Source organism: Pelodiscus sinensis, chromosome 6 (genome assembly GCF_052426305.1).
Source record: "Pelodiscus sinensis isolate ZL-2025 chromosome 6, ASM5242630v1, whole genome shotgun sequence".
NCBI classification, from domain to species: Eukaryota; Metazoa; Chordata; order Testudines; family Trionychidae; genus Pelodiscus; species Pelodiscus sinensis.
Window position 1 is genome coordinate 35,208,789 of NC_143057.1, and position 126,393 is coordinate 35,335,181.

Sequence of the window (126,393 nt, forward strand, 5' to 3'; positions counted from 1 at the left end):
CAGTAATTTGATGAAAGCAATTGCTGGCTCTGCCTTGCAGGGGAAGAAAGAGGCTCTGCCTGCTGCCATTCCCCTCTCTCCTCTCTTGGTTGGGAGCATGGCAGCATAAGTAAGTGTTTTGTCTGCAGGCTTCCCCCCCCCCCACACACACTCCCGTTGACTGGGTTTGTGGTGCCCCTTAAAACCTGGCACCCTAGGTGACTGCCTCGTTCACCTGTAGGGTTGTGCTACAATTGAGAGACTTCTTGCCTTTATTATGCTGGTGTAGAACCCTGCAATTCTCCCCTTCTCAGACCACATCTCTGGGCTATAGCATCATGTCCTATGCATCTCAGAACAGTGATAGAAAGTCATGGATTAATATCTGCTTTAAGTGTGGCACACACAAATGTCCCATATGAGAGATTTTTCTTTGCCCTGGGCATTAGGTTTTTAATGTATTCTTCATTGGGAGCAGCTAAGTCAGTTAATTTCACAGGCATCTGTGATTTAAGAAGTTCTGTTATTTTAATATTTCAGTAGTGCAATGAAGATGAATTTTCAAAAGTGATCAGTATTAGCCTAAATGCTCCTACAGAATTCAGTGGTTGATTTTTAGCCTAAAAAATCCATTTGTATGTCCCATGGGGTGATATTTTAATATGTTACAGAGGTTTGTGATAAATTACATTTATTATGCAGTTTTGAGTGCCTCATCTATACTCTGTCCATTAATCCATTTCTGCTTGGATTACTTATACTATTTTAAAAGTCCAAGCAGCTTCAAACAAGCTCTTAAAAAGCCAGAGAACTGTTTCTTTCCTTCTCCAAAGTATGAAATTTCTTCTCACAATTGTACTGGAGAGAGATGCAGGAAAGACAATATTCAATGATGGTTTAAAATGGAAATATCTCAAATCCCAGCAGATCTCAAACCAGAATATTCTATAGTTGATACAATCTTAGAAAAATTATTTTCAAATATTTTCCAAATAAAAATAAGAAATTCATGGAGACATATTGCCCATGAATCTGATAATGATGTCATGATTATATAATGATAAAGTGTATTTGTCCAAAAAAGCATAACAAAAGTGTCCATTGTTTCTCTCTTCAGAAAGGTTCCATCATCTTATCAGAAAGCAAAAACATTTCCATGTGACTTACATGACCATTCACACACTGCAAATACTGGAACCTAGTATAGAAAGTAAAAAATTTTCACACACCTCATAGACTGAAAGTTATTCACCACCGCTATTCTGTTAATCTGTATGGATTATCTAACTGCCTAGGAGGTACATCTGTGGCACTCATCCCTTACAGAAACCAGAATCAGTTTCTCACCAATTCTTTAACTACAAAAGGGGGCAAGGCTAGTAACAAATGCTCAAACAGCATTATTTTACACCACTGAAATAGGAAAGTATCAGAGGAGTAGCCGTGTTAGTCTGAATCTGCAAAAGCGACGAGGAGTCCTGTGGCACCTTATAGACTAACTGAAGTGTAGGAGCATAAGCTTTCGTGGGCAAAGACCCACTTCTTTGCCCACGAAAGCTTATGCTCCTACACTTCAGTTAGTCTATAAGGTGCCACAGGACTCCTCGTCGCTGAAATAGGAAAGAGTCTCAACACGATAAGTTAAATAATTCTTCTAGCCCAGGATGATCCTGGAATAATAAAACTTTATATTGCAACGTTATATTGCTCTTTCTCTCCTGCTATTGTTTGTTAGATTTGTTGATTGCATCTTGTCTTAAATTAGATTGTAAACTTTGAAGCACGGTGTGATGTTTTTAGAATCTGTATGATTAATGATTTCTTTGTAAGATTGTGAATTCCTTTTGTATCTTTACTAGGCTGAAAACTCCTTTTCGAATGTATGGGTAGTTACCTTCTCCATGGTTTCTTTGCTTCCACATTGGACTGAAATTCCAAGGTGTACTGATGGAGAGCTGACAACAGCCTATTATTAAGTACTATCAGCCCACCAGAACAGGTCTTACATCAGGACAGTGAAAAAGAGTACCTGCATCCTAGGAGAAATTAGCTGTCTCCATTTTCCCTCACCAGGGTGCTGGGGGCTTGGAGAGTGTAAATTCCTCATGCAGGACAAAGAGACTATGTCTATACAGCGGTGTTATTTTGGAAAAACATCAGTTATTCTGAAATAATGTAGTGCATGTCTACACAGCAAGACTGTTATTTCAAAACAAATTTGAGATAATGGGCTTCTTACTCCTGTTACCCTTAGTGTATGAAGAGTAAGGGAAGTACTCTAATTGGAGGAAGAGTGCTCTATTTCAAAATAACTGCTGTGTAGACTGCACCAAAAGTTGAAATAAGCTATTTTGACTTAATCTACGCTATTAGCGTAGCTCAAGTTGCATAGCTTATTTCGAATAGCGCTGCTGTATAGATATGCCCAGAGACATGGAACAAAGTAAGAGGCTGTACAAGGACACTTGGGGAAGACTTAGAGATCTACATAGGAAGTTTGGACAGGTGAACTAGAGGGATGAACGCTCCATGTTTCAAAACCAGAGCCATGAACTGTAAACAGAAAGAGCCTGCATGGCCTCAGACAACCCTGAGTCCAATCCAAAAAATTGTCTAGAAAGTTGAGGGGTTATTATTTTTGTATAGCTCTGCATATTTTTCTTGTTATTTAATAAAGAGTAATAGCGGTTTAGAATCTTTTGCAAAGTCTGTCAGTGTTAACTGCTACTTCTTTTCACATCCACATTGAACTATATTCCAGAAGGCTTCCATCTTCTGTAGGATTCTGGGAGTACATCTACACAGTGGTGTTACTTGGGGATAATGTCCATTATCCCGAAATAGTGTTGTGGCTGTCTTAACAGCATACCTGTTATTTCGAAATAGGCATCTTATTCTGGCTTCCTGTAAACCTTGTTGCACAATGAATAAAGAAAATGCCAGAATAGCCTATTTTGAAATTTGTCACTGTCTTCACCAAATTTTGAAATAAGCTACACAATTTGAGAGAGCCTATTTTGAGCTATGTGTGACTGCGTAGACGTACTCTGTGAGATACATACCTATGGGGTCAGCATTCGTTCTAGGGTGCTGTGGACTACATGGTCTGTGTTCTCAGAAAGGGGTACTAGACACACCAAGGCTATGTCTACATTGCAGAGTTTTTGTACAAAAACTTGTGGAGCGTCCATACCACAAGTGTGTTCTTGCACAAGAAAAAGTACAGTAAATCGTAAGAACACAGGGCTTTTGTGCAAGAGTTATTCCTCTTTATATGAGGAATAAGCCTTTTTGCACAAGAGCTCTTGCACAAAAAGGCATGGATGGATAGGTAACGGTGGTTTCTTGTGCAAGAAACCCCTATGGCTAAAATGGCCATCAGAGCTTTCTTGCACAAGAAAGTGTCCACATTGCCATGGACGCTCTTACACAAAAGCACATCTCTTGCACAAAAGCACATGGCAGTGTGGACGCGCTCTTGAGCAAGACCTTTTGCGCAAGAACTCTTGTGCAAAAAGTTCTTGTGCAAGAAGCCTGAAGCATAGACGTAGCCTAAAAATGTGTCTAGTTTCCCCAAAACAGAGACAATTCAGACTCTGGAGGCTTAAAACACATGTATCCAGAAAATGGATTCCCTCACCACCGTCTGGTGAGTAGCCAATTGATGGTACTCAATTGGGCCTATAACATAGGGACTTTGTCTTCTATGTGTTTATAGAACTCCAGGAATGGAATTCCAATTCTGGTTGGGGGCCTTACAGTGGTACTGTAATAATAAATAAATAAATAAAAACGAATACTAACGCTAATACTAATTAATAAAAAACAAACAACACATTTTGAAATTAATACTAGTGCCCAAATACTAAGCTGTCACTTATATTCTAATATTATGTCATCAAGTGTGGGTAAAATACATCATTGTGATAACTAAATCCACAAGATAAAACACTCAAGAGAAATGTATGTTGTGTAAAAGTTTAGCAGAAATCCTTATATTTTTTCCTTTTATATTTGCTGTTTAAAATCCACTCTGGCTCAGCGTGAAAATACATGTGCATTGATGTTTTTGCCAGCAGAGGTCACAGCATCCCAATACATTACAAAAATCACAACATAGAAGCTATAATTTTAAAAGGTAAAACTAGTGTTATTTATTTGAAACCTGATTATTTAGAAATAAATTTTTGTTCAAGACATTGTATTTTTACAAGATTTTTTGTTTTTAGTGGTATTATAAATGAGAACAAATAGTTAATTTAACAGAAATAACGGGTTTGTTGATAGTGGTCAATGTAATACCAACAACATCACTAATACTGTTGTTTTGTGGAACCAAGGAGGTCATGTGACAAAACTAATCACTAGAACTGGGAAATTCTACAGAAATTTCCCTCTAACATTTGTTTGAATTTTCAATGGAATAATCTCAAATGTGTTCCATCAGGGAATAAGTTTACTGGCCTCAGTGTTTCATAAATTCATAGAAATCAGACAGGACCATTAGATCATCTAATCTGGACTGTGTAACACCAGACATAGACTTTTATCTATATTGATCCCAATAATGTGTAATGTTATAGAAATAGCAAACCTGAAGCAAATATTGTCAAATATTTACAGAAAGCAAACTTTCAAACTCATAAATATGAATCTTTGCACTGAAAACTTGATTCTAAGAGTTACAGTCATGCAGTCAGGAAAGAGGAATAATAGGCCACTTCACCAATGTCCAAACTAACCCATCAGTTCAGCCTGAATTTTATTTTTTGCCTGATCAGTACTCATCTCCAACAAGCTACAGACATTCCCAGAAACTATTCAGAAATAGCTTATGTAACACATAGAATCATAGAATCATAGAATCATAGAATAATAGGACTGGAAGGGACCTCGAGAGGTCATCGAGTCCAGCCCCCCGCCCTCAAGGCAGGATCAAGCTCCGTCTACACCATCCCTTGCAGATGTCTATCTAACCTGTTCTTAAATATCTCCAGAGAGGGAGATTCCACCACCTCCCTTGGCAATTTATTCCAATATTTGACCACCCTGACAGTTAGGAATTTTTTCCTAATGTCCAATCTAAACCTCCCCTGCTGCACTTTAAGCCCATTACTCCTTGTCCTGTCCTCAGAAACCAAGAGGAACAAATTTTCTCCTTCCTCCTTGTGACACCCTTTTAGATATTTGAAAACCGCTATCATGTCCCCCCTTTAAATAAACTAAGCTGCTCTCAGAAAATTCATAACCTAGAAAAAGATTAAATTTATGTCATAGGCTTGTCTTTATGACTTATGCACCAAATTCTACAAAGAACACAGTAGTGTTCTAGTTCCAGTTAACTGGAACTAGATAAGAACACCAATCATAGAGACTGATTAAAGTAAAGGCTGAAACATCTATTAGGTATGACGTAACAAAGCTAGGTGAAGAATAGTCAGGTGGTTCCTCCCCAAACAAACTACCCAGCAAGACAAGTCCAGTCTAGTTTCCAAACAAACCACCACCAAGGCAGAGAAATCCTATAGAGGAGATAGCTACTAGCCCCGTCCTATAAAATCTATCCAGGAATCAGAACTCCTTCTGTATGTAACACTGTGTGCCATGAACATTGTGCCTCTTGCAACCTGACACCAGAAGAAGGGCATGGGCAAAATGTAAATATGGCTTTAAAAGTCTGTTTAATCTTTGGCACCAAACACTCCATCCTCATAATTGTACATGACACCACTTCTAAACAGGTAAGAGAGTTCAGATGCTTTCTCTGGGTGCATTTCCATAGTTTAATATGTCTGGATTTCTTTTAAATTTAACCTTCATTTTTAATTTCCCAAGTTTATAATACTTGTTTAGGGATTATTACAACATCTCTGTAATTCCCCCCTCCTGTTTACAGAGATGTATGTCAACTTTAACTTCTATTTCATGTAGGTTTTCTCTGGGGCTAGAGAAAGAGAAACTCTTATAAATCTTAAGGTTTTGAACTTTTGGATGAAGGTGGTTGATAAATGTGAAGAATTATTATAGGTTGGGAGAGGTGAACCTCGTGGTTTAGTGACACATCTGCATGATCGACGAGGAGTCCTGTGGCACCTTATAGACTAACTGAAGTGTAGGAGCATAAGCTTTCGTGGGCAAAGACCCACTTCGTCAGATGCATGTAGTGGAAATTTCCAGAGGCAGGAATAAATATGCAGGCCAGGATCAGGCTGGAGATGACCAGGTGGATCCAATCAAGGAGGATGAGGCCCACTTCTAGCAGCTGATCTGGAGGTGTGAATTCCAAGAGAGCAGGAGCTGCTTTTGTAGTTAGCAAGCCATTCACAGTCTTTGTTTAATCCAGAGTTGATTGTGTCAAACTTAAAGATGAACTGTAGCTCAGCAGTTTCTCTTTGAAGTCTGGTCCTGAAGTTTTTTTGCTGCAGGATGGCTACTTTTAGATCTGCAATTGTGTGTCCAGGAAAATTGAAGTGTTCCCCTACAGGTTTTTGTATGTTGCCATTCCTAATATCAGATTTGTGTCCATTGATTCTACAAAACTGGATAGATCAGTAGTGAGTGTGCCAATACCAGAGATGATGGGACGTCCAGGGTGTCCAGGTTTGTGGATCTTGGGAAGCAGATAGAACAATCCTGGTCGGGGGTCAGAAGGTGTTTCTGTGTGGACTTGTTCCCGAATAGCTGTGGGGAGGCTTTTAAGGAGACAGTGTAGTTTCTTTTGGTATTCCGAGGTGGGATCAGAGGAGAGAAGTTTGTAAAATGTGGTGTTCGAGAGTTGTCTGGTTGCCTCCTGGTTATAGTCGGCCTTATTCATAATGAGTATGTGTGCATGTGTAAAAAGATCAGCATTGGCCTTCTTTTGTGCCCTTTTACACAATCTATTAATGTAGAATTCTTTTCTACTGCACCTTCTACCTTTTGGAACAGCCTTTGTGTACCTTTCTGCCTTATCAATTCCCCCATTGAATTTGAAATCTTATCTGAAAACAAATCTTCTTTTCCAGTAGGGAGTGTTGATTTCTTTCAACCACTCCTGTTTATTATTTTTTTTACTAGAATTGGCCCTGTGTCTCTTACCCATGTGACCATTCCATTGACTTCAGCCAGTTACTTGTGTGCATAAGGTGAGCAGGATTTGGCTCCAGCTCAGTGTGTTTCATTCTGAAAAGGTGCATGTGTGCACTCTCTCTGTCTCTCTTTTTCATGGGGTGATGGCCTTTTTGCATTGGTATTTCAGAGCAGCAAGAGATTTCACAACTGCTGCAGTGAGTAAAATTTAAACAGCTATTTTCTGTTTAATCATGTAATGGATTATTTATACAATGAAAATTTTATTTTTAAATATTTAACTTGTTTCTGGATTCTCTCAACTCTTGTGTTCTTTGTTCTTTGTATGCATTGCCCTGGTTGGATGCCATTATTAAAAGCCTCACCCTCAAAATATTTTATTCTACACATCAGTCAAAAAGAAAAGCTTGTTTTAAAGACAAAGTTGCTTTGTTTAAAAAAAAAAAAAAGAAAAGAAATAATCCGAATTGTGTTGGTTCAATTTCAACATATTCCAAAGCCTTCCTTATGAAATATGCTTCTTAAAATGGAAAACAGAAACATTCCAAAGTCAATGAAATAACAGAACTTTTCTGTTTCTTTAAAGGGAAATTATGTCTTACTAATCTATTAGGGTATGTCTACACTACCCTCCTAGTTCGAACTAGGAGGGTAATGTAGGCATACCGCACTTGCAAATGAAGCCCGGGATTTGAATTTCCCAGGCTTCATTTGCATAAGCGGGGAGCCGCCATTTTTAAATCCCCGCTGCTTTCGAACCCCATGTAGCGCGGCTACACGGGGCTCGAACTAGGTAGTTCGGACTAGGTTCCTATTCCGAACTACCGGTACACCTCGTGGAGTACTACCGGTACACCTGGGAGTACTCTTGCAAACCCCAGTTTGAGAAATGCTGATCAGTGATTACCTGTCATGGAAGACATAAGAAATTCAAGAAGACTGGAAAAGGGCAAAACCAGTTCCAGTCTATAAAAAGGGAAATAAGAAAAACACACGGACTTACAAACAAGTCAGCTTACCGTCTGTACACAGAACGATAATGGAATAAATAATTAAGTAACTATTTACAAACATCAAGAACAGGGGTGGCCAACCCATTTCAGGCAAACAGCCAAGATATCAGTGGATCCAGTGTGAAGAGCCGGGGCAAAAAAAAGGACGGCCCTTTTAAGAAAATGCATTTGGAGGCTTTTTGGCCACATCAGGCTCCTGTGGCTGACACCATCTTTAATACTCCATCTTTAATGGCCGCACCAGACGGCTCCCCTGCTCCGGAAAGCACAGGGAGCCAGGAGGAGAGGGCCATTTTCAGGGGGCACGGGGACAACTTTATGAGCCTTGGGGCATGGGGAGGGGGGCTTCACAAGCCGCACCCCAGGGTTGGGGTAAGAGCCGCATGCAGCTCGCAAGCCGCGGGTTGGCCACGGCTGATCTAGAAGATAATAAGGTGATTAGCAACAACATGGATTTCTCAAGAACAAATCATGTCAAACCAACCTAATAGCTTGTTGCCCTGTCAAAGAAAGTTATGTAGATGGGGGGGAAAGTAGTAGATGTAGCAAATCTTGACTTTAGTAAGGTTTTTGATACTGTGTCATAAACAAACTAGGGAAATACAACCTAAATGGAACTATTATCAAGTGGGTGCATAACAGGTTGGAAAACCATTCTGAGAGAGTAGTTATCAATAGTTCACAGTTATGCCGGAAGGGCATAATGAGAGGGGTCCCATAGGGATCAGTTCTGGGTCTGGTTGTGTTTGAGATCTTCATGAATGATTTAAGTAATGGCATAAAGAGTACATTTATAAAGTTTGTGAATGATGCCAATCTGAGAGGAGTTGCAAGTACTTTGGAGGATAGGATTATCATTCAAAATGACCTGGACAAACTGGAGAAATGGTCTTCAGTGAATCAGATGCAGTTCAATAAGGACAAATGCAAATACTCTACATAGGAAGGAACAGTCATTTGCATGCATACAAAATGTGAAATGATTATCTAGGAAGGAGTACTATGGAAACGGATCTTGGGAGTCATAGTGGACCACAAACTAAACTTGCAAAAAAAAAAAGCATACATAATTCTGGGAAGTATTAGCAGGCATATTAAAAGTAAGACACGAGAAACATTTCTTCTGCTTTACTCCATGCTGATTGGGCCTCAACTGGAGTATTGTGCCCACTTCTTGGTATTATATCTTTCAGGGAAAATATGGATGAATTGGAAAAAGTCCAAAGAAGAACAAAAATGATTAAAGGTTTAGAAAATATGACCTTTGAGGGAAGATTGAAAATAACTGGGTTTGGTTAGTCTGGAAGGGAGTGTCTAGACTACAGGGTTTTGTCGACAAAAGTGGACTTTTGTCGACATAACTATACCTGCGTCCACACTACCGCTGAGTTCTGTCGACATAACGTCGACAGAACTCAGCAGTTTTGTCGACGCTGGTAAACCTTATTTTACGAGGCATAATGCCTTCTGTCGACAGAGTTTCTGTCGACAGAAGGTGTTATTGCATGTAAACTGTCCTTTGCGTACACACTACCATGTCGACAAAGCAGCTTCCTTTGTCAACAGAACTGAATGTAGTCTAGACGCTCTTTGTCGACAGAAGTTTTGTCGACAGTATCTGTCGACAAAACTTCTGTCGACAGAAGCCTGTAGTCTAGACGTACCCGAAAATAGAAGACCTAGAAGAGACATGATTACAGTTTTTAAGTACATAAAAGGTTGTACAAGGAGAGGGAAAAATTCTTCTTTTTAACCTCTGAGGATAAGACAAGAAGCAATAGGTTTAAAGTGCAGCAACGGAAGTTTAGGCTGGACATTAGGAACAACTCCTTAACTGTAATGGTGGTTAACCACTGGAATAAATTGTTTTGGGAGATTATAGAATCTTCCTCATTGGAGATTTTTAAGAATAGTCACAGAGAAATAGCTGTGTTACTAAGAATAGGTTAGAAAACGCCTGTCAGGAGTGGTTCAAATAATACTTAGTCTCGCTATGAGTATAGTAGACTGGATTATATGACCTCTCAAGGTCCCTTCCAGTCCTATGATTCCAAACACCTCCTTTCCCCTCCCCCCCCCAAAAAAATGATCAGGATAAATTACATAACTGTGTCCATAACATACCATATTAGACAGGAAATTGGAGTATTTATATATAAATCCTGATGAGTACATGTGTAACAGGGGCTAGCAAAGCCCCCTTGATCTTGCCTTTGCTTCAAAAATCACTCTGAGACTGGCTTAGCAGTCACCAGGGGAGTTTATTTACATAGTGCAAATCCACCACCTCTCACCTGATATCACTAGGGATTTTCGACCTTAGGGGCTTCTCTTTCTTGCCAGAGGGAAGAGCTACCTCTCTCCTTCCACTCTATGGCTTCTTCCCCCTTTGCTTCCTTCCTCTGAGCCTGTACATTAACCCCAAACTAATCAGACTGACAGCCATTCTACCTCTGTCACTCGGGTTCCTCTAGTCAGCTTTAATTCAGCGTCCTTAATTGGAGCTGGAGTGACAGAACACTGGCTCAGCAGTTCCTGGTGAGCACTCTGTCACAACATGCGTCACTGCTGATCCGTATTTATTCTACATTTCAGGTATATGCCCCCTTCCCCTTTACAAGACGGTACAACAAATGCAACAACAGAAAAGAAACAACTAAAGAAGGGAATATCTTTTAAAAAAATGTCTCGACCCATTTCTAGAGCTCCAGGTACTGACAGAACTATCTCTAGCAACGAAGGAGCCACCTGGAGCCACAAAAGAGGCCTGAGTGGCCCATGATTCCAGACTTGATATTTAACAAGGCACGGGGAAGCGACAGATACAAACATTGCATAAAAAAGGGTTCTGCTTGTTCAGTGCAGGTGAATGCATCATCCACACAAAAGACAGCAACATCTTGCATGTATTGAGACAAGAGCATATGATCAGACATGATCTGTCTTAGATCAATGCATAGACTTTTTTGTTGATGCTGGTAACTAAGACACGTCTGAAGTGGATCAGAGCGATTCAGCACAAGATGAGAGCACCCACTGCTGGTGAAGCACACCCCTTAAGAGATACTTATTGATTATAGAGCTTAGATCCATTAATCTCCGCTTAATGATAATATTGCTTAACAATAATGGTTCCACATAATCTCAGTTGATTGTTTGCATTGTTGATAGTATCTGTTAAGGTGTAAATAGAGAACTAATGAAGATCATTCTTTTTGTAAACAAATCCTGACATGATCGGATAGTCACTTGGATACATTGTGTTTTCTAGCTCTTTTGCAGTTTCTGTAATCAAAAGCAGCCATGGTGTCACCCAACCATAATTAGTCAGATGATTCCAAGTCATTTTTGTGCAATCACAGTTAATGTTTTGAACATCTCTTGGTTGCTCCTTTGAATAATACCTATAATGTATTTTCCACAACCACATTACAATGGAATATTACAGCATATACACTACTTGGGACAGCCCCTGGGCCATGGGAATCAAGCTGATCAGAGAGGAGGGCTGAGGCGGCAGAAAGTGACTTCCATTTCCTCTATACAATGGGGACCATAAGGCAGGATAGCACAATTTAAAAAATAGGCCGTGTTGGCTGAGAAGAGTGTTTGTTCTATGTGGCCGGGGAGTGTTCTTATGCAGCATCTCCCCCCATCAAGGTCCTTTGGAGTGCTGACAAGTTTAAGCAGTGCTCCCCTTGCCAATAAGAGTCCTGAGGGCAGCTGGTTGCACTTACCCTCATTCCTGGTACATCTGTCTCAGGGCACATGGGACCTTGCAGATGCAGGGAGACATAGCTTGCTCTTATCTGCACCAATGTTACCGAATCTGTTGCTCAGACTTTCCTATTCTTTACGGTGTACACGAGATCAGAAAAACATGAACATACGTATGATTAGGGTGGCCTTAGCAAGACCCATTGGGTGGTCAGTAATTTTAAATATTAAATCTTTTATTTAAGTGTCAGAATATAGATTTAAGATGTTAACTTTAAGCATCTCCTTTTTTTAAAATCATGAGTACTGTGTTAATTTGTAGTTCACAGACAAAATCACTCATCTGTTTCTCACTAAAACACCTGCCAAAAGAGAAATGATAGAGTAAGGAGAATATATAGCAATTAGCCTATTAGAACTGAACAAGTAATTTGCTCTTTGAATTTAAAACCTCTTTTTTCATGAGGCCTGTCTGCAAACAAATCATGATTTCTTTTAATTTATTCATCATTCAGATTTATTCATTAAAAGATTTTTGTTCTGTGGATTAACTAGGCAGTCCATGTTTAGTACCTAATACTATAAAGTTGGGCTCTATTGGTTAGTAATCATTGGTTGCATAAGAAAATTAGCATTATTTCTGTTCCCTGATTTGATGACCAGGAGGGCTCAAGGGAAGGCAAAAATTCGGGGAAAGGTAGCATATAAATAGGATTAAGAATTTCTTTCTGTGCCATTCAGGCCTTCCCTGAGACATCGTTCTTAGAAAAATTAGACTAGCATAAGGAATTGGCCAGCACTCTAGTACACACCCTTTCAGAAATGTGAAGCCAAAATTGTACTGTTTTGTGCTGCATGGAGAACTGCACAGCAGCAGCTCATGACATTTGCCCCCTCTCTCAGTGTGGAGAAATATATGCATAGCTCTTTGCTCCCACTATGAATTCCATGAACTAGTTTTAGAGAAAACAAAAATAAATGTATTAATTATAATTAATAATTACCAAATAATTACCAAATTACCAATAATTACCAAAGACAATTTTAAGTGATTATAAAGGTTAACAAACAGATCCAAGCAGATTACCCAGCAAATAAAACCAACATTCAATATCAATTTAGATACAAAAGGAACTGGTTAAAAGCAGTTATTTCTCACCCTAAACTTTGTTTTAAGCAGATCGTTTTCAAGAAACTCAGCAAACCGCTTGCTTGCAGCTTAAACTCCAGGTATTCCTTTCACAGTCAGACATCTTTTCCAGCATGGGCCCAGTCTTCCCCCTCCCCCAGGCTTTATCTTTGTTTCCTGGATGTTCTCAGCAGGCATCCTGGGTGGGGATTCAGTGAAGAATGACCCTTGAGTATCTCACTTCTCTACCTTAAACACAGCAGGAACTCTTGTTGCCCATTGTGGTTGCCCCCACTACCTGACCCGCCATCAGTGGAAAAGTACCGGTGTTCCATCAGGGAGTCTAGTACCAGGTGACTTAGTCACATGTTCCTGCAGTGTCAAAGCAGCAACAAAGTCAGAGGTGGTTTGCAGAATCCCAGGAAACCTTGTGAGGAAAGTGGGAGATTAGCATCTTCAAAGACCTGTTGTTCCTCCTAATGGTCCACTGACTTGTCCCCAGTTAGCTAATCAAACTGATTGCATTTCTTTTCGATGAGCATTCCCTAGGTGCAAACGCTTTTGTATTGACTATGTAGTCAATATTTGTAACTTTAGATAAAAGAGATACATGCATAGAAATAGGATAATTATATTCAGTAAATCATAATCTCTCCAATGCTATCTTACATACCTTATCTTGCACAAAATTTATCATAATTACACTATAAACATATTAACAGTATTTCTATGAAGAATCATAGAATTATGGAACTGAAAGGGATCACCAGAGGTCATCTAGTCCTGCCCCTTACACTCATGGCAGGACTAAGTATTATCTAGAGCAGTGGTGGGCAGCCTGCGGCCTCAGGGCTGCGTGCCGCCTATTGGGTTTCTACATGTGGCCCATGAGACATTTTGTTTATTGCCCACGTACAGAGGTGCTGATTTTTGTCCACTTAGGTTTTTTTTCTTACCAGTATTACAAAAGTGACACATGAAGTAAAATGCATTGACTGTCTGAGCTGTGCACTCTGCTTCCAATCAATCAGCACACCCTGCAAATTCTAGGTACTCGGCCATAGTTAGCAAAACTACCTTGTCCTTGGAGACTGTCTTGGTTATGACAATCTTGCATCCCACTGAGATGAAGGGCCAATCTTACAGCACACTCATGTGGTCCACTCACTAACCTAGGTTTCCTTTCACCAATCTAGACCATTTCTGACAAATGTTTTTCTAATCTGCTCTTAAAAATCTCCAGGGAGGTGTAGTGTCACCTATACAGTGGCACAAATTCTGGTATTAATGTGGAGTAATTCCATTGATTTCAATGAGATAATACCCCTCATGCTTAAGGGTTTAAGGTAGTCTCTTACTATTCATCATATTTTGCATGGCAGGTTATCCCACATCTGCCTTCTGTGGAGTTCTTAAATCTTCCTCTGAAGCATCTGTATTGGCTACTCTGAGACAGGATACTTAATTACGGGGCCCATCATTCTGTTTCAGTCTGGTACTTCACGATAGTCCCTTTGTATTCATGATTGTCCCTTTGGACAATCTAGTGTAGTCTGACCTCCTGCACATTGCAGATCACAGAACCTCCCCTAGCCTCTGAGTGAATTATTGAAGTCCTAAGATTATGATTTAAAGACTTCAAATTACAGAGAATCTACCATTTGTACTAGTATAAACCAGAAAGTGAACCATGCCTCAGGCTCCAGTAAAAAATCTTCCAGATCACTGCCAATCTGACCAGTGGAAAAATTCCTTCCTGAACCTATGTATGGCAATTAGTAGACCTTGAGTATGTGAGCAAGAACCACCGGCCAGACACCTGGGAAAGAATTCTCTGTAGTAACTCAGCCCTCTCTATCGAATGCTCCATCATCCACCATTGAAGATGGTCACAGATCAGCTCCATGCCATTGTAGGCAGTTTCATCATACCATCCACCCTATAAAGTCTTGAACCTAGTCGGTTGTTTTTTCCCTACTGCTCCTCTTAGAAGGCTGTTCCTGGCCTTCATTTTTCTGATAGTTGAAAACCTCTGTCTAATTTCAGCCTGTATTTGGAGATGGACAGTTTATATTCTTTTTTTTATCTCCTAAACGTAATGGAGACACTCTATTTTATGCTGGTGCAAATTAGAAGAATTTGGCTCAAAGCTTTGTTTATTCACTCCCATCCATCAATGTCCCATCTATCTATGCAATTTGTCCTTTGGACTGGCTCATATGTCTGATTTCCACCAGTGTCGATTCAAAGTATTTGTTGATTTTGTTTCCCTTCATGTCTGATGTGAACAACGCTGAAGATGAAAATTTTAGCTTAAAGTCTCTGTTCTCTATATGAAACTGTTGAATCTCTTTGTGAGATTTTGCATACCTTGAAAGTACCCGTCTAGAAAAAGTGATGTATTTTCTGTCCATTCCAACTCTGAGGTCACATGAGAACTCTGGAGTAGTGTCAGGAATGCCAAAAATCATGACTATTTTGGATAATGGATAGTTATTAATAATTTTACCTCTTGATGTTAAATGACTGTGGTATTATTAACTCAGATATTAAATTGCGCATTTATCTTTGCAAAAAGAAAAAAAAAATCAATGCATGGACTTAAACCATAAGTACAAGTGAGGGAAGGTCATGAGCTCAATTAATTTTCATGCCCATTCATCTAAACTAGAAATCCAATCAAGCAGGTATTTAAGCTATGTTGTCTAGTGCAACTTAGAGTTCAGAGAAGGAAGCTCCCAAACCCATTTTGTGTCAGAAGTAGTCTTTGTTTAATCCTCATTTCCCTCACTTGCCCCGTAGGAATCGGGGGTGGAGGGGTGGGGTGGTGGTGGTGGTGTTTATTACTTGATAAGATTTCTTTATGAATCAATAGAGGCAAATTATGAAAAACAAATAAAATCCTTATCAAATGAGTTGTTTTCACTACTCCACTTTTCCTGACTGAAAATAAAGGAAAAACAATCCAATTATTTCTCCTATTCAACTGTTTCTAAAAGCTTTCAGTGAGAGCTGATTTGGATATTTTCAATGGAAATGAAGTTTATGCAAAGTCAAAATTTTCTTCAGGAAAATTTCATAATTCAGTTAAATATTAATCTGTGTCTGTTTGACAGGATGCAATGCCTCATGGGAATTGCAGTTTGAGGGACTCATTTCCCCATTCTCTTCTGTAAGCAGTAACCCTAGGCAGACTACATCTTCCATGATTCCCTCCAGTCACTTCAGAAATTCCATGGTGCTTCATTGAAGTCACAGGGCCAATGTGTATTGTAGGAGATGCAATCCTAGTCATCGAGCCCTCAAATTAGAACCAAGCCAGAACAAAATGTTTTAATCTAGAAATGCCTACATTTTGATTGAAAATGATAAAATGAAAAATGAAAAAAAATCTTAATCCAGAACTTTCTGTTCAATGAAAATTTTCAGGACTGTATTTCAAGGTGAATCTCACTTTGAGATTACAATACATTTCAGAATATCAACATTTTCTTCAGGATAGAAATTCTGATTTTTGAGCAGCTCTACTACAGGTTTTGAGCAGCTCTATTATTTACTTTTACACATTTTACAGGGGCCTGAGTGCAGGATGATCTCCAGATAATGAGGGATATCCTAGCACATGAACAGAACTCAGGGTTATTTTTGAACAAATCTTTGATCTTGATATTTTTCTATTTTGGACTGGAATATTTCATAACTTTCAACTGAACTGAATTTTTATATTAGAGTCAAAATTTTTGGAATGGACCTAAAGCAATTATATTTGCATTGTTTTTACAGCTGTGTTGATCCAAGGATATAAGAGCGACAAGATGGGTGAGTCCTTCATGTCTTCTATTGGACCATATTCTGTTGGTGAAAGAGACAAGCTATCAAGCTAATCAGACTTCTTCTTCAGGTGTCCTTGGTCAAGTCATTTAATCTCTATGTGGTCGTGCTATTTCCCCACAACCTCATTTTTGCCTCTCTCATCCATTTTTACACTCTAAACTCTTCAGGTCACAGAAAGTCTCTTACTACTTCTTTGGAAAGTCCTTGGTTGAAGCCTCGGGTTCTAAAAATAAATGAGAGACAGATATTGGTTTCTCCAGTAGATCTTAATCTTGCAATGACCTGTGAAGATAGGTTCCCCTCTCCCATACTGAACCTCATTTATTTCACTGGATCTCTGGACAAGTTCAGGCTAAACCTGCCTGGATCTCACACAACAGGACTGCAACATAACAGGTCTTAATACAAATTTAGATTTCCAGCATTAATGACTAATAATGATTTATTATTAATTGTATAGCTTCTCAGAGCATTGCACAGCTTTATGGACACATACAACACCAGTTAGGTCCTTGCCCCAGAGAACTTTCAAGCTGTTAGTTTGATTTTGCAAAGAGACCTACATGTATAGACCCCCATTCCACACAGGGGCTTGCTGAAGCCAATAGGACTGTGAATGGGAGCTGGGTGTGAATGTGCAGATCTTTTTGCATGACCGAGCAAACATGGAGAAAAGGAAAGAAGAAGAAATGGGAAGGGATTCAGCATTAGCTCCCATTCCCCCACCTTCTCTGGGAATTTTATTTTGACTTGTTTGGTCTTTTGTTGTATTTTCTGTAACCTTTTATGGCCACCGCAAGGAATAATTGGAGCAAGGGACTTTGAAAGAGAGCTGCATATTAACAAATTCAATGGCCTGATCCCCAGCCTGCTAGGTCCATATGCCTTGCTAGACTGTAGGTTTTAGCCAATACCCTGCAGCCTTTACTTAGGGCCATCTGAGGGGCAGCTAATGAGTCACTTTAGCAGTAGGCCCCTCTCCCTCTTAAATGGGGCAGTCACTCTGTGACAAGCTGGAAGAGACAGATGCAGCAAACAGTGGCCAGTTTACACATCTGTGTTAGAGCTGCAGTTGTATCTCTCTCTGCCAGTTCTAACACAAGCACTGCAGGGGGAATTTACACATCACCTTGCATGTTCTTTTGGTTAATGCATGAGCATGCTTCAGTCTTTGAAAAGAAATGCTGTAATGTTGGATTTTTTTCAGGGGAGTTGTGTCAGGCAGCAAGATAATTTCTTTTTGGCCTTTACCTCGCTAAGCCAATTGTGGGGACTGAGTTACTTTCCTGGAAATGGAAATCTCTGAAAGAGAGGACAACTTGCATGCTGGTTGTGACACCTTTGCTCCAAAAATACAAGCTGAATGAGAACATACTCAAACTCCACAGCATGAATATACTTTGGGAGAAGCCATCTTGCAAGGCCCTGACATCTGATATCATTTGGTAGGGACCAACCACAAATCATATCAAGGCAATGCTGCACTGAAATAAGTTCTTATAAGTTAGGCAGTTATCAAGGAAGATCCTGTTATTGTGTGGTGTATAGTAACTCCCTTCACTTTTCCATGCTCCTGCTGAATGTTTTTTTCTGCATCTAGGATAAGGGGATGGTGGTGCCCAGTTTCAATTATTTGTTCTAAAAATAGACAATGCTTATTTAAAAAATCACTAGATCATTCTGCATGGCTGGATCTCTTTGTTAATCAGGGTGCACCAAGCATTCAGTCATAACTGTCAAGTAGTGTGCTATAATAATAGTCTATATTGAGCAAAGGCTGGTGCAGTGTGAGGAACATAAATTCTAATATTTACTCTTCTAGAGTAATATCACAATGAAGACTGTTTGCCTGATCTGTCTGCAAGTAATGTCTGTTTCTGATGAAACATGAAAGAGAGCCCTCAGCATATTCAAGCACATTTCTGATAGTCTCACCTAAGTCGTCTTCACACTAACAATCCAAAGGGTTTGTCCCCCCTAGCTTGCTTGTTTCCAAAGCCTTGTATTTGGAAATTTTTGCTACTTTATCTGTGTGTTTCCTCAGAACTCCTGTTGTATTTTAGCTAACATATCCCATAAATCTCCCTGTTTGCTGATGTCTGGTAGTAAAGTGCCAAAGCAGCTACATGGTATCTTTAGTTTTCTAGGACTGTTTCATTAGCTGTAATATCAACATTCAACCCATCTTATTCCCAGATCTGTTTATTGGACCTGTATGCCTGTTCAGTATTTCATATACCAAGTGATGTCTTTCCTACAAGACTATGTAACACTTTGACTGAATCAGTTTATGTTGAGTTTCTAGCTCTTTCATTTTTTGTTTCCAGAGCAATTTATTCATCAAGGCAATGTTTCTTTCTCTGCCTGCCAAAGGGTATAACTTAGCCTCTGAGAACTTTCTTTAGAGCCTCCCACAAAGCTCCCAAGAAACTATCATTCCCAATTTTCAGAGGGCCTGCTTTCACTCCAACAGTAATTTCAAAGTGAGCTTTTCCTTAAAAGGAATTATTTAAATGTCATATTTTAGTAAAAGGGTATTAGGCTGCCTTCAAGCCAAGACTGGAGCATGCCTTGAATGAAAAGGGAGGTGAGGGGGGACACTGCAACAGTCATGCAGATGTTAAATAGATGAAATTTTCAGGAGGAACCTTTCCCAGAATGGCCACTGGCTTCTGCTGTGAAGCATATTTAGTGGCTTCATCTTTTCTAGCATTAAATTTAAGCTCCTCATCCTTCCCTGGAAAGCCCTCTATAATCTCACCCTGATCCTTAGCTCTATTCTCATTTCCTGATCTTGCTTCTTACATTCCTGCAATATCTCTCACCCTCTTTTTCTTCCACATGGCTTTTGTGTAACTCTACACACCTGGATCAGTGTTCTCTTCCCCCACCTCCTTTCTGACTGCCATGTTCTTCTGCTTTAAAGCTCTCCATAAGCCCTGCTTCTTCAGGGAATTATTATTATTATTTAGCCACACCAGTAACCTCTGAAGCTTCACTGTCTTGAGATTTTTTTTTAATATATCTATCTTGACTTATCTCTTAGGATCTGAACCATCTTAGGAGCTAGATAATCAGGGAACACTAAGAGCTACATTTATTTGGTCCTAATTGGCCTGCCTCTCTTGCCATGCCATCCCACCACAGCTGCCGAGCTAGATCCATCTCATTATAAAAAAGAGGGGGCAAGGTGCCTTGTGGGAAGGCTACAGTGACTCTGAAATTTGTTTGTCTCTTAAGTCTGAAATTGTTTAACTTAAGGATGCCCCAGGCATGCTTCAAAAGACAACTGAGGGAATGCTTCTTATACTGAAAGAGGGGCTGAAAAGGTAGTTGGCTAGGTTCCTGTTTGTGTGATTACTTGAGTGTTTCTACAGTTGTGTTGTATTATTGTTGGTGTGACATGGCACTGCCATGCTCAGTCTCCTTTAGCAGTGTTTCTTGTCTAAACATTAGCAAATAAAAATATTCCTTTAAAATATCCTTTGTCTGAAGGCTTCACATCCACCCCACCCTGGATCTCTGGTGATTCTATTGTGAGTCTTACAGCTTCCCAGTGGCAGGTAGCTGTGCTACCTCCCTTAGCTACAGGGAATTGCTACAGGTGTTGACTCCACTTCTGTGGTTTCTCCTCTCCAAACACAGCCTGTTCCACTTACCCCTCCCTTTTCTGTCCTCCGAGAGAGGTCTTTATTGCCTTCCAGGTAGCCCTTCCTCTTTTAATTAGCTCAGCTAGGCAGCCATTTCTGCCACAAAGGGGTATGCCTGGTCTACTGTCAGGGACTAGCTGTTGTGAAATAGTTGAATGAGTGCCTTTTTATTATTTAAAACTAACATATAAAATAATTTGTCAGGCAGCCCAGGGACAAACAATTTTCAGCCTTGAAATCAGGCAGTGAGATCACCTCTTGTGAACCTTACTCTAAAATGGTGGACACAATTTCACAAACATGCTAATTAACAGTTGCCAGTGAAAGGGCCTGATCAGCTATTGCCTTTCTCTTGTTGTCTTCAGAGGAGTTGCACTGGTGAAAGAAACCCAGGACTAACACAGTAGTGAGTGAGGTGCAGAAAGAAAGGTCTCTGATTGCTCCTGCAATACTTGTAAGTATAGCCCTTCATTTATGCATGCAAAAGCAAAGTAAGAACAAGTCACTAAACCCACTGAAGGTGCCAAAGGTTGTACTTTTGGATGGCTGGAGTTTATAACATCAAGGCATATTTACGGAGACCCTTTGAAAATGTCATTGAAAATATATGTAACCCCCAAAAGCCCCCAGTCCACATCTTCCAAGGTCCCAAGGACAGCCTTAGACCTGTTGTAACCACTGAAGTTCTGCTGCATGGTGGCAAGGGACAGGATACCAGGAGTCAACTCAGGGGATGTGTCCCCTATGTACTTATGAAGTGAATCCTCAATCAGGATTTCTAGGGTGACTATAGTTAGGAGCTCTTTAGAGGCAGGGTGGGCTGTGGTTACAGGATCTATTGCTCTGCACATCCTTCAGTTTAAACCTCTCTTCCTGCAGTGTGGGTACAAGGGCTATGAAAGTTGTAATGATGCTCATAAAATGGTTCCGCTTCTGCTCTGTACTCTGGAGAGAACCCCTTCAATACTTACCTGAGTTATTCAAGCTGCATGTTGGGGCCAGACATGGTCCTTTCTGACTAAGACCCTCCAGATATTATGAAACTCTCCTGAGTTGAGTGTTTTTGTCAGACAATGAGATCTGATTAACCTGCTTATGTTACCTGGGTTACAGTACCTTGGTTTGCCTCATTCAGACTTATCTCAAATACTTTGGACAAATACAAATATGTTTAGTCTTTTAGCCTTATTTAATTGCTAAAAGGTGTATCGCTTTACATTGTCAGTCCTTGAGAACAACTTCAGCATGGCATCAGATTAACCCAATGTTAGACATGGCATTGCTGGAAAATATTGTACGTTCCTTCCTGGCTGAATGGCACAGTTTGCCTTTACAAACACACACATACTCACCTGACCCAAGCTGTTTGTAAAGAAAGGAGCTGGAATCCAGTGTAAGATACAAGGTAGCTGTGTGTCAAATTTTCAAATGAGTTAGTCATTGAAAGAGGGAAAGTGACATCACTCTCCATCTACAAAATTGGAACATGTTTAGGTTTCTTTTGTGCTAGAAACTGCTAAACTACAGTTAAACCAGAGTCAAAGTACTGCATAGAACTACAACATTTTAACAATCTGAAGGCCAGGAGAAATTCATGCATGAATCCGTAGGCAGAATTCAGTCCCCGTCCCCTGCTCCAACTCCTGATGGTTCCCTCTTTTTATGCCTACTTTTCTTTTCTTCTTCTTAATGTGAAATTTCCGAAAGGTGGTCACTGATGGTTTACTTCCACGCCAATGAAACTTCTCCCACTGACTTTAGCAGGATCTAGTCATGGACTGTGGATCTGACTTATTCTTCTACTTCTAGACTACACTTTGCCTTTTGAATCTTGCCGAGTCTTGAATTTTTTTTAGTATCCATGGTTCCATTAAGGCTATTTTTCTACATTTTTCATCTTTAAATGCTTTACTACATTTCTTTCTTTCTTTCTTTCTTTCTTTCTTTCTTTCTTTCTTTCTTTCTTTCTTTCTTTCTTTCTTTCTTTCTTTCTTTCTTTCTTTCTTTCTTTCTTTCTTTCATCCATCCATCCATCCATCCATCCATCCATCCACAGTTGTCGCCTTGCATTTCTGCCACTTCTTTGTTCCCCTTCTTTACTTTTTCTCTCTGCTCAATTTCTCCTGCTACCTCTGTCTTCTGGTGATGGGAGTTAGACTATGGATCTTACTTATTCTCTAAATGTGGGTGATTGTTCCAGAGTGTGAGTGAGTTGATTTGGGGGTATCACCTTTCAAAAAAGGATAATATAGAATCCTGTGTAGAGATGGGTCTGGATACCAAGACTGGATCCTGATCTTACTGCCTCCCAAATCCAGGGGAGTTTATTTGTATCTGAAGAGGGGGCCAAATATAAAGCTCTGATCTGGGTTTTGGTTCGGGCCTATTAATAGCTAACACATTTATCACAGGATAGTGTCTTATGGTACACTGAAATGTAAGTTAATAGAAGTCAAGTTAGGAGACTCTGGAGTCTATAATCTAAGGTTTGAATGCCTATACTCATTAGTAAATCCAGGATAGGAATTGGTGATACTTGGTCCCAACCTAGTGCTCCAAAATTTACACTGTATTATGCAGTCCCATCCAACCACCCATATGTCAGATGTCCTAGTGCCCTCGCACATTATGGCTTCTCTAACCCTGTATTTGAGGTGCAGTATGGGAAAACTTGACAGTTCCCCAAACTTCAGAGCTGAGGGACAAAGAAAGTTGGCTTTGGGGAACTTTTGGTGGACTCCCAGAACAAGAGTCCATTGGAGCTGAGTTTACACTGCAAAGGAATAGAGCTTGAACCCTGGGTCTAGGCTTGACTCAAGCTTGTACCATTCACCTCAGTGGATTCCCAGTGCCCTAAGCCCTATCTTAGCCCTGATCTACACTAAGGAGTTATTTCGAAATAACTTCCCTTATTTTGAAATAACAAGTGGAACATCCACACTACCAAGCCTGTTATTTCAAAATAAGGGGCTGGTTATTTCAGAATTGCCCCTGCTTTCCACAAGGAATAATGCTTATTTTGAAACAGTTATTTCAAAATAGCGGTAGTGTGGATGCTCCACGGCTACTATTTTGAAATAACTACTCCGCAGAGTCATTTAAAGTAATTACTCCCCAGTGCTTCCTGAGTCTCCAAGTCGAGGTAGCACATCCATATTAACAGAGCCTGCCTTGGACTAATTTCAAGGCTTCCTTGTAGAGTGGATGTGCTATTCCAAAATAGTCATTTTGGGAGTTATTATTTTGAAATAATTTCCTAGTGTAGACATGCCCTTAATGTACTTCGTATGTAGACAGAAGAGGAGTTACACCTGAGTCTGAGTTCAGACCCTGGCACTACAGTGTAGATATACCCATAATAAGCAAAACCCTCTGCCATTTTGTACTGTGCAACAGCTCTGTATTGTTCATATTTTCTGTTGACTAATTACTAATGTACCATCTCCTGGCTATTGGGCAGAGTGTATTTGTATGGCTGTTAAGGGAAAGGGAGATCCGGTACAACTGTCCTGGGTCTTGATTTCTGCAGGGTCTAAGCACCTCAGTGCTGTTGCAACATTCTCTATGACTCACAGTGAAACCCCAGAAGTAGATAGTGACTGCTGGTGTTGTTGTAGGCAGCCTGCAATGGGAAGGTGAGGGCAGAGGTTCTGTATGAAAATATCAAGAGACTGTGCCTCCACAAGAGAGTACAAGGAGTCCTACTGGGGTAGGTAAAAATAGGGAAGCGAGAGGCTGAGAGAAGGAAATGAAGATGGTTCGAGGGAAGAGGTAGGGGAAAATAATGGAGAGATGAGGTTAAAGATAACAGTTGAAGAAAAACATTGAGGTGTGTGTGTGTGTGTGTGTGTGTGTGTGTACACAAAGTGGAAAGGAGAAAGAGGACTGAGAGAGAGATTGCAGGTGTACAATCCTACTTCTACATCTTGTCTGTCTTAGGATTTACACCATATTCATCCAGGCAGTCCTTAGTTGGGGCAGTTAGCCCCTCTCACGCTTCCAACACTCTATCTTTAACATGGCATGTCAATTAGACCTAGTGTGAATGTCATCTCAAGTTGCAATTTTCACCTCTAGCTCTAAGTACAGACATAATCTGAGTGCTACATTTGGGTCATCCTGGTCTCTGCATCCCTACGTATTTGTTACAGTTATCATAGAATCATAGAATACTAGAACAGGAAGGACCTTGAGAGGTCATCAAGTTCAGTCCCCTGCCTTCCTGGCAGGACCAAGTGCCATTTAGATCATCCCTGATAGATGTCTATCTAACCTGCTCTTAAATATCTCCAGTGATGGAGATTCCACAACCTCTCTTGGCAATTAATTCCAGTGTTTTACCACCATGACAGTTAGGAAGTTTTTCCTAATGTCCAATCAAAACCTCCCTTGCTACAGTTTAAGCCCATTGTGTCTAGTCCTATCATCCAGAGGTCAAGGAGGATCATTTTTCTCCCCCCTCCTTGTAAGTTTTAGGTTTTCTTCCATAAATAACATTATCAAAGAATTAGGCAGTCTAGCTTTCCTAGAACCAGCTTAGTATATTTTAATGAGTTAAGCATATTTAATTGAGAGTTTATTCTGCAGTACACAAAGTGTATTATACAGTGTCCAGTGAAAATGAATGTCATTTAAAATGTCAGGAAAAGAAACAATATTAGATTTGAAGGTAGATTTTTAATAAGGTTTCCATCCAGATTTATGTGTGTGGCACACAACATGACGACAAATTCAACTCTTTAAGAAATGTACCCAGAACAAATCCATGATTTTTCCAAAGAGACAGAGAAGAAAATCTATTGGATAGTAGTAATTCTGTAAGTGCTGTTGCAAAGGTCATGATGGAAAATGTAAAGCCAGCTTGCCATCTAACACTTAGAATAGTACAATAAATCAAACTGCATAAGCCATAGTATTGGAAAAAGAGTACATTTTGATAGCACTACAGATATCTCCCATTGGCAAAAATAGTACTTTTTCAATAAAAAATGCAAAATTTGTTAGCTATGTTCCAGGCATTAAAATTTTCCTTTCTGAGTTAATTACATTTAAAGTTTCTACATTATTCTCAATTAATGTAAGCAAGTTCCTTGTTTACAAGTTGATGAATAATTTGGGATGGAAAATTTTTCACAACACAATTAACCTTTGCAGATTTGAAGAAGCTCAGTTTGAAGAAGCAACACTATGAGTTCTTCTGTGGAATTTTGATTGTGACAGTCTTAACTTCTGTATATTCATGAATCCCATATTCTCCCCTAGACAAATGAGAAACAAAAATAGCACTCACTGCAATGCTGATCATATTAGTGATGTCGCAGAATGGATTTGCTATACTACCATGCAATTGGCCATGTTTTCTTGGCCTCTTTGGAAGTTTACAGTATAAATAGGGTGCTGCTGGATGCTATTTTGAAGACAAAAGCAATTGCTTCCCAGAAAATATGTCTCAAACAACTTCCATTTTGGTATGGAAAAATATTACTGAAGTGATTTAGCACATCTTTAAATTAGGAGCTTGCAGAGTTCCCTTTCAGGGCTTTCCTGAATTTCTTTAAGATTCTTATTTTTGAGTGAATGAAATAGCTAGCTAACCCATTATGGGAACTTTTAGTTAGTGAAGAAATTGTATACAACATTGTGTTTAAATATTGTTCACAGTGGCAGATGTAGGGCAGGGCAAGCGGGGGGGCTGCCCCGGGCCCTGCGCTACAATAGGCTCTGCACTGAGCCCAAACGGCCGCTTGAGCTGCTTGCTCCCGCGCAGTGGCCCAGCTGAGCGACGCAGAACTCAGCCGAGTGCCACGGTGGGAGGCAAAGGGGGACGGGGCGGTGCTGTACACAGCCAGGGGGTGGGAGGTGAAGGGCGTGACAGAGGCTCCAGGTCCCACCCCCTGGCTGTGCACATCACCGCTCTGCCCCCTTTCGCCTCCCACTGTGGCACTCGGTTAAGTTCTGTGCTGCTTAGCCGGGATGCCGTGTGGGGCCCAAACGGCTGTTTGGGCTCCGTGAGTGAGAGGCAGGAGGGGGAGGATTAAGGAGAAGAGAAAGAGAGAGTGAGGCAGGAAGGGGAGGAAACTTAAATACAAATGAACATTTTTAATGATTAATTCAGAATTTTGTTTAATAATGACTTACAATAGAATTAAAATAAAAATTATCCAACTAAATTAAGTTTTTATCAAATTTACCCAATTCACATTTAATATGAAAATAGCCTTCAATTTGCGCATTTGACGCCTTTTTTCTATTTTTTCTCCAAAGGGGGGCCCCGTGAAATTGTGCTGCTCCGGGCCCCGCAAAACTCTCATCCACCCCTGTAGTTCAGGCTTTAACATAAAGCAGAAGTCAGGAAACAAAGTTAAATTGGACTGACTCTTAACCTATCATTTTGGTCTGTGTGCCTTAACTTCAAGTTTCCTAGATGTTTTGCATTTGATGCTAATTATTTTCATAGCATATTAATCTAGTCCTTGCTACAATGCGCGCTCTCTCTCTCTCTCTTTCTCATCCTAAAGACAGGGAAAATACTTAGGCTGTGTCTACATTGGCACCCTTTTCCATAAAAGGGATGCTAATGAGACACTTCGGAATTGCAAATGCCGCAGGGGATTTAAATATCCCCCGCGGCATTTGCATGAACATGGCTGCCACTTTTTTCCAGATCGGGGTTTTGCCGGAGAAAAGTGCCAGTCTAGACGGGATCTTGCGGAAAATAAACCCTTTTCCGCAAGATCCCTTATTCCTACTTGAAAGTCTAAAAGGGCTTATTTTCCGCAAGATCCTGTCTAGACTGGCGCTTTTCTCCGGCAAAGCCCTGAACCGGAAAAAAGCGGCAGCCATGTTCATGCAAATGCCGCGGGGGATATTTAAATCCCCCGCGGCATTTGCAATTTCAAAGTGCCAATGTAGATACAGCCTTATTGTTTTGATTTTCCCTTCAGTTAACATATTAATGCAGATGGAACATTGTTGCTGTGATATATTGGCATTTTTTAGAAACTTGCAAATGCCTGTTCTCAATATATGTTCCAAAAATCCAAAGGCACAATGTTATTTAGTGCAATAGGCTCACATGATGTCAGATGTTTCATTGTATTATTCATTATGCAACTCATTACATTTGCTAATATTACAAGCAGGGATGAGCAAAGTGCTCAGAAAAAAAACAAGAGATCAAAATGGAATATGAACCAAAGCTTAGAGATTAAAAAGAGTTGGGTTCTCTTTTCATTTGGGTATACTTCTGCTCATTGTGGTCTGCGTCAAAAGGAGAGGCAGAATGATTGAAGGACTGTGAAGGGCTATTTCTATGGCTACTTTTGAGTAAACTGGAAGTGGGAAAGCGACGAGGAGTCCTGTGGCACCTTATAGACTAACTGAAGTGTAGGAGCATAAGCTTTCGTGGGCAAAGACCCACTTCGTCAGATGCATGGAAGTGGGAAGTGATTTAAATATGTTGCTGTCACAAGCCTGTCAACCTGGAAATGTTCATGTGTTCTAAGCGAAACTGAACTTCCAAAACTTTTAAAATTTATGTCTCCCTTGTTACAATATTCAGGATGGGTTGAATTTTCAAAAACTAAGTACCTAAAATAAAGGTCATAAATTTTATATGCACATATGAGTAATTGCATGAAAACATTCACGTGTGCATGCAAAATGGAAAACTACTTCCACAAATACCAATTTTGCATGGACACATGAGCCCTCATACCTCACCACAAGTGCCCATTCTTTGAAATACTGTAAGTGTAAATGAAAAACTGTAAGTGTAAATAATTGAATTACTGTACTAGCATTTGTGAAATGATTTGCCTGATGCTGTATGTCAGTGTTTCCCAATTTTATTTGGCTGAGGAACCCTTTTCAGCTTTTCAAAATTTCAAGGAATCCCTAGGTTTGTCAAGCAAAAAAAAATAAAAAAGAAAGAGGGGGTGAGGGTGGGGCGGGGGAGGAGAGAGGGACCCACCAATTCATGAAATTCACATTCCTTCCCCAAGACCCCCCCCCCTCCTTTCTGTGAGGCCTCATCCGCTCTGTTCCCCTCCTCTCCATCACTTGCTATACCCAGCCCTTATACCTGTCTCAACCTAGTGAGAGTGAGGTATGGGGTGGGAATGAGGGATTTGGGTGTGGGAAGGGATGAGAAGTACAAGCTCTGGGAGGGAATTTGGATGCAGGAGAAGGGGCTGTTGACTCAGGAAGGGGGCTCTAGGCTGGGGAATGTTGGGTTCAGGTGGAAGGTTTGGGGTGCTGAGCAAGCCAGGGCTTGTGGATGTGAGGGTGCAGGAGTTTGGGCTGGATATGTGAGGGACGCAGGGCAAGAAGGTTGTGAGTATGATGGGCTCAGGACACAGATTTGTGATGTGTGGGTGGCGGAAGAATGTTGTGGCAGAAGACTGAGGATGTGGGGATGCAGGAGTGTGGGGATGTAAGAGGCTCAGGACGGGGGTTCCAGTGTATGATAGGCTCAGATTTGGGGTCAGGTGGTGCAGGAGTGTTATGATGTTGCAGTGAAATGGGGGTTTGGTCCCAATGGGGTTTGTTGGCCTGGCTTAATTTTTAAATAAAATATTATGTCAAACTCAAAAAGTTTTAGCATTGTCTTTATATATGAGAGGGGTGAGGAACCTGTTTTGAGTCAAAGGTCACTGACCCACAGAAAAGTCAGTTGGGGCCACACAAGTGAGATGCAAAAAAACAAAAAAAAGCTCCTCCAAAAACCCCCAAGCCTCACTAATGTGGTCCCAAATATGCTGGTGGAGGTAGGGGACAGAGTGCTAGTGGGTGCTGGGGCTGGGGAGAAGGTGCTGCTGGGTGGAAGGATGCTGGCTCAGGTGGCAGGGTGCTGGGGCAAGGTGCTGGGACAGGCAGGTGGCAGGGTGCTGGGGTCAGGGACATGGTCCTGCTGGGCACTAGGGTGACTGGCAGGGTGCTGGGATAAGGAACAGGGTGCTGCTGGGTGCTAGCGTAGATGGCAGAGTGCTGGGGCCGGGGCCAGGGCCAGGGCCAGGGCCAGGGTGTGCTGAGTCCTGGGGTGTGAGGCAAGGTGCTGGGGACGGGGCGGTGCTAGGGTGGATGGCAGGGCTGCCAAGGAGCAGGATAGGGATGGGGTGCAGGATCTGGGAGGGACCTGGGGGGCGGAAGGGGACAAGGTCTGGGTAGGGTGCAGACCAGATAGGTAGGGTGCAGAAGCAGGCTGGATGTAGGCTGTCTGGCTATGAGGGAGGGTGCGAGGAGGGGACTTGGGTAGGAGTTGGACCTCCCTGATCTGGCACCCTCTAGACCTGACTGGTCCCAGATGAGGAATTTTTGGACCAGGGGAGGTCATTTCAGGGCTCCTGGTCCCCTCCCTTCCCCACTAGGCTTCTTTGCACCTCTATCCCCTGCAACCGAACTAAGCTGTCCACCCCTGCTGGTTCCCTGCACTTCCCCCAAAACCATCCCTCACAATCCAAGGGTGTGCAGCACCAGTTCCCTGCAGCCCCTCACAGCCCAGCTGAGCTGCCCGTCTGTTCTGTATGCCCTCCCCCATCCACCTCAGCCCAGCTGAGCCCTGCACTGGTTCCCTGCATGACTCCCCCACAGCACAGCTGATCCCTGTTTCCCTGCACCTCTTCCAAGCCCCACAAAACTGCTGAGCCAAGAGCCGATTCCCTGTCCCTTCCTCCCCTTGAGTCTAGCCCCGGTTCCCGGCACCTCCCACCTCCTGCAGTCAAACTGAGCTCTGAGCTCCACACACACATACCCTACCCCACCCCACAGCCCAGCCCAGCTCCCCAGACCTCCCCACTCTGCAACCCAGCTGAGCTCAATTTCCCTGCACCTTCCCCCAAACCATGTAGACATGCTGAGCCAGTGCTGATTCCCTGCCCCTGCCTTCCTCCCTCCCCTTGGCTGTGTCTACACTGGCACGATCTTGCGCCAAAGCGGCGCTCTTGTGCAAAAATTTGCTGCCTGTCTACATTGGCCGTGTGTTCTTGCGCAAGTACACTAACGTTCTCATGTATAAAATCAGGGCTTCTTCCACAAGAACTACGCTGCTCCTACTCAGGAATAAGCCCCTTTGAGCAACTATTCTTGCCAAGAGGCCAGTGTAGATAGGCAACATGAATTTCTTGAGCAAGAAAGCCCTATGGCTAAAATGGCCATTGGCACTTTCTTGGGCAAGAGAGTGTCCACACTGCCATAGATGCTCTTGTGCAAAAGCACAGCTCGCACATGGAAGAGTGGATGTGTTCTTGCACAAGAAACAACCAGTGTAGACATAGCCTAAGAGTTTCCTCGCATGAGCAAAATGAATTTTGTGTTGTGCACCAGTATTGAGTTCATGTGGATTGTTTGGATGTGCCACCCAAGTTATTAATAAATATTTTTAAACTTCTACCTTTTCCCTCTGCTGCCATGTCACTTCCCCTGGTGCCTGCTGCCCCCTGACTCCTCACCCTCCTCTGCTGTCCTGACTCCTGCTCTTCTCCTCACCCTCCTGCTGTCCTCAGCCCTCCTGCAACCTGCCCCCCTCCACCAGCCCTTCTCTCCTCCCTGTTCCCACTTCTCCAGTAGCTCCACTCTGATCATGTGAGCTACCCCTCCTCATCCCCTCTTCTAACACCTCCCTCTACAAACCTGCCTGCCTCTCTCCTCTGATGGTGGTCCCTCCACTGGGCAGGTTCCCCTCCTCTGCCCCAGCTCCCCTCATGCCCCTGTGCCCTCTCACATGACTTGCTACATCCCTGCCTTCCTCATGCCCACCCCTTCTTTCAAGCTTTCTCCCAGCACCACCCCTCTAGCCCCCAATGCCCTTACCCTCTCCCCTCCTAGCATTACCCTGTGCCCCCTCCCACTGACACCTCTCCCCTCCTGCCCTTTTCCTCATTGTCTGCGCTTGGCCCCCTGCCATTTGTCTCTCCTCCACCTCTGTCTGTTTGGTGCCTTCCCCTTCCCCTCCGCCTCCGCACAAGCACCTTCCTCTCCCAGCCCTTCCCCTTTCCCTCTGCACAAGCCTCTTCCCTTCCCTTCTCTTCTCTTCCCTTCCCTTCCCTCCCCCACCCTTTCCCTCTCCCTCTTCTGTACCTTCTGCCTTCCACTTTGTGGGGCTGGAGTCTGTGCTCTGTCCCCGGACTCCGAAGCCGCAACTCAGCCATGCGGCGCATCACAGCACCCAGCAAGTTTAAAATCCCGGGCCGTGATGTTATGTCACGTCCGGGCATCTCTCCACCCGCTGGTTTGAGCGTGCTGCGCAGGGCAGCAGCAGCCAGCCAGGGGGAGCTCAGGGAAGGTCGCGCACGGCAGGGACGGGTCCGGGTCTGGATCCGGGGACGGGGGAGAGACGCTCTGGGGCCGGGCTGGGAGGATGCGCGCGTGCGCGCGCGGGGTCAGGACCAGCTCCAGCTCCAGTTCCAGATATTGCGGGAGCATGGGCACCACAAGCCCACTCAACTCGCCGCCCATGCCTCTGCTGGCTAGCCGGCTCTCTCTCTCTCTTTTTCAGAGGGGGCGGGGGAGCGTTGGCTCCTCGTGGAACCCCTTGTTTTGCTCCGCAGAACCCCAGGGTTCCACGGAGCACCAATTGGGAAACACCGCTGTATGTAATAACAGGAAAGCTCTGAACTTTAGCTGAAACACACTATGAGTGTGTCTAAACTACATGCCTCCGTCGACGGAGGCATGTAGATTAGACAGATCGGCAGAGGGAAATGAAGCCGCGATTAAAATAATCGCGGCTTCATTTAAATTTAAATGGCTGCCCCGCTCTGCCGATCAGCTGTTTGTCGGCAGATCGGGGCAGTCTGGATGCGCCACGTCGACAAAGAAGCCTTTCTTGATCGGCACAGGTATGCCTTGTGAAACCATGTCGACGGAGGCATGTAGTTTAGACGTACCCTATGTAAAGAGATCTTGTGAGAAATGGTAAAAGTGGTCCCCAGAAGCTGAATTTTGGAATTCCTGTGAATTTTATGTAGCTAAAATCCAGTGTACAGATCTGAGCTTTTACTTACAGTTCTCGTCCATTTCCTGACATTTTAAATCCTCCAAAAGGACACTGAGCAGACACTGCACTGTAGCAGTTAACCCTGAAAAAGAAAGATGATTTTATACATCATGCACAAGATTCTCAGCTGGTGAATATCAATATAGTCCTTTTGATTTCAATTGAGCTATGGTGATGATTTCCACCATATGGAGATTTCTTTTTAACTATATTTACTTCATACATAGTTCATAGTGCAATAAAACAAAAATAGTCGCATTTATATTAGTAGATACTGGATCTGCACTACAATGGATTTATAATACAATTTAGGGTCTTCAAGATATGTTGATAATATTATGTTTATAATTGACAACTATTCACATCTCTCTGTTGCTGAAAATCTCTGAAGTTATGGCACCATTTTTCAGAGCCCAAGAAACACTCAGTCTCCATCTCTTTCAGGTTTGTACCCAGAAACAAAATCTAGAGTAATTTTACTATTTACTCAAGACATTCTGTTGGATTCTGTGTGACAGTTCCCCTGCTCTATAATATTTGCTGTTGAGAGCAAGAAACTTCAATGGAAGTGTAATTATCTATGACAAAAATTAATAGGACTGTAAAATAGCAGAATTCATAGTGTGGGCATTGAGATTTTCTATTGGTTCAGTCATTCAGAAGAGAGATTCTTCATGCCCACATCTTCCAATTCTCTTCTCTCTCATTGCCAAGGGCCACTGACTTCAATACCGGCGAGTGAGTATTAGGAGGTAAACAGAGCTTTCCACAGAGAACAGAATTTCTGGAGAGAAGATTTTTTTTTTTAAATATTCTCTTTACATGTTTGTGGTTATTGACTACTGGGATCTTCACACTGGTTATCTCTACAAACAATTTAAAGAAATACCTACTTTTGAATCAAAATCCTAAAATTACTTTTGTAGGGAGGTACATTTGTTTGAATTACTGGTAACCATATTTTCTTTTGTGAATAATACAGCATCTAATTGGACACAGACTGGTGCTAATAATGTGTTGTTTAAAATCTAACACAAAATGAGGCCAAGTTTGAAAAATCTATAAACACCTTTCACTTCCACATGCCACTTTACTGGTGCTCCAGGGCCACTCTCCATCTGGAGAATTCCATTAATCATTTGTGTGTGTCCCCCTCTCCATTCAGTTCATCCTCAGAGTGCCACTCTGCCATAGTTGAAGTCTGAAGAATTTTCAGAGAATGGGGTTTTTTGAGGTCATGTAGGAAACTGAGTTTTATCAACTGAGCTCATATTCAGCTATCACAGTATTGTGTATGGAGGGACAGCCATTTTTCTTTAGTGTCCGTTAAGTCACCTATGCTTTCCAATTGGCATATTCATGAGAAATACTGCATAGTAGCAAATGAGTTGTTAGGATCAAGGGGAAGGAATCTGCCTCCCTGAAGATCAAAAAGGCTTAGAAGAACCACAAAAACACACCCGCCCACCCACAAAGAGCTACTATTTGAAATGGTATCCTATTTCAGCTTATGCTACTTATAAATATTATCAATGAGGGACAATGAAATCACAGTTACATACCAGACAGTTCCAGCCTGAAGAGCAGTCGCAAATGTCAGTGCCTTATCAAGGTCTTTGGTAAAAACTGCTGCAGCTAACCCATAGTGCGTATTGTTTGCTCTCTCAATAACTTCATCTACAGTTTTAAACTTCATGATTTGCTGCACTGGCCCAAAAATCTATGTCAGACAAAAACAAAAAAGTGGCTAAAAACTGTGGAAACTTCAGCATGGATGGTTAATTGAAATAATTTATTTCTAAAGTATTCATTTGTCAGATGAGTTGTCTTCCTATGTTATTTGTCAAATCAAGAACATAGATTTTAGAGCATGATAATAAAATGTTCAGTACTAGCTTAAGTGCAAGTGAGTTTCAAATAATATGGAGTCAACAATTAATCAAAATAAGTTGAATTTAAACATGAAAATAACGAAAGAGAAACAGAAGATTATTTAATACCTAGCACAGAGATACAGTACGTGACCAGATCTGCACAGTGTTCTAGTGACCTCAGATTATTTATTTTTGGTAAACTCCATTTTATCCATTTTTTCTCTCATAAACCTTTTACTAGAGTTTTATCTCTACTAGTGCCTGCACAACTAAACAAGGAAACTGCATAAAATAATTAATTCTACTCTTCTTCTGGTTGTTAGCTATTATATAGGAAACTATTTTATTTTCTTCAGATGAAGTAGGTTGTGCCCATGAAGCTCATGATATCATCTACATGTTTTGTTAGTCTTTAAGGTGCAACTAGACAATTTGTTGTTTTTTACGTTTTTCCTGTTACAGATTAACTTGGCTACCCCTCTGAAGTATTTTATTAGATTCAGTTCTTCTTCTGTTAGTGGGCAATTAACTTAGTTCTGCATTCTCAGCCAGAAATTGCAATGCTCCACTATTCAGTACTTGTGTTATTATAGGGAAATATTGCCACATAAACTCAGTCTTGCTCCTGCTGAAGTAAATGGAAGCTTGGGCCTGACTTTAATATAAGCATCATCTAGTCCTAATTTTGCAGCTAGGGCTATCTGAACTGGTTTCAATAAAAGAAGGAGCTATGTGGACATTCTCCTCAAATTCAAACTGAAAGTCAGCCTCTGCGATTCAAAATTGTAAATGAAACTTGAACATTTTTAAATTGTCTGCTCATCCTGGTTTCATCTACATCAGTGCGGATAACAAGAGAGGCTATTCTTGTGCGATGGATGTCCTAATGGAAACCAGGCGAGGAAATATATTTGTGAAATTTTTCCACCAGACTTCCAGATGCAAACAAACAAACTCTTTCCACGATGGCTTTCGGATCTATTTGACCTGAGAGGGTATTTTTAATCTGTGCTCCTGTTGTCCCTTGCTTCTCAGGATTCATTCTAGAGGCACCAGGGCTTTTTTATTTTAAGTTAACCTATTGACAGCTCTCTATTGCACACGGTAATTCTGGCTGCCGAGTATACCAGAAACAGCTTAACTTTCCAGACATTTCTAAAGAACATCAATAGAGTACAACGTGTACCAATACAGCGGATGTGGGTAACGAAGTGCAATATAAACATAACAAGAAAAATGGGGACGAGTCACAGAGGCCAAATTGTGAATCCTTTCCTCCTATTGGGGAACAGCTATTCAACAGAGCAGTTCCACTGAAGTCAATGGGAACGCTTTAGTAAAAAAACTACTCATCCAGGGAACAAGGGTCCCATCAGCAGTCTCTGAAAGATTTGTTTTCTTTGTTGTGTTACCTTAACTCTGACAGTACAGTCGGATGTAACTAGCAGCTCCAACCACTGCACCTGATGTCTCATAAACTCTGTAACTGATACTTTTTTTTTAGCCTGGCAAATTATTCTCCCTTTCCAGCACATTTAATTGAGTTGATGAAGTAGCTAAGAAAGGGATTCTCAACTGATCCAACTTAGAGTGAAAGATTTATTGCAAACATTTTTATCTACCCAATTGACCTTTGAAATGGATATTTTGTACAGACATTTAAGCAGAGAACTGCCTGTGAAAGTACAGACTGTCATGAATTTATTTACCTCTTCTTTGGCGATGCGCATACCATCTGTAACATTAGAGAAAACTGTGGGCTGGATGAAGTAACCTTTGTCTCCCCATGGACCTCCTCCACATTCCAGCTTGGCTCCTTCTTTTTTCCCACTCTCAATTAGGTCAAGTATTTTGTGAAATTGCGCCTTGTTAATCTAAATGAAAAATATTGCAAGAAGGATAAAAATCAGCATGTCCTGATACAATCCTTTTGCAACCAATTAACCGTGCCTTAACAATATAGTTGTTTCATTAAATCTTACATGTTGAAATGAAACAGCTAGCAATCCCCACAAACTTTCTTGTCTTTAACATCTCCAAACTTTACAGGCTTTCCCTACATAGATCAATAATTAGAGAAATAAGCATAGTACAAAGGGTTAAATGTTCCAAAGGAGTTCTGGTTGCATGAGGGACAAAAAATGATTCTCCCCTATAAAATACATTAATTTCAGACTTCTCTAAATACTCTGAAATCTGTGGGATTACAATTGGCCTTCGAAGGTCAGCATCACTGACCCTACATCTAGATTGCAGGATTCTTGTTCAAAAGCTTTTATCGGAAGAGATCTTCTGCAAAAGCTTCTTGAACAAGAGAGCGTCCACACTGCAAAAGCGCATCGAAAAAGAGATGCACTTTTGTGAAAGAGAGCATCTAGACTGCATAGACGCTCTCTTGAAAGTAAGCTCTGATTGCTATGCACAGAATGTCCATCAGGGCACTTGTGCTTTTTCCTCTTTCCCCTTTTTGCGCAAAACCTCCCTTTTCCCTGTCCACGCATGACTTTTTGCAAAAGAGCTCTTTCATGAAAAGGCTTTTTCCTCGTAGAATGAGGAATACCTACACTGGAAAACTCCCTCTGTTCTTTCAATTTTTGGTTGCAAAAACAGGCTTGAGGTGTGGACGTTCTGCGAGTTTTTTTTTTTTAAAACAGCTGTTTTTCTGAAAAAAATCTGTAGCATAGACATAGCATGAGATTGATCCTGACGTGTTAATATAAGGGCTGATCCAGCACGCACTCATGTCAGTGGGATTGTTTGGGATCAAATACATGGGCAGGCTTCCCCAAGAACTGCTGGGTTGGTCACACTCTTTTTAGTACCACTTGGGAGTAAAACACAGCAGAATTTAAAATTAGTGCTCTTTTGTTTTGTTCTTTCACTAGAAGTTGCTGGAATACAGAATATCTGTTGGAACTGAGCTTGAATAGCAGGTTGTTTATTGGCTTACACCAAAATCAGAAAACAAATACAAGCAACACTGAGCATATGGTACCTTGGCAGGCCTATCAGAATAAGATGTGGGAGTTGTGCAAGAAGCAGACCTTTACAATGGGAATGCAACTGAGACAAGCCATTCCCCCCCAAAAATGGTACTGCTGATAACAGAAAATAGTATTGTACCATGTCAGTAAGATATCACTCTGGCAGCAAAATAAACATGCTACTCTCCATTCCTTGCTGTAGGGAAATTTTGTACAAGCTACTCTTTATATGTTTCAAAATGTAAAACCAACAACACAACTTGTTACTTATATTCTATAGTTTAAGGACTTTCCTATCTTTTCTATTTCTTCATTGATGTTTTTCTGCCTGTTTTTGGGATTCAGCACTCCAAGCACAGTCACCAAGGCTGTGTCCAGACTCAGGGTTTTTTTCGAAAAAAGTAGCCTTTTTTCGAAAAAACTTCACCTGCGTCTAGACTGCAGCCGCGTTCTTTCAAAATTAAATCGAAAGAACGCGGCTTTTCTTTCGACAGCGGTAAACCTCATTGCACGAGGAAGAACGCCTTCTTTCGAAAGTTCCTCTTTCAAAAGAAGGATTTCTTGAATGTAAATAGGGCTTCTTCGAAAGAGAGCATCCAGACTCACTGGGTGCTTTCTTTCGAAAAAGCAAGCCGCTTTTTCGAAAGTTCCGCGTGCAGTCTAGACGCTCTCTTTCGAAAGAGGCTCTTTCGAAAGTATCTTTCGAAAGAGGCTTGCAGTCTAGACATAGCCCAAGACAACGAGTAAAGTAATTCTTACATATAAGTTACTCCTATCTGCCAGTGTGGATGGGACTCTTGTTGTGGACAACACAACACTATTTGGAATCCTGGTTCCCGTGAAGCCAGTGGCAAAACGATCATTGATTGACTTCAGTTGGGCACTCTATGTATACTTTTTCCCAGCACTTAATAGAGTGCTTATTGATCAGTGTTGCCCATTATTATATGTTTTGTTGGGGGGGAGTGGGGGAAAGGCTGAAGACAACAGTTACATTACTTTAGAGGATGAAGCGGCAACTAAACTCTTCCTACAGAACTTACAGCCAAATTTCACTGTAATACTTACAAGGTTTGTCCAATTGTTTCAACTGTCAATGATTAAAACCGTTGTTTACAGTTAACAGGGTTATATTTTAAACCCTTATTGTTAGAGTTTCTAGGTAAGGGTTAGATAATAGAATTATATAGAAGGCTGTAGTTGGGAAGCTGTTTTTTTCTTTTTCATTCTTGTGGTACGATATTGTAATTTGTGACAGATGTTTTGCTCCACATACCTTTTCCACACAGTAGGGAAGGGGGCATGGGAGTTGACTAAGTAAACAGACAAACAAAGCAGGAGGCCATATATTTCAGATTTACTAGCTCTAGTATTATCACACTCATTCTCATAAAATAGTATTTTTAAAAGGCTTTGGAGGACCCTGGGTCATTTCAGTCTATTTTGTAAGATTCCAATTATCCAGTGGTTCAACAAAAGCTATGATAAAATAGCTTGAAAATATTTAAGAACATTGAAGGGTAACTGTTCCCCTGCCCCTTGGCCACCCTCTATACTTTTTAGCAACTGTCTTATTGTACACAATAAATATAGAATATTACAACACATAGAAGGGACCTCGAGAGGTCATCAAGTTCATTCCTCTGCACTCATGGCGGCACCAAGCACCATTTAGACCATTCCTGGCAGGTGTTGACTAGCCTGCTCTGAAAAAAATTTCCAATGATGGAGATTCCACAACCTCCCTAAGCAATTTACTCCAGTGTTTAACCACCCAGACAGTTAGGAAGTGTTTCTTAATGTCTAGTCTAAACTTCCCTTGCTGCAATTTAAGCCCATTGCTTCTTGTCCTATCCTCAGAGGTTAAGAAGAATATTTTTTCTCCTTTCTCCTTATAACAACCTTTTTGGTACTTGAAAGCTGTTATACCCCCTTTCTCTTTTCCAGACTAAACAAACCAAATCCTTTTCAATCTTCTCTCCTAGGTCATGTTTTCTAGACCTTTAATTATTTTTGTTGATTAAGATATTGGTATCTCTGTGGGCAAAATATCCTTGATCAGTGCAACCTCATGAAGAATGGAATATCTTGAACTGAAACAGCTGGATGTTGCTGTCAGTTGTGCCCACCTTCCAAATTAACTCTTTGGGGATTTCAGTTCTAGTGTAGATTAGTTTGCAAGTATATTAGATTCAGTTCTAGTGTAGATTAGATTGCAAGCTGTTCAGGAAAGACTCTGTTTCATGCTCTGTGTTTGGACAACAGCCAGCACAATGGTGCTCTAATCTGATAGAGGCCTCTGGGCCCGATTGTAATAATAACTGCTCATTCTGTGCAAGTCAGTGTGCATGTACATGTGATTGAATATCTGATTGATGTCATGTGCCCCATGAGTACCTCTGTGAAGGACTCTGAGGGAGATACAAATCAGAGTGCATGTAATTCACTTCCAAAAATAACATCAAGTGTCATAAAACTGATGATAATAATAAAATGGTCAGGCCTTTGGAGGATAAGAGAGAGGTTTCTCTGGGAAGCTCTTTTTCCCCATAGGATGAAGATGTCATTGTTAGCCTTATGTGGCTGTTTGATAACACTCTTGGAAATAATGAGACTTTTGCATATAGAATCTCAAATAGCAATCTTGCTAATCCTGAGTGCTGGATTTAAGAGGAAACATTTCTCTCATAGGTAACTTTAATCATATAAAATAAAATGAACCTATTTGCTAGAGTTTGGCTGGAGATGCTGATTGTCTAAATTCTGTTAGAGTGCTTTTGATGAAGTCACACCCACACACAAATCTCCAATGGTGCCCAGTGGGGTTACGATTCTCCAAACTGAGGGGTGGGAGGTTCTCATGCACCAAAATATGTGGCCTATATGGGAGCTCTTAGTGCTTTTCAAACTTAGGCCACTATTAGGCATCCAGTTTGCAAAAGTTTTGTCCTGTTACCTCAATAATATAAAGAACAAAACAACTCCCTTCATCACTCATTATAATGTAAAGAACAAAACAACTCCCTTCACCACTGGTCTAATGGAGATGAGGGAGAGGGGGAACAACGAAAATAAATGCAGCCTGAGAGGGTGAAGAGAGACAGCTGGAATAGGAAGGGAAAAGGCAGAACTAAAAATGAGAGTTTTAAGCTACCCCCTTCTTCAAAGTGCACAGCTGCTCTGCTCTTTTGACTCCAGTTTCTGTCTCTCCAGTCATTTTTAACTCACTCTCCAGCACAAAGAATGCCAACATTTCCATTTGAGCCTGTGGAGAGTTGAAAGAAGCTGCTGCATCACAAACTGCTGCTGCCTTTTGGAATGTGAAGTGGGCCAAACTACTTCAAGGAACTTACAAAAAAGAGGAAATGGGTTTGACATTTAGTAATTAGGTCACATTTTAGGATGGTTACTGCTGTTTACCATGTTCAGCTGAATCCCAGCACATCCCTTTTTCAATTCAATTTTGAAAAGCAGTTGTAACCAAAGAACTGCTGGCCTAGGAAGAAGATAAGATAAGTAAGAAGATAGGATAAAAAGCTGGCTAGACTGTTGGGTGCAATGGGTAGTTATCAACAGCTCGATATCAGGTTGGTGGTCGGTTTCTAGTGGAGTGCTCCAAGGATCGGTTATAGGACCGGTTTTGTTCAACATCTTTATTAATGATCTGGATGAGGGGATGGATTGCACCCTCAGCAAGTTTGCAGATGTCACTAAGTTGGGGGGCAGGGAGATACGCTGAAGGGCAGGGATAGGGTCCAGAGTGACCTAGACAGATTAGAAGATTGGGCCAAAAGAAATCTGATGAGGTTCAACAAGGACAAGTGTAGAATCCCAAGCATCGTTGCAGGCTGGGGACCGTATGGCTAAGTAGCAGTTCTGCAGAAAAGGACCTGGGGATTGCATTGGATGAGAAGCTGGATATGAGTCAACAATGTGCCCTTGTAGCCAAGAAGGCGAATGGAATAAGAGGTTGCATTAGGAGGAGCATTGCCACCAGATCCAAAGTGATTATTTCCCTTTATTCGGCTCTAGTGAGGCCACATCTGGAGTATTACATCCAGTTCTGGGCCCCCCACTATAGAAAGGATGTGGACATATTGGAGAGGGTCCAGCAGAGGGCAACCAAAATGATTAGGGGGCTGGAGCACGTGACCTATGAGGAGAGGCTGAGGGATTTGGGTTTGTTTAGTCTGCAGAAGAGAAGAGTGATGTTGGATTTGATAGCTTTCAACTTCCTGAAGGGAGGTTACAAAGAGGATGGAGAAAGGCTGTTCACAGTAGTGGCGGATGGCAGAACAAGGAGCAATGGGCTCAAGTTACAGTGGGGGAGGTCTAGGTTGGATATTCAGAAAAACTATTTCATTAGGAGGGTAGTGAAGTACTGAAATGAGTTACCCAGGGAGGTGGTGGAATCTCCATCCCTAGAGGTTTTTAAGTCTCGGCTTGACAAAGCCCTGGCTGGGTTGATTTTGTTGGGATTGGTCCTGCCTTGGGCAGGGGGCTAGACTTGATGACCTCCTGAGGTCTCTTCCAGCTCTATGATTCTATGATTCTAAGATAACGGGTGCTGGAGAGCTAACAATGAGAATGAGGGCAAAAAAGAAAGATGGTGGGAGTGGGGGGAAAAAAGCTTTTTTTTTCCTTTTACCCCTCTTCAGAAATGTACCTTTCAGCAGTTTGACCCATCCTTTTGATTGTTGTAGGTTTGTTTTTCTTTTTCATATCAATCATGAGTACTTAATTTTAAACTTGGCTCACAGGAACAACAACATAAGGGTGGCTTCCTGTTAGCACACACTAGACTAATACATGCACACACATGCCTTAATTCTCTGAAGGTCATTGTTATGAACATTGCATTCTTTGGCCTTTGTGTTTATTCAGCCCAGGATTTGGATGCTGTTTCACTAATAGGACTCACCTTTCAGAGTTTCCTGCTTGGGTAGCTTTGATTGCATTTTGCCATTTTTGCAATGTCTTTGATTATTGCAAGTGTGTGAAGTTGTCAGAAAGAGGAAATTTAATTTAATGTTGGAGAATTTCCTTTACTCAGGAGCTAGCTTTATCATCTGTAAGATGATATTTTTATTCTATAATGCTCAGGTAAACAGTGACTAAAAAAGATATATTTACAGTACATACCCTAGCGTGCCTGCTCCCTTTTTAGTCAGACTTTGGACAAGGAACAATTTAACAGCTCTGTAAATTAACCCGAAAAAATCCTTATCCATTGCATAAAGTTCCATTTTAAAAATAAACTTAATTGGATATTTATTTAGCAGACTAAGATTCTGCAGTGCAAAATCCCTCACCACCAAATTGTGATACACTGTGTTTAAAATTTGCACTATTTTGGGGAGCAGACCTGGTGCAGCACCTGAGTGTTGGAGGAGTAGGAACAATGTCAGTAACTGACTTCTGCACAGCTGTTCACTTATAATGCAGTGGCAGTACTGGAATATACTCTCGTTAGAGGTCTCATTAGTATAAATGGGTAATAATAATTTGTACTTTTCAATGGCCTTTATCTGAGATTTCTCAGGTACTTCACTATTATTCCTATTCTATAGAGGGAGCTGAAGTAAGCTGTCCAAGAAATTTTAGTTAAAGATAACAGGCATAAAAGCAGGTCTCTTGGTATGCAATCTTCTACAGGACTTGAATTAAAAATAAGGTATATTTTCTAGTGTGGTGCCTGTCAGAGAGACCCACTCCCTGCAGGAACCACAGCCTCCTCTGTTTGACTCCATCCTCTGGCCAAGTCACTGGGGGTATGTCTACACTACCCCGCTAGTTCGAACTAGCGGGGTAATGTAGGCATACCGCAATTGCAAATGAAGCCCGGGATTTGAATTTCCCGGGCTTCATTTGCATAAGCCGGGCGCCGCCATTTTTAAATCCCAGCTGGTTCGAACCCCGTGCCGCGCGGCTACATGCGGCACGAACTAGGTAGTTCGAACTAGGCTTCCTAGTTCGAACTACCGTTACTCCTCATTCCACAAGGACAGTTTCCAAGGCAGCCCACTGTACTCTACATGGTCTGTGCCATTTCCCCAGAAGTGGGCAGAGGAAAATGGGCCCATCTTCTGTTTCAGGTTGCTGTGCGGGGGCCCTCTAATTAGCAGCCAAGGTCTCCACTTTTCCTTTGAGCTTTCTCCTACCTATCTGGCTTCCTTTCTCTTTGGGTTTGCCTGCCTCTCAACTCTCTACCCAGGGAATAACTGTGGACTATCCACTCTAGTTCTAACACACCTCCCTTCCCTCAGGCAGTGACTACCAGCCTATTTCCCTGCAGCCCCCTTCTATTGCCAGCTACTTGGCTCTATACAAGCCCCTCCTGTTCCTGTCTAGTTGAACTGCATATTTGGTTAATCACTCCCTGCTCTCTGGAGGCTCCTCCAGGTGTCTCCTATAGACATTTGGGCCTAATTTATCCTCTCAGGGCTAGTGTAGGGAGTACCCCCAATCAAAGTGCCTCTTTGCCGTAGCATTACAGGATCATAAAAAAGTTAGGTAACTATAACTGACCTGGGGACCTTGGTTTACACAAGAAGACAGAGGATCACCAAGAACAATTTTCTTAGCTTGTTCAACGCTCCTGCGGACAAACTCTTCATAAATAGGCTCTTCCACAAAAATCCTAGAGCTTGCTATGCAGCATTGACCCTGATGGTAGAACAGACCATTGTGTGCAAATGCCACCGCGCTGTCCACTGCAATGAAATGAATAATTAATCAAGCCTCCTTTCTTTACAGTCTTTACATAACCTAGTTTTGAATGCTCAACATGAACTTGTGGAAAATCTGCCTCACCTTCCTTTGTCATGCTACCTCATTTATAAAACTTGCCATTCTGGGATCTTTTAAGGTACTTGCTTACAGGTATCCAATACTACTATTCAAAAGGCATCTAAAGACAATATACTTAGACAAGTGCACGTATGACCACATGAGAGAGAATTTTAATCCCACATATTTCATGATGTTGGTCAACAGTGCCAAAAGGAACATTCAGTTGTGGAATGCTGAAAATTACCTTTCAGGTATTCATATTCCAGAGTGGCAACACTTTTGCCATTGGTCCAGAATCTCATGGACTCATGTCCCACAATAGATGTTAGTTTTCTACCCCAAACTGCTACTACCATACAATCCTAGGAAGTCCCGTCCTTACATGAATGGCAGAGCAAGGTCTCTTCTTCCAATTTTTAAGTGAAAATTAAGTTAAATGCTCTGAGGCATGACTAGAAAAGGATCCCACACAGGCACTGGACAAATGTAAAATGTTGTACACATAGAAAAGAAATAAAACAAAAGTGATTTGGCTACATGGTTTAAGACCAAGAAGCAAAAGAGAAAGGTTGCTTATAACAGAATAAAAGATAAATAGAACTACTAACAATCTGCATCTGCAAATATGATATTAGGACTTTTCCCTCCAAGTTCCAATGTAACCCTCTTCAGATTACTCTTTCCAGCAGCTTCTTTGATCAGTTTGCCAACCTAAAGCACAAAAGAGAATTTCATCTAAAAGTTTTTATCTAAGTGTTTCCGTTAAATGTGTTCTTCCATCCCCAGCTCTCACTTTCTCAAAACAGTAAAGGCTAAGTTAGTAACTGTGAAATATTGGAATCATTAAAAAAGATTTTTGGGGGGATCAGGTGGTGGGATAGCATATCATGTTCCCCAGGAGTCCCTCTATCCTTAGAGATAATGCCCCCAGCTCCTGCTAGTGCATCTGTGAAGGGTTAATCTGGGGCTCTCTCACATGGGCACAGCACCTCTCATTTATCATGTGCCTGTCTTGGAGCAGCATTGAGCACTAAAGGCCCCCCTTCCCCCCCGCAAACAAGGGCACTCTGAGGTAGAGGGCAGGAATGAACTGCAGCCAAAGTGGGCATCAGGGCTCTGATCTCCCACTTTCTCCCTTCCAAGCAGTCTTCCCCTGTGCTCTGCAGTCGGAAAGACTGTTGAAGCACCATATGTGTGAGAAGAGCTGTGGAAACTAAGCCTCTGTCTACAGATCACACCCTTCCCTGGCCCAAACTCTCCTTCTTCCACAGGATCAGATAAGGAGACCCGGAGGGACCTAGAGAATATGGGCAAGCAGACTCACTCCATAGCACCATTCTGTTTGCCCTCTATTGCTAACATTATTAAGGGGTCTTCCTTGTGGTCTGGACTGGAGGTGGTAGGGTGGCAATGCCTTGCTGGCTTTCCTTGTGACTGGATAATTTGGGAGTTGCTAGGGCCTAGCTTCTACTTGTCTTCCTGCTTCCAAGGGCACCTGCTCTCACCTTCTTGCTACTAAGTTACTTTGTGGGTAGTGGGTTGTCACTGCTTCCTCTCATGACTACAGGGTTTGAACATTCCCTCCCATCTCCTGCAGCTGCCAGCTGTAAGAAGCTGCACACCAGCAGCTACTAGAAAGAACTATGTTCCCAACCCCTTACTGATCTTCATTAGCAAGCTCTGTGTGGGCTTGATGAAGACAGTGGCAGTAGCCCTCACATCATGACCCACTCCCTGGAAAGAGCACTGGGCAGGTGGAGTGAGGCACCCTCCTTGCCCTGACTCCATTTCCTTGGCAGGAGAACCGGGGTGTAGCTTTGGGAGGGGACTGTAGGTGGAAAGGTTGGAGAGCCGTCCCTACTTGTTCTGGCCTAGGTCTCCAGGCCCTTAGCCCACCTCTGTATAGAGGAGGAGGAGGGTTATTTCTACTTTAGCTTAAAAGCTCCTGGAAGGAAAGCAGCTGTGTCAGAAAGAGGATATGGACTCTTGTCATGTGGCAGGTGTGTTAACCGTTGGATGCTACATTTATGATAGATAAATATATTTTGTCTTTTATCCACACTCCTGTGTGGCAGTGGTTTATAACAATAGTGCTCTTGAATCTCCTGTGAAAAATCCATAGAGTATAATTAAATAATGTCCTTATTGGGCAAGTATTAGCTCAGACCTATGCTTTTTACTAAGTGAGAATTGGAAAACCAATTTGCAATCAATCCCTCTCTAAATGATTGAGTGGAAACATTATCAAATACACTTTTCTTCTCAAAGAAAATGTACTTTGATATATGCGTTAACAACATCATCATTCATTTGCTTCATAGTAAAGGTGTGTGGCATTAGTGATTCTCGAAACAGAGGCCCAATCCTCTAACGCAGTTTCCCAAATAGTGCTCCTTGAAGTGAAAGTAAGGGTTCCATGAGAACCCAATTACTCCTCAGCCTGTCTTGACAGTTTTTCCACTTTTTTTTTTTTTTTGGTCAACCAGTTTCCCCCGACGTTTTTTTTTAAAGAGTTCCATGGCCAAATAAAATTGGAAAAAACTGCTCTAAAGACTTAGATATAATCTTTCCACATGTGAAGAGTTCAATTTACTGCAAAAGGATCACTTGCATACATATGCTTAAATCTTTGCAGGGTTTGAGCCTAGACTTCAGGTGGTTTTCCCTACCAAAATGTCGTCGTTGTAATTAAATTGCACAAAATTCCATCTATTGCATTTTCAAATTTATAAGACAACCTCACTTCTTTTTAAAAAAAGAAGCCTGAAAATAGTACTGCTAAGTTAGAACCAATTGTATCTCATTGGATTCCTTTGTTTGAAGAGGCCTTCCTACAATACCAACATTGTTTAGATATGTTTGAAGTTTTCAATAACTAACAAATCATTAAACAGACTTTGTTTAACAAACTAGCAGCCAAAAGAGAAAAAATAATTACATAATGCTAGCTAGATACTAAATCATTGCTGAGAACCAGAGGAGCAGAGTGTTCTAGTTCATAGTTACTTGCATTCAGAATAATACCTGTGTAGAGCCTGTGAAAGACACTTTATCTATGTCCATGTGGTGAGAAATTGCTGCTCCAGCAGTGGATCCAAAGCCTGGCACAATATTCACTACTCCAGGTGGAAATCCTGCCTAAATTGTAAAAAAACCCACCAGAATTAGAAGTAAATGATGAACAGGCGAGTACTTCTGTTACTCTCATTAAATTGTTTCTGTTCTACATCTCCCCAATAATTTTACCCCAACATAGATAAAGTCATCCCCAACCCCATTGAAATATTTTTCAAATGACAGTTTTTGTCTTGTTTTTCTTGCAGACTAGGTATCTTGCTCCAATCTCTTGCAGATATCCTTTTGGAAATGCAGACTGTAATTTTCTGTACTATTTCCAGTGTTTTTGCTAAAAGGTAAAACAACATTAATTCAATATACCCCTGTCTAAATCAGAAAATGTTTAATGATATGAAAACTGGTTAATATATTTTTCAGATTCATTAGGGTGATTCCATTCTTTTGACTGATGGTTTAAAGTGATATTCTACTTTTTAAAGTGAAAATGGCACATGGAATGGCTGGCGTCTTTCCTTTGGCACAACCTGAGCTTCAGGATTTTGTTGGTGAAAGGAGTTCCTGAAGGGAGTACTAGCAAGGAACTTTTCAGCATGAAGTGGGTGGATCTGGCTAGTGAGAAGTCATGTCCTATGTACCTAGGAAATGTGCCATTCAGTCTCCTTTCAAAAGCTTCTGTTTATCTGTCCTCCTCCCTGGTACACAAATCTTAGCATGAATCAAACCCGTTATCGCATTCTAATACAAATTTGCTCCGTGTACAAATAGAATATGTTATTCCCCCAACTGTCACCCCAGCAGACTCCCCCACTGTGGTGGGAGAGTCAAACTGTGTACCCTTCCCACTCATGAATCATTACCACCAACCTAGTCCCAACTGTGGTGCAAAGTAGGTGAGTGAAGATGGACCATAGATTGCAGGGCTGGCAGAAGATTGTTTTATTTTACATGTTTTATTTTACTGAGGCCAATAAACACACATCTCCCACATTGTGACAGACTCCCTTTTTAGAATAGAACAGTGACTTTGAAATAAGAAGTTCAATTTTCCTTTTGAGGCACATAATAGTAATATATAACTTCCCAGAGAAGCATGTTGCATCAAGAATACCAGATAGCTGAGACACATACACATATTGTGTACATTTCTTAAAGTTATTTCATATTCCCCGTGGGTACATCTACACTTACCCCCTACTTCGAAGTAGGGAAGCAAACAAAGGTGACCGATGTTGCAAATCAAGCACAATACTCCTCCAGTTAATTCGAGTAAAGGGGTTTTTCTTGGAGTACCGCATCTATACGTGGCACGTTAAATTGGGCTAGTCAATTTCCAAAATGGTGACTGACCACGACTATGTCAGTTAATTCGAGTTAAGGGTATTTTCTCGGAGTACCGTGTCTATACATGGCAAGTTAATTCGGGCTAGTCTATTTCCAAAATGGCGACCGGCCATGACTCTGCTAATCAAGCACAGGATATTTAAATCCCATGCTTGATTTGCAACTTTGGTCGCCTTCATTTGCCTCCCTACTTCGAAGTAGAGGACAAGTGTAGATGTACCTTAACATAATGTCACTCTGACACTAGTTAGCTTCTAGGCCTTACTACAATATATAAGTTAAATTAGGATACGAACTATAATATAATAAGACATAATATAACATAAACAGCTTTTTACATTTTTTTTAAATGCTGTCTTTTAAGTACTCATCAAAGGTGCCAGATTGATACCCTTGGCTACTGAAAATCTCTGTTTTCAGTATGGGGACCAGCAGGGGTCTGCAATAATGACATGCTCCATGCTGCCTTAGCTATATGTTTCATTCCTAACTTAAAAGAACCACTGTTGCGTGGGTGCGGAGAGGGGAATGACAGTGCAGAGTCTATACATTTATTTTGTGACTGGGCTCCAGAGTGACACTGGAAAGGAAGGTATCAATTAATGCCAACTGTGACTACATTGTATTCCAAGGTGAACACTTGTCCCCGAAGGCATGAATTTGGATCACCAATTGGTTTCACATAGAACAGTAATAAGATTATGAATACAGTTAACTCCTTATTGCAGGAATGTTATTCTTATATTTAGAGAGATATGATACATCATCAGGGTCAGGGCAGAACTAAGGGAGGCTAATGAGGGTGACTGAAATTGCAAATGAAGTACGGGATTTAAATATCCCACGCTTCATTAGCATGTTCCCGGCCGGTTGCCATTTTAGAAAGTGACTAGCCCGTAGTAACTGCCCATGTCTACACGTGGCAGTGAAACAGGATTCTGAATTAAAGCCCTAAGTCGAATTAGATGGTAAACCACATTGCAGGAGGAATACCAGCTAATTCGATTTAGGGCTTTAATTAGGAATCCCGTTTCACTGCCGCATGTAGTCGCAGGCAGTTACTTCGGGCTAGTCAATTTCTAAAATGGTGACCGGCTGGGAACATGCTAATGAACGGTGGGATATTTAAATCCCGAGCTTCATTTACAATTTCGGTCACCATCATTAGCCTCCCTAGAACCAACTAGGGGGCTAGTGTAGACATACACTAACTTCGTTTTTCTTTAATACTGCTATTCAATGCAGCCATCATATTTATTTTTGCTGTTAAATGAACAGGTGAGATACTTGGAGCAGCAAAAGCAATTCCCGCAAATTGCATTTTCTAATAAATATTTACTGTGTAACTCACTAACAAGCACCCTTGGCCCTTTTGTGTCTTTTGTTCACTTAATCATCTTCTTACATTTGACCTAAATGTTCTGGGCTGTATTTGTGATGAATCATTGTTACTAGGCAGAACACTAAAATGTGCTGAGTCAGTACTGTTAGCACTTGGGAAAGTTACTGACCTGGTGATTATTGACATTGGCGACAGTAATTACATCTAGGTGAAGATTTTAGATTATTCTATTTACCCTAAAGAGGCAATTTAACCATTTCTCCACTCTTCTCCGGTATCCCTTCTAACATGCAGGAAGCAATTGAATGTTACTTGGAAAACAATGGAATGTTGACTACTCTATTTGAGATATTCAGAAGCAGAGGAAGTGTATGATATTTGGATGTACTGTGCAGGAAGTTTGGCAGCAGTGAAGTTGTTTAATTTTACCTTCATTAATCATAAACCCAGGTGAACAAAATATGTGTTCAGTAAAATCACCCGCATCAACAGATCTGTTACTCAGATAGCAACGATGGTTAACTAATCACCACTCATCTTCAAAAGCTACTTGTTTGCTTTGAACATTATAACACTCAGTCATTTTTCCAAGAAATTTAGTTTTCTAGGTTGCTAAAGGGGTGTTCCCCCCCCCCCCAGTAAGCTAGATTGAAAAATGTCCAAGCTTTTTACCCTTCGTTTGCTTCAGTTGTTTGCAGTAAATTCCATAGTACATGGCTAGACATGCTATTTGCTATTTTAGCATAGTGCAAACTACAGTAGTTTTTATATCTATACTGGCCTCTTAGAAAAGTGTAGCAGCCTGCTATGGCAAACTTACCTCTTTAATTAAAGATCCCATGTAAATAGCAGTCAGTGGAGTTTCTTCTGCTGGTTTGATGACTACTGTGTTTCCACAACAAAGGGCAGGAGCGATCTTCCAGACAAACATAACCAAAGGGAAGTTCCACTAAAAGACAGATGAGAAGGTGTATCCTATTTCTAATACATCATTGTATTGCATCTGTGTTCACAGTAGCATGAATTGTCTCATGGGCTGTGTAAAACCCTTTGTTTTGGGTTTATGTAATTTCAGCACACTCAGACTGGCAGTTAGAGTTCAAATAGGCTGCAAACACCTAATGCAGCCCAAGAAACGCATGATAAAAGTTGCCAGGTTAGAGATGAAACCGATGAGTCTTGCCATCGCCTTTTCTCTTTAAGGCCATTCCTCACCCGAATTGGCCTCCTGACTGGGATGGGGTTGTAAATTGCAACCTCTCACCTCTGGATGACTTTAGGGGTGGTAAATTGATTCTCTCACTCTCAGTGCTTTTCAAGGAGTGGCTGGTTGGCTTGCTCCCCTTGCTGTGCATCTCTGGAGAGTCAACTGGTAGGTTTGTTGCTTCACAATGACCAGGAAATATGTTTAGGATCACTAACAGCCTGACCTTCCACCCAACACCCTGCGGTAGCAGGACTGTGAAATGTTCATTCTTTCCTCCTGCTGATGGTGTTTGAAAAGGTTTACCTTCTAGGGCTGGTATGTACCACTACCATAGATAATGAATATCATGGGACACATAAAGTGTCTTTAAATCATCCACACAGTTCTGGAGAAACGTCTCCTGGTTAGGCTGCTGCAGCCTACATAGCTTGAGCAAGTGGGCCAGATGTCTGCTCCTATGGTAATACTTCCTGCAGGCAGAAGACATTGGATTTGGTTTGCTCTGAAAATCTATGAGGGGTAAAGGTACTTGGAGATGTACAATTTATTATAAGCGATAATTAAAATTGTCTTGTTTACTCCTTACCTGCCTGTATCCATCTGTTATTTTTGGCACCTTTGTCATGGTCATGAGGGATGGCCAGCATCCTGGGGACTATGGGGTTAACTGTACCTAAGCCAGGTAGTAGTCAGCCAATAGAAATGCAGATAGGGATTTCAAACTGGGACAAAGGAACTTTTGGTTTTTCCCTCCTTTGTCCCTAGACAGTTTCTCTCCAGATACTGAGAAAAGACTCTTCACTATCCGTAAGTAGAGTAAAGTTTAGATAAATCCGTTTATTGTTTTATGGTTTGGAAATGGGAATCTGATGTCTGTATATTTAAAAATGGGTTTTTCTCTCCTTTGTAAGTAAGCTTTTGGCTTATGGGGGTCTGCCCATAAGTGTATTAATTGGTGACTTTTCCATCTAGTCATTATGCTTGTAACAGGAGTATTGTGGTGATAATAAAAATTCTTTCTTTTTTTTATTAACCTGGTATTGGTTAATTTTTTGTGTCCTGGTTTTACTTTAGGGCTGAGATTTTGCAAGTGATCTCTTCCCTAGTTTTCTTACCATTACTTGGGTGGTGTCAGTGGACTTTTACTTCCAAAATCTAGGTTTTTAAGATTTTGGGGGTAAGTTTTATACCAAAGCCTGGAAAGATAAGGTTTTAGGGTACTTTTGTGGGGCCCCACTTCTGCATTCATCATGCCAGAGTGGGGAAAAAGCCTTGACAGTCATACTTAAGATTGTAAATTTTTTGAGGGCAGGGACTATCTTTTTGTTCTGTGTTTGCATAGCACTGAGCATTTTGGGTCCTCATCCATGACTAAATCTCCTAAGCACTATAGTGAGGAAATAATTTGCTTTACATTCTTAAACTGTACATATTTTGTGAGAGGTTGACCCTTCAATGTGCCAAACAGCTTCTGATTTTAGCATAGCTCTGCATGGGATCAGGTCCAGAAATGGTCTGGCCTGAGAAGGAAGGTTCTGATGGTTAAAGATCCATACTTTCATTCACAAAGAGAGAATTTTGAAAGCAAGTCCTTTTAAAATACAAACATTTGGCGCTTTTTTTAATGGAAAGGCCTCAACTTACAGGAATGATTTGGCCGCACACACCAATGGGCTCCAGTCTTGTAAATGTGAAAAAGTTTCCATCTAAATAAGAGGAAAAAATAGCACACTCAGACAAAAGCTTTTGTGAGAAATGGCTAGAGCATAAAGAAGACAAAAATTAGTTACCAAAGGTAGCTACACAACTTTTGTACTTATGCTTTTTTCAGAATCTTAAGTATGCAACCAAAATGTACATCTGGATTCTATCTGGATCTTCCCTACATGTCTCAGTGTTTGATGCTGCCCAGTCTTGCTGATTTTTTCCCAGCTTTGCTTCTGTCTTTATGGTGGGAAGACTTCTAGATGGGGTATGGAAAGCACACTTATGGAACATTTTTAATTCCTTCTTTTCCTCTCTCCTGCTTTTTTTGGAAGTTCTTTTTTAAAAGCTACTCACAGTCCTAGGTACACATCTGACATTTTTTTAAACATTTTTAGCTGACATGAAATCCATTTAGTATAAAATCCTCTAGGTTTCAAATAAATATGTGCTCCGATAAACCTAACTTAGAGATCTGTGTGTTGCAAAAATCTCTGAATTTATTATAATAGTTTCCCCTAATTCCTCCTTCATTAAAAATCTATCTTTTTTGTAGAGAAGATAGGGTAGTCAGATTCCTTAGAGCTGATCAATGGAAAAGGCAGCAGAATGGGCTTTGAGCTAAATCAGGTGAATTTCTTCCCTTCACTTCTTCTAGTCAGACTTTTCCTCTTCCAATGAATTCAAAGAATAGTAAGGCACTTCACTTTCTTCTGGTCTTGGACTTAGCCTTTCTTGAGCCGTAGTCCTTTCTTAAGATCTGGTTTCCAATGCTACTACACAGTTATGAGTAACCTCATATATTAATATGGCCCCTTTAAAAAACTCTTCATATTTACTTTGAAATGTAGAAACTTATGTATCTATAGTAATTAATTAATATTGTTTAGTTGAATAAATAACACAAAAGTAAATAAGTTATGTTAACTGTGCCATATGTGTAAAAGGAGGCATGTGATATACCTTAATCAACCCATATTAATGTTTATCTGAAATATTTGCTAAGGCAAGATATTTCTCCGTGTTATAGATGCTAGTGGAGGAAATCATTCAAAGCCACATCATTTTCCTATCAGTTCTACCTAGAAAATATTTTCTCAGAACTACTCACCCATTGGAATGGTACGACCTTGAACTTTATCTGCCCAGCCTGCACAATAGCGTAAAGTTCTAAGGCAGCCTCCTAAATCCATGTTGTAGGCAGTGGAAAAAAGTTTTCCACCATCAATGGATTCCATTGTCTAGAAGAAAATATGATTCATGCATTAATAATGACAATTACTTTTTATATCTATCATTTGTAATATTGCTATTGGCTGCCCAAATTGTAGATTTGCAGCTCTGGTGTAGTCACTTTCTAGGAGGCAAATCAATTTCTGAACAAACTGGATATCTGCAAATAAGACTATTTTCATAAAGCTTTACTTTCAGTGATTTATGCAGATAATTAGATAATGGTACATTTAAATGGTTGTGGGGGAAAACAGAATTCTGTTAGCTGAGTGAAGCTGCTCTAGTTTAGCATTCTATTGCTATGTATAAAAAGAGCTACATCCAGAAGCTTCTGGCTCAATTTATATAAATAGATTCATAAATTCCAACCAGTAGCCTTTCTCAATCTGCACTAGCTTATTCATAGCTGATGAACCCTCCTCAAAGATCATCCAGGAATGCAGGAGGTCCTAGTACTGGCAGTGCTGCTCAAATGCCATTGCACTGGGATATTGTGGGTCTTAAGTATTATGGGAGACCTTCTATGGTCCTTCAATGAAAGAGTGAATAATCTGCATATAACGTCAGCAGGGTTCCATTGTGGAGGGCTCCCATGGTAGAATGGTAGCCAAACCAAGCCAAAGTCTCCCATTTATGAGAGACCTGCACACATCTGAAGCCTTTGATGGAGGGCATTTCAGTAAATAAAAATAAATACCTCCTAAACAATCCTGCAAACCCTGCTACTTCCTGGCCACAGGAGGCAGAACTCTCCGTTGTGCCACCTGCCCCTCTGCATTCCCCTGCCTCCACAAATGGGGCTCCCAGCTGAGTTGCGTGCTCCTTCTCCATGGCCTGACCTCCATATACCTGGGCTCTGTGGTGCAGGAATATCCCTGGTCCTACCAGACCAGGGAGTCCCAGTTAAGGGAGATACAACCCTGTGCCATGGAACATACTGATTAAAAACTATACTGTAAAATTAAGAAGGCACATATTAAAGGGATTAAATGTTGGATAACTGATAGGTCTCAGTATATAATCGTGTACAAGGAATGTAGGCCATACCTACAGAATGGGAGACTCTATCTGGGGAATCAGTGACTCTAAAAAAAATTGAAGGTCATGGTGCATAATTAACTGGACAATTCAATCTTGTGGCCAAAGGGCATATTTGATCCAGGGATGCATAAAGAGGAGACTCTGTAGGAGAAGTGTGGTAATTTTGCTTCTCTATTTGGTACTGGTGCAACTGCTACTGGAATATTATGTCCAGCTCTTGTCCACTATTCAAGAAGCATGTTGGAAAACTGGAGAAAATTCAAAGAAGAAATGATTAGGAATTATGCCTTACAGATAGACTCAGGGAGCTCAATTTATTATGCTTAACAAAGAAAAGGGATGATAAAGGGTGAATAAATCACTGTTTATAAGTACCTGTATGGAAAACAAGTATTTGGAAATGGGCTCCTCAGTCTAACACAATCCAATAGCTGGAACTAAGGCAAGACAAATTCAAACAGGAAATGACATGTACATTTTTAACAGTGTGGGTAATTAGCCATTAGAACTATTTACAGTATTAAGGATATGGTAACTTCTCCATCATTGATAATTTTTAAATCAAGTTAAGATTTTTTTAAGATAGTCTCTAGGAATTATTTAGGGGGAAGTTCTGTGTCTTCTATTATACAGGGGTTCCTTCTGGCCCAGGACTCTATGAATTTATGAACATTTCCTATCTAAAAGGAAAAAGGGATCCAGTATCATGTTGAAAGTGTAGGAAAGAAAAACTAAGAAAAACAGAGATGTAAAAGAGAGTTTGGTAGGGCAGGAAAGGAGTAATTAGATATTATCAGACTGGCAAGTAAAAGCAATACTCACTAGAACAAAACAACTTCAGCTGTCTTGCGGAAGTAGCTTATTTTCCTTTTCTTTTACACCTTTATAGGCAGTACTGGATGGCAAAGATACAAATAGCAGTACAGTAAAACTCCAATTGTCCAGCATCCAGTAGTCTGGCATTCCTGATAGTCCAGCACCAACTGGAACCCGTAAGTGCTCCAGCCAGCCGGACAATTGGAGCTGCTCCGCGCCGCTTCCCCAAGTCCGCCGCTGCTGAAACTGACCAGCGGTGGACTTGGGGAAGTGGTGGAGCAGAGCAGCTGGGGTGCTGCCGGGCGCCGAGCAGGGGGTGAGGGGCAGCACTGCAGGACCAACTGGGCAGCACCCCAGCTGCTCTGCTCCGTCGCTTTCCCACGTCCACTGCTTGTCAGTTTCAGCTGCGGCAGCGGGGGACATGAGGAAGTGGTGCGGAGCAGAGCAGCTGGGGTGCTGCTGGGTTGGTTCCACAGCTCTGCTCCTCACCCCCCTGCTCAGCGCCCAGCAGCACCCCAGAGTGGCATGGAGCAGAGCAGCTGGGGTGCTGCTGGGCGCCGAGCAGGGGGCTGAGGGGCAGTGCTGCGGGACCAACCAGGCAGCACCCCAGCTGCTCTGCTCCGCGCCGCTTCCCCAAGTACGCCGCTGCCACTGCCTAGGTCCCAAAGGTGCCAGATTATCGGAAGTGTAATGTATATGTCATTCACTAGTGAAAAATTGGTTTGTAAAGTCCATATAAAAATATGACTCTTTTAAAATGTGGTAACCTGCTTGTTTAAACAGTGGAAGGCTCAAATAGCAGCTTCCCCAGTATTTTTCAAATAGTGTGACAGCTAGTTCTTCTGTTCAGTCTGACAGGACTTGTTTAGAATAGGTATTTTGTTAAAGAAGAGTATATGTTCACGTCTGATTTAAAAAAAAAATAAACTACCCAAAACATTAGCAGTTGTCAACTCTCAAGTATGAGCAAATGACAACAGCCCCAATACATCTTCATTTTTGGTTTTAAAAAGCTTTCTGAATGCAGGCAAGTATCAACTAAGGGCAAAAGGATATTTCTTTGTAGATATTTATATATTTTTGCATGCTAAGTATGCTGGTTCCATTACATTAAATTGTTGGCACTGTCCACAGCTTCTGGCAATCTAGTTTGAGTGCTGTGATTGAAATACTCTGGGTGATGTGATTAAATAATTATTGTCTTGGATGTTAGCTACATTGGATGCTATGGTTAAATATCTGGCATCTTTGGCAGTAAAACATGGTCCCAGCTCAGGATTATGTGAGTAATTACAATACATGGTGGTTATTGATTATGTGGCTGACCCTATCACTAACACTACTTGCAATAGTAAAGTGAACATCTTAATGACAAAAACACATGTGGGCTATAAAGAAAACTATAGGTAAATATTTTGGACTGTGTGCGCAGATATTTGCAGCACTGATTTAAAGTTTCAAATGCATTTTGTGCAAGTTGTCAGTCATCTGGTTATTTAAAACATTCCATTAAGTAGCACTTTACTAAATATTCAGGTAGGTTGTCTTCTGTTTGCTTACCTTCTCATTGGCAACAGTAAATATGTTGCTGCCTTTGGTCTTTGATTACAATATCCAACGTTTTTCAGATATAAGGGAATGAGGTGGAGGCAGGGGCAGATGAAAATTCTATGTTAATGAAATCCAAAATTCCTTCCATCTTTAAGTTGTGCCCATCGTAGTTCTTGAAGAGGGAGCTTTGCCTTTTGGCCTTGATTTAGCAATTTTCAGCACTTACTTAAATAACATTGAAGTTACATGGATGATGATGTGATCTAAGTATGACTTTAAGCTGAGCAAGTTGCTTATGTGCTTGGCTGAATGAGGGTACAAATGTACTGGGCATTTGAACCTGACAATTAGCAATACAAAATGATCAAGTCATAGAAATGGATAAAAACAAACACTGACATGGCCTGATTTTTGAGAAGGCCTGAGCACCAACTTCTCCATCAATGCTGAGTCATTTGAAAATCAGGCCATAAATATAAGACCACTATTTCCCTTCTTTCTGTAAACATGTTATACTTACAGCTAAGAGTAGACGATCTCTTTCAATTAAGTCAGCTAGTTTATATAAGAGCCTTCCTCGTTCTGAAGCATCCATAGTACGCCATGGTGATCCAAGCTGAAAAGCTTTCCTTGCTGCTTTAACAGCTTTGTCTACATCCTCCTATGTGTGAACGTGGAGAGTTAATTGATTGATATTTGATTCTGTCATCTAATCCTGTTTATTTTTCATTTGTAAGCATACTATATTTTGCGGAAAATATACAACATGTCAACCATCTTGCAAACAGTTTACAGTCTAATTAGAAGAGAACAAACATTTTATGTTTGCAAAAGTTCTCCCATTATATAAAGTGATATAAGAAATACATGAAGTCTTAAAGGCCCATAAATAAAAGTATATTAAGGAACTCCACTTTTAAGTCTAAGTTTTCAAAAACTTAGGCCCCATGGTTATTTACTGGGGTAACTCAATCTATTCCAGGGTGCGTCTAGACTACATGGCTTTGTCGTTGGAGCCATGTAAAGTAGTTTACTCGACATAGTCAATGAAGCGGGGATTTAAATAATGGCCTCTGTCGACCACGCTGCGTCTAGATTGCTGTGCTGTGCCGGATCAGCTGATTGTCGGCACAGTGTGGCGGCCATTTTTATTTTAATGAAGCGGGGATTATTTAAATCCCCACTTCATTGACTATGTCGAGTAAACTACTTTACATGGCTCCGTCGATGGAGCCATGTAGTCTAGACACACCCTCAGTGTCCAGGTAACTACCTGTACTCACACAATGAGGCACCTAAATGTCTAATGTAGCCAAACTTCTGGACATAAAACCCTCCAAGGCTTGGTTAAGGCCAGGTTCAAAATATGTCTTTTAAAATATTTGATCTAATGAACACAGATGTATTCTTTGGAAAACAAATAATAGTTTTGTAATAGTAAGTGCAGGACCTAAGCACCCTAACTCATGGAAGTATCTGAATAATTAACCAGGTTTTAATTAGAAACCCTAAACACTTTACAATCTTGGTACAGTGTCTATATTAAACATGTTAACTTGTCAGCCTATAGCCATTTTTATAGTTCTGTTTATTATTAATCTTTTGGCTTTCATAACAATAGAGCAAAGTATATTTCATTTCATGAAATTATAACTACATGGCAGGTGTTCTAGGATACAAAACAAGCAATTAAACACTCAGATAGACATGATTTTCAGTATCCGGGAATCTGTTGTATTTTGTACATCCTGCTGCTCCTTTTCCACGTAAAATACAAATGAAGGTTCAGTTCAGCCCTTTGGGCTTTTTTAAGGTATATTTCTAGAAAAAGTAGGAATCTGTTTGTAGCAAATTTTTGCATGAATAATTTTAGCAGCCCCTTCTGTAAATTTGTCCTACGCTGTAATTTGCTTAATTCTCCTCTCACAATGGTATAAATCAAGAGTATCTCTACTGAAGTCAACACGAGGATAAAATTGTTGTAAAAGAAGAGCCAGGCCAAAAAAAAAAAAAAAAGTAATCTTTATTGATTGCTGATATTGAATTGTTCTTGAATAACTTAGTGAAGGACAAAATCAAGCCATGGAAAGTCCAGAAAGCAAGAGAACTACTACAGACCTTCTATGCAGGCAAGATCTTCATGTAGTGGGTACTTACCATCACAGCACAGACAGCTCCCTAGGGGCTCTCTGGGCCCAAGTCAGAATGAGGTTTGGGGGCAGAATATAGGAAAGGAGTGTGTGGAGCTTGTGGATTAATGACCATGTAGCTCTTTTGATCAATCCCACCTACATGGGACAGGCACAATAGCTGTGGGGAATACTGAAGCTACAATAATGCTCAGAGGTAGTTCTGTTAGCCTGATGGAGATGATTCCTTCCCCAAGAAACCAGTGGAACCACCACATGCATAGCCCATGTATGTGGACATTGTGCAGGGAAAAGGATTTAATCTACTGTCATTTTATACTTTACTCATCACAGATTAAAAAAACTATATACACTGTATGATGGAGTATATTCCACTACTGATCTAGACCTAACATTCTCCTGCAAGTGTGTAAAAGACAACCGTACACAGTATCTCTACAGTATTATGCCCCACTACTTCACTCAACATGAACACTAGAGGAGATGCCCAGCAGAATGAGAGAATATCCATCCTACAATCCTATGGAGCTTAACATACCCTTAATGTGGTCCTGCTTTGAGAATGCAAATATGTTCATGCCATTCTTCCATGTGCTCGATCAGATATTAGTGCCTCAGAAAACTTGTATAAAATAATAACACAGTTTAATTGTATGGTGCCTATCAGCCTAAGGATAATAGATGCTTATAATCTATATATGATAAAATGCTTATTTTTTCAGGGATCTTTTCTATTACCTATTCCAAAATAGCTAATAAGAATTCATGAAACCAGAAAGCTAAAGTAAAATTCAACTAATTAAGTCTTTTGAGCAAAAAAATATAAACGCGTGCTCTGTTGCTTGTATGACACTAAATGTAATATGGAAATCTTTACCAAGAGACAGTGTACAGGGCCAGACTTACTAGGTTTTTTTTTATACACTTGTTATAAATGTGCATTTACTTTACATTTCACTGACCATTTGTTAAATAAATGTAGTCATGCTTTATTATTACTAGGGGCCTTCTGGATTAGTAAGCGTAGCCTGAAAGAGCCATCTAACTGAAAGGAAAACAGTTCCCACCCACATATGTATCTGTGCTTTGTAATCTTCATTAAAAAAAAAAACACCACTGAAAGGCAATGTACAGCTCTTTGTTAGCTACATTGTACACACAAATTAAATTCCTAAAATCTCTTGGCTCGTTATCTAAAGTCTAGGCTCTAGAATATTGCATTTACAATGACTATGTAATTTACTAGATTTGTACATTTCACTGGACAATTTAGTTAATAGCCGTTGTCATTACACATTAGTTTACAAAGTTACTGGACATGAAGCAAACCTGTGTGCTGCACAGCATTATCTCTTTATTTAATGAGTTGTTAGATGGCGTGTAAAGAATGAAAGCTACAAGAGTTTCTTATGTTAAGTGAACAGTTGCAGGTCATGAGTAATTTAATTTGAAGATGATCAAATATCAGGCCAACCTGATCTGCGATGTAAGTTGATATTTAAAGATTAAACAGAGAAGAGGTAAAAGGGTGGCACTTTACATCAGAAGTATCTACAATGCCAGTGAGATACAACTGGACAAACAAGAGTGGTTATGCCATTCTTTGGGTAAGGACATAGGAATAAGAAAGGAAGCTGCAGACCATCTGGACTGGAGAAGAACAAGAATGAAAAATTCCAAGACCAGATTTCATAGGGCCAGATTTACTACAACTTGGACCTCCATGGTTCTGACACTCTTGGGACCTGACCGATCCCAAATGAGGGGATCTGCTGGACCAGGAGAGGCCCTCCTGTCATGGATCATGTTGCTCTACTGCCCCCTGACTAGGGGTCCAGCCTGGTCCCACTGCTGCCCCAGTCTGGGGCTGCCTAGCTGCCTCCGGCTCCACTGCTGCTGGGGCCAGAGCACCATGGCCAGAGGTCTGCAGTCTCCTGGCTCCATGTCTGGGGCTGGGGCTCTGGAGCAGGGCCTAGGGCTGGAGGGCTGGGGTTGGACCTCTCCATCGCCACTCCTGGGCTAGAGCTCCCTGCCATGCTGCCCATCCCCCTCCAGGGGGCTCCTGGCTGAGTCCCTGCTACTGCGCTCCAGCCCTGCTGCCAGACATCCCTGTTCTTGGGTCCTGTTGTCCAGGAACACCCACAGATGTTCCCAGACCAGAAACTCCCAGTTTAAGGAGGTGCAACCTAAAAAGTATTTTTAGGTGTTTAAAAAAACACTTGTTATAGATATGCATTTGCTTTATATTACACTAGAAGATTTACCTGGCATTGCTCAGGTCCTTAACTCAATTCATTTTTTTTTTTTTGAAAATAAAATGAAAATGTGCATGCTTCATTTACATCATTGCCTTGGGATAGGGCAGGGGATGAGGGGTTCAGTATGCAGGATGCCACAGGGAGAGAGGATTCCCCCACCCCTCTCTCACCACAGCAGCTTGGGGCCATGTGAGAAGTGCCTCTCCAGTGGACACATCAAATACAGCTGCAGTGGACACATCACGGGGAGAGGTGCATGTCCCCCTGGGTAGGGCAGGTCCAGGTTCATCTGCTCCCTGTGCTCCCCAGCTAGAAGTGAGGAATGAAGCAAACTGTGCACTTTCCCCTCACTCCTTGATGAAGAAGAATAGCTAGCAATATCCCCGTATGTACCATGGGGCAGAGGGGGGAGGAAGGGGGAGGAGAGGAGGGCTTAACCCCCTTGCCCTTCCTAAAGGCAACTGGAGGGTGGGAGGCTTAGGGTTGGGGCAGTACTGAATAGGAAGGGAGGGAGCACTCCCAGCTAGCCAGTTTCACTTGCCTGGTGATTCTGTTTCCTTTCTGATGGTATTATGAGATACCCCATTCTAGGCATATCCCATTTTCCTGGCACAATCAACTCTTACCTACATAAGAACATAAGAACGGCCATACTGGGTCAGATCAAAGGTCCATCTAGCCCAGTAGCCTGTCTGCCGACAGTGGCCAGCACCAGGTGCCCCAGGGAGGGTGGACTGAATACAATGATCAAGCGATTTGTCTCCTGCCATCTCTCTCCAGCCTCTGACAAACAGATCCCAGGGACACCATTTCTATCCCCTGGCTAATAGCCTTTTATGGACCTAACCTCCATGAAATTATCTAACTTATCTTTAAACTCTGTTATAGTCCTAGCCTTCACAGTCTCCTGTGGCAAGGAGTTCCACAGGTTGACTACACGCTGTGTGAAGAAGAACTTTCTTTTATTAGTTTTAAACCTGCTACCCATTAACTTCATTTGGTGTCCTCAAGTTCTTCTATTTTGGGAACTAATAAATAACTTTTCTTTATTCACCCTATTCACACCACTCATGATTTTATATACTTCTATCATATCCCCCCTTAGTCTCCTCTTTTCTAAACTGAAAAGTCCCAGTCGCTTTAGCCTATCTTCATATGGGACCCATTCCAAACCCCTAATCATTTTAGTTGCCCTTTTCTGAACCCTTTCCAAGGCCAAAATATCTTTTTTGAGGTGAGGCGACCACATCTGTACACAGTATTCAAGATGTGGGCTTATCATAGTTTTATACAGGGGCAGTAAAATATTCTGTATCTTATTTTCTATCCCTTTCTTAATAATTCCTAGCATCCTATTTGCCTTTTTGACCGCTGCTGAACACTGTGTGGAAGTTTTCAGGGAACTATCCACGATAACTCCAAGATCTCTTTCCTGATTTGTCATAGCCAAACCTATGACAAATCTAGCTTTCAGTTATCATAACCTAGCTTTCAGTTATGATAAGACAAATTTGTATACCAAATGAGGTGTTCCTATTTCTTACCATTTAGGAGTTTTTGAACAGACAGATAGACCGACAGACAAACTAAAATATACAGTAGATTGAACATTTGTTCAATAAATGCTTCCTATGTCACATGTCCTGCTGAGGTACTTGAAACTATAGGAAACCCATTCCCATGAAGGACTTTATTTAGCCGCCTGTGAGAAAGAGATCCAAGTCTGCACAGCAAACCGGTTCATTGCTGGGTATCTTACAATCAGCTCTTGTGCTTCAACACCTGTCAGACAATCTCACTTGGATCTGAATCCTAGCATCATATTCATGGGCTCGGTATCTGGTAAAGTGCTGAAACCTGTAACTTAAAATCCACAGAATTCTACTGCCAATAGAATACTTAAGCTGGATCTCTACCGTATTAGGACAAAATGGTCACCAAAAGAGGATGGGAAGATGAACAACAAGGGCACTGAACTATGCTATGCATTCAAAGGCTGAAGACATCATAAACACATTATTTGGTCCAATAAAAAATGATAAAACTTGGAGAAATTGGAGACAATTAAGAAAAGGGACATGTAGGTTGAATACGAAGGAGTTTTTGCAACAGTGAAACTATGAGTATGTCTACTCTGCAATGTAAGCCTGGCCTCAGAGTCAGGCTTGAGATCAAACCCTCTTGCCTATACAGGCAGTCCCCGGGTTACGTACTAGGGACTGTAGGTTTGTTCTTAAGGTGAATTTGTATGTAAGTCGGAACTGGTACATATTGTAGGGGAAACTCTAGCCAAACATTTCTCCAGAGCTCAGTTTTATTCTCCCACACCTCATTTCCCTCAGTCCTTTATTTTCAAGCTGAGGTGTCTGCTGAGAAAAGCCACTCCGCGTCTCCCTGGTCTGTTGGGGGGAGGGAGGGGGATGCTAGCTTCACGTCTCCCTGGTCTGCTGGGGGGAAGCAGCTAGTGTGGGGTTGCCTCACCCCGTTTGTAAGTAGGGATCCGATGTAAGTCAGATCCATGTAACCCGGGGACTGCCTGTATATAAATCTCTCAAGCTCAGACCCACACTGCATGAATAGAGGGCTTGAGCCCCAGTGAAACCACACCTTTGAAGATTCAGCTCAATAAGCATTACTATATTGCTGTTGACTTAGAGGGAGTTACAGTGAAATACAGTGAAAGCAGGACTGAGTACTTAGTATTAAAACAGGTGCAAAATATTTTAATTAAATGCAAAATCCCTGAAAAAGTGTTTTGTGCATTTTCTTATTAATTTCACCACAGACCAATTTATATTCACAGAAATCATTATTTGCACACAAACTTCTCTAAGTAAAAATGGGAACATTTTGAGGCAAAAATGATGCCACAAATGAGAAAAATATATAGAAACAGAAAAAAATGTGTGCACTGATGTATATATACATGCTCAGGAATGAACATACACACAGGCAAACAAGAGCAAATATTTGCATGAATGAAAACATTAACAGATAAAATCAGAAATTTTTCCATGGGTCTAGTTAAAAGTTTTTCTATAGTTGTCAGCTAGAAATATAACACTTGCATCTCAGGGTTCCTTTTAGAGAGTTCATCCAAAAAAAGTCTCTGGTCATCAGTTCTAAAACTATGTAAACAAAAGAGCCTACTATATTTAAACATATAACCCTGTACTTGATAATATGCACTGAAACTTGCTAGTGTTACTAAGTAAAGTCTTTACAAATAGAAAATCATACAAAATTATGAAAATATAGGAGTTCTTGGAGTTCTGTTCCATATTTTTGAAATTACTGTACATATGTGCATTTTTTTAATACCTGGAAAATATGCACATTTGTCTACTGGCTTTGCAGTCTTCCCATCAAATCTTAACAGGTAAACAATTTATGAACCAGCTTAATTTTGCAGAAATTAGTGCTGGTGATTCAGTAGGTAGCATTCATCATTGTGCATCTGCATTAAATGACCCACTGTGTTGTAAAGAAGCACCATCGTACTGGAATCAGTCACAAAAGACATATGTACAGAGTTGTGACCACTTATTAACCAAGATTCCATGACATTTTATGTAAGAGTTGTATGCCTAGCAGGCTAGTGTGGCTGCCTAATGTAACTGTAATTACATAGCCCATAGGCTTACTGTGAATAGAACTGTTAAGAAAGGCTTTCAAATTAGGCACCACTTTGAAATAAATCAGACAGTGATGAATTGGTGGTATCCCAATTTTTTTGTATTGTATCAGGTGTATCTTGAGCACAGTTTTGTATCTTCACTGAAGGAACAATGAGAACAAGGAGCTGGGCATTATGGGAGGAAAGAATTCAGAAATAAATAGCAGGAATAATGGCAAGGTGACTAGATTGTATACAAAGAAAGCAAATTCATGGCAAAGCTGTAAAAACATACCTTGTCCCCTTCTTCTACCTCACAAATTTTATCTCCAGTTGCAGGATTATAGACGGTGAATTTTTTGCCACTAGTTGAATCATGCCATTCATTGTTTATAAATATCTGCAAGGAAATAAGGAAACAAAAATTGAACATCATCAGAAACACATTGTCCAAGTTTAGTACCTGTTGCAATGAAAAATTGACATGATATCACATTATAGCTAAGAGTTATCCAATATCAATATCAATATCAATATCAATATATCAATATATATATATGTTTTAAGTCCTTATGTCTCATTTGGAAATAAGCCCCTTGGATTTTTGCAGAATAAATAAGGATAAATAAATGTAGAATTTTAAAGAGTTTGGAAATTTCAGTAAAATCCATCTATCTGCTTTGAGTAACCATAGACTTTAAAAATGCAGCCTTTCTTTCAGGGCTTTCATCTCACATAGTAAAATAATTGCTTCTTCAAGATCATTGACACTCAGAGAACTTGCACAGGTGGCTCGAAGGCAGTAAATGGCCTATAGAGTCTTATATGTACTTTCACTATGCACTGCAGCTGCTCTAGCATTAACACACCCTTCAGCAGGGATATGGATGACAGGTGGAACTGTGTAACCGTACGTTCCCTCGTCCTGCTCTGCTAGTTTACGGGGGTCTCCCTGGGAACTGAGCTCTGTGCTGCATAGGCAATGTAAACATGCCGTATGGCCCTCTTGAAATCCTGTCTCCCACTTAACCAGCAGAATCACACAGGCTGTTGTACCGTAGAGGCAGATTTGTCACCTAACACAGAGGTTCTCAAACTCTTTTTTCCCCTGAGGCCCTCTTCCCCCCTCCACGTGCTATAAAGACTACACCTGTGCCTCATTAACTGGTATTCTGCTTATAAAAAGCCAAGGCCAACAATAGGGGGATAGCAAGCAGGGCAATTGGACCCGGAGTTACATCAGGCCCCACAAAGTTAAGTTGTTCAGGTTTCCATTTCAACCCTGGGAAGCAGGGCTTAGGGCTTCACCCCTGCTCAGGGGGGCTTTGGCTTTCTGCCCTGGCCCTGCCGAGTATAATACTGACCCTGCTTGGTGGACCTCCTGAAACATGCTCACAGCCCCCTAGGAGGCCCAGACCCCTGATTGAGAACTGCTGACCTAACGGAAGATGACCAACGGGTCCCAGTACAAGGGATGTTTGGGAGAGATCCGTTTTATTTATCTCACTTTTCTTTCGTTTCCTTTCAAACAACATGTGTCTCTGAAATGAAAGACAACACTAAAGAACTGTGTCCAGTTTAATGAAATCTACAACAAAAGAAGGAATCATTGAGGCATACTGCAAGAGCCAGAAAATGTGGTTTGTACACTCCTCTGCTTCCATATCACAGGAGAAAAATAAAAAGGAACACTAGTCTTTGTGATTTTATTCCAAATCCCTCTGGCGTGCAGATTGTTGCTTCATTAAATATGATCCTAATAAAAGCTTATTTAAAAGTAGAAATGTAATACTATTAATCTTGTACAGGAACTTGGAGATATATTTCATTTCAGGGAGGAGTATCTGTAGATCAAGAGGCATTTACATCCGTGATTACTAAAATGACACTACCTACTTGGCAAAATCATGGATTGTCTTTGTAATTATTAGATAGATTTTAAAAACACATTGCACATAAATGTCAAAATGCATACAGCAATGTAGGAAGCTTATTTAAACTGTTATAGAACTATAATTTGTTTTTATTTGTTAAATAAAAATATTTTGCAACGTGATATATTTTAAATATACTGGGTCAAATTCCATTCTCAGCTATGTGGGAGCAGCCTCTCTGACTTCAGTGGGTTATACCATTGTTTACTGAGAGCAGAACATGGTGCACAGTGACTTGTATACATGTTAATTCTAGAGTATTACATATGTGTAGTACAACAAGGTCTACAATTAAGACTGACTGACTGTTTTTGTCCCAAAGGAGTCCCACATCTTTTCAGTCAGTATTTGAACGTATGTAGGGAAATGGTTCTCAAATTTTAGCAATTGAAGGACCTCTATTCTAAGTTAATTTTTTTCATGGACTCCCCAAGCCAGCTTTTAATTTTCTCTGGGGATGGTCAACACCCAGTCAGCTAAGGCTCAACCCCCCTCCCCGATTAAATCTTTTATCATGTCTCTCTTACTCTTTCCCCTCCTCATCCCCCAGACTTGATGCTCCATGTATCTCTTCCTCTTACACATTCTGGGTGTGGTATTCCAAACAATCAACTTCTTATCATTTCAATGACTTCTAATGACTAACTTCTTGCATTGTATGTACTGGAAGTGAGCTAGTAAGATTTAAAACCAAACCAGTAAGTGCGTCTCCCTTCTGGGTATCCTGCCTTAATGTCTTTTTTATTTTAACTCTTATACAGTACTGAGCATGTTGTTGGCAATAAACAAATATAATGAATAACAACAATAAAAATAAACTGTGGTCAGTTCAAACCAAAGATAATCACAAGTGGTTTATGCAGCAGTTCTAAAACTGCTGAAATCATCATCCAAGATTATCTCATATTTGCCAGAAATATTTGCATATTTCATAAGCCATTGCATATGCAGCTTTAACCTTTATACAGGCAGAAAGAGCAGCTAGTGCCAATTTTCCTTTTTAGAGCTGGAACAAGAACCCTCTTGCACAGATAGGAACATTGAGATATCCTGGCACACAAGCAGAATTATAATAAAACTTGACTGGATGGATATTTCAACCTCCCATATTTGGGACAGGACTGACCATTAAAAGCACAAATTAAGTCACTCTCACCAAAAAAAAAATTGATTATGTTATTAGCAAATCCACTTTTATTGTGGAAAACTTCCCTTTAAGAAGTAAATATCTGAATTCCTTAGAAAATCTGGAAGACAACAGAAACACACAAGCATTTCCTTCAAGGACAGCATAAAAGTTTCAGGATTGGCAGGGATAAAATCACCACCCTATCTTATCCACTTTTTACCCTCAATTTTGTAGTGTGTTCCATATGGGACTTTTCTTCTCCTTGGTTTTAAGCTACACTGATCTTATACTGACTTCATATTTTCTAACACTACACAACATGAGGATTCCAACATGATTAATGCTGTCTCTCTCCTTGGTGTTTTGTTACTTGTAAATCCTGCTTGAAGGTTAGTATGAGTGTTGGTACAAATAGTATAAACAGCATTTCCCTATAAAATGCTGTGAAAGAAACCACAGCAGTTATGAAAAAGTCAACATTTACCTACAATTACCACCTAGTGATATTAGAGGTACTGCAATTATTTTCCTTTGTAATGAGAAGGAAAAATTGGCATCTCACATATCACCATGGTAAAGTAGAGTTTTTCTTTATAGTGAACATGATACCATAGTAAACTGATTATAATAGTACTGTATCAAATACTGTGATCACTTTTGTGCCTTTCAGACACAGTTTCTCTTTGAGTGTGGTACAGAACTGAACTGGCCCAACAGTTGCTGAAACTGTGAAACCGAACCAAATGCTCCCCATATATGTCAGATCTGCAGGGTTTTAACTATTGAGTGCCTGTAAAATCTTAACATTGGTATGGAGTTTGAAAAAGATCCAGTGGGAAGTAAGTAACTCAATGGTGAGGTAAAATTCAAAGTGCTAGTTTCTATACAAAAGTTAACTAGAACAAGGTTTTGTTGGCTAACTGGACTAGACTTCCTCCCCATTCCGGAGCTTCCATTTGATACATAAAAGTTAATTTTTCTTTCACAAAAAGTCAACACTTTTTGTGAAATGCCACACAAGCAACATATAATTTACTCCAGAAAAGAAAAGAGGGAAAATATCCGTAAAAACATCTTATATATTGTTCAGTGGGTAAAAATGATAAATAGTCACACCAGTGCTAGTTGTAAACTGAGGTACTCTTTATTGAGGGCATTATTACATGAGAAGACCTATAGTAAAAATATGTACCATAACTTATCAAGTCTTCCCAATTATCTGTGGATCCAGATCCCTCATTCTATGCATTATATTTTACCATCAGCTCAAATTCTACCACTGTCATAAGCAATGGAGGTTTTTTAGTAGACATGTCTATATGATGACAGCTAAAACCATCACCTAACACAAAGCTCCTCATATTACCACCACTGAGGCAAATTGGGAGGGTGCTGATGGACATAGCTGCTGCAGAATGAGCATGAGAATGAGGTTTCCCATTTCTAATATCACCCTATTCTGTCACTCAGCCTAGTAGGTGTTCCAACATTGAACTGGAAAATAAGGAAACATTTTTGGGCAAGTTAGAACAAATGTGTTTGATTTACCAATGGGCAGAATGCAGGAAAGACAGTTGTAATAGCAGGATTGCATGGTATTGCAATTTAGCATATTGAAGTCACCACCACATATACTGTGTAATGAAGCATGTCAATTTGCTCAGGAGAATGGAGATTTATTTACTCAAATGCTAGACATAGTGCTTAATCTGATTCTGTGACCCAAAAAATGGTAAAGGTGAATATTTTGATAGGGAAACACAAGGAGGAAGGAGCAACAAAGGAGGACCCTTGATTCGAATGGAGAAGGTAGGGCAATCAACTGGTTATCTAAAGTGTATGAACACGATGAATACAAGAAGCCTGGAAAACAAACAGAAAGCCCTGGCCCAGTCAAAGAACTATGATTTGACTGGAATAACGGAGACTTGGTGGGATGACTCACATGACTGGAGCACTGTCATAGAAGAGTATAAAGCCTGTTGAGAGTCTCTGGGTTAAGTTTAGAGATGAAAGCAACAAGGGGTAATGTTGTGGTTGATGTCTGTTACAGACCACCGGATCAGATGGATGAGGTAGATGAGGCTTTCTTCAGACAACAAAGAGAAGCTTCCAGATCACAGGCCCTGGTTCTCCTGGGGGACTTTAATCACCCTGACATCTGTTGGGAGACCAATACAGCAGTACACAGACAATCCAGGAAGTTTTTGGAGAATGTTGGGGATAACTTCTTGGTACAAGTGCTAAAGGAACTGACCAGGGGCGATGCACTGCTTGACTTGCTGCTCACAAACAGGGAGGAACTAGTAGGGGAAGTAGAGGTGGGTGACAACCTGAGAAACAGTGATCATGAGATGGTATGTTTCAGGATCCTGACCAAAGGAAGAAAGAAGAGTAGCAAAATACACACCCTTGACTTCAGAAGAGCGGATGTTGACTCCCTCAGGGTATGTCTACACTACCCCGCTAGTTCGAACTAGCGGGGTAATGTATGCATACCGCACTTGCTAATGAAGCCCGGGATTTGAATTTCCCGGGCTTCATTAGCATAAGCGGGGAGCCGCCATTTTTAAATCCCCGCTGCTTCGAACCCCGTGCAGCGCGGCTACACGGGGCTCGAACTAGGTAGTTCGGACTAGGGTGCCTATTCCGAACTACCGGTACACCTCATTTCACGAGGCGTAACGGTAGTTCGGAATAGGAACCTAGTCCGAACTACCTAGTTCGAGCCCCGTGTAGCCGCGCTGCACGGGGTTCGAAGCAGCGGGGATTTAAAAATGGCGGCTCCCCGCTTATGCTAATGAAGCCCGGGAAATTCAAATCCCGGGCTTCATTAGCAAGTGTGGTATGCATACATTACCCCACTAGTTCGAACTAGCGGGGTAGTGTAGACATACCCTCAGAGAACTGATGGGCAGGATTCCCTCAGATGCTTACATGAAGGGGAAAGGAGTCCAGGAGAGCTGGAAGTAATTTAAAGAAGCCTTATTAAAGGCACGGGAAGAAACCATCCCGATGCACAGTAAGAAAAGCAAATATAGTAGGTGACCAGATTGGCTTACTGGGGAAATCCTTGGTGAGCTTAAACACAAAAAGGAAGCTTACAAGAAGTGAAAACTTGGACAGATGGCGAGGGATGAGTATAAGTATATTGCTTGAGAATGCAGGGGAGTTATCAGGAAGATGAAAGCACATTTAGAATTGCAGCTAGCAAGAAATGTGAAGGGTAACAAGAAAGGTTTCTACAGGCATGTTAGCAAGAAGAGGGTGATCAGAGTGAGTATGGGGCCCTTACTAAATGAGGGAGGTAACCTAGTGACAGATGATGTGGGAAAAGCTGCCCCAAGGATCAGTTCTAGAGCTGGTTTTGTTCAACATCTTTATTAATGACCTGGATAAGGGGATGGATTGCACACTCAGCAAGTTTGTGGATGACACTAAGCTAGGGGGAGAGGTAGATATGTTGGAGGGCAGGGATAGGGTCCAGAGTGACCTAGACAGATTAGAGGATTGGGCCAAAAGAAATCTGATGAGGTTCAAAAAGGACAAGAGTAGAGTCCTGCACTTGGGATGGAAGAATCCCAAGCATTGTTACAGGCTGGGAACTGAATGGCTAAGTAGCAGTTCTGCAGAAAAGGACCTGGGGATTACAGTGGATGAGAAGCTGGATATGAGTCAACAGTGTGCTCCTGTAGCCAAGAACGCAAATGGAATATTAGGTTGCATTAGGAGGAGCATTGCCAGCAGAATTAGAGAAGTGATTATTCCCCTTTATTTTATTCTGGTGAGGCCACATCTGGAGTATTGCGTCCAGTTCTGGGGCCCCCACTATAGAAAGGATGTGAACGCACTGGAGAGGGTCCAGTGGAGGGCAACCAAAATGATTAGGGGGCTGGAGCACATGACCTATGAGGATTTGGGTTTATTTAGTCTGCAGAAGAGAAGAGTGAGGGGGAATTTGATAGCAGACTTCAACTTCCTGAAGGGAGGTTCCAAAGAGGATGGAGACAGGCTATTCTCAGTAGTGACAGATGACAGAACAAGGAGCAATGGTCTCAAGTTTCAGTGGGTGGGAGGTCTAGGTTTGATATTAGAAAAAACTATTTCACTAGGAGAGTGGTGAAGCACTGGAATGGGAGGTGGTGGAATCTCCATCCCTAGAGGTTTTTAAGTCTCGGCTTGACAAACCCTGGCTAGGTCTCTTCCAGCCTTATGAATCTATGAAACCTCAAGTCCAGAACTAATATTTCCTAAACTGGGACATGTGCAATCTTATATTTTTTTGTATACATATTAGTTTATTTGTATAGGTATTGAAAGAGACATAAGTACAGCCAATGATGCCTAAATCTGAGGTTTGTGGTAAAGATAATGAGGTATTATATGACTTCCTAGTGATTTCATAGATGGGTCATGGCTGATCCTAAGGAGTCCTATGAAATTAGGGATGCTATGAGGGGACATAAAAGCCCAGCTGTCAAGTGGTTAATAAAAAAAATTATATCCACTCACTAGCTATGTTTCCAAGAAAAGAGAGAATGTAAGAGATTAAATATTAACATATTGTTAATAGTGTTGTGCAATGCCAAATTCATCACTGCGAAAAGAGTACGAGTGAAATATACCATTTTTGGAAGTTTTGCAAATACTGAATTAAGTACTGCATTTAGGGTATTAAAACAACTAACATAAGAATGACCGAAGGTCCATATAGCCCAGTATCCTGTCTTCTGACAGTGGCCAATGCCTGATGCCCCAGAGGGAGTGAACTGAAACAGGTAATTATCAAGTGATCCCTCTCCTGTCATCCATTTCCAGCCCCTGCTAAACAGACTAGAGACGCCATTCCTAAAAATGTTGGATAATAAGTATTGATGTATCTAACCTCCATGGATTTATCTAGTTCTTTTTTGAATGATGTTATTTGAGAGTCCCTTACTTATTATTGTTCCTAATATTATTTAATCTTAAACCTAACCTCACACTATGAACAAACCTATGTACGAGGCACTGAAAATTGCAGTATCCAAAAATCTCTGTTAGGACACATTATGAGTTTGCTTATACAAGTATGTACTAAAGAAAATGGTGCAAAAAGCCAAAATCCAGCCTATATGCAATGTTTTATATGCTGTAATGCTGGGACCAATTTTAATCCAGGAACTCAAGAGTATGTTGGCAGCTATGCTCCTTTGGAGTGTACACCATTGACACATGAGTTGCAGTGTACTAAAAACAGAACATACGCTGCCACAAAGAACAGACTATGTTTTGCTTGAATTGCAGTACACTGATTGACCATGCTTAAGAAAATGGCCACAGTTATCTTGCAAAATGGTGTGGTAATATTTGCTGTCAGATATGCAGGTCTTCCATAAGGAGGTGTGTTTCTGATGCTCATCCATTGTTGCACATGCTTCATGGGTGTTCACTTATAAGGACTAGATACAGATGATTGGGCTTAAGAGTTTCTGACCAGTCAAATCTTTGCATTAAGTAACTTTTTCCTTAAAAATCTTATGGTGTGCATTGTATAGCTGTGGTTTTCACAGAGACCTTCAAGTAAGATGGCAAGTCTCCACATGAGCTTATGAAGACTCCTGTCCTTGTCACTAGAGCTAGAAACCAACATTTGTTGTAGATGGATTCTGCCACTGTTATAGTGTTCTGAAGCTTTGTATTTAAAAATTCTGACCCAGATGGTCACGCTATGGTGGCAGCAAACAAAATATCATTGGATTGGCATTCATCGTCAGTGATAAAAGTATAGTAAAATTATCCAAGTGCCTGGGTTACAGCAATTCATTCCAGACAATCAGAAATGTGGGAAATTGGCAGCTCTGCAAGGTTTAGCTTCAGTCTTGTGTGGTTTAGGCGCCTGCAAGATTGAAGTCTTTAGTTCCTTATCTGGGGATTTTATTTGCTTGCTATATGATGTGGAACATAGTTCTGCAGGGCCTCTTTACATGGGTGATAAAATGTCTCTTTAAGGATGGCACAAGGCAGGATGATCTGCTGCGTGAATCTTTTTGGCAGTTGGCTCCCAGCTGGCAGTGGGCTATTGCACAAAGACTTCAAGCTCTGAAGACTTCCATAGCAACTGAGGAGGGGTTCCTAAGCTACTCGGTGGCCTGGGAGAAAGAAATTCCTGATCCCCATCTCTGCAGAAACCCTCATTGTGCAACCATGTTACTCAGGCTGGCTTCTACAAATTGTATTTATCCCCATGTTTACCCTTTAGCAAGAAAGATTTCCATTTAACTCAAAATAATTGTTGCCCACAGTAAGATAGTGGGTAGTTGTGCCAGCCAGAGAAGATGAAATCAGCCACCCACACTATAGTTCAATCCAAGGTTAATTCCTCAAGGGATGGCTTTTATTATCACAAAAAGACTCAAAACAACAGCAAAACAACTTAAAACACCTGAACCTGGCCACCAGGTCTCAGTAAGCTGGGATGGGAAAAACGCTCTGCCTTGCAGATAACCCTTTCTAGGTATCCTATAATTCTAACTATCCGGGTTAATCAGAAATGCTGAGGAGATGGGTATAACATAAATCCTGCCTTTCTCAGGGAGTTAGGTGCCTAAATTTTGGAATTCTCAGTCATGAGCTCTCTCCTGTGTAGAGGGGTGTAAGCCATGTTTTGCAAGAAATGCCAGGGAGGCACACAGGTATGAGGAAAAAGGCTGGTCTCTCACCAACCAGAGGAGTACCTCACTAGGCCATACAATCATTCTCACTCTCTTGCTGGCCCAATGCATATTTAAGTATTCATGCACATTGGAATAGCTTCAATGGGAGAGATTGAGACCTGAAGACTAGAATATCTCATCATCAGCTAATCAGGACCTCACTTGAGTGTGTGTGTTGCAGGTGGGTGGGTGGGAATAAGTTCAAATCCCTACCCCACTTCAGGCAAAAGCGGGGCAGGGGGAGTACTGAACCTTAGTTTTCCATATCCTATGTGAGTCTTCTAGTCACACGCTAAAAGCTATGATGGACGATTCCCCAAGTTACTTTGTGTGAAAATGTTTACTGGCTCAGGTGAAACAGGAAATGGAATGCTTAGTCTGAGGATACTGCTGGGACTTAGGCATAAGATGGATGTGCAGGTATTTTACAATGAGCTGGCCGCACATGCTCACAGACAGAAACATAGTTCCTGCAATAAGCTCTGGGAACTCACGCACCCAGGGATTTTAAGAACCTACAGACTTAGGCAGCAATTGAGCATGTGTTTGACTTTTTAAAAAATTGTAACCTTTTATTTCCTCTTCTTTGCTTCTAGCTGTAATGATTAAAATAGATTTTAAATTAATTTTCCACTTTTCCTTTTTTTACTGCAAGCAATTTACCTTTACACACAACATGGCTTTCCCTCAGATACTGTGAAGGGCAGTGGTGGCAAGATAAATGTTTTTTTCTGCTACCTCACACAATTTAACTACCTGATAAGTAACTAATTGTGCTTTGATGCCCATAGGTGCTCCAGAGGGCCCTGATATTTTCAGAAGCCTCACAACACAAGTAATTTGTGAAACAATCATTGTCTAATTCTTTAGTGTAACAAAGTAAAATATTTACCAGTGCACGTGAGCCATTCTTACATTTCTTTCATACCTAAAACACTCACTGATTTTGCTGGCATGTCTTTAAAGGAGTTTTGGCTACCCAAGGAATTCAGGATCCTGCCCTGATTCAGGATATTTGGGAATTTAAAAATTAATCCATCCAATTTAAAAACACATACTGGCTCAGACCAAAAATCTTTCTTGCTCAATATCCTGTCTTCCGACAGTGGCCAATACCAGCTGGTTCAGAGGGAACAAACAGAACAGGCAATCATACAGTAATCCATCCCCTCTCGCCCATGCTCAGCTTCTGGCAACTGACTCCTGAGTGTGTTAAGGATCTTTGTAGAATGCTTTATGAGAGAGGTACAGACTCCTATCTGGATTAATTGGATTTAATTATTTAGGGCCACATTGCTCCCTGTTGTAGAAAAACCGGTGATAAAAGGCCCATAATACAAGGCAAAGTCCTTGAGGGTCCAACCAGAAAGTCTCCCCTAGATCAATCTATTGAGGGCAGAGGGGTGCACTCATCCCATGTTGAACAGGAAGACAACCTAGATTCTTCAAATGTTTGAGAATATGCTGGAGGTCAAGGCATGTGTAGACAGAAGAGCATGTACTGCTGCACAGGTTCTGCCTCGTCCTTCCCCCCAACTATTGTGTGGCACCCTGAAGCTTAACTGCAATGATGTTTTGCCTGTAGCTATATCCTCTGGAAGCCCCATAAAGGGTCGGGGGAGGGGGAGGGAAGTGGCTACATAGAATGGAAGGCCCTACCAAAGTCATCTCAGCCTTAGGCAATGTTGGCTTGTCAGAGGTTTAGTTATGGGTTGGTTATGTGCTGCATTTGTGTGTGCTTCCTGCCCCCCGTGTTACCTGATTCCCTCACCCCAGCTCTCAATTTACCCAGTCTCCAGGCCCACAGGCAGTTCTCAATGGGATTTTGGCAACAGCGGGAAAGTGCTACGAAAGGTAGCGGAGGCCCATCTGGTCCTCTCTGCATGTACAGCTGTGGACTGTGACTGGAACCACAATGATTTGCATTTTCAAATGATCTTTTCATGAACTGGATTTTACCCTTCGTTCAGTCCCCAATAATGGACACAAAGCTCTGAATTAGCTGAAAGATGTAAACCTTCATATATAGAGAAACACTTGCCTCTTGGCAAACACAGTCTCTGACAAGGCACTTGTGCATTTGTTATTTCAGAAAAAAAGATGTTATATTCAAGAAACTGAGACCTGATAATGTCCATTTTAGATGGTAATGTTAAAATATCTGATATGATTCTGTGGTTACTTACAAAATTGGTCCTATTAGTAAAAAGTTTTCTAAATGACCTTATGTTGGTTAAATATTGTGGAAAGAAAGAAGTGGGGAGTGTGGAGGAATATTCCAATGTATTCTTTTCAGACCTTCAAAAACATGTTACTTTTTGTCTGTAGAGTAATTCAAAAACTGAAAATGCATCACTGCAGTTCTTAGGATATCTTTCCTGGATTAAGCCCTTTTAAACTTTGAGACAGGAATAACCCAAATGAACAATCACATATCAGAACTATACTGCACTTGCACAGTTTTAACAACTTGTTAAATATTTACAAAACGATGCCCCAATCCTGACTTTTTTCTTGGATGAAAAATAGACACTGAAATCAATGTGGGTGTTCCCTGAAAATAGGGTGCAGAACTGGGTCCAATACAGCTGATCCTGAATGGGGCTGAGCTCTCTAGATTACCCTAAAGTTTTAAAAGGAGTCAAGTTTTGACTGATGAAAAGCTAAATTCAATTCCATGCATATTTGTATTCTGAAAAAATTGAAGTTTAGTTCAAGAAGTCACATCAAGAACACTTTCTTGATTGTTTTACATGTGAACTTTTCTGTATAGCTGTAACTTTGATTATGAGGCATTTTGCTTTGTGTCCAGAAACTGAAATAGCCGTGGCCAGTAAAAGCTGCAATTTTAAAGAAGTTGCTCAGCTTCTCTTTACTGCTGATTTCCCTTTGCTCTACCAACAATGTACTTGAAACTTTGACATTGCAGAAAGTACCAACGGTTTTGCTGTTTGCTCAAAGTTCAGAGACTCTTGCAACTAATAGTATACAGTGGTACCAAACACATAAAGTCTCTTTTTAAACTAGGAACATAAATCTGTTTTTAAGGTTAGCTTGGAGGATACAATTAATGCTTACCTTATCTGTGTGTTTTTACATGAGCATGGAAAGAATTTGCTATTATACAATATCTCTGGTAATCCTGACTAATTAGCAATGGTGGACTTTAGCTGTTTTATTGATAGTTATTTGCTTAGCTAGAGAAATGGGTTTGTCATCTGTAGGAAAATAAGTCACGAACAGGAGGACCCTTGCTTTAGTTTTTTTAAACTTTCATCCAGACTAGCCTCACTGACATATCTGTAACTATCCCAATTTATTTAAAAGAAATAAGACTAATTGTTAACATGTTCTATATTTATCTTTTATTCTCTTGCTGTTCAATGATTATATAAATATTTCCATCTCTGGATTGTTTATACTTTCCAGGATACTTATGGCCTCAGGTCTCAGCTTCTGAAAAAATATGGACAGCATCCCCAAAACAATAGAATAAAACTTACCAACCCCTTGGAACAGTTTCTCAGGACAAAAGACATCAGAGAAAGTTACCAGAAATTACAGTATAAGAATTAAACTGAGGTAAATATTTGTAAATACACAATTGAGTTAGTGAGACAAGGTGAGTGAGGTAGTATCTTTTCTGGGACCAACTTCTGTTGGTGAAAGAGACAAGCATTTGAGCTTACACACAGCTCTTCAGGAAAGGTATTATTTCTCCCACCTTGTGTGTCTAATTTCCTGGGACCAACATGGCTACAACAACACCGCATACAATAGCTGAGTTAGAGTTATTTAGATGGTTTGAACAATACTAATTTAAGTACAGATATAGTTGTTTATAAATGCTTAAGGCAAGTTAACAAGCATGCATAATATTACTAACCTTTGTATACTTAATTTTCAGATCACTGAGTGGTGCAGGCAGAGCTGGAGCAGACTTGCTCTCTGGGATTTGTTTTTTCGTATTTTCAGTTGACATATTTAGTTAGTTCCTGAAACACAGGTGAAATGAGGAATCAGAGAAGCTGAGTGATTTTGTCCTGACTGAGCACTTAGCTTTATTTGTGCTATTTTGTCTGAACTGGCTATGATATATTTGCATACAAGAATATGATTGGATGAAAGATTTCACTACAAAAAGAAAATGATACTACTTATTTGTAACACCTAGGGCAGCAGGGTTTTCACTTAGGTTGAAATCTGTATGAAGTATATTCTTCAGAACTAAAACTGCATGGAAAGACATTGTAGAAATTTGCAATTGTTAGAATGTTACTTGTTCTAATAATTGCAAACCTTCATTCTTAGATCAGGCAGGTCCAAAAATTCTCGCATGGACTCTTCAGCTTTGGAGGTAGAGACAAATTTATTAGTTGTGGGTGCAAGCTAAGCATTTCCCACTATAGAGCCAGCCAGACTAAAGTACTCAATTGTGATTTTAATACACTTGGAGAAAATCATAATTCCTGTCGACAACACTTATTGTTGTATAACATGGGGAATGAGGATTAATTTAAGTCCTCAGACCCTTCTCAAGTAATTTATGGGAGAGGCAAAATGAGAGACCTGCCTGATCTAAGAAAAAATGTACAGGTAAAACAAAATATACCAAATTGAGTAGCATTTTTTTCAGCAGTTCCTGCTAGAAAGGGTATCTGAATTTATTAACATAACTATGTGTAATTCATTATGAGTGGACAACTGAAGTACTATCACATCCAGTGCCCTTCTGCCAAAGAAGGTGCCCACTGGTGCTTGTGTAAGTCTATTTTCTAATAGTGTGGAGCAAGAGTATTTACACACCTCTTCATATTAAGCATGGAACTTCTGTACCTATGAAGTTGCCATCACTCTTGAAGAATGAGCCTTGAGTTTTGTGGATAAACTGTTCTGTTCATTTTCTAAGCTTCTGTTATGCCTCCTAGGCCTGATCCAAAACATACTGGTCAATGGAAAAAACCATTGCTTTCAATGAGCTGTAGATCAGGCCTCATCTGGGCTCTCTTGTGATGAAGAAAGTAGAGGTTTTGTTACCTCTCTCTGATGGATAATACAGGTCATATAATTAAGCTGATCTTCTGATCCATTTGGTTCTTTCTGTATATATCTTAGCAGATATATACTCCTGACTTTTAATATGTGCCACCATTTCTCCTTTGCCTGTATGGAGCAGTCAAGTAAACTTGAAGATTTGGCTTGGGAAAAAAGAAGGTAGCAGGATAAATCTGGCTTTATGAAAGACCAAATTAATTTTTGAAATGAAAGTCAGTTGTATTCTGATGTCTACTTTACCTTGGAAAGAAATACAAAGCTAGGTGTGGAAGTGGAGGAAGATTCTCCTGTTAATTTGAATAGGCAGCTAGTGAGGGCACTCAAAACTAAATATAGGTTCCAGGGGAGGGATTATTAAAGCATCTGCTTAAAAATAAAAAACCTCTTTGCATAATGGGAGATAATATTCTCTATTGCCAGGGGAGAGGTAGTCTATGACTGCTTCTCCTTGGTTATTTTCTCCAGCCAAAGAATGGGCTAATGTTTGTAGGTAAATAAATCTGTTGGTGATTTACTCTACTCTTTTGTTATGCCAATGAAGTTGGTGGGGGTGGAGCATCATCAGCAAATGCCAGCTAGCCACATATTCATTATGAACGAAATGCTTCAGAGATCACTGTTAGGGCACTGTGATTTCTTCCACCAGCCTGGGTGCTTTTATCAGGCTTGGGGCTGAGGGCTGGAGTGCCAGGATGGGGGATGCAGACTCCGATCTTGGGCTAAAGGATTTTAAACGTGGGAGGGGTTCTGAGCTGAGCATGGGGCAGGGAGTTGAGGTGCAGGAAGGGGTTCAGGGGGCTGGCTCTGGGAGGGAGTTTGGGTGCAGGGGGACTCAGGTCTAGGGCAGGGGCTTAAGGTGCAGGAAAGGTTCAGGACTGGGGCCGGGGTTCAGAATGTGGACTCCAGCTGGGCACCATTTTCTGCAGGTGGCTTCTGGATGGTAGTGCAGTGGACTAAGCCAAGCTCACCCCTACTCTGGCCCTGCACCACTCCCAAAAGCAGCCAGCAAACTCTCTCCATCCCTGCCCTCCACCACTCTGTGAAGATGGGGTACAGAGTGGGGGGAAAGGCACCGTGACATCAGCACCCCCAACTCTTTTTCCTGTGCCCTACAAGCAAGAGGCTCCCAGTGATGAGCAGCAGCTCCAAGGCAGAGGGCAGGAGCAGCACGGCAGTGGTGAGAAGGGTAGATGAAGGGCCAACACTTGATAGCCTCTGGGCCAAACCTGTCAGGATCACCTGTCAAAGGCTCCAAGATCTACCAGTAGATCCTGATCTACTGGTTTCTGACCACTGCTTTAAAAATATTACCTGCTATATTGATCCCCTGACTTCTCATACCATTTGATCCTCTCTGCTGAAACTTCTGCCTTATGTTACTATTATTGTCAACAATACCTTTAATTTTCCCAACTTACTATTTTCTCAGACTGCCTACCTCTTTAGAATTTCTCCTTTCTACCTGAAAATCTATCTACAGCCCTTTCTCAGCAAAATACCGGACACAGTAGCTTTCTGTGAGCTGTCTTGAAACCCATCATTCAGCAACATTCTTGGCCATTTCCAATGTGGGGTTCACCCAGGCCTTAGCACAGAAACTGCTTCTCTCCATGCTTTCTTCCTGCATCTTTCTACCATAATTACTTCTTTCCACCTCATATTTTTAATTCTGAAAAACCTTTGACACAGCCGACCACAACATGGTCCTGGATCACCTCCCTCGCTGGGCAAGCAAATCTCATCACAGTTGCCAAAAGGTTCTTTCCTTGATCAGCTGATAATTACTTCTCTGTGGAAAGGTTGCTCTTCTAGACTAATGTGTGATGTTCAGTCTTTAACCAGTTGTTCTTTTTGCTATCTACCTTCTCCATCTCAATTATTTTATCTTTGCCTCAAACCTCAATTAAAATACAACACATCTGACACTCATCTGGACATACTGTTTGGCATTGTTAGTGACTCTTTCTTGTTCAACTTTACCTGCATAGAGCACTCAAGTAAACTTAATAGTTCATGATAACGTTCTTCTGCAAAATATTTTTAAGATAGAAGCAAATCTCATCCTCCCCTAACTCTCTCTCCCTTCTTGATTCAGACAACCAATCTATCCTCCCAGTTTCTATCTCTGACATCTTCCTGAGATCTTACCCAAGGAATGGGAAATCTTCCTCTTGTTATCAGTATTGCCATGCGCCTCTCTACTTCATCTTACACTGTTATCTCACCACTGCTGGTGTGTGAGGCAGATCCTTACTTTACAAGAGACTTCCTGTAACTAGATTCTCCACCCATTTTCAAATGCTAGCTGGTCGTTCAGCTTTTTCTCTGGCCTAAGACTTTTCCTAGTGCTATCTTTAAAAACTTTTAAAATTGTGTTATATAACAGATGTGTTTTGGCACACTGTTTATGTTTAAGAGGCTGAACAACATCATTTGTATTATAATGCATTCCATTGGTTTCTTCACAAACAAGAAAAAACTACAACCAAATAAATAGAAAGCCTCCAGTGGGGCATTCCATAGCACCCCTTACAAACCTCACAAAGAGTAACTTCGGGAGATATCACCAAGGTTATAATCATTTGGCTTTTGGTCATATGTATTGCAACACAGGCTTGGTATTGAGCTGTTTGCCAACAGCCTCCTGCTTTACAGACTCATCGGTGAAATCAGTCATTTGATATAGCTCATTGCATAACAAGCAGTGCAGAGTTTGATGTGAAGATTTTAGTAAACATGCTTTGTGATTTTCTACTGATGCAATTACTGTGCCGTGGGTGTAGACTGGAATAAATGCGTTACGTACAAAGATTAAGGGTTCTTTATTTTTTAATGTTGGTGTCCTTCAATGCTCCTCAGAGGTTGGAATATAATTTAAAAGCTATAAATCTGCATAGTATTTCCCCTTTCAGTTGTCAATAATACAGAAGCACTAGCCTTCCAAATTCTTCATAAATGGAAAAAAACAAATATCCATTCTAAACCTTCAATGGAAATAGACACAAATTCTACGTTTTTGAGAATATATTTAAATGTGTTTGTTCTTGTCTGACTCTCTGCAGCCTCATCTATTCAAGGTGCCAAAACTTCCTCCCAGCCCAAACACCTGCACCCTAATCCCTTCCAAACTTTCTCTTCTCACCTGTGTTAAAACTTTCCAGAAAAACTACTTCTGGCTGCCAAAATCCTCTTGCTTTTCTCTTCCTCTTCCTTGACCAACTAGAAATAAGTCTTTCACTGTTAGCATTGCAGCATTTCACTTCTAAACCAAGTTTGTTCTTCTACTGTAGGTGTCATTATTCAGTGACATTTTATCTTCCCATGTATGAACTCACACATTTTAAGGATCAAATTTTAAAACACATTAAACCACCATTGAAATCACATGATTCATTATTAACAAAAGTTCTAAGCTATCAAGTTATTCAGAGTGAGGCTTAGTTTATTGTGGATATCAAAATATGATCAGATTACAAATGCCCTTGAAAATGACAGTAGCATATGAAGAATTTCTGTTCTGGTAATCTTATTCAAGGTGAATTCAAGGCAAAAGTACTTTGTGGAGATCCACAATCTCAAATGTGGATAATGTAGATCAGATCTAATATATTTTAGAAGAAGGCATGAAGGGGGAAGTTAACATAAAGGATGTGGCCAAAATTTCATATAGTGGATCTGATAGCCACTGAAAGGCCTCTGGGAGCAATATGTAAAACATCTATCTTATTTTATATGGTTATATTACACCATTACCACAAATTGGGTTATATGGAAAAAAGAGGTGTTCCTATCCTCTAAATCTGGTGTAAAAACATCTCACTCTTGGGGGCATTCTGAGAAACTGCATAATACCTAAATATTTTACTCTGTGTTACCTCTGCCACCAGCTCAGAAAGGGAAACACTTACATTGTCAGCTTATCTGCTCCTTTTCATAATGTGATCTTCACAAGCTAATTATGAATAGAATCCTCTTATGGGAGTGGAGGTTTTACAAAAAAAATAACAAACAAAATCATTTTTTGACGAGTAACATTAGTTCAAACCAAGGGCTTTGGTTCGAACTACCACGTCCCAGCCCGCGCTTCCTGGTTCGAATCAGCTGTGATTCAGACCAGAGCCCTGGGCGAGATCTTGCTATTGAAGTGCGGGATATTTAAATCTCCGCTTCATTAGCAATTTCAGTCGCCTACATTTGCATCCCTAGTCCGAACTAGGGAGCAAATGTAAACGTACCCTTAGACTAGAATTCTGGACCATTGTTTGGTATTTTTGATCCTGTGAGGAGGATCAAAGGGAGGAGGTCAGAATACCATAATCTTTCATTATTGGTCCTGATACTAAAATACCAAAAAATCACATTAAACTCCAATTGCAAATAAGTAACACCATATTTCAGAAACAACAAGGAGTCCTGGGGCACCTTAAAGACAGATTTATTAGGCCGTAACCTTTCATGGGTAAATGTCACTTCATCAGATGAGTAGGAGTGGAAGTTACAGAAGCAGGAAAATATATAAATACTAGTATGGGTTAGACCTCCTTGGTCCTGCACCCTTGGGATCTGAGCGGTCTCAGATGAGGGATTTTGCCAGATGGGGGAGGTCATTTCTGACCCCCCTGCCACCAATCCCCTCCAGTCCTGGCCCAGCAACTGCCCTCCCAGTTGGCTCCCGTCAGCCCCCCCATTCCCTACCAGCAGCCCTGCAGCCTTGGTGCCAAGCTTCCACTGCCACACGTGAAGCTCCCACAGCCCTGCTGGGAAGCCCTGTTGCCCTGCCAGCTTGCAGGGCTCCCTGGCACTAGCCCTCCACTAGCTATCCATGGTACGATGTTGCCAGACCAGAGAGTCCTGGTTAAGAGAGTTTCAACCAGGTTGAAACACAAGAAGGGAGTTATGCACACACACACACACACACACACACAGATATCCCTGCCAATGTAATTTCCACGCTAATTCATCTAATGAATTGGGCTTTACCCATGAAAGCTTATGTATTAATACATCTGTTAGTCTCTAATGTGCCACAGGACTCCTTGTTTTTGCAGATATAGACTAACATGGCTACCCCTCAGACACTTGCCCTATATTTCAGGTCCATATGAACAGAAATAATGATCCACTATGCAACAAACCAAACCAAAGCAACAACAAATTAAGAGGTATAAGAAGAATGAAGGAAGACAAAGGACATAAGACAATATCCATTTGATCCTAGGGATCCACACTTTTCCCTCATGCAAGGACTCAAGTAATCAGGAGTCTTGGGACCATACTGAATATTCTTATTTTCTAGAAACAGCACATTTCCAATACACAGATCCTTAGAAGATCATTGGTGGCATCAGTCAAAAGGCAGAGTGGTTGTGATTGAGGAAGACCCTACTGTACAAGTTATGCCCTGCCTTTCTTTACTCTGTTTGTAAAGGATATAAATTGAAGGTTGCCTTTAACCAAGTATGTCACAACTCTTAAAAATACCTTACAAATACCTTAATTCTTAAAATGCAGTTATTTTAGAAGTAACTCATTTTATGCCCAAAATAAAACAATCTTCAGATGTATTTCATCCTCTAGGATAATGAACAATTAATTATTAGGGCCAGAAAATACTTCTCCCTAAACACACAGGGCTTGATTTAATTCTGTAGAAATCCACAGGAGCTTCTATAGGCACAGGATGAGGCCAATGATCCATAATATTTTTTTAAGTTTCTGAACATTATCCTAACCCTGTGGCATTGATGGAAAAAATGCAAGCTGCCCTGGATTTGTCCCATCATATAAAGGAGGGATGGACAAGAGAGGGGAGAATTTCTCCACTGACTATTTAATCTGAATGGTCTTTTCATAAGGAAGTTCAGGATTGATATTTTTTCTCATTCCTACACATGTAATATGGCATACTCATCGCTAAATCAGAAGAAAATGTATTGCCATATTCATATAAAATATAAAGGAGAGTTATATGTAAAAGAGGGGATAAGTTATATGAATAGAAGGGGATGGCCCTTACAAGTGTCAATGGGTTTTGGGAAAGCCCAGACAGTCTCATCCTGAATATAAACTGATTACAGTCTTTCCCTGGAGGAGCCAAGCTAGCATCCTTTACATGTGCATTCCAAATTATTATATACACAGACCGTATAAGATATTTCACTTAAAGTGCCCTAGATGTAAGACAACACAAGGTTTATATTAGGAATTTAAAAGAAGTAGTTGACTACCTGAAAAGCCTTGGTCAACTACTCACTTTCCCCCATTCTTGCTGCCTCTACATCAGAAGAAGCAAGGGAGGGGGGCAAGAAGGAGGTGGTGGAGGGTGAGGAGATGCTGGCGTAAAAGCTGGTTCACCCCAGCACAGTCTCTGAGGTTGGGGAGGGAGCAGGGGAGGCAGAGGCACAGTGGTCAGGGACCTGGCGTGAGCTGGGACTGCTGAGTCCCGACTCGCACCGGGTCCTGGACCTACTTTGCTGTGGCTCTGCCTTTTAAATGTAGTAAGAGCTGGGTGGCCTGCATTTAAACTGCAGAGCTGCAGCAGGGCCCCTTATAGACTAATCACTCAATACAAATTGTATCGAGTACACAGTTAGTAAATTACCCACTTCTTAGCATCCTTAGTTCATAGTTTTATTGCTGGAAATGGAGAGTAGGGGTTCCCCATCTTTAACTACTGCAATTTACATGTTCAGAGAATATTCCAAATTACACATTTTTTGGCAGCTGTTGACCAAGTAAAAGTCCAAATGAATGAATTCCTCTTGTGCATCACAATTGTTACAGGACTCCTAAAAAGTGGGATAAAGGGAGATTTTCAGTAGTTCAGAAATTTATGTTAATCTGGGTGGAGATTTTTTTTAAATGTCAGGAGGATTCTGGAGCATTGAAAATCTAGGAGATCTAATAAATGGTTTATGCAAAATAAGTTAGTGGTCTTTATCCAGTTCCTAGGGGACAGAAATATACATCAGAAAATCATTATCAGAGGCATTAATTTGCACCAGTATTAGCATTTTGAGCAAAGAAGCCAGAGATGTGAAGGGACATGAAAAAATAATTTCCCCTTTACTAACACCCAAGCCAATATGAATTCACAGTGGATTTGAAATGAACAGTAAAATGGTCTATTAAGAGTTATTTTAAGTTTGATAAATTCAGGCCAAAGTGACCTGATTTGCATACATGCTGAGCAATTTCTTCTTCAATAGGAATGTTAGGTGCTCCTCTCTTCTGAAAACCAGCACTCTTACTTGAGTGCCTAAATATAAGTGGGAGGGAAGGGCAGCTTCAGGTAGCCAAGTTTGCAGTTTGTTCTCATTTTATTTGTTCTGCATTTACTAAGCAAAATCTAATAGTGTATCAAGTAACAGTGCCACAAGAAATACTTCTTGACAATATCTCCTTCACAAACAAGTCTAAGCAAATACCATAGTATAGGCTACTTCATTTCTATTCATACAAAATAATTTGCACTAGTTAGTTAGTTTAATTTGTATTGCTATGTGTGGATTGCAATGAGTGATACAAGAAATGGGAGAGGTGGAAAAAACAAGGCTGAAACTGGTGAGATTATATAACACCTTAACCAATTTCCAGCTATCTTACTCTGCGGACTGCTGGTGCCATTACTTTTAGATATTGATACTGCTGACCCCTCTCCAGACTAGTAATTTCACTTCGAGCCTCGTGCATTTCCTACATGAGGTACAGAACAATTGTGTCTTCTGCTCCACTTCTCAATCTTGTTCCAATCCTAAGCCACTGCAGATGATAACCATGTTATCCAAGTAGATCAGGGTGAGTAATAACATGATGGCAGGCCACCAGGGTTAAGCACTGGCAGGCCACCACCACTATATTTACCTGCACAGTCACAGGTACAGGCAATTGCATCCCTGTTGGCCTGAGATCACTTTTCCCAGCCAATGGGAACTGTGTGAAGTGACATGGACAAGGACACTGCTTCTCACAGCTCCCGTTGGCTGATTACAACAATCCCCAGCCAATGGGAGTTGTGATTGCCGGTACCTGTGGCCATGCAGGTAAATATAGAGGTTGGGGCCTACCAGGAACTAATCATGGTGGACCCGATCTAGCCCGCATGCCAGTATTTCCTCACCCCAATGTGCATCAACAAGCTTCACCGTGCTGATATGACATTATTTTAGTTCTCCCAACTCTGTGCACAGTTTAGAAGGTGACTCTACCACTGTACTTCTTGTATTTTAGGAGCATAGGCAAGGAGTATGAACAACAAATGCAGCAATAACAAGCCATTGCAATTAAAGCCATAAATCCTTAGATACAGGCTCAGGAAAGGACTAAATGAAGCCTCACACTGTGGAGATTGGCAGTTCTGAGCCTCCTACATACCATATTCTGAATGTGAGTGGCAGCAGAAGTAATCGTCAGCTACAAGGTCAGGAAGGAAAAGGACTGCATGCGCCTGAGTGACCCTACAAATAGCCCAGATGGCTGAAGAGAACCACTCAGGAAGCTAGCTTTGCCCCGTTAGTCATGGCTCCTCCCCCAACACCTCAGCACATCTGGGTTGACATGACATGACTGGAGGGTCCATCAAGATCAGTCCTTTGGCAGCCTGATTTCCTGTTTAAAAGTTAGGAATTATTATATTTCTGTGGTAGACATGCTATTTTGTGATTAGAATTTAATAATGCTAGGGTATTTCCCCAGAGACACACAGCTTGTCAGTGGTTAGCAGATCCAAGAGGGAGGATTAACATTTCTTGAGTGCAGAGAGAGTCTTTACTCATTACAGAAACTGACTTGCCGTCCAGGCATATTTATGTAATAACTAGCTGGGCTCAGCTGGAGCAAACTGCTTCATTAGAAGCATGTGTACCACTCTAAGCAACCATGTGTTCTTATGACATTTCTTCTTTTTATTACCCTGACAATTGCTATGTCTTGTTGCCTTTGTGTGATCTAATTTTTTGATAAGATGTTGTTTGGGCCTAGCAGAAATTGGGCACAAAATAATTAATTAATGACAGCAATAACAATGCCAGTACTAATGATGCAAGATGAGAGAACTTTACAAGTCAATAAGGACCCAGGTTGGGCTTTTAAGGATATTCAGGTGCTTCTGCACTCAGGGTTTGAATACCTAACTGATTTAAAGGCTGAAATCTCATTTTCAAAGGGAATTTAATGAACCTCCTTCATCCCTGTGCCCCCTTCATCTCTAATCCCTGCTCCCTCCCTTCTGCACCCCTAACGCCTGCAGTGCGCTGCCTGCACCCATCACCCCTGCCCCCTGCTGTGGCTCAACTCCTACCCTCTGTCCTCTGCCCCTAGCCACCGCACTTCCTTCCTGCGCCTCAACCCCATCCCTCTCAGTCCTGCACTCCTGTCCTGCACCCACATGGAGAAAGTGACTTGGATGCAGGGAGCAGCTGGCATTGGCTGCTTGCTCCCCACTCCAACACTGCTCTTCCACCACGTACCCCAGAGGCAATGTTAAGGGAGGACAGAGAGCAGCAGCTCCTGATGCTCGCCTCACAATACAGCCCAGGTGGGGAAAGTGACTGGGATGCTGGAAGCCTTGGCATTTCTCCTTGCTCCCCCATTGCAGACCCCAGGGATATGGAGGGATGTTGGGATGGGGAGCAATATATATGCATCACTATTCATACCACACCCATGGTCCTCCACCGGGAGGAAGCAAGGAGTCTCCTCCCTTCCCCCACCCCTGCAACACTTTCTCTGTCAGCTGGGAGCAGTTTCTGACTCTGCACCGGGAGTGCACAACTCTACACTGCTGCATGGCATCCCTCGGTGGTCAACTGGGTGATTCACCCTTGTGGCCAACTCTGGTCCAACCCAAGAGCGTAAGTAAGTACCTTATATTAGGGTCAGATCCTGTACATACTTATCACAAGGTATCCATCAGATAATCCCAACTAACTCCACTACTTTTAATGGGATTTCTCACACTCTGAGGGTATGTCTACACTACAGCACTAATTCGAACTAACTTAGTTCAAATTAGTTAATTCGAACTAAGCTAATTTGAACTAGCGCATCCAGACTAAAAAACTAGTTCGAATTAGCGTTTTGCTAATTAGAACTAGCACGTCCACACTGATTGGATGCAGGGGCGCATTTAAGGGTGGCTGAAACCGATTCTGGCAGGGCATCAGGTCAGTAGTTGCGTTGTGTGGCTGCTATCTGAGGCTATCTGAGGCTCGTGCTTAAAGGGACCCCCCTGGACAGCCGGTTCTCAGCTTTTCCTGCTTGCTTGCCTACCTCGCCGAGGGACAGCAAAGCGTTTGTCTCTGTGCCCGTCTGTGTCGGTGCTTCCCTTCGGGGACGCCGCCGCAGGTGGCAACATGGAGCCAAAGCTTGCCCTGCACCTTCTGGTGCACTTTGTGGACTTGCTGCTGCAAGCCTGCCAGCAATGGCTGGAGGCTGCCTGGCACCACCTGGTGCACGTCAGCCCCCTGCCTCTCCGCCTGCCCGCCCTGGGGGCCATGGAGGAGCCGCGGCGGCGCCCAGACGCCGGCGTGCCCCGCTGCATCTGGCGTCTGGACACCAGCAGCGACTGGTGGGACCGCATCGTCCTGGAGCGCTGGGGAGACAGACAGTGGACCCAGAATTTCAGGATGAAGAGGGACACCTTCCTGGAGCTCTGTGAGTGGCTCGCCTCTGCCCTGCGCAGAAGGGACACTTGCATGAGGCCCGCCATTCCCCTCCAGAAGCATGTGGCCATCGCCCTCTGGAAGCTCTCCACGCCGGACAGCTACCGATCCATCGGGAACCAGTTCGGTGTGGGGAGATCCACCGTCGGAGCGGTGCTCATGCAAGTACGGCACTCGTAGGCCACTGGACCTGGAGGGAGGAGGGGGACTGCAAGGAGGGGATGGGCCGCCCCAGGAAAAACGGGGGGAAGGTGGGAAGGAGGCGAAAGTGCCCCGCACCGGAGGGGCCGGTCTCTCCCGGCCGTACTACATGCCGCCCGCGGGGGGTTCCTTCCGGGAGTGGGGCACGGGGCACTGCCAGGGCACGAACACTCCCAGCCACCCAGGCGCCCCACTGATTCGCGCTTTGCTGTGTCTCTCCGCAGGTGGTCAAGGCCATCAACCGGGTGCTGCTCCTCAGGGTGGTCTGCCTCGCCGACCCGGACGCCATCATCCGGGGCTTTGGCGCCCTGGGCTTCCCCAACTGCGGGGGGGTCCATCGACGGGACGCACATCCCCATCCGTGCCCCGGAACACCAGGCCTCCAGGTACGTCAACCGCAAGGGGTACTTCTCCGTGATCCTGCGGGCCATGTGTGACCACCGGGGACAGTTCACGGACATTAATGTGGGCTGGTCCGGCAAGGCACATGACGCACGGGTGTACCGGAACTCCTCCATGTGCCAGAGGCTGCAGGCCTGGACCTTCTTCCCCGACTGCCACATCAGGGTCGGGGACATGGACATGCCCGTCTGCCTGGTGGGGGATGCGGCCTACCCCTACAGCCGTGGCTGATGAAGCCCTACACGGGGCACCTCAATCCTTCAATGCCAGGCTGACCAAGGCCCGCATCGTAGTGGAGGGGGCCTTCGGGAGACTGAAAGCCCGCTTTCGATGCCTCCTCACCCGTCTCGACCTCGCCGAGCACAATATACCTCCTGTAGTGGCAGAATGTTGTGTGCTCCACAATTTGTGTGAGAGAAAGGGGGAGGCTTTCCTGCCAGCCTGGATGGCTGAGGCTGACCGCGTGGCTGGCCACTATGGTCAGCCCCGCACTGCCGTTGTCCAGAAAGCCCAGCGGGGGGCCGTCCGGATCCAGGAAGCCCTGCGGGAGAGCTTCCTGGTGGAGGAGGAGGAGGACTGAATTCTCCCTGCATGCCCCAATGGGGCCTTCTTCCACCCTCCCCCCCTTCCCCTTTCCCCTCCCTAGCCCCCCTTCCTAATGTCAAATAAAGACACCTGTTTTGCCAACAAAAATCTCTTTTTATTTAACATAAGTGGGGTGGAGGGAGGGAGGTGTGAGGGTGGGAGAGGGGAGGGGGAAACCTGGGAGGAGGGAGCTGGAAGGGGAGGGAAGGGAGGAAGGGAATGGAAAGCTCAGGGGTGGGGGTCAGCGTGCCTGTCCCGTCTTGCAGCACTGTGGGTGCGGGGACCTCGGGGGGAAATGAGCGTGGAGGGTGGGGCAGGAGGGATGGGGGGAGCAGGGGGAGCAGGGGCAGAAGGAGGCGGGAACCGGTCAAGCAGGCTCTGGAGGGGGCCTCTGAGGGCACGTCCCTGCTCCTCCAGCTCCTCCAAGCTCTGCTGGTGCAGCCGCAGGTCTTCCTGGACCCAGTGGTCCTGGGTGCGGAGCTGGTGCTCCAGGAACCGCAGGTGCCGCCGCTGGTACTCCTCCTCATTCCTGGCTCTCCTGCTGGCCCGGGCTCGGGCAGTTGTTGCAGGCGTGGTGGTGCGCCCTGCAGTCCCTGGTGCTGTGGCTGTGGTGAAACAAGAACAGCGATCAATTACCCCAGGGGCCCAGGTGTGTGAAACCCAGCTCCCCTCTGCAAGGCCAGGGCCCCTGCATGACACCCAGTTGCTGCTCCATGGTGGGCAAGGGCCAGGCGCACGGTCCCTGGGCTCTCTCTCCCCCAGCTCCCCGTACACCTAAGGGGATCATGATGGTACTCACATGTGGAGGCCTCCCCGGCATCTGATGACACAGGCGATCAGCTCTGTGGGGTTCCTCGGGGGTCCTGGGTCTTGGGCAGGCTGCCGGCAGGCTCCTGGCTCTCGGCGTCCTCCTCCTCCTCCTCCGTGTCACTGAGTGGTCCCTCCGCCCCAGGGTCGATGACCACCATGGGGGCAGGGACGGCGTGAGCCCCCAGGATGCGGTCCAGAGCCAGAAAGTGGGAGCAGACCTCCGGGTCGGCCCCTGGCAGGCAGGCCCGGGAGTAGGACTGCCGCAGGTCCTTTATTTTGCAGCGGACCTGCTCCCTGCTGCTGTGGTGGCCTCAGGCTGGCAGCCATGCAGCCGTAGACTGCAGCGTTCCTGTGGCTAGTGCGGAGATCGTGGACATTGGAGGCTTCCCCCCAAACCTGGATGAGGTCCACGATCCACGCGGGCGCCCTCCTCTTGCGGCCCCGGGTGGGCTCCTGGGAGCCGCCAGGCTGGTCCCGGGAAGAGGGGGAGGGCTGGGGGGCATCGGGTGGCTGGCTCATGGGGTGTCAGGTGCAGGGTCTGCTGGCATGGTGCTGGCAGGCTTCCAACTGGCAAAAACACTGTAGCCAGCCCGTGCCCCTTTAAGGGCTCCAGGGCCGGGAGGGGGGCAGTAGAGTTTGCCTGGTGTTGGCCAGAGTGGCCAGCAGGGAAAGCTGGGAAGGGCTAGCCTCCCACTAGTTCGAACTAAAGGGCTACACAGCCCTTAGTTCGAACTAGTAAGTTCGAATTAGGCATTAGTCCTCATGAAATGAGGTTTACCTAGTTCGAACTAAGCGCTCCGCTAGTTCGAATTAACTTTGTAGTGTAGACATACCCTGAAATACTATGACGGATATTGTCTGTAGGATCAAACACATGCAAATGAAAATAAATTATCAGATTTATAATGAATAACAAATACAACAAAAATCTGTGGTATTCATTCAAGCAAAATTTTCTTTGCTGTCAATGGAATTATATCTTTTAATAGAACAGTATAAAGCTTTCTACAGTTTCCTTTAGTTATCCTCTAGAATTAATAGAGAGATTGGTCCCTGTTATAAATGTCTAGATGATGATTTGAGAAACTTTTAGAAAAGGTATTATAATCACAGGAAAATAAATAGGAGATAATATAATATTAATAAAAATTATAGTTTTCTCTATTAAACTAAATTCTATGCTGGTGTTTCTTCATGGACTTTAGTGGAGTGATTGCAGCAGAATATGACCTTATAATATTTAGATAAATTTCCATAGAGCACTATTGATTTCATTCTTATAAAATTCTATAGGACAGTTGAATTAGATAAGAAAGTTTTACTCAAAGCAGGAATTTAATTATTTTTTACTGTTAAAAAGAATTTAAGATATATATTACTGTTAATTTCCCAACTTGCTAGTAATGGTAGAGTAATAATTAGCTAAATGGTTCAGGGTTTACTCAAATAGGTCTATGCCACAGGTTGCAGATAAAAGACCTTAACCTGGTTTTTTTATTGAAGTAAATCAGGAGTGAGTCAGCTGAAGTCAATGGAGTTCAACTGGTTTGTGTGATACCCGGATCAAGCCCAAGGTAGTTAGTTATTAACCTACATTGTTAGTAACAATTGCTGATAAGTATTTTTCAGCATTCCCTACATGAACATTTGTTTCAAAGCCAAGATTTAGACAGCCTCAACTGATTTTACATAATTGCTTTATGTGCTTTATAAGCCTCTGAGCACTGGAAGATTTTGTCCTTTATTATGAAAGTCTTATATGTAAAATTAACCCTTTCTCCTTTTTCTGAGAATGTTTGAAGGAATATTTAATAAATACTTAAATGTAATATAGTTATAAATTCTTGACAACATTGGATAGGTAATGGTGAGACAATCTCCTACTAACCTTCACGTTTATCTTTTTATTACCCAGTGCATTTTCCAAAATACCTCATTACCACCTTTCTTATTATTACTAATGACGTTTTTAGAGACAAAAGTTGATCCCCAGCATAAGTTGCAGTGCCATTTATTAGATTTGTTTTTATATTGATTTGTTTATAGGCTCTCTGAATTTTACCTTAGAAATTTACATTAAAAATCATGTACAGTTTGAGGTCGAGTGTGCACTTGCCGTACAGTACAGGATTAAACATGTAGGGTGTGATTCTGACCTCACCTGCACTGCAGTAATTCAGGAGTAATCCTGATAAACTGGAGAGAGTTAAACTGTTGTTAAGGCAGCGTAGGATCAGTCAGCATTAGATCCTCAATCTATTATGGGTATGGTCTCATTGCCATTTTTCACACATGTATTTCTATTGATTTCAGCAGGAATTTCCTTACTTGCCTGAGTAAGGAATGATAAGATCATGTCCCTAACTTGTAAAATCAGAAGTGGAATGGGTAGAGTCAGGAAAATTCCATCTATGTCATAAGATTCTTTAATAAAAATGATTGTGCACAGGACTTCAGAAGACATTATTTTCAGGTTGGCTAGCTGTGCAACTCAAAGTATTATCCTAGCAGTATAATGAGGGGGCATGATTTACAAATGATAAGAAAAGATTATGCCGTTTACATCTTGTAAAACATTGATGAGTATTTCAATGAGTCTAGAGCACTTTCAAGGGGACAGTTAATTAAAGAGGGGCCTGAACCAAAACTGTGAATCTGAACACATGCAAACTCTGGATTTAGGATTTGGAATCCAAACCCAGATCTAGACCCAAATTTCACTACACTGACTGCTAATGTTAACGTGGACCAAATAAAAGCCTCCACACCAGGATTTGCAGAGTTACCTTATTTTTAAGGTAATTAGAATTTACATTATCACATTGTTGGGTAGCACACCTGTAATCTTGAAATTTAAATACAGTGAAACTGACTTCATTAATCAGTCAGCTGAAATACCTGTTTCTTTAAGTATTGGTTTGTTGTGATCATATGTATGCTGTTTGTTGAACCAATAATATTCAGGTTCCAAGTAATCTGTATCACTGATATGCAAAAATTAAACAAAACAGAGCACTTTATTGTTTTTGGAAATACAGCAATTTAGGTGCTAGTTCTTCATGAAGCCAATTAGGCTATGTCTAGACTACATCCCTCTTTTAAAAGAGGGATGTACATTAGACATATCAAAATTGAATTTCCCGTGCTTCATTTGAATAATGGCGGCCCCGCATTCTTTCGAAAACTCAAAATAATGAGGTTCACAGGATCTTTTGGAAAAGGGTTTTTTTTTTTTCAAAAGAACTGCATCTAGATGGCGGTTTCACTTTTAAAATACCCCTTTTTGAAAGAATGCGTGGCCACCATTATGCAAATGAAGCACAGGAAATTCAAATCCCATTTTAATTTGCAATTTCAATATGTATAATTTACATCTCTCTTTCGAAAGAGGGATGTAGTTTAGACATGCCCTTAGAGTTTTGCTATTGTCTTCAGTGGGAGTAAGTCTGAGTCATTTAATTAAAGCAATATTTTAAAAAATTATATATTGCAATAAATAACACGAACACACATTGGATTGAATATTTAAGCCCAGATCTAAAACTCAATTAGGGAATGGCATCCTTATAATATCCACTTATACCCAGAACTAGTAAACAATCCTAAAGCAAAAAATCAAACAGATCAAATACAAATCTAGGAATTAATTTGCTAGTTTGTTGGATAAATGTTATTAGCAGATGTATAAATTGACTTCATGTATAAAGCAAACTCAATTAAAATATACAGTAAACTCTAGAGATAGAGTAGTCTGCACTGAAAAACCCAATGAGTTTGAATTCTCTGCATTTTAAATAGCGGCACTATTAAATATCTCATCCAAAATTAGAGTTAATGCCAAATGAATTCCTTTCCTGTTCTAAATTATTATTTTTTAATTGCAAGACAATTTCAAATATTCAGATTAGTAGTGACACCAAATGCAGCTGTGATTTCACATTCATTTATTAGATATCTCACCATTAGAGAGGTAGCCAGACAAAGAAAATTTCCAAAAATCCATTTCTTCGGGTATTGGCAATGACTGGCTTTCCAATGAGTATGTTTTAACAAAAATATTGGTTTAACAAAATGTAATGCATTATTTACCTAGTCCATTAATTCACAAGAACCAATATGGTTACAGTGATTTTCAAAATGTTAAGACGTATGATTATTTGCAAAACAAATATTTTCTCCTTTTTACTTTTTATTTTTATATATTTTTTTTAATATTTTTTTTGCTACAAAACACATGCTTTTTGAATGAGACTATCTTTTAATCCCACACTGGATATTTCATTCTGTTCTATTTAAATTGTACATAATCTTGGCTAGAATAATACTCTGAAGCAAATATTGGTCCCCAATGGATTCAGGACACTTGTAATCTATATAATCAAGAACGTAAATTAAATCCTTTTAATGCCACTTGTGTGTAACGTTTTCTGGCTGGGGCTGTCCAAATGTCTTATGAGGAAAAACAAACCCAGATCCTTAAAACAAATCCTTTAAGAACTTCATATACTTCAAAAAGTTTGAAATCAAAAGAGAGATACTTTTGTTTGATTATTAAATGTATCGGCTAACAAAGTAGTTAATCAGATCTTAATGCTGACTTGTTTTCATCACGGTATGCGACAGAGAACATGATGGTTATATACTGGAAATGTCAATGTTTCATTTAATATTTGGTTAACATTTCCCAAGAAAAATCAATGTATGTTTATAAAGTTTCAATGTATATGATTTTTTCTAAGTTCCTCACAATATTTCCTATTGGTGGATCCACACTATCTTCTGTTACTAACTTTATGGTTTGGGGGTATGTGACAGACAATGTTATACTCTATGTACAATAACAATGGTTATGCTAAACTTAATTATAAAAATAAGAATTATACCTTACCTGGATTACAATCCAAAATCAGAGCCTCTCATGATGATGATGACAATAATAATCTAAAAGTAATTTACCTGCAGAATCAGAAGATTATAGAGCAAACAGAGAGGTAAGAGTCAGAGTTTGTTACAAAGTGTGCTCCATCAAAATTTCTCTCGATTCCTTATAATTTGGGAGGCTTCCCTGAAAGCATATAGACTAGGTAATGTGAAAGAGTAAAAAGTGGTGATGAAGATTAAAGTTGTCTGAACCTTCCATATCAAGTTTGATGAATTTCCATTAGCTTCAGTAGACATTTTGCAAAAGTAAGTGGAACAGAATTTGGCCTTTCATAACCAACCTGAAATTAAGCCTACGTTTGCATGGCTCATAAACCAATATCATGTGAACTTTCATACAAACATGAGTTCATTTTGCGTTAATTTATTTTTCTTCCCATGGATGAGAGAGGCTTCATCTGAAAACCAAGCTAGACATTGCAAGTACCCTTGAGTTTCACTATGTATTTTGGGGCTGCTTAAGACCTGAAAATTCCCAGCAAAAAATAAATTAAAAAGGTGTGGTTGTCGGGAAGTTTATCAAGTTCCATGCAAACAGAAACTGCTAAGGTCAATAAAGACAAAGAAGGGCATGAGAAGATGCAGTGGATTTGCTCTACAGGCAGTCCCTGGGTTACGTACAAGATAGGGACTGTAGGTTTGTTCTTAAGTTGAATTTGTATGTAAGTTGGAACTGGTACATATTGTAGGGGAAACTCTAGCCAAACATTTCTCCAGAGCTCAGTTTTATTCTCCCACTCCTCACTTCCCTCAGTCCTTTATTCTCAAGCTGAGGTGTCTCCCTGGTCTGCTGGGGTGGAGGGGGGGAGCCCGCTACCTTCGCGTCTCACCACTTTTCCACACCACAGTATATCCCTCACTTTATAAAATCTCATTTAGATTGTAAAGTCTTAGAAGCAGAAACCTCACAATGTATGTGTTTGTAAGGGGATCTGTCTACTTAGGGTGCTGTAGAAGTAAGAGCAATAATAATACTTTTGCATAGATATGACTGCATAGTGAAGGTAATCATATACAGAAACCAAATTTCTCTCCATTGAATAATTTTTTTCCTCTATACAGTTTGTTGCTAATTCATTAGGATTGTCATTCCTACAGAATAGTATTAATGGAATACCATCACGTCTATGCTATAAGTAATGGAATTCCTTGCTGTTCCTATCTACCCACTCAAGATGGCACTTAGTAAAACTACAAAATGTCTGTGCTTTGAGAGGAAATTACAACATTCAAGTGCCATGATTTAAAATGAAAAATAAGAACAAATTGTTAAACTAGATAATAGTGTCATCCAACAGAACAGTCATGCAAGCTCATACCAAATTAGGTCAAGTTATGAAGTACTGCCTTGCGGCTAGGCAAATACACAGTGGCATATAATACTCATAAGCTCAAGAGCATTCAGTGTTTTGAGAATTGCATCATGTATTTTCAGTTCATCTAATGTACTTTAAAGTATTTCATCAGACACCACAACTTTTGGATGGAAGGCAATCAACACAAAACCCTTTATTTACCACATACAAAAGGATCTAATATAATGTTATATGAACATTATATTAGATCGGATTGTAGTAACTATGTTGAGTATTTTCAGTGCACCAGTGGTGGCAAAATAATTAATTTAAATGAAAGTTAATGATGTATCTATTTTTATATTTATTTGTGTATAGAGATAGAAGGATCGATCATGCTGTCATTGAAGTCTATGGGAGTTTTGTCCTTATGTTGGCGAACGAGAACCATAATAATGAATGTAATGCAATAAAGCTTTAATAACAAGTTTCAAATTCATTTGACCAAAGTAATATTCAATGCTGCATTTTAAACTGCATTAAGTAGTAAAGTTAGTTAAATATTATACACTGATGACTCATTCAGTGGCATGTCATTTTTATATGTAATATCAAACTATTTGACTTTCTGAGTTGGGCTTAGAACTAGAAAAAATACATAAAATTATTTATGGATTTCCCATTTGGAAAAGTTTCTGAGATTTTTTTTCATAAATACATGTTATTTTTACATTTTCCAAATGCAATCTTTGTGAATAATTTTATTATTTTCTCCTAATCTTACCACACATCAGAAAATCAAATAGTTTAATGTAATTGTTTTTCTAGTCTGAAAAGAAAAAAGTTTTCAGATCACTGCACTAATCATTTGAAGCGCAATGGTAGCTTCTGTTAAAAAACAGGAAAGACCAAAGATGGACTTAAATATCATCAGAGTAAATAAAGATTACTTATTATATACTGAAATGTAATTTAGGTTTGTGCCTGGAATTGGTGTGCAAGTGAAGAAATTCAGCATGAATAGTCTTGGCAGTAGGTGAAGGCATAAATCCTTGTAGTAAGCATTTGTAGAAATGAAACTTTGTTACATAATACATGTCTGTTTGGTGTTTGTTAATATATGGTGGACCAAGCTCAAGAAAGGAAAGTACACTGGCGAGTGTGGAAATACATTATGGGCACAGAAATTAATTTATAGGACAACAAAGCAAAGAGTTGTCATATATCTGTATGCATAGTCAATATATAGTAGTTAAATTCCTGTTAAATAAAATACTTTATAGTGGTGTTCTCTTTACTGCATTTCTACTGTAATAGTTACATTATGTTAAATAGGGCTTGAAATAAGAAATGTCAGACCCGAGTAACACAAATTTCCTGTAATAATTCTAAAAACTAAAATTTCATAATATAGTTTGCACTGCAGATGTTACTACCAAATGATATAAAAGTTATTGTAAAATGTGTATGATTTGAACTGCACATTTTGTTGGTGAAGTGGTGCTACAGTTAATTTAGGGTCTGATCATCCCCTGAACGTGCACATACCTCGCAGCCAGTTCTTCAGTATTTTCAGCCACTGTTTTATTTGTTAGACTATTGAAATACCCTTTTTGTGCTTAAGACTACAATCCCTGTCTAGATATGAAGAAAAAAACCACTCAAATGCAAGGAAAAAACAGATTCAAAGACTCACAGGAGGTCAATTTCATTCTTTAGAGTGCTTAACCAATGCTATTTTCTATACTGGACATGTGGGGGAAAGGTCTACCAATCCTAGAGCCTGATTATCCAGTTTTTTACATGGTTTTTATGTCAGTGAGATACAGTAGACTTTGAATCCTTTGCGTTTAAACTTACATGAATTATACAAAGCTGAAGATAAAACACTCCAAAACAGTGTAAAATAGATAAGTTTATAGTAAATGGTTCATGAAATTCTTGATGAAGTCATTAAGATTGCCAATTACATTTCTGACGAAGTGATAAATATATTGTGCATGCCAGAAGTGGAACATAAAATGGAATTTTAAATTGTTGCTGATGTACTACACAATTAACACAAAATATTTAATTAAAAATATGGGGTTACAATTTGAACATTGAACTCTGTTGTTTCTAGCTTTTAATACCTATTCCCTGACCTATATTTGACAAATTCTATGAGTATTAATTCTGTTTGTATTATGTGTATGTTATTTTTTTTAACATTCAGCACACGCACGCACACACACACACACACACACACACACACACTCTGTTCTGTAAAAGCAAAATAAGCACTGTCTCCTACTCACTACCACTGTCTATTTTAGTTCTCCAATGCTTAACCAATAGCATAACATGAGGTGCAAATATCTTAATCATTTTAATCTTTATTTAATGTTACTGAAAAGAGCAACGTGAAGTCCACTGCAATACACTGATCAGCTTTAGGATCATAGGGGGTAACCTTCAAACTGAATCATTTAAAGCACCTTCTATTAGCAAATCTTATGATCCACTAGACAGAGAGCTTTTTATTTTTTATTTTATTTTGTTACAATGCAGTGTAATAGGATATGGGATGTGAAGGACAAATGAACTTTAAGTATTCTAGGTTTTGTTGTTAGACAACACACAGAGCTGCAGATATTGTTGATCCTTCTGGTTCACAAATAACACATATATCACAAATAACACATATACCAAGTAAAATTGTGAACATAATCCTGAAATTAGTGTAGTATATGTTTATTACAAATAAAAGGGTATGCTCTTGCATTCTGCCTGTCTTGAACAATCGTACACTCAGTTCAGCTGGAATTGTAAGTGTGCAGAGAATCAGTCCTAAATTTTAAAAAAGATAAATTACATAGCATTTTTAATGTTATTTCTCTTTCGTTCACAACAATTTTCTACAGTAGCTCCACTTAACTGACTCGAAACAAGTATTTGCCTTAGCATGTTCTAAAATTGTTATCTGACTGAAGTACTGTCTCTACCCCCCACCCTCAGTGGTTATTGTTGAGAACCAAGGATTTTCAGATGCATGCTCTGCTTTGAATGGTACATTTTCAGGTGTCTTGCATGGCAGACTTACACAGGCAAAGGCAATGAACAGTAATGGGACATGTGTGTCTAATCTGCTGCACATAGTGCCAAAAATCTACTCCAATAAAAATCAAATATTTGAGGACCGGCTGCATATTAGTCTCCCATCACAAGTGTAGCCCACAAAGAACCTTAGAAAAAGGGAAGCCTTTATTGCTTTTCCACAGATTTGGAGTTGGTAAATAGGCATTAAGACTTATTGTCTTTTGAGTAAACTGACAAAGTATGCATACATATACCTGTACGTTACAGCTAATCTTACAAACTCCAGCACAGACATTCCTTTGGAATTGATAAAACACCAAATAGTTTAAATGCGTACAAGTCTTAATCTCACTTAGTCTGTTGTTTCAAATCTTCTTAGTTTTTTAAACTAAGCCAAAATGTTGTCATTCCCTACATTTCAATTGCTTGCCTATTTAAAAAAAAACACCTCACAATGATCTAAGATACTTACAATAAAAAAGTGAAAATATAAATATTAGATATAATATCTACCTCTGGTTACTTCTATTAGGTTAATAATCATTAACTGAAGTATTTTCTTTTAATAATAATTTTATATAATTATTAACAAAATTATATAATTGTTTACATGAAAAGCATTTGAAGACTAACGTTGAATTCCTATATAAAGCACAAAAGCCTCAAGTAAATGTAAGGAGCAAATCCTGCTCTCTTCAATAAGGTGAGCACACTTTGGCCATGAACATATTGTGGTAAGAAAACAGGTTTTTATTTTAAAATCTAGTATAAGCAAATGTACTGCACTATATTCCTGTTTGGAGCCAACTGCATTCTTCTTAGCCTGAATATCTTTCCAAAAAAGCAAACTTCCAGGGCAACCTTTCAAAAGAGATAGTAGATTCCCCTTTATTAATGCCCTTATAAGGTCTTATTATGAAACTTGCACTTTGCTCTTCATAACAAATTCCCTTTCTTTCTTTTCATTCTGGTGCGCTCTCTCATTTAAAAATCACACTGGGGGAAAAAGGCAGAATATTTTTCCTAAACAATTAAGGTCTCTCTCTTCTACTCAGCCAACGTCTCTTTTTTTCTGTCTGTGTTTTGCATATCATATGCCAGAAAAAATATTGAAATATTTTAAAACTTAAGTAACTTGCATCTGCATTAAGAATTTTGGTACTTCAAAAATAAATTGTGAACACCAATTACAATCTTAAATTCTCACACAAAGCTCTCACTCAAAGTTAGGAGTTTATATATAGGCATTGCTATAAACTTAAATGTTGGTAGCCCGTATAATATGACATAATATTTATTGGAGGGTTAAGCATTATCAACATTCCTCTTTGAATATGTACTATTATGTTTTTCTTCTTGGAACACTCATCTCATCACATTCCAAATGTATTATGCTCAGATAATCAAGAGTCCAAGGCCTTACCTTTACAACCAAAGCTTGATTTCCCAGATCTGTTAAACTTCACTTCCACAGCACACTCTGCCCTCAGGTCTGTGATCAACACTCCAGTCACAGCACCAAGCATGACCTTTATATATACACAAAGCAGTAATAGCAACAAGTGACTACTTAGATTCTTACTTCAATACCACATTTATCAAGTGATATTACTCATAGAAAGAGATCCTTCAAGCAAACAATCTGCACTGAATTGGCACACACGGGGAAAAAAAGGAACTTATTCTATAGCAGAGCAGATGAAAATACCCACAGCTATTCCACGTACCACTCATTCTGTTAACCATGTAATATACATTGTCATTTTGACGTGTAGACCATTTCTCTTCCTCTATCACCTCCACGTCAGTCCAATTCACTCATTCTTGCCTATGATGAAATGGAAAAAAAGGAAACACAGAAAGATTGTTATCCTAGGTCTGCATTTGTGGCACATTTTAAAGCCAGTTAGATTAACCATTGGGAAGATGTTAGCCTTGATAAGAGAAGCCCCACTGGCTTTCTGTCTCCCGTAGACAATGAAATCACATAGTTGTGTCTGTGCATCTCTGTTTGGATTGTTCTAATTTAACACATAACAGATTGAGGGTTGCCTTCTCTTCCTAATTAACTCAAGTTAAACTAATGAGGGAGTGAGGATGGGAGAGGGGGAAGTTTGGAAGAGAAGAGAGATCATGAGCTGGAAGGGATTGAATTAAAGGAGACTGAGAAAGGTAAAAAAAAAAAAAAAAGATTGATACAGTTAGGTTGCTTTCTTGGGGATAGAATGTTTTCATGGTTTCCAAGAAAAGACAAAGACATTCTGTAAAATTACTCAATAAATATTCAAAATCTAATAAGCAGGAATCTATTTCAGCACCCACAGAGGAACAGCTCAGATTTCAAAATCTGGATTCTGCTATTCCATCAGCAACTTGTCTTACCTTGTACCCACCTCTAAATTTATTTATTGCCACAGTTATTTTTGTCAACCAAAACACAAGTTATAGTTGCTAAATGTCCCTGGAAGGAAGAGATTGGGTTTTTGAAATTTCTCTTAAACTGCCAGCAAAATGGCAAGTTTTGCATTATTCTTTCCTTTTGACACCATTTAAAATATACAACATAACAGAAAGTTAGGACTGAAGGATCTAATTGCAGTGTTTTCACACAAAGATTTCGAAGATGTAAGTGGGCACAATTTGTGGATTACAGGAGTGTATGTACATGCATGTGTGTGCACCCACTGGTGGAAGAAGAGAAATCTTCAACTTTCATTACTATAATTATATTTCTATGTGTTGGTAGTTTTGTATAGGATATTAAACAGTTATATGAAGGTATTTATTTTGATGCCACTTCTCTCTGTATGTATAGATAAGACTTCATATGCATAGGCAAGAATTCAAACTCCTGGTCAGTGTTCCCTCTATGGGTTCCCAAACTGGGGGGGCATGCCCCCCCAGGGGTGTGTGAAGAAATTCCGGGGGGGGGGAGGCACAAGGTGACCCAGCCAGGCACACCCCATCAATCCCACCCCAAGTTTTGCTGCTATTTTGGGGGGGAGCGGAAGGTGCGATGTTTTCTTAAAAATCAAAAAGAGGGAGTGATGCCAAAAAGTTTGGGAACCACTCTGCAGCAGAACTCCACAGATGATTAATCAGCCCCACCCAGTCAGCTCCTGCACTGAGCCCCTAGCCTCTTACTGGGTGGGGCTGATTAATCACCTGTGAAACTGTGCTGCCCCACAGCTTAGAGGAAAACATAAGCACAATAACATATATTCTCACTTACACTAGTTTTACTTTGTTGTTCCTTCATTGATTAGAGGGACTACTCCCAATTTATCCTGGTGTGAGACAAGAATCAGCACCAACAGTTTAGAAAAGGGCAACAAAAATGATTAAGAGTTTGGAACCGCTGCCATATGAGGAGAGACTAATAAAACTGGGACTTTTTTGCCTAGAAAGGAGGAAACTAAGGGGGGATATGATAGAGCTCTATAAAATACTGACTAGTGGGGAAAGTAAATAAGGAAAAGTTATTTACTTGTTTCCATAACACAAGAACCATCGGTCACCAAATTAAATTAATAGGTAGCAGGTTTAAAACAAACAAAAGGAAGTATTTCTTCACACAGTGCACAGTCAACCTGTGAAATTCCTTGCCATAGGACTCTGTGAGGACTTTAACAGTGTTAAAAAAAGAACTAGGTAAATTCATGGAGGATAGGTCCATTAATAGAGAACTGGAGAAATGGTCTGAGGTAAATAGGATGAAGTTTAATGAGGCAAATGCAAAGTTCTCCACTTAGGAAGGAACAATCAATTTTACATATACAGAATGGGAAGTGATTGTCTAGGAAGAAGTACTGCAGAAAGGGATCTAGGGGTCATAGCGGACCACAAGCTAAATATGAGTCAACAGAGTGATGCTGTTGCAAAAAAAGCAAACATAATTCTGGGATGCATTAACAGGAGTGTTGTGAGCAAGATATGAGAAGTCATTCTTCCACTCTACTCTGCACCAATTAGACCTCAATTGGAGTATTGTGTCCAGTTCTGGGCACTATATTTCAAGAAAGATGTGGAGAAACTGGAGAAGGTCCTGAGAAGAGCAACAAGAATGATTAAAGGTCTAGAGAACATGACTTATGAAAGAAGACTGAAAGAACTGGGTTTGTTTAGTTTAGAAAAGAGAAGACATGATAGTGGTTATCAGATATCTAATAGGGTGTCACAAGGAAAAGGGAGAAAAAATGTTCTCCTTAGCCTCCGAGGATAGGACAAGAAGCAAAGGGCTTAAACTGCAGAAAGGGAGGTTTAGGTTGGATATTAGGAAAAACATCCTAACTCTTAGGGTGGTTAAACACTGGAATAAGTTGCCTAGGAAGGTTGTGGAATCTCCAAACATTGAAGAGCAGATATTGAAGAGCAGGTTAGATAGACATCTATCAGGGATGGTCTAGATGGTACTGGGTCCTCCTGTGAAGGCAGGGGACTGGACTCGATGACCTCTTGAGGTCCCTTCCAGTTCTAGTGTTCTGTGATTCTATGATTCTATGGCTATTAGCAGGACTTGCCAAGCGGTGGTGAGCCCTGCTCGCCAGCTGTGCAGTTTCGTGCTGTTTTGCACTCTGCGCATGCGCATGTCGTTCTGCACATGTGCAGATTGCTCTGCGCCGGCTCTTTCGGGTCACAATCTACTCACCATGGGTGTGTAGATTACATTATTTGTCAAGCCCTGGCTATTAGCCAGGATGGGTAAGAATGGGATCTGTATTTGTCAGAAGCTGGGAATGAGTGTTGGGGGCAGGGGAAATCACTTGATGGTTACCTGTTCTGTTCATTCCTTCTGAGACACCTGGCATTGGCCACCATCAGAAGACAGGACACTGGGCTAGATGGACCTTTTGTCTGACCTGGTATGGCCATTCTTATGGTCTTAAAATGTATGAGCAGTGAGCTTCAACAGAAACATGTTGCTTGCCCAGTTTCACTTCAGTGGAGGTAGCAAATTAATTACCAACGATTTTCTGTCTGGGCCTTCTGGACTTTCCTTTCTCTTCTGTTCAGTATCAGAAAGGCAAGTCCTTACAGCAAGCAGAAGAGGAGACAATGAATGTCTCTATTGCAGTTGAACCATACATGGTCCAATATACCAGAGAGAAGAGCATCCCCTTTAACATGCATACACCACTGACAGACTGGTTAAAGGAGAAATCAGACAGAGTGAGATGTTCAGACTGGGGAAGCAGAGGCTGAGGAAAGGCAGGAAGTATGAAGCCAAGAAAGGAGGAACAAGTTTGCTGAGTGACAAGAGGGCCATGCTGAGCTGGGGAAAAGAGGTTGTGGTGCTGGAGGAAAAGTCAGGCTTCTAATGAGAGTGTTATGAAGATGATTTCAGCTTGGAGAGGGTGAAGGAGAGCAGTTGTGAAGAGAGAGCTAAGCTGCAAAAGGGTGGGGTAAAAAGTAGTGTCAGGCTGAATAAGGGATAAAGGGAAAGGGGTTACAAAGCAGAGAGGTGATCCAGGAAATTGGGGGTAGGGAAATATTGCAGAGGTAACCATTCTGAGGTACAGGAGAAAGGTGAAATCTGAGACTCTGCTAAGGGGGCTGGCTGGAGGGAGGAGTTTCAGTAGGAGGTAGAGTGTGTAGGGGTGATTTGTTAGGACAGAATGGGGAGAAAGGGAGGGTGAGTGAAGAAAGATTTGTTAGGATGTGTAAGATGCTGGGATAGGGGGAATACCAGATTGGGGTTTCCTCAAGTTTCAAGTCATTATAAACTTGAAAGTGGACGTTCCTGTTCGAAGCTTAGTTGTCTGTGTATGTGTGTCCATCTCTCTGCCATAGCTTTGATTGGGGTTAATAAAAGCACTGGCTGGTTTAGCAAAAGCCAAGGGGATGTGACAGGAAACTGAGAAGGAAATCTCAGGCTGCCTTCAGCTCACTGTGGTTATTTGTCTCTAACGAGGCCAATTCGTCGCCAGCCTCTTTGCAGATGAATTGAAGCGATGGGCTGAAGCAGGGCAAAGGAGGCGTCGTGTCCTGACAGGCTGAGGTGTGACCTGATGAATCCTAACCATCCTGGACATCTTCAGAAGAACAAGTAGACAGACTGGAGGAGGTGGAGGGGTTCAAAGCCAGAGACCAGACTTCGGGTAAGGGTGAAGGGGTCAGGGAAGGAAAAGGGAAAGTGGGATTATAGATCACCTCCTTTCAGATCTAACACAAAGCACACTGACACCACAACCGCTGCCTCTGGGATCTGGAACTTCTCAACAGGAAATATTTTGCTGAAGATACTGTTATCATTCTCCCTTCACTTAGTTAAAAAATATCTCTGCATAGATGTTTCTCATCCAGGTATAATTTTCAACAGATATTTAGTAGTAGTTGTTGTTTTCAGCAGGGGCAAAACAAAGGTATTCTTTCTAAATGTGCTGAATAAATTTCCCACCAAAGACATGCCTGGGAAGCCATACAGCTTGATTTTCAAATTCTGTACACACAGACTCGTACACTGGAGTGCACTTGTTTATCTGTAACTATATAGCTATTTTGCACATCCAGAGATGTGGAATGCCAATTAGTAATTGCAAGTACTCATTGGACACACACGGAAACATCTCTACATCTGAACACATCTTTAGTTATCAGCATCAGAAAGCTGACTATAGGACATTATGTGCCAACCTAGATCTTAAACCTAATTAACCTAAGCTTAATAATAGACTAAGTAGTCATAAAAATAAATTGTAAATAAAAACTGGGGAGGATGCAGACTGTGTAAACACACTTATAAATATTCTATTTGAAGTTAAAATATACACAGATAATAAGGTGAATTACTTAATATGACAAAAAGAGAGAAAAAAATTAATTTAATTTAAAATGTGAAAGTTAATTATTATTAAATTATTAAATTATTCTCCACTTGGAAAAGTTCTAAATAGCTGCCATTAATAGTTTATCACATCTAATATTGGTATCTTTATTTGCTTTTAAAGTATGTTATATTCCTGAATTACAACTATACACCTGTATAACCCTCCGCCCCGCCCCCAAAAGTGTGACAAACACTGTGGTCCTGATTCTCCATTGCCTTATATCTGATGTGGTCATTTCCATGTGTGGAAAAGGGGTGTAAAATGCCACCATTTTGATTTGGTTCTGCACTGACTTTACATTCTCTTTTCACAGGTATAAAAGGTTGTGTATATTCAGGCCCAGGATATTTTTGTAGGAAACTTCTAATGGTCACTGTTTTGTTATAGAAATTGGGGCCACGACAAGTATGTTCTTTAGGGCTGAGCTCATGCTCACTAAAGTCAATGGGAAGCAATAGTCATTGGTTCAGCCCAGAACAAAACTAATCAAATTCTTTCACCAATTTCTTCAAAAAATTTAGAACATTGATTAGCAGTGATTATATCAACACTGTTATTCTCCATAGATATAAACATATTAAAACACATTAAAATACATTCTTGGTTACTGATAATTATCTAAGATACTCAGTGATTTTTAAGGCTAGACAGAAACAAGGTCTAGTTGAGGCAAAATTGTTGGTACTTTGGTTGTCCTCCCCACAAGAAAAAAGGTTTTAAAAACTGAGCAGAAAATGGGCGAAGGGAGGCAGGTCTGAGCCCTTTGGGAAAGCTGTCCGGTAATATTTTGACTTGACAGCCAGGAAATGACTCTCCTAAAAAGGAGGGGAAAACACACAAAATAAACTTCACAGTATTGTAATGGCTAGCTTTGGATTATGAAAATAAACTAAAGTTAACTGCATGATCATTGGCTGCAGTAATGTCTTATGTCTCAGTTTTATAGCCCAACAAAGAATTGCTCACATCAATGCTTAAACTTAAATAACTTTGAAAAAAAAATCTCTCTCTTTTGCTAGTGAAATATTACCAAAACGATAGGAAGGTAAGGGCCATTTCTGGTGTGTGTGCCCATGTATGGATAGATGTTATGTGGGGGCTGTGAGGGGAAGGTGTGTGTGTGTGAGAGAGAGGTTAAGTTTACAAACCAAAATCTCTATCTTATTTTTTCAATGACAATTGATGTTTTTCAAGATGTGTAATTTTTCATAGCCTAATTGAGCAAACTGACTTTCCTTGTGGGACATAGCTGTGAACAAATGTTACATGAAAGGATGCATTCATAAGAAAAGGAAAACAAAATCGCTGACAAAAATGACTGTTATCCCACTACGTTGGGCATAATGTGATACTATTCAATGTAAAATGTTAAGAGAACTCTAACATTCTCCGATATTCCATGTATACAGAATATCCTAGAAGTGTCACTCATGCAGGTACAGTAATCAGATATGCAGCTGTCTCAGTTACAGCTACATTGTGTACTTGTTTTATTTAGTTAAGAAGGGATGTGTGTTCTTCAACCACCCCTTTGGTAGACCTACCTCGATCTTGGGGCTGGATGGAGGTCAGCCTCTACTTTTAGGATATTTTCCTCTGTAAGAAAGTGGATGAAGAGGGGCAAGGAATGAGTAAGCCCTGGGCTATGAACCCTCACTCTTCTTGCTGGCCAGAGTAGTCATACTCAGGCTATGTCTAGACTTCAGGCTTTTTTCGGAAGAAGCTTTTCTGGAAGAGATCTTTGGAAAAAACTTCTTCTGAAAGAGAGCATCTACACAGCAAAAGCACACGGAAAAAGCAATCTGCTTTTTTGAAAGATAGCATCCACACTGAATGGATGCTATCTCACATTTAAGCTGTGATGACTATGGATGGAGTGGCCACCAAGGCACCTGTGCTTTTTCCTCTTTCCTCTTCTTTTGAAAGAACTCCCTCTTCCCCATCCACACACGCCTTTTTACGAAAAAGCTCTTTCAGAAAAAGGCTTCTTCCTCATAGAAGGAGGTTTACCAATGTCAGGAAAGGGGCAGTTGCCTAGGGGCCTGGTGATTCAAAGGGGCCTGGGGTTCCCAGCTGCTACTGCTGCTACTGAGGTGCTAAAGAATGGGAGGCATGCCATGCTGAGGCAGTGCTGAAGGATGCCTGGGACTGGCACAATGCTCTCCGGCCAGTGCTCTGGGCTGACTGTCCTAAGTCCTACCCCTTCTGCCTGAGGCCCTTCCCCTTCTGGGGGGCTCACTCCTTGCCCAGAGGTTCATAGAGGCAGCCTGCACCTCTGCTTATCAGACAGAGCATACTTTAAAATGTAAGTTTTGCTTTTAAATGGCGGTATTTAACATTAAACCTCTTAAGAAGCTACTGTGTAAAAGACAAATCACACCATCAAAACATTTCCATCTTGAAAGCTCTATACCCAAAGGCTCATGAATGTAATTACGAGTCAGCCACCAACCTTATGCTGTATTTCCACTCCTTGCTGGGGAATTATGCTTGAGAAATACAACTTTCATTGAAAGAACGTGTTATTATCCCTTTTGATTGTGCAACGTCCTTAAAATTGTGAACCAAGAATGCAGAGGTGACTGCCCGAGGCTATATCTAGGCTATATCTAGGCCAGCACTTTTGTCAGTGTAACTTATGTTGCTTAGAGATATGAAAAAACACCTTTCTGAGCAACGTAAGTACAGCCCTATTGGGGTCAGACCAAACGATCACCAAGCCCAGTATCTGGTCTTACAACAATGGCCAATGCCAGGTGCTTCAGAAATAATGCACAGAACAGATCATTGTCAAGTTATCTATCTCTTGTCTCTCATTCCCAGCTTCTGGGACATCATTCCTGCCCATTTGCCTAATAGCCACTGAGAGACATAATTTGCACCAACAGAAGCATTCATATGGACAGTGCTGTGTTAACAGGAGAGTGTCTCTCATTGACACACTTAACGCTGCGTGTTGGGGATAGTTTAATTATGTCGATGGGAGAGCTCTCTCCCGTCAGCATAGAGAGATCTTATAGCTGTGGAGCTGCACTATAAGCTCTGTAGTTTTGACATAGTCTGAGTCGGCAGAGATCTTAAAATAATCACAGTGAGTGGTGTGAATTGCCCCATGTCATTTACAGTTCTGGGATTTAGTAGCTGTCTGAATATATGCCATGGAATATAATATTTTACCATGGAATTTAATATTTTGCTTCAGTCAGGTGACTGACATGTTGTTTTTTGTCTCCCTGATCTGGCAAAATCTGCCCAAAGCTAGCTGTGGCTCTTTAGATTTCCTCATTAGAGTGAATTAATTGGGGCGCACACAAAAAGAGTATTTTTTGGCAGATGCCTGAACAACGAAAGAGCCAACAACAAGGGATTGGAGCTGGGCCATTTGGCAAGTATAGCCAAAAAAATCCTCTAAAATTACTGTTGAGAATAATTATTGATGAATTTTATGTCAATGAGGATTTACAAACCTGAGCCACAATTGTATGTGATTTGTGGAAGGGGAATGAGAGCACTTCCTGGTAACATATGACTGAATGCCACCACAAATTGTAAAGGTTGTTGTTGAAGTATTCATTCCTGTTGGGCCATAGCATACAAGGGCCTTGTGCATACCTTTCTTCTTCAAGCTTTGGGAGCACTGAGGGCTATGAAAAAAATCTAAGCATTTAGAACTCGGCTGATGGTCTTGGAGCAAAAAGCTCACTATAAGTAGCCAAATCAGGATTAGTCAAAGCATAGATAAGTCCATCCTCTAAACCATGGGTTCCCTAACTGGGGGCGTGAAGAAATTCCAGGGGGGGTGCGAGGCGACTCAGCCTCCCCCCCATCAAGTTTTGCTGCCCTGTTCAGTTCCTTTTTTTTTTTTTTGCTCAACATGTTTTGCTGCTATTGGGGGGAGAGGCGGACTGAGGGTTTTTCAAAAATCAAAAAGGAGGGGCGTGATGCCAAAAAATTTGGGAACCACTGCTCTAAACCATGTGTCTGGAATGACTGAACTTACCGTTTATGATGGCTTGTTTGTTTTAGTCACATCTATGGCAGTGACAAGGAAGCAAAGGCCTCCAATTTTCAGATGATCTGGTAAAATTGTATTCAGTATTAAAATGACCTCACAAGATAAATCACATCCTATCTTTCAGAGGATAAATAGTTTATCTGTGTCTAAGCAAAATGATTGGAAATTAAGGTCCACTTGCTGTGTAATCATATAATATTACAAATATGCCATTGTTTCTGTACTGTTGGTATTAAATACACCTTTTATAGAAACCTGGTAAAGTTTGGAAATCTTCTTAGTTCTTATTACTTGGAACAAAAATTTTAAGCAAGCTGAAAAACAAGTCTTGTTCCACTCATCTGAAGAAGTGGGTTGTGCCCACAAAATCTCAGAATATTATATATTTTGGTTATTCTCTAAGGGTACATCTACACTGCTCAGCTATTTTAGGATACCATTTTGATTGTGCAATGTCCTTAAAACTATGAACCAAGCATAGAGGATACAGAAGTGACGGCCTGAGGCTATATCTTGGCCAGCACTTTTGTCAATAAAACTTATGTTGCTTAGAGGTATGAAAAAACATGTGCTGTGTACATGTGCCAAATTTCAAAATAAGCTATTTTGAAATAGATTTGAGATAAGATATGCAATTTGCTTCACGCAAATTGCATATCTTATTTCGAGTTCAGGAAGCTGTGTAGACACACTGCTATAGGACCACTGTTTTAGGTTTTTTTGAGTTGCTTCTGCTGCTCATAAAGGGCAACTAAATCATGAGTTTTCTGTGCTATCCAGTAGAATACATTTTTCTGGTTAATTATAAGGCAAGAGTTCATTAAATCAGAAAATATACACAAACCTAGAGTTTTCTGTGAATTCCTCATTTATCTGAATTAAGTTGAGGCTCTCCACAATGTTTCTAGTGAGGATACTGCTAAACATGTTACCAAGCAACAATTCTCTAACTCTATCTTATAATCATATAGTACTGTAAAATGCTGTTTGAAAATTGTTCCACAAAACAAAAAGGAACTGATGAGTCACCCTCAGCTGCTGGTAAATAACCCAAGAGGCAATCTAGCAGAAAGTGAGTTATTCTCAGTCACTGAACTGTTTCCTACAATGTATGGCCTTGCAGTTGAAAAGACAGCTCCAGAAGATTAGTCACAAAATGATGTGTAGATTATGAAATCCCAAGTATAGAAGAAAGTGTCAGAATGTACAGTTATTCAGATCACAGAAATCTGTGGAGTGAACTGACCAGCTCTGAGGTGGGTTACCCACCAGGGGACCTGGAACTGGATAATCAAGATGACCAAGGCCACGTGTGCATGTACACTTGTACCTAGAGGTGTTCTATTTGATTATTTAAGTTTCCCTATGTCTTGTTCCAGCATCTTGTTGTTTAAATTCAGAACAGGAGCTGCTTGTAAGGAGCTCTTTCATGCCTTTTCATGGTGAACTTGGCGAAAGAGAAGGTGGCATGACCTGACCATGAAACAGGCCTGTCACATAAGAGCTTGTTCTCTGCTTTTCCATATAATGAAGCTTGTTTCTGTGAAGGACTGCCTTTTTTATATTGGCTTTCTTTGAAGTTAACAGGGTCACTCAGGGTATGTCTACACTACCCCGCTAGTTCGAACTAGCGGGGGTAATGTAGTCATCCGCAGTTGCAAATGAAGCCCGGGATTTCAATTTCCCGGGCTTCATTTGCATGAAGCCGGCCGGCGCCATTTTTAAATGCCGGCTAGTTCGAACCCCATGCCGCGCGGCTACACGCGGCACGGAGTAGCTAGTTCAGAATAGGCTTCTAATCCAAACTAGCTGTACGCCTCATGGAACGAGGTGTATAGCTAGTTCGGATTAGAAGCCTAATCCAAACTAGTTACTCCGTGCCGCGTGTAGGTGCGCGGCACGGGGTTCGAACTAGCCGGCATTTAAAAATGGCGCCGGCCGGCTTCATGCAAATGAAGCCCGGGAAATTCAAATCCCAGGCTTCATTTGCAACTGCGGATGACTACATTACCCCCGCTAGTTCGAACTAGCGGGGTAGTGTAGACATACCCTCAGTGGAGAAAAAACTGTCTATGAGAAGGGCCTGATGTTTTCTCCTGTTGATCTCAGAAGATAGGATGGACTAGAGCTAGAGTTTAGCTTTTGCTCAGCCATCTAGTGTCAATGAATTGTCTGTTGGTTTTTTTTTTTTTTTATGTGTGACCCTGACCTTGTTGCAGTGGAACTGGGATTGCTCTTGGTATAAATGCTTTATTAAAAAAAGCTTTGCTGGAGTTGGACTACTCAAATCAGCTACTTTCCCTGATGGAGGAGCTCCTGCACTGAAAGCTGTTTTACTGTTGCCAGGTAGGGCAAATTAATTGAATTAATTTCTACTAATACTGAATAAATCCAAAGGATTTATTAGGCATATCTACTCAGTAATGCTAGTTGATTTAGACTCAAAAGTCTAACCACTCTCTACTTAGCGATCATTATAAATAATAAGACTTTAAAATGAATTAAATGTGTTGTTTCATTGATAGTTTATACATCAATAGATAGAACTATAATGATGCTGGAAGATATATGGAGATATATGGTATGCCATTATGACTCTTATAAATTACTGCTACTCAGCTGATCTTTATACTGAAACTAGGTTTTCTTTTAAATGATATGAAACAAATACATAAACAGCTAGTTATTGAATTGTTAAAAAGAGTTATGTTACAGTCCTTATTTTAATCTTAGCATTTTATTGGTGTTTATTCCTGCAACTAGTCATACCATTAGTATTATAGAAGCCAGTCATGCTCTTATCGATTAAAAACAACTTCTATCTGAAAGCTGCTGGAGTGATACTTAACTTGCACAGCTTTGTTCCATTAAATCTGTATGCAGAGGAGTGGATTTGTAATAAATAGTATACTGCTAATTATTGTTTGTGTAGTACCCTGAGTTTGTAAAATGCTATGGAAATGCTCGTTATTAGTCATGATGGTATGTGTAGCGGCTCCATTAGAAGTACAAACATCATGCTGCTTTATGGTCTGATTCTGATATACATTGTGAGAATAGCTGGATTTTAGGTTTGTTTACCAATTTCTTTTTTAAAAATAGTTTCAGGTCAATCTAAAATGAAAACTTGTCAAATATTTTTGGAATCTGAAAAGTTTTAAAAACTGATTTGTATCAAGTGATGTGTTTTGCTTGACCTAAAGAAGTTTCTTTCTTTTTAAACTTTTTTACACCTTTGAATGTTTAATGAAATGGAAGTAAATTGTGAAATAAAACATTTTTATTTGTTTTCAAAATTAAATATCTAATTTTTATCCAGAATTTTTAGTTCATTTATTTGTGCATTTATTTGTTTGTTTTCAATGGAAACAATTTGGTGAATTTGACATGAACCTATAAATGTTTCAGTTGACCTAATTTTTTTGCAGTAAAAAATATCCAAAAATACTTTTCCCAGATGTAATTTTGATGTTTTTTATACTAGTATTAGCAAATAAGTAGCAACTCCACTAAAATCAATAGAATTTATATCACTTGATAGCTGCATAAGTAAGATCAGAGTCGGAAACATAGGCTGTTAGGTAGTGAAAGCAGATATTGTTTGGCATTTAAACTATAATATTAAAATGTCAGTGTGTAACGATTGGAGTAAAATTTTCAAATCTAAAAGCTTCACTTGATTATTATCTTGAGTTGGTAAATATTATATCCCAGTTTTACTTTCAAATAATACTTATAGGCATCTTCTGATAAGTGGGGATTTTGAGCAAAAGTCCTAATCCCTTTCAGTTATAAATCACTATATATTTTACAAAGAACTATGATTAGTAATTGCTGCTCTATTTCTTTTAGAGATGCTTTTATTTCTTTTGAAAATTTGAAAACCAAAAAGCAAATACGATCCTTTTATTAAAATTCCGGATATTCTAACAAAATCTCAAGATTTTCTTACTTTTTTTTGCATTTAAAATGATCTCTCTAGTTATCTCCTGATCTATCTAGCAGAAGAAGATATGATGGAAGTAGTGGGGAACAGGATTACTATAACAGGAGACAGGAGAACTATGGCCCCCATTCCTGTTTCAGGTCTAAATCAGGCATAACTACTTGAATGTAAATTTGGTATAAGCGAGAAGATAATATCAAAATGATGCTCTTTGACTATGTGGTCTTGATCTGTGCTGGGATTTGATTAGAGTTATATGATGAAATGATGAAAAAGACAGATTACAATTCTGGATGATCAGTAGACATTATTATTGATCATGACAAATCCATTTTGGCCTGTTTTGTCTTGTTTCTGCTGTAGGACTTCTGCCTAAATTTTGTAAATTATAAAGTGTTTCATTAGGAAGTTCACCATTACCTGTATTTATTCCTTTCTATTGGAAATGTTTGTAAAAGATCCAATTATTTTCCTAGTGTCACTCACTAAAGCAAAATGCAGGACAATGTAGCACTTTAAAGACTAACAAGATGGTTTATTAGATGATGAGCTTTCGTGGGCCAGACTATCACTAAAGCAAGCAGTCATATTTAGAAATACTAATATAAATTGGATGTAAAAACCACAGGAAAAATATTATAAAAAAATATATGCATGGATCAATCAATGATTATATCCCATAATCACAGCTCCTTCCTTCTCTTTTGTAAATATTAACCAACCTGATATGCCAGTTTAAAATTATATTATGTACATTTTATATTAATAATTCATTCCAAAAGTTGGGATAATTACATCATATATGGTTCAATTATTTATTATGGAATTAATATAGAACTAACTTGCACTATAAGAATGGAAATTATATGCACAGTAAACATTTTTTAAACAAAATGTTCATGTCCTTGCTTTTATCACTAGAAAATGTGGCAATTTGGTAACAATATCATATTTTAAACATATTTTAGATTTAAATTTGTGATTAATAAAATATGGTAATAATATTTACGAAAAATACACCCCAACTTCTTTTTCTGTCTGATTTTTCTCTTGTTTACATTTAATTAAAGCAGCCGACATCAGTTTTGGGAAATACTATTTCTTTGGAGATTTAATAAATACTATAATTGTTATAAGTTAATGAAGGGCAGTTTGGACTTTATATTGCTCTATTGTGATTTTCTTTTCTTTTTTCCCTTCCCATTACTAGCATACCCATATAACTATACACTTTTCCATTTTAAATATTTCAGCAGGAAATACTTATTTCCATTCATCTAATTTTGAAATATATTCATTTCCAGTTGAATAATTGTTTCCTTCTAGTCCAACTGATTGGTTTTATCAAAAAATTCTCTGTGAATGACAATTCTGTTCCCATTTGTCGAAGCTGAATATACGCACTTGATTGTGCATGCACATAACTCACTCTTAAATACAAGTTTCTATTTCATTCTGGATGCAGAAATAAATGAGATCAATGTATCTTATTCCTCTTTTTCTCTTCAGAATTATTTTCTCTTTTCTATGAAATTTTACTATTACTACCAAAACGCATATTTAAATATTTCCTCCCTCTTTCCTATACACAGTGAACATTAGTTTCTTTGGTACAACTGAAGCCTTGCTAGGTTGGACATTTGAAATAAAAAACATCCTTACTGATTTTTAAGTTGCTGAAAGAGGCTTTGAGCCAAAACATTAATATCTTCCTCCTCACATTTTTGAATTGTCTATTTTTCGAGCACTTCTTTTTTAAAAAGAATGACTGGATTGACTCCTGCACTTCTTCATACCAAGATACATGGTGTTACTTCATGTTGTTACTGTTGATTAATCCTGATGTGCCTGAGAGTAGAATTTGTCCTGTTATCTATACAATGATTAAATGAAACCCATCAATAAATCTATCTGGGTTAATTGTCTCAAAGACCAAAGGAAAAAAAACAACTGATTGATTAGAGATGTTTTGTTATTTATGTGAAGGTTCACAGTGTTACCACAATATCATTTGCCTTTTAAGTATTTTACTCTATACATTCCTGTTTACTGGAGTATTTAAAATACCTTCCACTTCATAGACTTTAGTTAATCTTCATTAATGACCATGAAATTATCAAGCAGATATTGTATTAAATTGACTTTGGATGTGGGTTTGTTACTTTTAATGATTTTTCTTCAGTCATACCAGAACTCAATTACAAATTAGTGAGTGCTGTTGAAGCGTTGAGTTTGATAGTACTTCACAAAAAATTATAACATGAAGACAAGAGCTGAGCAACCTTAGTTAAAAAATTGGGCTGATAAAATTGGACTTGTGCATATGATTTCAAGCACTTATACAGAAAAGGGCATAATGGGTAAAAACAAAGCATCAAAATATTTAAATAACAAAAGGTAATAAATTACTTTTTACATTTGAATCTCACATGGGAAAGTAAAGGACTGGTGACACAGCTGAGCTGGCCCAAGTCAACTGACTCAGGTTCACACTGTGAGGCTGTAAACTTGCAGTGTAGATATTCAGTTTAGGCTAGAGCCTCAGCTCTGAGACCTGCCCCCTTCACCCTGGGCTTACATTGCAATGTAGACATGACCTTAAGACATACGTTTCACAAAAAAATCCACCAAAAATCAATATTTTCTTGAAGAATTTCAACATTTTCAATGAAAAAACACTTTCCCAAAACTGGTTTGTGGTTGGCGAGGTTTTTGTTCTCACTCTCTTTCCTCCTTTTTTTTTTCTTGAGCCCTTCCTCTGAACATTAAAAAAGGCGAAAACATTATCGGAAAAGATTCATTTTGGAAAATAGATCATTTTTCACCAAAGAAGTGTCGACTAGAACATTTCACACAACTGCAATAGTAATGCAGTTACTATTCCAGTTTCAATTCCATCCCCGTCATCCATTGACCTTGCTAATATTCTTTCTTCATCCTCAGGGTGCAAACAAGTATCAAATAAACAATATCACCAAATCAGTCATAAAACAGGCGTTTAGAATGGAAAGGTAAATCTGATATACTGGTATAATACCACATAGTCATATTTTATACCAGACATATTTTATATTCTAAAATATTCCTTCTGTGCCTCTGTACATAACTCAGCCATCTACTGTGAAATATAGGTTGAGGTCCATTTGCACATCAAGTAACATCTAAATAAAGCAGATGTGAAAACATGTCCTCACTCTCCTTTGAAAACTTCTTCTGAGGCAAAGATTCGAAGAACACAATTTGTAGGTTTTTCTTCATTTCTACATCTGTTTTTTCTTGCCCGTAATATGCCAGCTTCTCTCTTTCCAGCTTCTGGCCTCACTCCTGGACAGTCATTCCTATTCTCCCTCCTGAGACTAGGCATCTCTCATTTCTTTCCATGGGAATTTCCACACTGAGTGGTGCTTCTTTTCCTACTTCTCCCTTCAGCCTTTCTGCTGAACTGCATCCCACCCCAGCTCACCTCTGCTCTCCCACTGCCCTTGTGTACTTCTAGAACACCAGCACTCCTGCATCCTCAGCCCTTTACGCCAATCTCAGCCATACCAGACATTGAGCAGTTTGGGACCACAGAATGGTACTCACCAAGCACACCTTCACCCAGCAAGCCCAGCTGAAGAAGTTCAACCATTTCAACACCTATAACCCATGGAAGGAAATGAAGAGCCTCAGGGAGCTTCTGGAGTCCAACTCCTCCCCTCCCCATCCTGCCCCAGTTTTCTGTTACAATGACATCCAGAAAGGGAACATCCTGCTGCTAGCTGGGTCAATTGCTCTACCTCTTCCCCTTCCCCACCCCGCAACCAGCTGACATGCACTGACTTTTGAGTACAGCAACTACAACTGCCGGGGCTTTGACATTGACAGTCACTTGTGTGAGGGGGTTTGCAGCAACATCCACGAAGCATGGCCATTGAACAAGGCCTTCATGGAGACCTACCCCTACTCACAAGCAGCAACTGCACTTCATGCGGTGCTACCTCTGGGAGGGCACTGGGAAGCCGAGAAAGACTACGTACAAGCAGTATCGTAACAAGGGCAGGGCGGGGTGCTTGCCCCAAGCACTTCATAGTCAGGGGTGCAAAGATGCAATAGATAAAAATAATAAGCTGCAAATGTAAAGAGTGTGATGTATTCTAACCTAAGGAGAGGGTGTGAGTCCCAGGTGCAAAAATGCCTAGTTATGGCGCTGCATACAAGCAGACGGTCCACACTGATGCTCACCAAGATCAGCCAGTTTTTGCCTTCTCTTCTCACTTCTTTTAGGGCCTTTGGACCCATCTTGCAGGCAAAGATCTCCACTTCTGAGTTTAGGTACCTGGATGAGCTGCAGTGCATGTAACCAAGCTGTCCCATGGCATCCCCCCATCCCAGCCTTGCTCCACTCTCAGGGTATGTCTACACAGCAAAGTTATTTTGAAGTAACAGCTGTTATTTCAAAATAACTTTACTAGCATCTACATGTTGCAGAGTGCTGTAGTGTCCTGAGTGAGGGCAACCAGAGCATGCAGAGACAAAATGCTTTGCTGTCCCTCATTGAGGTAGGCAAGCAAGCAAGCAGGGAAACCTGAGAACTGGCTGTCCAGGGGGGGTCCCTTTAAGCACGGGCCTCAGATAGCCTCAGGCAGCAGCCACACAAATGCCCTGCTGGACCTGGTTCCTGCAGGCCTTAAATGCAATACAAAGGCCTCTCAGTGTGGACACGCTATTTCAAAATAGCAAAATGCTATTTCGAAATCCATTTTGTGTGTAGACCCGTTATTTCAAAATATCTTATTTCAAATTAACTATTTCGAAATAAGATATTTTGAAATAATGCTGTAGTGTAGACATAACCTCAGTCTCTGCCTCCTGCAATGTGGCCCTGACATCAGGTTGCTGCAGACATGGTTCCTGGTCATCACTGCTGAGTGGCCCCTTTCTTGCCAGAGGACCTGTTTGCCTTATGCCACAAAGGGACAGTGGCTGTTAAAGATCACAGGGAACAACGTTCATTCCCCTCACATATGTACTTATGTGTCCCTCCACTCTCTGGGTGTGTCTAGACTATATGGCTCCTTTGACGGAGCCATGTAAATTAGTGTATTTGGCATAGTTAAAGAAGCGGGGCGATCAGCTGATCCAGCACAGCGCGGCAGTCTAGACGTGGATCCGTCAGCTGGGGAAGGCTTTGCCGACCGATCCTGGAAACCTCGTTTCACGAGGCATAAGGGATTAGTCAGCAAAGGCTTCCCTAGCCGACAGATCCACATCTAGACTGCCGCGCTGTGCCGGATCAGCTGATCGTCAGCACAGCGTGGCGGCCATGTTTATTTTAATGAAGTGGGGATTGACTATGCTGAAAACACTAATTTACATGGCTCCGTCAACGGGGCCATACAGTCTAGACACACCCTCTGAAACTCTCTTCTCCATTTGAAGTGGAGGAGGAGTAGATGGACACTGATGATGGCAGCAATCAGCACCAACTGCTGGCAGAGAGCCGATGATGCAGTGGCAGGAGAATGGAAGGAAAGATTTGCACACACATCACCACCTACTGGCCTCCCAAAACATCGGGTTTGGTCTCAGGGGAGTTTATTTCTAATGTGTTGTAAGCAAACTTGCACTCAATACATTTACTATTGATATGACAATTTTAGAAGGTGGAATCTGAATAGATGGGTGTCAGGATTAAGACCTGTCACCTGTGCTTCAAACCACACCTCCAGTGAGGGTCTCTCATAGCCCAGATATAAAAGGTGTAGCTGTACTAAATGTATATTTCATATGATATTAGAGGGACAAGATGGTTGAGGTAATATCATTTATTGGGTCAGCTCTGTTTATGAAAGAGACAAGCTTTCAAGCTGGACAATGCTCTTCTTCAGGTCTGGGTGGTTCAATGGAACTTACATTTGAAAGTGTGTGTGTGTGTGTGTGTGTGTGTGTGTGTGTAGTTGTACAGTCTGTGTCCCCTGATTATTTGGCTTTGGCTTTATTTGCATAAGATCTGCAGTTCTGACCTCAGGACAAGGGAGTTAGTGCTTGAAACTATGCAGAAAACCGGAGTTGCCATTCTGAATCAGACCGATGGTAAATTTATTCAGACTGTCCTTTCTCTGACAATGACTAGCACTCAATGATTTAGTTATGAGATAATCAGCTCCCCATGAACAGCTCATCATAAATAGTTAGTTTGTCTTAACCCTCAAAAGGTTTCATAACTCTTCCAAAGTGTTTTTTTGTTCACAATAGTTCACGCTAGTCTAGATATTTTTTCCCCTATCAGTATCCTTTCCCCTTCCTATCTTGTTAAGTTTTGGCCTCAATGACATCATGTGACCTTGATTTACATGAAAAGGTATTTTCTTGCATTAGTTTTAAAGTTGCCAACTTTTCATTTCACTGAATAGGCCCTTGTGTTATGAGACAGGAAGGAAGTTCCTGATGTACTTCCTCCTGATCATTCCTTATTTTATATACATCTCCTCTATATCCTTTCCTTTCTGATGCTTCCTCATCTCCTTTCTGAAGTAAGTATATTCATTCGCCATTTCAGTCTTCCTCAAGATTTTCCAATGATAAAAGGTTCCATCAGAAAGTGCCACATCAATTTTATGCAGCTTGCACCCTAAGTTTTGTCATTTTGGAGAGCCACTTCCAGTCCTCTTATATTTGAATAGGCTAAAACAGGTTACCTACATTGGTGGATAAACAGCAGTAATTTATCATTCCCCAGCAAGATCAACAGTTGCTATCAGGTTGGGGTATTCAGACAACACTGACTATCCTTCTGTCAGAAGTGGGCTAGGAAGCTGTTGCAGGCAGCAAGGGATAAGACAGTTGGAGGGTCGTGTTCATGTAGATGAGCATTACTGTGTGGAGTGAATCTTTACTCCGTGTCAGTCTCCTGTAGTCAGAATATTGGAAAAAGGAGAGAACCATGCATGATTTAGCTGGAGAAGGTTCCAGGGTAGGGACAGAAGATCTGTTGCTGCTGCATAAGACCTTGGTGAACTACACAAGCTATGGGCAATGACTCTTTGAGAGTGTGTTTGTGGTTCTGTCTATATTTTTGTTTAAAATTAACATTTTTCAGTGGGGCAGCTGCCAAATCCTTTAGGTCAGGACATTATACAATGTCTAATTCCTTATAGGGAAGATAACCAATAGCCTGGGGATGATGATGAAGAACCACAAACTGAATACCATTTCCAGGGAGTGGCCCAGTCCAAATCTCCAGCTGAATGTCTGTGTTCAGTCCATTATAGAGAAACAAATCGAGCAGATGGCTTTCATCAAAATTAAAAACAAATTTGACTAGCCCTGTTAGATACGTTATTACATCTCTGGGCAATATTTGATTTTTGCTTCCAAGAACAAAAAATGTGACAATTATTACTAATATTTTTTTCTATTTGTAAGCAATTTGTACTTCGAAATACCACCTAAAGATTGTTCTTCACATGTTCACAGTTACTTACTATGCTGGTCTTTGTTATGTCTGGTTTAGAAATTATTAGTACCCCTTCAGTAAACCACCTACATGTGTTGATTTGTAGGTTAAACACTGACTATATTTAGAAGAAATAAGTATCTGGAAACCCTTCTGTTGGCGGCATCTGCTCATAAATAACAGATCAGTGTGGTTACGCTAATGAAGTGATATTTCAGTGATTTTGATAACAATTTAAGCTGATCAGAACATAAATAGAAACGAACTTTGTTATTTTTCTGGAAGAAATAAGACTGTATCTGTGTTTCATCTCTCTTATGCTGTATGGGAGTTCCTCAACCTTATAAAGTAGTTTCAAGTCCATGATCTGTTAATAATTTTCTTTCTCTTGCTAGGCTTGCTAAAATTTCTTCTGCATCTGCTTTTCATTATACCATTAAGTATTGCAAAGTTACTGCACTGATTTCTGTTCACAGCATGATTGATTGTGATATAATGATTACAAGGCTGAAGAAGCAAGTGTTGTCGATGTATTTTTATTACATGATTTGTTAGATGGCATTTATTTTGTGATATTATTCAAATGTTTTGATTTAAAATGGTGTTCAGAAAAAAAAACTTTGTAGGCGATGGTTACTCCAGTTTTTTGTTAATATAGCCATGGGGAATTATATCAGCATAAAACTGGAATAACATAATTCTGACTCAAGCCCTTAATGGATAGCTGTGGAAGGCAGGGTAAATAAGAAACTGAGATAGCAACATACCAGGAAGCCAATAGAAACTATTGCTCCTGAATCAGAGGCTTTTGAAGAGACTGGCTTAGACTGTAAAGAAATCAGGTTTTAAATGATAATGTTAAATTTCCACTATCTGCTTAATTGGCAGTCATGGGCTGTGGTCTTGTAAGATCAAACTCAAGCTTAGCAAGGTCATGGATAATCAGTGCTTGGCTAGAAGATTTCAAAGCTAAAAGCTAGAGAGCTGCAATTCTATCCCCGCTTAGTAAGAACTGAAGGCTTGATTGCACTGGTTGCTCCTGAGATGTTTGAGGAGAGGGCGTGCAAGCGCGCGTGCGTGCGCGCGCACACACACACACACACACACATGCAGAGAACCTTCCTTCCTTTGTACTCTTGAGCAATGGCCAGGTAAAAACTGAAGGCCACATGCTCTTGAAAGAGCAGGGGCTGCTTCTTTTAGCAACTTCTCAGCAAAGGGGAGTTGTGGGAGGGGTGACTATGGAAGAAATGGGGAGGCTGGGGATAAGGAAACAACATGCTTCTCTGAAGCTATGCCTCACTAAGATGTGTGGTGGGCTCTGAGGACAACACTGAAGCAAAATTATTCTGGGGACCTCTATGGACAGAACAGCGCAGTTCTGTCCCAGCACAGGCCAACATTTATAAGGAATAACTAAGCCCAAACCGATGCCTCAATATATTGTTAGGAACAACTGAGTTGATGAAAGAGCCACTTTTCAGATGAGATGTAACACTAAGAATCACTATACGGTAACACTTTTTCTTAAGGACAGGGATTTTAAAGGTAGTGCCCAGCTAAATTCTAATTGGGGATTTTATTTTTGCCACCTAAAATTTCCTTGTTAGTCTTAACTTGAGAAAAGTGATAGAGATGCAGCCGTGTTAGTCTGGTGTAGCTAAAACAAAAGACAGAACTACGTAGCACTTTAAAGACCAACAAGATGGTTTATTAGGTGATGAGCTTTCGTGGGCCAGACTCACTTCCTCAGATTAATATGTGGAAGAAAATCACATATTGTATATCACATATCACAAAAGGTGCCGATTTTCTTCCACATATTGATCTGAGGAAGTGGGTCTGGCCCACGAAAGCTCATCAGCTAATAAATCATCTTGTTAGTCTTTAAAGTGCTACATAGTTCTGTCTTTTGTTTTAACTGGAGAAAGTGTTCTTTGTTTCCAGTCCTATAGTGTTGCGCAGAGCTGATAATGTTGTTAACAGATAGCCATTTAGGGGATAGGTGA

At 40.7% G+C, this 126,393-nt stretch overlaps 1 protein-coding gene and 1 long non-coding RNA gene across 3 annotated transcripts; one reads left to right on the forward strand and one right to left on the reverse strand.

Moving 5' to 3' along the window:
• Positions 1–5,280: 5,280 nt before the first annotated feature.
• LOC142829842 (uncharacterized) lies at positions 5,281–39,107 on the forward strand. 2 transcript variants are annotated; one of them, XR_012904681.2, is made up of 5 exons: positions 5,281–5,720; positions 10,656–11,102; positions 16,690–16,725; positions 20,756–20,844; positions 37,145–39,107. It is a non-coding gene; the product is annotated as an uncharacterized LOC142829842 (long non-coding RNA). The 2 variants fall into 2 exon arrangements; XR_012904682.2 differs by lacking the exon at positions 10,656–11,102 and having other exon boundaries at positions 5,297–5,720.
• ALDH1A1 (aldehyde dehydrogenase 1 family member A1) lies at positions 25,048–79,196 on the reverse strand. The gene is made up of 13 exons (XM_006137823.5): positions 79,017–79,196; positions 65,668–65,772; positions 57,869–58,009; positions 53,819–53,948; positions 52,648–52,709; positions 50,617–50,745; positions 47,060–47,173; positions 44,644–44,746; positions 43,772–43,956; positions 35,969–36,133; positions 33,948–34,105; positions 32,393–32,467; positions 25,048–25,648 (listed from the first exon to the last, which is right to left on the reverse strand). The coding sequence occupies exons 1-13, from the start codon at positions 79,110–79,112 to the stop codon at positions 25,576–25,578; spliced, it is 1,536 nt and encodes a 511-aa protein (XP_006137885.3). The 5' UTR covers positions 79,113–79,196; the 3' UTR covers positions 25,048–25,575.
• Positions 79,197–126,393: the final 47,197 nt, after the last annotated feature.

Coding starts and splice junctions, on each gene's coding strand:
- ALDH1A1 (XM_006137823.5), bottom strand. CDS start 79,112: ATGTCAACTGAAAATACGAAAAAACAAATCCCAGAGAGCAAGTCTGCT. Junction 52,710..53,818: donor AGGTCGTACCATTCCAATGG/GTGAGTAGTTCT, acceptor CCTCTTATTTAG/ATGGAAACTTTTTCACATTT. Junction 34,106..35,968: donor TGCGCATCGCCAAAGAAGAG/GTAAATAAATTC, acceptor TGTCTGACATAG/ATTTTTGGGCCAGTGCAGCA.